This window comes from Myotis myotis, unplaced genomic scaffold, assembly GCF_014108235.1.
Source record: "Myotis myotis isolate mMyoMyo1 unplaced genomic scaffold, mMyoMyo1.p scaffold_m19_p_28, whole genome shotgun sequence".
NCBI lineage: Eukaryota > Metazoa > Chordata > Mammalia > Chiroptera > Vespertilionidae > Myotis > Myotis myotis.
Window position 1 is genome coordinate 2,491,198 of NW_023416333.1, and position 137,142 is coordinate 2,628,339.

Below are 137,142 nucleotides of genomic sequence, written 5' to 3' on the forward strand. Positions count from 1 at the left end.
CGAGCTCAAAAGGTTCACCATCATTGCCCTAGGGCCTGTAAAATGTAAAATATTTACTATCTGGCTTTTTACAGAACACATTTTGCTGACCTCTGGGTCGAATGACTACCAGTTGCAGAACTTTTCAAGGGCAGACCTGGGTGTCCAGCCCGGACAATCTGGCTTCCCATCTCAGGCTCCCTCATTTACTGCGACGTGACTATTCACATAGCTATATGAAACCTTGATTATAATTTAAAAAGCTAATTTATAAAGTAATTAAAGTAGATATCTTTATTTACAAAAGCAAAGCAAGTAAATTTAGTAAACTTATATGTCTGATTCACAGGGCACAAACGCTGCCCTACCTCCAGCCTACCCAAAATGCAGGCCGTTAGAGGCTTCTGCAATTAGAATTCCGTCTTAAAATTCTGCTGTTGGATTTTAAGAAATATTTCGTTACTTTATTTTGCCCTCCTTAGAGTCCAGAACCCTTATAACATTTAAAATATATGTATATAAGTAAAATATAGTTTTAATTTTTATTTAATTAAAGCTTTCCATGCAATTTCAAGTATATTAGATTGGCTACATTTAAAATATTTCCTTTCAGACGAGAGAACAAATTCCTTTTTGGATGACTCCAGGGCCCTTGAAGTTCTCCAAGAATCATCCCTCGGTTATAGCCTTGAAATTTAACCTGGGAATACCATCAAATATATATTTAAAGATTATATACTTTTTATAATTATTAAAAGATATTAATGACATTTAAACTGTTTTTTGTATTAAAAATTTAGTTGGGATTATAGAATTAATCCTCCTTTTTAATTAGACCAATGAGCAACATATTTTGAATTCCTAATTATTTCAGAGAAAACACAAAAATTATTTTCTCAAAATTTCTATACTTTAGGCATTTTGTTATTACAACTATTTAATTTCTCCCAATTTAATTTGAATTCTAAGAAGCTTCAAATTTCAGGTGGCAAGTTAAATACTCAGCATTTCTCAGATTAGTAATACATTTATATTTTAAGGATGTATTACCAATAAAATACAAGCCATATTCAATTAACAGATTAAATTCTATCCTCTAGATTTTTTATTTTTTTTACAGAGAGGAAGGGAGAGAGATAGAGAGTCAGAAACATCGATGAGAGAGAAACATTGATCAGCTGCCTCCTGCACATCTCCCACTGGGGATGTGCCCGCAACCCAGGTACATGCCCTTGACCTGGGACCTTTCAGTCCGCAGGCCGACGCTCTATCCACTGAGCCAAACCGGTTTCGGCTAGATTTTTTTTAAAAATGAGGTAAACTCAGGTTAATATTTCAGTATTTTTGTCATTTTAAAATATCCAGATATTTAATAATTTTTATTATTTAATTCAGCAATGTTCTAAAGTCTTAAGTTACCAAAGGCTTTGGAAAACTATGTTTCTGGTGAGAAGGCAGGGGCAGGGGATTTAAAAGCGCCACTTTTTTCTTTAGAGATAAGGTTTCTGTTGCCCTCACAGGCTTCTCTGGCTTCTCCGCTTCTGCAGGGAGAAGAGTGACTGGCCCTTTATCATCAACACGTTATCACTGAAAAGCTTTACCACAAAGTCTAATTTGCTTATAAGCTTCCTGCACATTAATTTAGCTGATTTCGCACATCATTATACTGACCCAGTCCTGCTAACATTTCATAAGATATTTGAGCATTCAGCCAGGTTTATCCTCAGTCTCTTTAAAAGTCTTTGGCAAATGAGATACCATGTTCCACAAGGAGAAACAGTTTGGTTGGAGGCAAGTTTTTCCCCTCCTGCTGAACTTTTTTCAAATTTTGACCCACTCTTTACCACCATTCAGGACCTAATATGTACCTTCTTCAGGAAACCAAGAGTTATGTTCTATAATAACATGCAAAAACTGTAAGAGATTACCTTCTGAAACTTTAATTCCTTAAGCATGCAAATCAAAAATGTACAATAAAGTTTCTTACTTTTTAAGCCAAATTCTGCCCCATTAGCCTGGCTAAGGAAACGTTCCCGCCCTACTTACAGATCGTGACTTCTGCAGCTGATCGTGGGCTTTTGTGTGCAGTGAAATATCTCCCCACCTGTACGGTGAATTCTTTCCCACCTCTTTCCTCCATTTATTTGTTTCTTTTTTTAAATGTCACTATGGATTCAAAAGTTATTTTATTCACTGCTTCATCATCTTTGCTGTCATTGTTTTGAGCTCATATTTCCTCATATTTGGCCAATGCAAGTCCTATCAACTTGGCTTCTGTGTATTTTTTTAATCCTTACCTGAAGATATTTTTCCATTGATTTTTAGAGTGGAAGGGAGAGGAGAGAGAAGAGAGAGACATCAGTCGGTTGCCTCCCGCACCTACCGGGATGCTCTGACCATTGAGAAACACTGGCCAGGACAACTTCTGTGTATTTTTGACATGTTCCAACCATTTTGTGAGTACTTTATTTTGGTCCAGGCGCCTTTATTTTCCTTGCCCCAGTGCTGGAATCAGTGATTTCTCCAAGGTGTCCTAGGTTTTTAAGATGCAGAATTGTATTTAGAAACAACGTTCAGGGTGCTAGCTATCCCCCTTGCTACTGAGGTCATTGCTTTTTAGGCTCAGTGGACAGAACTAGGAATCACACTCCTATATATCTCTGTGTATGTATATAACCATGAATTACACTGATAATTCTCATTTAAACCCAACACGTTGGACTCATCCTAGTCTTCCCCTTCTCCATGTTATTCCTCTATTCTCCAACAGTGTCAAGATCTTTCTCTCATTATTCTAAAAATATTTACTTATTTCCTCAGTCCCTAGAATACACAGAAAGGAATTTTAGAGTAGCTAATCCATACTTTGTGAAAAACTTACTCACTAGAGTTAATTTTCATTTATAGTTATTTTTTGTCCCAAGTGTTGGGTGCAGAGTTAAAATACAGTGTTGAAAAGTTACTTTGACATTTTCCAAAATCACTTTGGTGTGGTTATGAATAATACATAGTTAAATTAGTTATTTTCTTTGTATATTCTATTTTAGAAATTTTCTACCCATGCTTGTTTATATTTATTTTTTTTGTGTGCAAAACATTAGCATGGCTCCAGCTGTCAAGACTATGCTGAAAGTTTTGTGTGTTTTTTTTCTCTCAATTTGTTCATGTGATGTATCACGTTTATTGATTTGCGGATATTGTACCATCCTTGCATCCCTGGGAGAAATGCTACTTGGTCATGGTGTATGATCTTTCTGATGTACTGCTGGACCCGATTTGCTAAGATTTTGTTGAGGATTTTGGCATCTATGTTCATAAGGGATATTGGCCTGTAATTCTCTTTCATTGTGTTGTCTTTATCTGGTTTTGGTATGAGGATGATGCTGGCTTCAAAGAATGAGCTTGGAAGTGTTCCTTCCTCTTGAATTTTTTGGAATAGTCTGAGGAGGATAGGTTTTAGTTCTTCCTTGAATGTTTGGTAAAACTCCCCTGTGAAGCCGTCTGGCCCTGGGCTTTTGTTTGCTGGAAGCTTTTTGATGACTGCTTCAATTTCTTCCATAGTTATTGGCCTATTGAGATTTGTAGATTCTTCCTGATTGAGTTTTGGAAGGTTGTATTTTTCTAGGAATATGTCCATTTCCTCCAGGTTGTCTAGTTTGTTGGAGTAGAGTTGTTCATAGTATTTTTTAACAGTCATTTGTATGTCTGTGGGGTCTGTTGTTATGCTGAAACTTTTGTATAATTTTGTATACAAGTATTCAACAAAGAAATTCATGTGATTTTTTTTAGTTTATATACTTTCCACAAAAAATTTCATACTTTCTGATTGGTGTTTTGAGATTCTTAGGATATATACCAAGAAGTGGGATCACTAGGTCAAAAGGCAATTCCATTTTTAAATTTTTGAGGAAATTCCATACTGTTTTCCACATTGGCTGCACCAGTCTGCATTCCCACCAGCAGTGCACGAGGGTTCCCTTTTCTCCACATCCTCACCAGCACTTCTTGTTTGTTGATTTATTGATAGTAGCTATTCTGACAGGTGTGAGGTGATACCTCATTGTAGTTTTAATTTATATTTCTCGGATGATTAGTGATGTTGAGCATCCTAATATATATAAAGAGCTAGGTGCTGTCATGACCGAATGGGCGACCAGTCACCATGGACCAGTCACCATGAAGTGCTTGGAACATCTCTCGGTCCCCACCCCCGTCCCCCATCCCCCATCCCCGGAGCTGCTCACCATGAGAGAGGACTGGGGGCTGGGCGAGACTGGGGACTGTTGAGCAGTGGTGGCAGGCCTTGAGCTTAGCGGAGCAGTAACCTGGGCAGCAGTGAGTTTCGCGAAGCAAGCAGTTAGAGGATGCAGGTAGGCCCCTGGAGCAGAGCATCACGGAGCGTGCCTGGGTGGGTAGCTTCACATAGCGTCGCAGGGCGGCAGAGGCCATGCGACGGAGGCCAGGTTAGGCCTAGGGACGCTAACCAAGCACGATTTCGTGTGCACTGGGCCGCTAGTATTTTCATATGTCTATTGGCCATCAGTATGCCCTCTGAAGTGTCTATTTTTTAATTGGCTTCTTTGTATGTTTTTTACTCATTTTTTAATTGAATTGTGTGTTTTTTGGTGTTGAGTTTTATAAGTTCTGTTTTTGTTTTTTTTTTTTATAAAAATGCTTAATTAAATTTGAATACAGAGTGGAAAGGAACAAAAAAGAGGAAAAGAAAGAAAATAAATTTCGTTGTGTTTGGGAGAAGACGTGATGAGGAATAAGGTGGGATAATTTGTCCTGGTGAAGCCGGGGGACATTGTCCAATTGGACAGACAAGTAGGTAAGGTTTTCTGCTGGGGTCCAACCCCAGCAGGTCCAGGGGTCCCCAAAGGTGTGGATGGAGTCGGCAAAGAGGGAAAGACTCAGAGGCAGCGTTCAGTTGGTCAGCAGCCTAGCCAGGATCTCTAGCCAAGTTCTGGTTAGAATCTCCAGCCAAGTTCTGGCTAGGATCTCCAGCCAGGTTCTGTGTCCATGTTCTCTTGCTAGGTTCTCCAGCCAGGTTCTCCAGGTTCTCCAGCCAGGTTCTGTCCAGGTTCTCCAGCCAGGTTCAGTCACCAGGTTCTAGTCAGGTTCTCTTGCCATGTTCTATTCAGGTTCTGTAGCCAGGTTCTGTCTCTAGGTTCTTCAGCCAGGTTCTCTCGCTAGGTTCTGTCTATAAGTTCTGTATATATATTTTTAGAATATATTTTACTGATTTTTGACAGAGAGGAAGGGAGAGAGATTGAGAGTTAGAAACATCGATGAAAGAGAAACATCGATCAGCTGCCTCCTGCACATCTCCTACTGGGGATGTGCCTGCAACCCAGGTACATGCCCTTGACCGGAATCAAACCTGGACCTTTCAGTCCGCAGCCTGATGCTCTATCCACTGAGCCAAACCGGTTTCTGCAAGTTCTTTATAGGTTTTTTTTTGGATATTAACCCCTTATCAGATGTATCATTGGCGAACCTAACCCACATTTAAAAAATACTCCCCAAGCAATCCTGCTGGAGTATTAGTTGTAGATCAACATGTTGGAAAGAGGTACCTAGATTGTGTTTGGAGCTGGGTGAGGCCTGAGATGGGAATGTGAGGAAAAAATACCATTGGCCAATCCTCAGTGTCTCCAAATTAGGAAACATTTACACTTTACTTGGATTTTCTTTATCTAGTAGCAGTGGTAATTCTTAGGGTGGGATGAGATAACAGGAGAGATCTCCAGACTCTTCCTGTATGTTCTCAGCTGAAGGGGACTTCCTGGATTTAAAAAGTACAAAGCTTCTATTCCAGTGGTTCTCAACCTTCCTAATGCCGTGACCCTTTAATACAGTTCCTCATGTTGTTGTGGTGACCCCCAATTTCATTGTTACAAATTGAACATAATTAAAGCATAGTGATTAATCACAAACACAATATGTAATTATATATGTGTTTTCCGATGGTCTTAGGCAGCCCCTGTGAAAGGGTCGTTCGACTCCCAAAGGGGTCGCGACCCACAGGTTGAGAACCGCTGTTCAGAGGCACATAGAAATCACTCTAGGTGGCTCACAGGGAAATTAATGAAGCTTTCCTAGAGGTTCTCTCCCAGTGAGGTCATGAAGCTGAGGCTGAGGCAAGACTTCCATTTCCTTGCTTTGAGTTTTAGCCACAAGGGGGAGCCCGGTTTCTGGTAAGTTTGTTTTCATTAGCCCTGGACATATTGAAGCCAGTCAGCCAGGATTGTTTGCTAAGGCTGCCTTTGCCCGGTCTGCTCCCTGTCCTAGTAAGTGCAAATGTAGAGAATTGCAGTGTTGATATGAATGGGTTGCCTGCTTCAAGCAGCCTGAATCCAGAAGCTATGAAGCTCTCCTGCTATTAAGAAAAAAGGAGCTAAATTTGATGGAACTATTTTTTTTAAAGTGGACTAGAACAAACCCAAGGGGAAAAATGGATAAAAGATAAACATGAAGATCAATACATTTTTGAAAAAGAAACAATCATGTACCACCAGCAAGTCAAGACATCAGTACTCCACAAGCGATCAGCCACAACCTGCTTTTCCTAATCACTTTTCCTCCTTCCGTCCACTTGTAACCACGATCTTGACTATCATGGTGACCAATTCATCACTTTTCCTTTATAATTTTACTACATAGTGACATATCCCTAACCTGTATAGTGTAACTTTTAAAAAATATTACTGGCATTATGCTGTCTATACGCTGTTGTGTCTTATTTTCTCAAGATGATATCTAAGATTCATTTGTATAGATGTAGGGCTTTTTTAATTTAAAAAAAATACATTTTTATTGATTTCAGGGAGGAAGGGAGAGGGAGAGAGAAATAGAAACATCAGTGATGAGAGAATCATCAATTGGCTGCCACCTGCATGCCCCCTACTGGGAATCGAGCCCTCAACCTGAGCATGTGCCCTTGTGCCAGCAGTGGCAGCAGCAGAGATGTGATGGGGGCATTGCCTTCCCCTGATCACCAGGTTGCCTCCTCCTGCCCCTGAGGGCTCCTGGACTGTGAGAGGGGGCAGGCTGGGCTGAAGGACACACTCCCCCCCCCTCCCCCCAGTGCATGAATTTTATGCACGGGGCCTCTAGTATATATACACTTTTTTTTGCCAATAATTTAAGAAAATATTTTACACAATAAAGGGCAATTTGTGAGTGATTATTTGAAGAAAGCAAGAAAAGAGGCTGAGTACCATTATGGATTGATTTTATTTCAAAACACAGTCATCAGTCAACAGGCAGAGTACTTTACTTGAAATAGAAGGTCAAAATCTGAGGTGGTCATAAAAATTTAAACAGAATGAGGATTTGTAAAAATTGTGGGCATGGGGGTAAGAGTTCACTGGACATGGCCCAATTCATGACATGAGTGCAGAGATAATTTTAATTGGACATCAAAGGTTCTCACTTGACACCTGCATGATACTGTTTATTGTTTCATTAATTCAATAACTACGTATTAACTATCTATCACATATCAGACACTATTTTACACATTGGTTATCATGATTCATTAGAGAACAGTACAGACCAGATCCCTGTCCTCAGAGAGCTTATACTGTCATTATGTAAAGGAGGCCATACCATTGCTGTAAATAGTTATACTGTTTCATGCCAATACATTTGATAGTTTGTATGAAATGCTAAATTTTTTGAAAGTCACAGTTGATTAAAACTGACAGGAATAGAAAAATCTGGAGAATCTAACCACTACTCAAGTAATAGAGCCTGTTATTAAACCCTTCTCATAAAAAAAAACCCAAACCCAAATGGCTTCACTGGTAAATTTCTCTAAACATTTATAAAGATATAACACCAGAGAAAAGAATCAGGGAATCACTTCCCAGCTCTTTCCAGGAGGCCAGTATAAGTTGGTGTAAAACCTGACACAGGCATTAGAGGAAAGCAAAAGAACAGACCAATCTTCACATAAACATGAATGCAGAATTGCAAACCAGTCAAGTAAGATTTATTAGAAATATATAAAATACATCATGAGCAAGTCTGGCTTATTCTAGGAATACAAGGCTACTTTAACATTCAGAAATGAATATAATCGCTGAGCCAGTGTAGCTAGCTCAGTGGTTGAGCGTCAACCTATGAGCCAGGAGGTTATGGTTTGATTCCCAGTCAGACCACATGCCTGGGGTGCAGGCTCAATTCCCAGTCAATGATTCTCTCTCATCATTGATCTTTCTACCTCTCTCTCTCTCTCTTCCTCTCTGAAATCAATAAGAATATAATAAAGAATATAATTTATGATGTAAATGAAAGGAAAATATAATATGATCATCTTAACATATTCAGAAATGCATTTGATACAATGCAGTAGCGATTCATGATTTAAAAAGGAAGAAACTCTTACAAGCTGGGTATAGAAAAAGAATTCTGTAGTCTGATAAGAAATGCTTACAAAATAGCCATAGCAAACATCTTACTAGACGGTGAAGTTCCAAAGTTGTCCCTTTAATATACTCTCTCATCTAAGCTTTATAGATGCCCCATCACTCTTTCTCTTCTCTACCCTTGTACTCTTTACCACCTCCACTAACCCCAGGTTATATGCTGTGGTGCCAAAGCCATAAATGACAGAGATAATACCCGTGAGTCCATTTCTTCTGACCATTCTGAGGGCACCATAGTAGTTATAATGATGAGTGGCTCATTGTGACCCAAGGTAATATGAAACTGGAACCGGGATCAGGGTAGGAACAGGCAGAGTTTGCAAATGTCCTCCTGCCTCCTCACATTGCCTGTAACTCAGCCTCTGCAGGAAGTGAAGCAGATTTGGTTGTTGTATCACTGGCTGGGGCTGAGTCCTCGGTCATGGCCCTCTCCAGGCTGGCAGGCAGAGAGTGGATCAGTGTCTTTCGGAAGTCTTGGCCAATGAAGACATAGAGCATTGGGTTGAGGCAGCTGTTGAAGAAGGCCAGGGATCTCACTAGGTTAAACAGGATGGCAAGGACTTTGTACTTACTCCCGAGTGATATCTCTCTGAGCCAAACTGTCTGCAGAAGGGCAACCAGTTGAAAGGGGAACCAACAAACAAAGAAGGAAGCCACAATAGCAGTGAGAACCCGTAAGGAATGGCTGGAATTAAGCATGTCTTTTTTAGAGAGCTTGACAGCAATGAGCCCATAGCAGATAGCGACGATGGACATTGGCATAGTGAAGCCAATGACAAACCGGATGACCCTTCTAGCTATCAGCATGGTGATGATCACATTCAGTAACTTTTCAGGGGTGTCAGTCCACGGCGCAAAGTTGAAAGTACAGTACACATTCCCACTGATATTTATTGTAGTCTGGAAGATGAAAATTTGCAAGGTAGGAACTAGTGCAAGAATCCAGGGTACAGTGATCACTTTTTTAGCCAGAGTTACAGTGCGGTGGTTCTGGGCCCAGACTGGGTGCAGGACACAAATATAGCGATCCAGAGCAATGAAAGCAATGAGGAAGACACTTCCAAACAAGTTAATGTCCACTACAATGTAAATTAACTTGCATAGGAACCAGCCAAAAGGCCATTGTTCTTTCATGATACTTGACACCATGAGGAATGGTAGAGTGGCCAGGAAAGAGAAATCAGCTAAGGCCAAGTTCAGGTAACACAAGGTGGTGACTGTGCGTGCCATCCGGAATCCAGCCACCCAGATCACAAGCCCATTGCCCAGGATGCCGAGAACAAAGGCGATCCCTTGAATCACCAATGAGACAATCTGCACAACAGTGTAGCCAGTAGACTCATGGAGCATCTCATCAGATCTATTCAGAGAGATGGAGAAGTTGGCTTCCATCTTGCCCACACCTGAAACATTTCAACAATGGGGATTTATCAGCTGTGAAAATATCAGGCCAATATCAACTTTCACTATAGCTTCCTCTCCAAATAAGATACGCACTCTACTGAACCTTGTAGCTAGTCACTATAAATTTGACAGACTCTTGGCTGTTCCTTTGGGAAAGGATAGTTCTCCATATTCCCACAATTATTAACATACATTCCACCTATTAGGTTAATTACTTAATCAAGAGTGTTACAAGGCTTCTGTCCCTCAGCAGAATCCTGAGCTGAGGGTGTATAAACAACAGAAAATCAATGGGAGGCATCTTGGGCACAGTGAGGGAGCACTAGACTCAGCATGAGTGTGGTCACAACTCTTCCACCCATGACTCAATGCATAGATGCTGGCAGGCTCTGCAACCTCTTCCAGCCCCAGGTTCTCACAGACTCCCAGCTTCTATTCCTCTTCCTGTGAGAAACTTTGACCTACTATGGTGTTCGTCTCACCACAACTCCCCTCACATGGCTCTTGAGGATTGCATTGGTGAATATGTTGTTAGTTTTAGAGTGTGGTTTGAGTTTATAGTCGAAGAGGATGTTGGATAGTTACTGGTGATATGTAGTAATATGTTACATCCTGTGGCTTCTGTGCTAGAAGAGGTCAGAGAAGGGGGCCCTGCTCTACATTCAACCCTCTGTGTTGTTTTTATTTTTATATTTTATTGATTTTTCCACAGAGGGGGGGGGAGAGAGGGATAGAGAGTTAGAAACATCGATGAGAGAGAAACATCGATCAGCTGCCTCCTGCACGCCCCCTACTGGGGATGTGCCCGCAACCACTGAGCCAAACCAGTTATTGCTCAACCCTCTGTTTTTTATTGTTTGTTTGATATGCAGCTCTTCTCCATTTGGGATGCAAAGAATTTTCACCCACTGTATAGCTTCATTGTCTTGTGACATAAAGAATATGAGATTAATAGATTTAGTTAATATTTGTGGAGGTTTTATTAGAGACCAGGTATTATACTTAGTGGTGATCTAGTTACCTATGTAGGGATCTAGTTTGACCTTCATCAACTCTATAATGTCCATTGTTTCCAGTTTTCATAAGAACAAATTGGCCCTAACCGATTTGACTCAGTGGATAGAGCATCAGCCTGCAGACTCAAGGGTCCCAGGTTCGGTTCTGATCAAGGGCATATACCTTGGTTGCAGGCACATCACCAGTGGGGGGTGTGCAGGAGGCAGCTGATCGATATTTCTCTCTCATCGATGTTTCTAGTTCTCTATCCCTCTCCCTTCCTCTCTGTAAAAAATCAATAAAAAATATACATTAAAAAAAAGAATAAATTGATATTCTGAGCAATTAGAAGACGTGTAGAAGTCACTTAGCAGGTAAGGGGTAGAGGAAGGACTTGGAATCCAGCCTGATCTGTCTTCAAGTCCTTCCTTCGCTACACAGCTGTGACAGACATTGCTGGATTCTGTTCCAACATCTGTTCCCCCATTTTTCTTTGCTATCCAAACCCAATTTTGAAAACTTTCCAGGGAAGATGTCTCTCAATTTTGGGGGTGCCTATGTACATTTAATACTTGTAATAATATTGCACGACATCCATTTTGAGCCCTCTTCACCAAGGGGAAACTGTGGCCCAAGGGTTTCAGCAGTTTGTTCACCATCTTGAGCCCAGCCAGTCAGTATACAACAAGCTTTGAAAACCAGATTGAACCAATTCCAGAGCCACGGCCTTTTCCTCTGTAAATACTGCCTTTTAAGGATCTTCCCAAGATTACCTGAAGATGACCATAACCTAGCATGACAATTTGCCTCAATCCTCCGTGTTCATTCTTCTTTCCTTCTTTTGTCTTCACTCATCACTTTTACCGAATCTTCTGTGGGATATTGCTTAATGTAGTGCAGGGTTTCTCAACCTTGGCAACACTAACAATTGGGACCGGCTAATTCTTTGTTGTGGGGGACTGTCTTGTACATTGTAGGATGTTTAGCAGCATCCCTGGCCTCTAGATATTACTACATATTATCAAATAGATGCCATTAGCAGCATCCTTCTGTTGTGACAACCAAAAGTCTCTGCAGACACTGTGAAATGTCCCCTGAGGGAAAGTCACCCCAGTTGAGAGTCAGTGTTACAGTGTAGTGCTGGGCTCAGGACTTAAGTCAATCTGTATTCTAATCTCCTCTCTGACATCTTCTTTGAATGTCTGTTTCCTCCTTTACAGAATGATGTGATTTTGTGGTTAGTGTGGTTTGTAGGTGAAGATTAGATGAGAATAGACATGGAAATATTTTAGGCCGAACCGACTGCCTTCAACATACGGGAACTCTTGGTGCTCACCAGCCTCTGTCCTGTGTCCTGAGATTCAGTCTTGGCTTATACATTGTGGAAGCTCAAATTCAGGTCAAGACAATGCTCATAATAACCGTAATGACTACTTATGACATTTTCACGAGCCAAGAGCTCCTCTTCTAACTCTCACCACAACTCTCATGGCTTTTGAGGATTACATGCATGAATATGTTTAAAGCACTAAGAATATTTTGCGACTTTGTAAATATGGAATCATAGTGGCTATAATTAGTATAACCATTGTACAGATGAGGAAGTGAAGGCTTAAACTGGTCACATTAATTGTTTGAAACCTCCATTTAGAAAGAAGCAGAGCCCGAATTTGAGCTCAGGCACATGGCTTCCACCAGAAATGTGCTCTTAACTTTCTCCCACCTCATATTCCTTAAACAGGGTGAGTTTCTTTCTACCCACCCACTCAGCACCTCACAGTTCAGTCAGGAGCTAGAATGTGCTCAATAATGTCTAAAACATTGGTTTCAAATATGTTGATACAACAGAGAAGGATGATTGTGCAATGGCAGGTGGGGAAAAGTCAATGAGGTAAAGTTGTGAAATTATGAGCCCACTCAATAAGGGTGGAGGAGAGCCTGTGATCCACAGATGGTGCACGGATGGATTATGATGGCTGCTATTTGGTGACTCATAAAAGGTGTCCTTCACAGTACAGTTTATCAACTCCTGTGAAGCCATCCTTGCTTTTGATAAATATCATCCATCCATGGTCCTGGCAGAGGAAGTGACCTGCCCAGTGTCTAACTTATTAAGGGTAACTGGATTTATGACCACAGATTTCAGAAGTTTCCTATTAGTTTATCTGTTTCTTCATCATGTTCCCATTTTCATGCTTTGAAATAATTGTTTCAGTTCTGCTTCCTCCTAAAACTTCTTAACGTTTTCTCAATTCCCACTCTCACCTGATGCCCTTGCCTCATATGTTAATGAGACTATGCTAGTATTTATTTATGAACATTTTAGCCTTCTCTCAAGCAAACCCTGTAATCTACCCGCATCTGTTTTAGTGAATAGAGTTCTTATTCATTCCAGTTCATACAGTGAGTAAATCAAGAATTCTTGTTCATTCCCTCTTCAAGGTTGCTCTGGATCCCTCTCTCTGTCTCACCTTTCCAAGAATTACCCTCCAGCAGTATCACTATTCTTTTCTGCCAAAACATCCCCGAGATTTTCTTTCTACTAAATCATTCTATGCCACAAACATGATCATATATCCCCTTCCTTCACAAAGCACCCGCCCTTGGCCCATGTTCCTTCCGGCTTCAGCCCTGTGCTCTCAAGAAAATTCTTTCAGTGAATTTTGTCACCTCAGCTTTTCTCCTAAACTTCTGAAAACTGACTTAGGTCCTGAGCACTCCATAGACCAGTGATGGTGAACCTATGACATGTGTGTCAGAGGTGACACGCGAACTCATTTTTTTGGTTGATTTTTCTTTGGTAAATGGCATTTAAATATATAAACTAAATCTCAAAAATATAAGTCTTTGTTTTACTATGGTTGCAAATATCAAAAAATTTCTATATGTGACACGGCACCAGAGTTAACTTAGGGTTTTTCAAAATGCTGACACGCCGAGCTCAAAAGGTTCGCCATCACTGCCATAGACTGTGCTCCCTGTAAGAAGGCCTATGGCCTCCATGTCACTGCTCCAGTGGTCTCTTCTCAGTTCTTATCCTCTCTGTGATGTAGGATGCCATAAATCCTTTCCTCCTTCTTAAACCACATTTCCATATGCCTTTAGAATAACCAGTGGTTCTCAACCTTCCTAATGCTTTGACCCTTTAATACAATTCCTCATGTTGTGGTGACTCCCAACCATAAAATTATTTTCGTTGCTACTTCATAACTGTAATTTTGCTACTGTTATGAATCCTAATGTAAATATCTGATATGCAGGATGTATTTTCAGGGGTCGCGGCCCACAGATTGAGAACCACTGCTTTAGATGATAAAATGTACATACAACAAACTCTTGGTTGTCTTTATAGACCACCTCATCTCAGACCAATTTACTAGCTTTATTTTTTAACATTTTTTATTGATTTCAAAGAGGAAGGGAGAGGGGAGAGAAAAATAGAACCATCAATGATGAGAGAAAATCATTGATCGACTGCCTCCTGCACGCCCCCTAACGGGGATCGAGCCCACAACCCAGGCATGTGCTGTTGAATGGAATCGAACCTGGGACCCTTCAGACTGCAGGCTAATGCTCTATCCACTGAGCCAAACCTGGCAGGGCCAATTTATTAGCTTTTTCTCCTTCCAAACCTCACATTGCGTAGATCAAACTCTTAATTCTTCCATCCTCCCAAATCTGTCCCTCTCAATATTCTGTGTTTATTTGGAACTTAAGCACTCAGTTGTTAAATCTCTACCAGTAAATCTGACACATCCTTGAATCCCCTTTCCATGACCGTCCCATCCAAGTCAATCAATTCTGTCTACTAAGTAACTGGAACAGTTTTTATCACCATTAACTTTTGTCCATAGACCTTGTCTGGTGGCAGATTTGCACAAACCTTCCAAATACCTTGTTCTTGCTTCTGATGCTGCGCCCCCACACCCAATCCATTCTCTCTCTACATAAAAGCCAAATGATATTTTATAAACACAAATCATACCATGACATTATTCTGCTCAACACCCTCCAATGGCTTCCAAACTCCTAACTCACGCTTATCAAGTTCTCCTGGATCTGGGCTGTGTATTCCTCACATACCTACTATCCTCTCAGACAATGTTATGGATCCACACTGAATTCCTTTGATTTCGTGAACATGCCACACTTATTGCCATATCAGGACTTTTGCATCCTCTCTTCTTTCTTCCTACTTTGCCCTTCTATTCAAGCTTCTTGCATCTGGCTCTTTCTGAATATTGCTATCTCAGCTTAGATATTATATTCTCAGAGAGGTCCCGCCTGATGCGCAGTGCAAAGCAGCTATTCCAGGAACAGCCTATATCATCAGGACTGTCCTTGTTTATTTGTCCATTCATTTGTTTTTTATTCAAAATATCCTGTACATTAGTACATATGCTACAGAAGACTACATATTTCATTCAATGCTATATCCCTATATTTATGTTGTCCAATAGAACCAGAGTTGTGAGCCTCATCTGTGACTTTAAATTTTGTTAAGATAAACAAAATAAATTTTAATAATATATATTTTTAACTCAACACATAGAGACTATCATTTGAGCATAACCAATCTGAGAATTTTCAATGAGACATTTTCTCTTCCTTTTTTATATTAAGTCTTTGAATATATGAAATTCATTTTTTACTACAGCTCATCTCAGGTAAGACTAGCAAGAACTCAATAGTTATATGTGGCACGTGGATTCTTATTGGACAGTCCAGCTCTAGAGCTCAGGAGGTATCTGCCACATAATAGACGCTCTCATAACAATTTTTAAATTCTCAGGCTTGGAACTTACCACCAACTGAGATCTGTTCCTGTGGCCAGTTCCTGTCTTCCTGTGGAGTAACTCAGACAGGAGGGCTTCAGTAGATGTGTATTGAAGGACGAGGGGGAGGGACAATGGGGCTCAACCACTCAGGTGACAGGAGCTCAGAGCTTCTTGCAATTTCCATAAAACACTCTGGATATGTTGTCAGCTTATTCTTTTTAGAACCTCAGTGTCTGAATATTCCCCTCTCCTCCTACCTGCTGTGGGAGACAGGAGTTCAGTGCTCTAAATATCAAGTGTCAGGGATGTTTTGTGTAGGACCTTTCTCTTTCAGAGATTCAAGGAAATGAAAGAAATAATTGCTGATGTGAGAGGAATTGGAGGCAAGCAATAAAACACAGTTATTGGTTTAAAAAAAAACCTTATTTCTGCACTCAAACAACACTTCAGACACCATATGTGTGGGTTTGTTCCGTACTGAAACATTCTCCAATTCTCTGTGGACCTGACCTGGGTGTTCTACAATCTAATTCAGTCTGACACTGTCTGGAATTAGGGCCAGATCCTACAAGGTAAAGGGCTCAGTGCTATAAGGCTACCTCACTTCAGGTGCCACTTGGGAGTCCCAGGTTGCCAATTGTGCTTAAGACTGAGCAGCTGTAAATCAGGAGTCCCCACAGTCCCTTCCTCTGGTACAATTATTTGCTAGAATGGCTCACAGAACTCAGGAAGGAATTATGTTTAGCATAAATAAACATAGAACAAACAAAAATAATGAACACAACATTATGTTGTATTCATTATTAAGACTACAACTCCAGAACAGCCAAACCAAAGAGATGCATCGGGCAATGTATGAGGGATGTGTGTGCACAGAGTTTTCATGTTCTCTTGGGAGCATCACCCTCCCAATACCTTGATGTGTGCAGCAACCCAGAAGCTCATCAACTCTTATTGTACAAGAGTTTTATGGAGCTTAATATCCTGCGCCTTCCCAACTACTGTTTCCAGATGTCAGTGTGTTGATCTGAAATTTTAGAAGCTTTAATGGCTTGGTCCCACTGAGGCTACCTAGGGAGACCCTCACTGACCTCATTAACATAAATTTGGTGTGATCTAAAGGGACTCCTCATGATAAAAAGACACATGTCATTCAGGAAATTGCAAGTGTTTAGATGCCCGATGGCAAGGACCAGGGACAAAGACCAAATATTGTTTTGCATTTGAATCTGTATTTTGAGTTTATCTTTGGCCAACGCATCAGGATGTTCACTTACACATTAGATGACAACATGTGAGTGATTAGTTGCAGAAACCAAGAAAAAAGGCTGAGAACTACTGTACATTGATTTGTTTCAAAGCAAAGCCATCAGTCAACAGTTAGTCAGAGTACTTTATTAGAAACAGAAAATCAAAATCTGAGGTTTTCATAAAAAGATAAGGCACTTGAGGATTTGTACAAATTTTGGGAATGGCAGTGAGAGTTCAGTAAACAGTCCCCCATTCATGATGAATTCAGAATTCATTTTAATTAGACATTAAAGGTCTGCAGTTGATACCTGGATGATGCTATTATTCATTGAGTCATTAATTACATAACTCTTTGGGTGTCTATCACATGTCAGGCGCTATTTTACACATATGGTTTTGGGGTCCATTCATGAACAATAAAGGCCAAACCCTGCCCTCAGATAGATTACATTCTTATTATGTAAAGATAACCCTACCAAGTACTGTAACACAGTTTTCATACTGTTTCATACCAATAAATTTGGCTATTTGGAAAAAAATGACTAAATTCCTTGAATGTCATAGGTTATCAAAACAGACAGAAGAGGAAATAGAAAGTCTGAATAACCCTATAATTATTAAAGAAATTGAACCTGTTAGAAGTCTTCTTGTAAAGAAAACTCAATATGCACTTGGGTTCACTGGTGAATTTCTCTAAACATTTATAAAAGATATAACACCAGAGAACAGTATTGGATGAATCACTTCCAAGCTCTTTTTACATTTTGGGAAGTAAAACCTGACATGGGTATAAGTGGAAAATAAAAAAACATGTGCATCTTTACATATAAATATAAATGCAGAAATTCCAAACCAACCTAGAGTGGTTTGGAAATATATAAAGTATATAATGTATACATAAAGTATATATATAAAATATATATATACTATATATATAAATATAGTATATATATAAAGTGTGTGTGTGTGTGTGTATATATATGCGCACACACACATTATATATATATATAGTATATAATTACCAAGTGTGATTATTCTATGAATACAAAGGTAGTTTAACACTAAAAAATGAATATAGTTTATGATGGTGTAAGTAAAATGATAAAAATAATATGATCATCTTAATAGCTGCAGAACATGCATTTGATACAATCCAGTAGTAATTTATGATTAAGAAAAGAAGAAAACGGTTAGTAAATTAGGAATAGGAAACTTCTCTGGTCAGATAAAAAATAGATAAAAACAATCTACAGGAAACATCTTACTTCATGATGAAATACCAAAGTTTTCCCTTTAATATACTTTCTCATCTAAGCTTTACAGACTCCCCATCACTCTTCTTCTTCTCATCCCTGTACTCTTTCCCACCTCCACTGACCCTGGGTATAGGCTGAGGTGCCAAAATGAAAAATGAGAGCAATAATACCCGGATGTCCATTTCTTTTTTATTTATTTATTTATTTATTAAATATTTTTTTTATTGATTTTTTACAGAGAGGAAGGGAGAGGGATAGAGAGTTAGAAACATCGATGAGAGAGAAACATCGATCAGCTGCCTCCTGCACATCTCCTACTGGGGATGTGCCTACAACCCAGGTACATGCCCTTGACCGGAATCGAACCTGGGACCTTTCAGTCCACAGGCCGACGCTCTATCCACTGAGCCAAACCGGTTTCGGCCCGGATGTCCATTTCTTATCTCCAAATCAGGGGGCACCAAAGTATTTTCCATGATGAATGTTTCAGTGTGGAGAAGAGACTATTCATTGATGTCACCGCTGCCAGATTGTGTAGCTGCATTCAAGCCAGAACAGAAATTGCTTCCCAGAAATCCCCTCAGAGACAGTCCAACCCCTCCCAACACCCCCCGCATGCTGGTTCCTGGGACTGGCCCTGGGAGTGCCCTAGGCAAGTCTGTAAGGCAGTTTTTCCTTACCTGAGGTGGGTCATTCTCCAGTACCTCCATCCATCTTCCCTGTCCTATAAACTCCTTATCACCTGTCCTGTAGCACGGAGGACCTCCGTGTCATCTTGCTGCCTCCCAAGCTGAGCCTTGTATGTACGTTCCCTTAAGAAACTCTGAGTTTAATAATGGGGCTCTCAGTCTCTTTCTACAGTCTCCTGGCCAGGGAAATTTTACCTAACGCTCAGTATGACCTAAGGTAAGATGCAGCTGGAAGAGGGAGCAGGACAGGAGCAGGCAAAGCTCATAAATGATCACCATCACCTCACATCTCCTGTAATTGGGCCTGTGTAGGAGGTGAAGCAGATTTGGTTGTTGTGTCACTGGTTGGGGCTGAGTCCTCAGGGCCCTCTCCAGAATGGCAGGCAGGGAGTGGATCAGTCTCCTTCAGAAGTCTCTCCCCAGGAAGACGTAGAGCATTGGGTTGAGGCAGCTGTTGAAAAAGGCCAGGGTACTTGTTAAATATACCAGGAGATGAATGATGTCGTACTTTCCTTCATGTACTGCTCTGGCACAGAGTTTATTCAGAAGAAGACACAGTTGCAAGGGGAACCAGCAAATAAAAAAGGAAGCTCTGACAGCAGTGAGGACCCGTAAGGGATGGTGGGACTTCATCATGCCCTTGTTTCGGATTTTGGCTGCAATGAGCCCATAGCAGATGGCGATGATGGACATTGGTAGAGTGAAGCCAATGACAAACCGGATGATCCCTATGATTGCTAATGAGGCAAAGTACCTCTGCAACTTCTCTTCTTTACCGATGTCAGCCCAGAAGTCAATGTTGAAATCACAGTATATATCCCCATTCTCATCCGTTGCTGTAGTAAAGAAGATGAGAACTGGCAAGCTAAGGAGTAGAGCAAGAATCCAGGGTACAATGATCACTTTTTTAGCCAGACTTAGAGTGCAGTTGTTCTGGGCCCAGACTGGATGCAGGACACAAATACAGCGGTCCAGAGCAATGAAAGCAATGAGGAAGACACTTGCAAAAAGGTTTGTGTCACCCATAATGTTAAATAACTTGCATAGGAAACAGCCATAAGGCCATTGTCCTCTCATGGCATTTACAACCATGAAGAATGAGAATGGCGCTGGAGAAGAAGTTGGCTAAGGCCAGGTCCAGGTAGCACAAGGTGGTGACTGTGCGTGCCATCCGGAATCCAGCCACCCAGATCACAAGCGCATTGCCCATGATGCCGAGGACACAGGTGATCCCATATATCACCAATGTGAAGATCTCTGGAGCAGTGTAGCCAGTTTCTATCCTGCCCACACCTGAAACATCTCAACAATGGGAATTTGTCAGCTGTGCACCATCTTACAGCATTTCTGTTCAGGCCAACAACTTCCACTAGAGCTTCTTCTCCAAACCCACTCTCCTGAACCTTGTGGCTAGTCACTAAAATTGGACAGACTCTTGGCTGTTCCTTTGGGAAAGGACACTTCTTCATCCTATATAATAAAAGCTAATATGCAAATTGACTGAACGGCAGAACGACCGTTTGCTATGATGCACATTGACCACCAGGGGCCAGACGCTCAATGCAGGAGCTGCCCCCTGGTGGTCAGTGCACTCCTACAGGGGAGCACCGCTCAGCCAGAAGCTGGGTGCATGGCTGGCTAGCTCATCAGCGGTTGCAGGAGCCTCTCCTGCCTCTGCAGCAGCGCTAAAGATGTCTGACTGAAAGCTTAGACCCGCTCCCCATGGGGAATGGGCCTAAGCCATCAGTCGGACATCCCCCAAGGGCTCCTGGACAGCTAGAGGGCGCAGGTCAGGCTGAGGGACTCCCCTGAGTGTACGAATTTTGTGCACCAGGTCTCTAGTCTATGTATATAAAAGCCTAAGCGACCATCCAACCGTCCGACCAGTAGCTCTGATGTGCACTGACCACCAGGTGCAGACAGTCGATGCAGGAGCTGCTGAGCTGCAGTGACTTGGCAGCTGCGGTTCTTGGGTGATGGACCCGGAACCATAGAGGAGGGAGCCCGATTCTGGGGTCCATCATTTGAGAACTGCCCTCTCAAAATCCGGACCCCTCGCAGAATGTCAGAGAGCTGTTTTTGGCCTGATCACTGCAAGCCAGGCCGTGGGACCCCACTGGTGCACAAATCTGTGCACTGGGCCTCTAGTATTCCCATAATTATTAACATACATTCCACCTATTAGGCTAATTACTTAGTCAAGAGTGTTACAAGACTCTTGTCCCTCAGCAGAATCCTGAGCTGAGGGTGTATAAACAACAGAAAATCGATGGGAGGCATCTTGGTCACAGTGAGGGAGCACTAGACTCAGAGTGAGTATGGTCACAACTCTTCCACCCATGACTCAATGCATAGATGCTGGCAGGCTCTGCAACCTCTTCCAGCCCCAGGTTCTCACAGACTCCCAGCTCCTGTTCCTCCCCTGTGAGAATTCTTGACCTATTGATTGATTTGTCTTTAAAGTTTTAGACTGTGGTTTGAGTTTATAGCTAAAGAAGATCTTAAACAATTACTGGTAATATATTTTAACATGTTACATCCTGTGGAGTCTGTGGGTGTGGAGGTCAGTGAACAGGCCCTTCTTTACATTCAATCCTGTTTTCCATTGTCAGTTTGATATGGAGCTCTTCTCTGTTTGAGATACAAGGAATTTTTACTCATGGTATAGCTTTGGCATAGGGAATATGAGACTAATAGGTTCAGTTAATATTTGTGGGGTTCTTATTAGAAACCATGTATTATATTAAGTGGGGATCATGTATAATTGTTGATACAACAAGGAAGAATGATTGTGCAATGACAGGTGGGAAAAAGCCAATGAGGTAAAATTGTGTAGTTATGGGCGCACTGGCTCAATGCAGGGTGGGGGAGAACCTGTGTTCCAGATGGTACTCAGATGGATTATGATGGCTGCTATTCGGTGACTCCTAAAGGGTGCCATTTACAGTATAATATTTCAACTTCAATGACAACATCCTTGCTTTTGGGTTGGTATCATCATCCATAGTGCTGGTAGAGGTAGTGACCTGCCCAATGTCACATTGTTAAGGGGCACCACTGAATTGAGGAACACAGATTTCACATGGAAAATCAGCAGTCCCATGTTATTTTACTCTATCATGTTGAGAGGGGTAGATTTGGGAGAAATCAGGAATTTTGGTTTAACCGAGGCAACCTTGGGATTGGGAGGAGAAAAGGCTGGTAAAAAAGACTGAGGTGAATTGGCCTATTGAGCTACAAACACAACCAAGATTGTGTTGCGTGTACATTTTATCATTAACTGACATAAGAAGGAGGAAGTGGTTTATGGGTCCCATGTAACTGAGATATCCATGGTTTGCATTTCCATGGTTTCAGTACTTCTCTTTTCTCAAACTTATTTTTTTAAATATGTTTTTATTGATTTTAGAGAGAGGGTTTGGAAGAGGGATAGAGAGAAACATGAATGAGAGACAAACATCGACTGGCTGCTTCCCGCATGCCCTAAACTGGGGATCTAGCTAGAAATCCGGGCATGTGCCTGATGGGGAATGGAACCAATGACCTCTTGGTTCATGGGTCAATGCTCAACCACTGAACCACCCTGGCCTGGCTCTCTTTAAACTTCTTAAACTCCTCCCCATTCCTGCTCTAAGCAGATGTCCTTGTCTCATATTGTAATGAGTAAATGGTAATAGTTGTTTGTGAACTGTTTAGCCTTGTCTCAAGCAAACCGCCCTATCTGCACCTGTATAGTGAATAGAGTTCTTGTTCATTCCCCTTTCATGTTTGCTCTGGATCTCCCCATCTCTCTCACCTTCTCAACAATCCCCCTCCTGCAGTGTCACCTTTCTTTTCAGCCAAAACATCCCCAAGATTTTCTTTCTACTGTCTCATTCTATCACACGAACAGGATCATATCCCCTCCCTTCACAAAGCAACTGCCCTTGGCCCATGCTCCTTTTCAGCTCCAGCCCTGTGTTCTCTCAAGTAAATTCTCTCGGTGAAGCGTATTCACAGCCAAACACTAGAAGGCAGAGTGTCTCCCCTCCTCACCTCAGTGTTATTCCTAAACTCACTGCGAATTGACTTGGTCCTGAACACTCACAGACTGTGCTCCCCTTAGGGATGCCCATGGCCTCCATGTCACTCCTCCAGTGGTGCCTTCTCAGTTCCTATCTGATATCTCAGTTACATGGGACCCATAAACCTCCTTCCTCCTTCTTATGCCAGTTAATGATAAAATGTACACGCAACACAATCTTGGTTGTGTTTGTAGCTCAATAGGCCCCTTCACCTCAGTCTTTTTTACTAGCCTTTTCTCCTCCCAATCCCAAGGTTGCCTCGGATAAACCAAAATTCCTGATTCCTCCCAAATCTGCCCCTCTCAATATTCTGTGTCTGTTTGTAATTCAAGTACTCAATTGTTAAATCTCTCAATCTAACACACCCTTGCACCCCCTTTCCATGACCATCCCATCAAAGTCAATCAAGTCTCTCTACAAAATAACTGAGTCCACATGTGGAATGGTTTCTCTCACCATAACCCTTGTCTGTATCCTTTATCTGGCTGCAGATCTGCACTAACCTTCCAAATTGCTTCTTCTTGCTTCTGATGCTGTCCTCACCCAAATCCATTCTCTAGACATAAGCCAAATGATCTCTTAGAAACACAGATCATACCATGACATTATTCTGCTCAACACCCTCCAATGGCTTCCAAACTCCGAACTCAAGCTCACCAAGCACTCTCGCAACTGCACCATGTACCCTTCAGAACTCTTATATCCACTGTTACCTTACACCCTGTGATGAATCCACACAGAATTCATTTGATTTCTTGAATGTGCCAAGCTCATTGCCATCTCAGAGCTTTTTCAGCCTTTGTTCCTTTTGCCTACTATGCCCCTCCTTTTAAGCTTCCCACATCTGGCACTTTCTGAATATTGCTATATCAGCGTAGATATTATATTCACAGAGGTGTCCAGGCTGACTCACAGTGCAAAGCAGCTACCCCAAGAGCAGCCTGTATCACCAGGGACTGTCCTTGTTTATTTGTCCATTCATTTATTTTCTTTTTTTCTAAATTTGTACACATGCAACAGAAGACTGTGTAATTCATTCAATGCTATATCTCTATAGTCATACTGTGATCCTCATATGTAATATGATCTTTTAAAAGTAAATGAAATAAATTTTAATAATTTATTTTATTTAACTCAACACATAGAGACTACCATTTGAGCATAACCAATCAGAATTTTTAGTGAGACATTTTCTCTTCTTTTTTCATACTAAGTCTTTGAATATCAGAATTCATTTTTTACTGCAGCTCAACTCAGGTCAGATTAGCAAGAACTCAATAGTCATATGTGGCAAGTGGATTCTTTTTTTTTTTTTTTTTAAATATATTTTATTGATTTTTTACAGAGAGGAAGGGAGAGAGATAGAGAGTTAGAAACATCGATGAGAGAGAAACATCGATCAGCTGCCTCCTGCATATCCCCCACTGGGGATATGCCCGCAACCCAGGTACATGCCCCTGACCGGAATCGAACCTGGGACCCCTCAGTCCGCAGGCCGACGCTCTATCCACTGAGCCAAACCGGTTTTGGCGTGGCAAGTGGATTCTTATTGGACAGTTCAGCTCTAGAGCTCAGGAGGTATCTGTCACATAATAGATGCTCTCATAACAATTTTTAAATTCTCAGGCTTGGAACTTACCGCTAGTTGAGACATGTTCCTGTGGCCAGTTCCTGGCTTCCGGTGGAGTAATTCAGGCAGGAGGGCTTCAGCAGATGTTTATTGAAGAACAAGGGAGAGGGACAATTGGGCTCAACCAATCAGGTGACAGATACCCAGATAATCTTGCAGTTTCCATAAAACACTGTGGATATGTTGTCAGGGTACTTTATTTATTTATTTATTTAAAATATACACTGCCGTAACTGGTTTGGCTCAGTGGATAGAGCGTCGGCCTGCAGACTGAAAGGTCCCAGGTTCGATTCCGATCAAGGGCATGTACCTTGGTTGTGGGCACATCCCCAGTAGGAGGTGTGTAGGAGGAGGCTGGTCGATGTTTCTCTCTCATCGATGTTTCAGACTCTCTATCCCTCTCCCTTCCTCTCTGTAAAAAATCAATACAATATATTTAAATAAAATAAAATAAAATATACACTGAGTGGCCAGATTATTATGACCACCACATCAGTACAATGAAGTGAATTATTTATGCAAATAATAATAATAAAACCTTGACAGTATTTGCTTAGGAAGTTTTCAGTATTCGGTATTTTTGGAAGTGTCAATGAAGTACTGATTGGGTGGTCATAATAATCTGGCCGGTCATAATAATGTGGCCACTCAGTGTATGTTAATTTCAGAGAGGAAGGGAGATGGAGAGAGAGATAAAAACATCAATGATGTGATTCATTGATCAGCTGCCTCCTGCATGCCCCCTACTGGGGATTGAGCCCGCAACCCAGGCATGTGCCCTTGACTGGAATCAAACCTGGGACCCCTCAGTCTGCAGGCCGACGCTCTATTCACTGAGCCAAACCAGCTAGGGCAGGGTACTCTTTTTAGAACCTTCGTGTCTGAATATTCCCCTAAGCTCCCACCTGCTGTGGGCGACAGGAGTTGAGTGCTGTAAATATCAGGGGTCAAGGATGTTTTGTGTCCAGGCCCTTTCTCTTTCAGAAATTCAGGGAAATGAAAGAAACAATTACTGATGTGAGAGGATTTGGAGGCAAGCAACAAAAAGCACTTAATAGTTAAAAAAAACCTTGTTTCTGCACTCAAACAACACTTCCGACACCATAAGTGTGGGTTTGTTCTGTACTGAAACATTCTCCAATTCTCTGTGGACCTGACCTGGATGTTCTACAATCTAATTCAGTCTGACACTGTCTGGAATTAGGGTCAGATCCTACAAGGTAAAGGACTCAGTGCTACAAGGCTACCCCACTTCAGGTGCCACTTGGAAGTCCCAGGTTGCCAATTGTATTTAAGACTAACCAGCTGTAAATCAGGAGACCCCATAGTCCCCCTCCTCTGGTACAATGATTTGCTAGAATGACTCACAGAATTTAGTCAGGAATTTACTTGTACTTGTTTAGTAGGTCACTAGAGGCCCGGCGCACAAAATTTGTGCAAAGGGGTGTGTGTGTTTCCCTCAGCCCAGCCTGCACCCTCTCCAATCTTGGACCCCTTGAGGAATGTCTGAATGCCGGGAACCTATCAGGATCGGGCCTAACTTGGCAATCAGGCATCCCTCTCACAATCCAGGACTGCTGATTCCCAACTGCTTGCCTGCCTGCCTGCCTGATTGCCCCTAACCACTCTCCTGCCAGCCTGATCAATGCCTAACTGCTCCCCTGCTGGCCTGATTGCCCCTTACTACCCTCCCCTGCAGGCCTGTTCACCCGTAACTGCTCTCCCCTGCAGACCTGTTCCCCACAAATGCCCTCCCCTGCAGGGCTGGTGCCCCCAACTGCACTTCCCTGCTGACCTTGTCACCACTATCTGCTCTCCCTGCTGGCCAGGTCACCACCAACTGCCCTCCCCTGCTGGCCATCTTGTGGTGGCCATCTTGTGTTCATATGAGGATGGCCATCTTTGACCACAGGGGTGTGGCCATCTTGTGTTTTGGAGTGATGGTCAATTTGCATATTACTTCTTTATTAGATGGGATTATTAAGAATACAACTCAGAATAGCCAAATTGAAGAGATGCATTGGGCAAGGTATGGGGGATGTGTGTGCACATAGTTTTCAAGTTCTCTCTGGGGCATTACCCTTCCAATACCTTGATGTGTTCAACTACCTAGAAATTCATCAAGTCGTATTGTTCAAAAGTTTTTATGGAGCTTAATATCCTGCACCTTCCCAGCTATTGTTTCCAGAAGTCAGTGTGTTGAGCTGAAATGTAATCACTTGGTCCTACTGAGGCTACCTAGGCGTCCACCCTAACTTACCTCATTAGCATAAATTCTGGTGTGATCCAAAGGGACTCCTCATGATAAAAAGACAGTTCTAGCCCTAGATGGGTTGGATCAATGGATAGAGCATTGGCCCTCGGACTAAAGAGTCCCAGGTTCCCTTCTGGCGAAGGGCCTGTACCTCAGTTGTAGGCTCTATCCCTGGCCCTGGTTGGAGTGCGTGTAGGAGGGAACCAATCGCGGTCTCTCTCTCTCTCTCTCTCTCTCTCTCTCTCTCTCTCTCTCTCTTTCTCTCCTTCCTTCCCTCCCTTCCTCCCACTCTCTAAAAACCCTCAGGTGTGGATTAATGAAAATAAATAAATTAAATTAACAGAAGCGTGCAGGAAAGTTTTAAAAAATAAATACAAGACACTTCTGTCATTTAGGAAATTGCAAGTGTTTAGATGCTATTGTAAGAACCAGGGACTAAGACTAAATATTTTTTTGCATTTGAATATTTATTTATTTTTATTTTTTTATATTTTATTGATTTTTTACAGAGAGGAAGGGAGAGAGATAGAGAGTTAGAAACATCGATGAGAGAGAAACATCGATCAGCTGCCTCCTGCACACCTCCCACTGGGGATGTGCCTGCAACCCAGGTACATGCCCTTGACCGGAATCGAACCCGGGACCCTTGAGTTCGCAGGCTGACGCTCTATCCACTGAGCCAAACCGGTTTTGGCTGAATATTTATTTTGAGTTCGCCTTTGCCACTGCATAAGGATGTTATGTTACACATTAAATGACAACGTGTGAGTGATTATTTGCGGAAACCAAGAAAAAAGGCTGAGAACTACTGCAGATTGATTTATTTCAAAGCAAAGACATCAGTCAACAGTTAGCCAGAGTACTTTATTTGAAACAGAAAATAAAAATCTGAGGTGTTCTTAAAGAGATAAACCACTTGAGGGTTTTTAAAAATTTTGGGAATGGCAGCGAGAGTTCAGTAAACAGGCCCCCATTCATGATGAGTTCAGAGTTCATTTAATTAGACATTAAAGGTCGCAGTTGATACCTGGACGATGCTATTATTTTTGAGTCATTAATTATACAACTCCTTCTTGGGTGTCTATCACGTCAGGCGCTATTTTACACATATGGTTTTGGGGGTCCATTCATGAACAATAAAGGCCAAACCCTGCCCCCAGATAAATTACATTCTAATTATGTAAAGATACCCCTACCAAGTTCTGTAACACAGTTTTCCTACTGTTTCATACCAATAAATTTGACCATTTGGAAAATATGGCTAAATTCCTTGAATGTCACAGATTACCAAAACAGACAGAAGAGGAAATAGATGGTCTGAATATCTGATCGTTATTAAAGGAATTGAGTCTGTTAAGAAGTCTTCTCAAAAAGAAAGCCCAAGACTCAACTTGCTTCACTGGTGAATTTCTCTACACGTTAATAAAAAATATAACACCAGAGAATAGTATTGGAGGAATCACTTCCCAGCTCTTTTTCTTTTGATGTAAAACATGACATGGATATAAGAGGAAAGTAAAAGACCAGACTCATCTTTACATAATCATAAATGCAGAAATTCCAAACCCATCTAGTGAGATTAATTAGAAATATACAAAATGTATCATGACCTACTGTGGTTATTCTATGAATACAAAGGTAGTTTATTTTATTTTATTTTTTTAAAAATATATTTTATTGATTTTTCACAGCGCGGAGGGGAGAGGGATAGAGAGTTAGAAACATCAATGAGAGAGGAACACCAATCAGCTGCCTCCTGCACACCTCCTACTGGGGATGTGCCCGCAACCAAGGTACATGCCCTTGGCCGGAATCGAACCTGGGACCTTTCAGTCCGCAGGCCGACGCTCTACCCACCGAGCCAAACCGGTTAGGGCATACAAGGTAGTTTAACATTCAAAAAGAAATATACTTTATGATTTTGTAAGTAAAATGATAAAAATAATATGATCATCTTAATTACTGCTGAATATGCATTTGATATAGTCCAACACTTATTCTTTATTTAAAAAAGAAGCAAACCATTAGTAAAGCAGGATTAAGAAACTTGTTTTCAGATTAAAAAAACAGATAAAAACAAATCTACAGGAAACGTCTTTCTTCATGATGAAATGCTAAAGTTTTTCCCTTAATATACTCTCTCATCTAAACTTTACAGATTCCCCATCCATCTTCCTCTTCCTATTCCTGTATTCTTTCCCATGACCACCTACCCCCAGGGTATAACCAAAAATAAAAGCAATATACCCTGATGTCCATATCTTCCCCCCAGATCAGGGGTCACCAAAGTATTTTTCATGATGAGTGGTTCATTGTGGAGAAGACGCTATTCACTGATGTGATCGCTGCCAGACTGTCTGGCTAGATCCACTAGATTCAGGCCAGAGCAGAGATCGCTTTCCAGAAAGTCCCTCAAGACAGTCCACCCCCTCCCAAAAGTCCCTGGCATGCTTGTTCCTCGGCCGGCCCCTCACTGTGTTTTGTGTGAGTATATAGGCATTTTCTTCTTATCTGAAGTGGGTCATTCTCCAGTACCCCCATCCATCTTCCCTGTCCTATAAACTCCTTATCACCTGCCCTGTGGCTGGGAGGACCTCCGTGTCATCTTGCTGCCTCCCAAGCTGAGCCTTGTACGTCTGTTTCCTTAAGAAACTCTGAGTGTAATAATGGGGCCCTCAGTCTCTTTCTACAGTCTCTTGGCCAGAGTAATTTTACCTAACGCTCATTATGATCTAAGGCAGCGGTTCTCAACCTGTGAGTCGCGACCCCTTTGGCGGTTGAACGACCCTTTCACAGGGGTCGCCTAAGACAATCCTGCATTCAGATATTTACATTATGATTCATAACAGTAGCAACATTACAGTTATGAAGTAGCAAGAAAAATAATGTTATGGTTGGGTCACAACATGAGGAACTATATTTAACGGGCCAGAAGGTTGAGAACCACTGACCTAAGATAAGGTGAAGCTGGAAGAGGAGCAGGACAGGAGCAGGCTGATCCTTGTCACCTCACATCTCCTGTAATTGGGCCTCTGTAGGAGGTGAAGGAGATTTGATTGTTGTGTCACTGGTTGGGGCTGAGTCCTCAGTCAGGGCCCTCTCCAGACTGGCAGGCAGGGAGTGGATCAGTCTCTTTCGGAAGTCTCGACCCAGGAAGACGTAGAGCATTGGGTTGAGGCAGCTGTTGAAAAAGGCCAGGGAGATTGTTAGAGGTATCAGGAGAAGAATGATGTTATACTTTCCTTCAAATACTGCTCTGGCACAGAGTGTGCCCAGAAGAACACACAGTTGATAGGGGAACCAGCAAATGAAAAAGGAAGCTCCGACAGCAGTGAGGACCCGAAAGGGATGGCGGGACTTCATCATGCCCTTGTTTCGGATTTTGGCTGCAATGAGCCCATAGCAGATGGCGATGATGGACATCGGTAGAGTGAAGCCAATGACAAACCGGTTGATCCCTATGATTGCTAATGAGGTAACGGTCCTCTGCAACTTCTCTTCTTCAGTGATGTTACCCCAGAAGTTAGTGTTGAAACCACAGTATATATCCCCGTTATCATCTGTTACTGTAGTAACAAAGATGAGAACTGGCAAGTTAAGGAGTAGAGCAAGAATCCAGGGTACAGTGATCACTTTTTTAGCCAGACTTAGAGTGCGGTGGTTCTGGGCCCAGACCGGATGCAGGACACAGATACAGCGGTCCAGAGCAATGAAAGCAATGAGGAAGACACTTCCATACAGGTTTGTATCTGCCATAATGTTAAATAACTTGCATAGGAACCAGCCATAAGGCCATTGTCCTCTCATGGTATTTACAACCATGAAGAATGGCAGAGTGGCGCTGAAGAAGAAGTCAGCTAAGGCCAGGTTCAGGTAGCACAAGGTGGTGACTGTGAATGCCATCCGGAATCCAGCCACCCAGATCACAAGTGCATTGCCCACGATGCCGAGGACACAGGTGATCCCATTTGTCACCAGTAAGAAGATCTGCGGAGCAGTGTAGCCAGTTTCCATCCTGCCCACACCTGAAACATTTCAACAATGAGAATTTGTTAGCTGTGCACCATCTTACAGCATTTCTGTTCAGGCCAACAACTCCCACTAGACTGAGCTTCCTCTCCAAAATCGCTTTCCTGAACCTTGTGGCTAGTCACTGAAATTGGACAGACTCTTGGCTCTGCCTTTGGGAAAGGACACTTCTCTATATTCCCATAGTTATTAACATACATTCCACCTATCAGGCTGATTACTTAACCAAGAGTGTTACAAGGCTTCTGTCCATCAGCAGAATCCTGAGCTGAGGGTGTATAAACAACAGGAAATTGATGGGAGGCATCTTGGGCACAGTGAGGGAGCAGTAGACTCAGAGCGAGTATGGTCACAACTCTTCCACCCATGACTCAATGCATAGATGCTGGCAGGCTCTGCAACCTCTTCCAGCCCCAGGTTCTCACAGACTCGCAGCTCCTGTTCCTCCCCCATGAGAATCCTTGACCTATTGATTGATTTGTCTTTAAAGTTTTAGACTGTGGTTTAAGTTTATGGCTGAAGGCAACTTGAACAGTTACTGGTTATATATTGTAATATGACATTCTGAGGAGTCTTTGCTGGAAGAGGTTAGTGAATTGGGCCCTTTTGTTTTCCATGGAGCTCTTCTCTGTTTGAGATAACAAGGAATTTTCTCTCATGGTATAGCTTTAGTATATATGGCATAGATAATATGAGAGTAATAGGTTTAGTTAATATTTGTGGGGTTCTTTTAGAAACCATGCATTCTATTAAATGGCAATGATTGAGATTATATATATATATATCCAGTTGACTTACACACAACTCTATTATGGTCATATCTAGTTTTCATAGGAATAATTGATATTCAGAGCAATTATGAGACCTAGAAGGTCAGTTAGGTAGTAAGTGGTAGAGGTAGGACTTCAGTTCAGCTTGATCTGACTTCCAGTTCTTCCTCTACTACACCACTGTGACATTCATTGCTGGATTCCTACCCAATATCCATTTCTTAATTTTTTTCTTTAAAAAATTTTTTTAAATCCTCACCCAAGGATATATTTTTAAAATATGTTTTTATTGATTTGAGAGAGATGGGAAGGGTGAAGGAGAGAGAGAGAAACATTATCTATTGGTTGTCTCCTGCACGTCCCCTACACTGATTGAGCCTATAATCCAGGCATGTGCCCAGACTGGGAATCTCACCAGCAACCTCTTGGTGCATGGGACGATGCTCAACCAACTGAGCCACATGGTTGGGTTCCCCAATTCTTCCCTGCTGACCATACCTCAATTATATTTAGTTTCTCACTCTTCAGGGAAGATGTTCCTCTCCATCTTTGGAGGCAAACCCTGATAGTCTCACTGGTAGCTGGAATTTGCTTTACTTTGCAAAGGAGTATTTTAGCAGTGGAACATGACCAAATCCTGTACAATAACACTAGGGGAAGATATCTTGGGGAGCTTTTGGCATAAATTCGCTTGCTCTTAAGAATGGGAATCTGGATTTCTGAAGATGGCTGCGATATAGGCAGACGCGTTCCAGATCGTCTCCCGGAGCAAATGGAGTAAGCAGCTGAAACTAATAACACCCACCCCAAATTGGTGAAACTACTCAGCTGGTGAGACGGCTTGCAGCCAGGAAGGGCAGAGCTCCCCTGGAAAGTGCCTGGTACATGGTGCCTTGTTGGGTTGTATTTTGTGCCTTTAAATCAACGCAGCAGATCCAAGCAACTGCAGCCTCCTGAGCACCACACCCTCTGTCTGAGGAACAGGAGCTGTACGTGAAACCTCCCCCCAACAGCCAGAAGAGCCACCACAGCTGTGAACAGCACCCACCAGAGGAGCTGCTGCCAACTGAGGAGCAGCTGCTACTGCAACCGCCCGAAGAGCAACCACAGCCCAAGGAGTCACTGCCACCCAGGGAGCAGCCACTGAACAACTCGTCTAGATATGTCAGTGAGATCAAACATGGGTAGACAAAGAAACCCCCAAAGGAAAGAAAAAGAGGACTCGCCAGAAAAGCAGCTAAGTGATACAGAGGCATGCAACATGACAGAAAAAGAATTCAGAATAAGGGTCCTAGAGTGCATAAACCGGACAGAGGAAAAAATCAATAACATATGCAAGAAGCTAGAAGAAACAGATGAAAAAATCAACAACTTAAGTAAGACCCAAGAAGAAATGAAGAGCGATATAGCTGCAATAAAAAACACCATTGAAAGTATCAACAGTAGACTAGGAGAAGCAGAGGGCCGAATTAGTGAATTAGAAGACAAGGAAGCAAAACACACCCAAACTGTACTGCAATTGGAGAAAAAAAATTAAAAGACAGGAGGAGAGCCTAAGGGAGCTTTGGGACAACATGAAACGAAACAACATACGAATAATAGGGGTTCCAGAACAACAGAAAGAGGAACAAGGATTAGAAAACCTACTCGAAGAAATAATATCAGAAAACTTCCCTGAGGTGGGGAAGAAAAAAGTCACACAAGCCCAGAGAGTCCCAAACAGGTGAACCTGAAAAGACCCACACCAAGACACATCATAATTACCATGGCAAATGTTCAGGACAAAGGGAGAATCTTACAGGCTGCAAGAGAGAGACGGAAAGTTACATACAAGGGATCTCCCATTAGATTATCAAATGATTTCTCAACAGAAACACATCAGGCCAGAAAAGAATGGATGGAAATTTACAAAGTGATGCAACGCAAAGAACTGAATCCAAGAATACTCTATCCAGCAAGGCTATCATTCAAAATTGAAGGGGAAATAAGAAGCTTCACAGACAAAAAAAGGCTAAGGGAGTTTATCACCACCAAGCCAGCAATGCAAGAAATGCTAAAGGGACTGGTGTAAAAAGAAGAAATAGAAAGCTCAGAAAGAAAAAAGCCACACAAAAAAAGAAATGGCTACAAACAAGTACCTTTCAATAATAACTTTAAACGTAAACGGACTAAATGCTCCAACCAAAAGACATTGAGTGGCTGAATGGATAAAAAAACATGACCCATACATTTGCTGTCTACAAGAGACCCACCTCATTAGAGGGGACTCACACAGACTGAAAGTGAAGGGATGGAAAGATATCTTTCAGGCAAATGGAAAGGAAAAGAAAGCTGGGGTAGCAATACTTATATCGGACAAAATAGACCTCAAAGTGAAGGCCATAACAAGAGATAAGGAAGGCCACTTCATAATACTAAAGGGATCAATACAACAAGAAGATATAACTCTGGTAAACATATATGCACCCAATGCAGGAGCACCCAAATTCATAAAAAAAAACTCTTGGAAGATATCAAAGGAGAGATCAACAACAATACAATCATAGTAGGGGACTTCAATACACCACTGACATCACTGGATAAGTCCTATAGACAAACAATCAGCAAAGAAACAGCAATCCTAAATGACTCACTAGATCAGATGGACTTAATAGACATCTTCAGAACACTTCGCCCCAAAGCCATGGAATATACATTCCACTCTGATGCTCATGGGACATATTCAAAAATAGACCACATATTGGGTCACAAGCAAAGTCTCCCCAAATTCAAGAAGATTGAAATCATAAAAAGCATCTTCTCAGACCACGATGGCATAATATTAGAAATAAACTACAATAAAAACAACCCCAAATACTCAAACACTTGGAAGCTGAATAGCATGTTATTAAATATTGATTGGGTTAACAATGAGATCAAAGAAGAAATCAAAAACATCCTGGAAACTAATGACAATGAAAACACAACAATCCAAAACCTATGGGACACAATGAAAGCAGTCCTGAGAGAGAAGTTTATAGCTCTACAAGCCTATCTCAAAAAACAAGAAAAAATGGTAGTAAATCATCTAACTCTACATCTCAAGGAATTAGAAAGAGAGCAACAAGAAAACCCCAGAGTGAGCAGAAGGAAGGAGATAATAAAGATTAGAGCAGAAATAAATGACATAGAGACCAAAAAAACAATACAGGAAATCAGTGAAACCAAGAGCTGGTTCTTTGAAAGGATAAACAAGATTGACAAACCTCTAGCCAGGCTCATCAAGAAGCAAAGAGAGAGGACCCAAATAAACAAAATCAGAAACGATAGAGGCGAAATAACAACAGACCCCACAGAAATACAAATGATTGTTAAAAAATACTATGGACAGCTCTACTCCAACAAACTAGACAACCTAGAGGAAATGGACAAATTCCTAGAAAAATACAACATTCCAAAACTCAATCAGGAAGAATCTAAAAATCTCAATAGGCCAATAACTATGGAAGAAATTGAAGCAGTCATCAAAAAGCTTCCAGCAAACAAAAGCCCAGGACCAGACAGCTTCACAGGGGAGTTTTACCAAACATTCAAGGAAGAACTAAAGCCTATCTTCCTCAGACTACTACAAAAAAATCTAAGAGGAAGGAACACTTCCAAGCTCATTCTATGAAGCCAGCATCACCCTAATACCAAAACCAGGTAAAGACAACACAATGAAAGAGAATTACAGGCCAATATCCCTCATGAACATAGATGCCAAAATCCTCAACAAAATCTTAGCAAATCGGATCCAGCAGTACATCAGAAAGATCATACACCATGACCAAGTAGGATTTCTCTCAGGGATGCAAGGATGGTACAATATCCGCAAATCAATAAACGTGATACATCACATAAACAAATTGAAAGAAAAAAACCACATGGTCATATCAATTGATGCAGAAAAAGCATTTGACAAAATCCAACACCCATTTTTGATAAAAACTCTCAGCAAAGCAGGAGTAGAAGGATCATACCTCAACATAATAAAAGCCATATATGACAGGCCCACAGCCAACATCATACTCAATGGACAAAAACTAACACCATTTCCCCTAAGAACAGGAACAAGAGAGGGATTCCCACTCTCACCACTCCTGTTCAACATAGTACTGGAAGTATTAGCCATCGCAATTAGGCAAGAAGAAGAAATAAAAGGCATCCAAATTGGAAAAGAGGAAGTAAAACTGTCCTTATTTGCAGACGACATGATATTATACATACAAAACCCTAGAGACTCCATCAAAAAGCTACTAGACTTAATACATGAATTTGGCAATGTAGCAGGATACAAAATTAACCCCAAGAAATCTGAGGCATTTCTATACACCAATAGTGAACTTTCAGAAAGAGAGATTATAAAAACAATCCCATTCATCATCGCACCAAAAAAATTAAGCTACCTAGGAATAAACTTAACTAAAGAGGTAAAAGACCTCTACTCAGAAAACTACAGGACGTTGAAAAAAGAGATAGAGGAAGACGTAAACAGATGGAAGAACATACCGTGTTCATGGATTGGTAGAATCAACATCATTAAAATGTCCATACTACCCAAAGCAATCTATAAATTCAACGCACTTCCCATTAAAATACCAATGGCATACTTCACAGATCTAGAACGAACTCTCCAAAAATTCATCTGGAATAAAAAAAGACCCCGAATAGCTGCAGCAATCCTGAGAAAGAACAAAGTAGGTGGGATCTCAATACCAGATATCAAGCTGTATTACAAAGCCACTGTTCTCAAAACTGCCTGGTACTGGCACAAGAACAGGCATATAGATCAATGGAATAGAATAGAGAGCCCAGAAATCGGCCCGAACCAATATGCTCAATTAATATTTGACAAAGGAGGCAAGAACATACAATGGAGCCAAGATAGTCTCTTCAATAAATGGTGTTGGGAAAATTATACAGGTATATGCAAGAAAATGAAACTAGATCACCAACTTACACCATACACAAAAATAAACTCAAAATGGATAAAGGACTTAAATGTACGACAGGAAACCATAAAAATTCTAGAAGAATCCAAAGGCAACAAAATCTCAGACATATGCCGAAGCAATTTCTTCACTGATACAGCTCCTAGGGCACTTGAAACTAAAGAGAAAATGAACAAATGGGACTACATGAAAATAAAAAGCTTCTGCACAGCAAAAGAAACCATCAACAAAACAATGAGAAAACCCACTGTGTGGGAAAACATATTTGCCAATGTCATATCTGATAAGGGCCTAATCTCCAAAATTTATAGGGAACTCATACAACTTAACAAAAGGAAGATAAACAATCCAATCAAAAAATGGGCAAAGGACCTAAATAGACACCTTTCAAAAGAGGACATTCAGAAAGCCAACAGACATATGAAAACATGCTCAAAGTCACTAATCATCCGAGAGATGCAAATCAAAACAGCAATGAGGTACCATCTCACACCTGTCAGATTGGATATCATCAACAAATCAACAAACGACAAGTGCTGGAAAGGATGTGGAGAAAAAGGAACACTCGTGCACTGCTGGTGGGAATGCAGACTGGTGCTGCCACTATGGAAGACAGTATGGAGTTTCCTCAAAAAACTAAAAATGGAACTCCCATTTGACCCTGTGATCCCACTTCTAGGAATATATCCCAAGAAACCAGAAACACCAATCAGAAAGGATATATGCACCCCTATGTTCATAGCAGCACAATTCACCATAGCTAGGATCTGGAAACAGCCTAAGTGCCCATCAGTAGATGAATGGATTAGAAAACTGTGGTACATCTACACGATGGAATACTATGCTGCTGTAAAAAAGAAGGAACTCTTACCATTTGCAACGGCATGGATGGAACTGGAGAGCATTATGCTAAGTGAAATAAGCCAGTCAATGAAGGAAAAAATACCACATGTTCTCACTCATTCATGGATAATAGAGACCATTATAAACTTATGAACAATAATAGATACAGAGGCAGAGCAGCCTCAGACAGATTGTCAAACTGCAGTGGGAAGGCCGGGGAGGGTTGGGGGGCAGGAGGGAGGGGGGTAAGAGATCAACCAAAGGACTTGTATGCATGCATATAAGCATAACCAATGGACATAAGACACTGGGGGGTAGGGGAGGCCAGGAGATTGTCAAGGGCGGGGGGGGGGGGCGGGGGGAAGGGACACATATGTAATACCATTTGTAATACTGTAAGCAATAAAAAAATAAAATAAATAAAAAAAAAATAAAAAATAAAAATAAAAAAAAAGAATGGGAATCCACAAAAATATAGTAGTATTTGCCTCTGGACCAGGACACATCTGTAACTGTTGCCTCCACATTCAACCCAATATCTGTGTGACCCACTTGTCTATTCCACCTATCCAGGTTCCTCATTCTCTGGTCTGAGTTTTATCAGAAACATCCAGGGTGGCTGTAGAAATGCACATTCATGAACCCATCCTCTAATCTCATTGCATAACATCTAGAGCAGCGGTTCTCAACATTTAGGTTGCCAGCCCTTTGGGGGTCGAATGACCCTTTCACAGGGGTCGCCGAAGACTATCCTGCATATCAGATATTTACATTATGATTCATAACAGTAGCAACATTACAGTTATGAAGTAGCAACGAAAATAATTGAGTGGTTGAGAACCACTGATCTAGAGCAATTTTGTATGGCCTCAAAAATTGAGAATCATCTTAGCTTCGGCTAATTTGCCTCCTGCAGAGACATACCAATTTTTGAGCACTGATGTACATTTAGTATTTGTAATATGGCAAGCCCATCCAGCGTGGCTCACTACTGGTTGGGTGTCAACCTACAAAACAGGAGGTTGAAGTTTGATTCCCGGTCAGGGCACATGCCCGAGTAGTGGGCTCGATCCCCAGTGGGGGGCGTGCGCGAGCAGCTGATCAATGATTCTCTCTCTCTCTCTCTCTCTCTCTCTCTCTCTCTCCCCCTTCCTCTCTGAAATAAATGAAAAATATATAAAAATAATATTCAAGACATCCATTATGATCCCTTTTTCACCAGGGGGAAATCATGGTCCAAGGGTTTCAGCAGTTGTTCACCGTCATGAGCCCAGCTAGTCAGTGGAGACAGCAAGCTTTGAAAACCAGATTGAACTGATTCCAGAACCACTGCCTTTGCCACTGTAAATACTGTCTTTTATAGGTTCATCCCCCAATATTACCTGGAGATGACCATACCCTAGTATGACAGTTTGCTTCATTTTCTTTTCTTTTTTTTGTTCTTCTTTTGTTCCTGTCTTCACTTAACACTTCTACCCAGTTGTCTATGGGATATTGCTTCACGTAGGGCAGGGTTTCTCAATCTTGGCAACATTGATATTTGGGTGTATAATTCTTTGTTTTGGGGGACTGTCCTATACATTGTAGAATGTTTATCCACCTCTCTGGTCTTCTGCAAGAACCTAGTAGCAACCCCTTCTAGTTATAAGTGTCCAATGTCCCCAGGGGGTAAAATCACCTCTAGTTGAGAATCAGTATTATACTGTAGTGTTGGTCACTGGAGTTATGTCAATCTGTATTCTAATCTCCTCTCTGACACCTTGCCCAATATGAGTGTTTAGTTAGTGATATCTCATCGAACTACAGTTTGCTCCTCTACAGAATAGGGTGATTTTCTGGTTAAACCAATTTTTAGGTGAGGATTGGATGAGGATAGACATAGAAATCTTTTAGGGTGAACCAAATGTCTATAACACATGGGGACTCTTGGTGCTCACCAGCCTCTGTCCTGTGTCCTAGAACACAATCCGGGACCATACATTGTGAAAGCTCAAGTTCAGGTCAAGAACAAAGGTGATAATTATCGTATTAACTGCATTGAGCATCTTGTATGTGCCAAGAGCTCCTCTTTTAACCCTCAGTAAAAGTCTTCTTATATGGCTCTTGAGGATTGCATGTGTGAGTATGTGTAAAGCACGAGCATACTCTGTGACTTTCAAAATATGGAATCATGGTAGTTATAACTAGTATAACCATTGTACAGATCAGGAAGTGAAGACTAAAACTGGTTATATTAATTTTGTGAAAGCCCTCAGTTAGTAAGAGGTAGAGCCTGAATTTGAGCTCAGGATTCCACCAGAAATTTCCTCTTAACTTTCTCCCACCCCATACTTCCTCTACACGGTCAGTTCTCTCTACCCACCCAGTCGACACCCTACAAGGGCCTCAGAGGATATGGTGAGCTCAATAATTTCTTAAATTATTGGTTTAAAAATGTTGATACAACAAGGAAGGATGATTGGGCAATGATGGTTAGGGAAAGGTTAATGCAGCAAAGTTGTGAAATTATGGGCCCACTCTCATTGCAGGGTGGGGGAGAGCCTGTGATCCACGGATGGTGCTCAGATGGATTATGATGGCTGCTATTTGGTGACTCATAAAAGGTGTCATTCACAGTACAGTTTATCAACTCCAATGACAACATCCTTGCTTTTGGATTAGTGTCATCATACATTGGGCAGAGAAAGTGACCTGCCCAAGATCAGAATTGTTAAGAGGCACCACCGAATTTATGACCACAGATTTCACATGGAAACTCAGCAGTCCCTTGTTATGTTCCTCTCTTTCTTCATCATGTTTGCATTTTCATGCTTTGAACTTCTGATTTCTCCTCAGACTTCTTAACCTCCTCCCCATTCCTGCTCTCAGCAGATGCCCTTGACTAATATTTTAATGAGAAAAGGGTAATGTTTGTGAACTTTTTAGCCTTCTTGCAAGCAAACTCTCTAGTCTGTCTGTACCTCTTAGTGAGTGAATCAAGAGGTCTTGTTCATTCCCCCTTGATGTTTGCTCTGGATCCCTCTCTCTGTCCCAGCTTCCCAAGAATTTCCTATCTGCAGTATCACTTATAAGTATCACTTATCTGCCAAAACTTCTCCAAGATATTCTTTTTTAAAAAAAATATATTTTATTGATTTTTTACAGAGAGGAAGGGAGAGAGATAGAGAGTTAGAAACATCGATGAGAGAGAAACATCGATCAGCCGCCTCCTGCACATCTCCTACTGGGGATGTGCTCGCAACCCAGGTACATGCCCTTGACCGGAATCGAACCTGGGACCCTTCAGTCAGCAGGCCGACGCTCTATCCACTGGGCCAAACCGGTTTTGGCTCCAAGATATTCTTTCTACTAGACCAGTGGTCAGCAAACTCATTAGTCAAAGAGCCAAATATCAACAGTACTTCTTCAAAATAGACTCGCCCGGGCCGAAAGCCGACTTCTGTGCATGGGCCACGAAGTTTCAATCTCACTGTCTGCGCGCCCGCACGTGGTATTTTGTGGAAGAGCCACACTCAAGGGGCCAAAGAGCCGCATGTGGCTCGCGAGCCGCAGTTTGCTGACCACAGTACTAGACCATTCCATCAAACAAACATGATCATAACCCCTCCCTTCACAAAGAAACTGTCCTTGGCCTAAGTTCCTTTCCAGCTTCAGCCCTAGTCTCTCAAGAAAATTCTCACAGTGAAGAGTATTCACAGCCAAATGCTAAAAGGCAGTGTCTCCACTTGTCACCTAAGCCTTTCTCCTAAACTCACTGCAAATTGACTTAGGTCCTGAGCACACCACGGACTGTGCTCCCCTTAAGGAGGCCTATGGCCTCCATGTCACCACCCCAGTGTGCCTTCTCGGGTCTTATCCTGATATCTTAGTGACATGAGACCCATAAACCACTTCCTCCTTCTTAAAACACATTTTTTATGCCTTTAGATGGTAAGATGCACACACTTTGGTTGTCTTTATAGCTCCGTTGGTCACTTCAGCTCAGTATTATTTACTTTCTTTGTCTCCTCTAATTTTTAAAAACATTTACTATTGAAAGTATTACGGATGTTCCCCCTTTTCCTCTCCTTCTCCCCTCCCCCTGTTTCCCACCCCACCCCCAGGCCTTTACCACCCTATTGTCTGTGTCCATACATAGTGCATATAGGCATGTAAGTTCTTTGATTAATCTCTCCCAGGCCCCCCTCCTTTCTTCTCTCTGAGATTTGTCAATCTGTTCCATGTTTCCATGCCTCTGGTTCTAATTGTTCATTTTCTTTTATTCATTGGATTTCTTGTTCATTTATTTTGATTTTTAGATTCAATGGTTGAGATATGCAATTATTGACATTTTATTGTTCTTTTTTATATTTTTTTATTTCAGATAGAGGAAGGGGGGAGAGAGAGAGAGAGAGAAACATCCATGTGAGAGAGACACATGGATTAGTTGCCTCCCACACTCGCCCCTACCAGGGCTGGTGAACCTGCAACAGAGGTACCCTTGACTGGGAATCAAACCCATGACCCTTTGGTCCACAGGCCTATGCTCTAACCAGTGAGACAAACTGGCCAAGGATGAGTTGTAAATTTTGATGTGGCTGTGAGAGGAGGTGAGTACCACTTTCACCTATGCTGCCACCTTGACCTGAAGCCTCTTTCTCCTCTAAATTTAACTCTAAATGTTGTGGTGTTCCTGCCTTCTCTGTTCTCTACTTGTTCCATAGGCGATGTCATCCGGTCTCATAGCTTATAACATTATACTCATAACTTCTGATCTATGTAATCAGCCTTGGCTTCTCCGCAGAGTTCTCGCCTGATATGTAACTATCTGACACTTGACATCTCCCTATGGCAGCGGTTCTCAACCTGTGGGTCGCGACCCCTTTGGCGGTTGAACGACCCTTTCACAGGGGTCATCTAAGGCCATCCTGCATATCAGATATCTACATTACGATTCATAACAGTAGCAACATGACAGTTATGAAGTAGCAATGAAAATAATTTTATGGTTGGGTCACAACATGAGGAACTGTATTTAAAGGGCCAGAAGGTTGAGAACCACTGCCCTATGGAAATCCCATAAGCACCCCAAACATAACATTGCCTAAACCCAACTCTTAGTTCTTCCGTCCTCTCATATCTGTTACTCACCCAATATTCTGTGTGTATTTGGAAACAAAACATTCAGTAGTTGAATTTCCAAATGCAATACTTATCCTTGATTTCCTTTTCCCTGACCATCCCATCCAGGTCAATCAATTCTATTTACAAAGCAACTGAGTTGACACCTGGAATCATTTTTATTACCATTACCCTTGTCCCTGGTCCTTGTCTGACTGTTTATTCGCACTAGCTTTTTCTTACCACTGATGCTGCACCCCCACCCCCACCCCAACCCATTCTCCAGACACAAGCCAAATGATCTTTTATAAACACAAATCATACCATGACATTATTCTGCTCAACACCCTCCAAAGGCTTCCAAATTAACTCAAGCTCACCAAGCACTCATGGATCTGCTCTGGGTAACCCTCAGACCTCACATATCTGCGGTCCTCTCTCACCTGCTGTCCTCTCTCACACTGTGATGGATCCACACTGAATTCCTTTGATTTCTTGAACATGCCAACCTCATTGCCATCTCAGGGCTTTTGTACCCCTGTTTCTTCTGCCTACTATGCTCTTTCTTTCAAGTTTCCCACATGTGGCTCTTTCTGAATATTCTTAGCTTAGATAATATATTCTCAGAGAGGTCCTTGCTGACTCACAATGTAAAGCAGCTACCCCAGGTACAGTCTGTCTCACTAGGTACTGTTCTTGTTTATTTGTCCATTTATTTTTATGCTAAACACCCTCCACATTAGTACATATGTTGCAAAGATTACCAAGGTTTTTCAGTACTGTATTTCTACAGTCACTCTGTCCAATAAAAACATAAATGCAAGCCATAAATGCAAGCCACTTATGTGACTTGCATTTTTTTAGAAAGTAAAAGAAATCAATTTTAGTAATATATTAATTAATTTCATTTTTTTACCTTTAAATTGTTTTAATTGATTTTGAGAGGGAGAGAGAAAGTCATCGATCAGCTGCCTCCTGCGTGCTGCCCACCGAGGACCAAGCAGCAACTTGCGTATGTGCCCTGACCAGGAATCGAACCGGCAATCCCTCAGTGCATGGGACGACGCCCAGCCACCTGGGCCACACTGGCAGGGCTACATTAATTAATCTTAATAGTATTTTTATTTAACCCAACATTTCAAAAAATATGATTTGAACATGTAACTAATACAGGAATTACCACTAAGATATTTGATATCATTTTTGTACTAAGTCTAGAGTATACAAAATTCATTTTTGACTACAACACCTCTCAGGTCAGACTAGCAAGAACTCAATAATCATATGTGGCAAGTGTATTCTTATTGGACAGTCCAGCTCTAGAGCTCAGGAGGTATCTGCCACAGAGTAGATATTCAAATAATAATTTTTAAATTATCAGGCTTCCAACTTACCACCAGCTGAGACCCTGTTCCTGTGGCCAGTTCCTGTGTTCCTGTGGAGTCACTCAGGCAGGAGCTTCAGCACTTTATTGAAGGGCAAGGGGGAGGGACGATGGGGCTGGAATCAGTCAGGTGACAGAAACTCAGAGCTTTTTTCAGTTCCCATAAGTCACTCTCGATATAGCGTCAGCATGCTATCCTTAGAAACGTCATGTCTGAATGTTCCCTTCACCTGCCACCTTCTGTGGGAGACGGAGTTCGATCCTCTGAATATCAAAGGGCTGGGTGTCCTGGCCCTTTCTCTTCCAGAGATTCAGGGAAATGAAAGGAACAAGTACTGCGGTGAGAAGAACTTGAGGCAAACAACAACAACCAGAGATGATGGTTAAACAACAAATTGTTTCTCTACTCACATACCACTTCTGCCACCAAATGTGTGGGTTGGTTCTCCATCGAGAAATTCTCCAGTTCTCCGTGGACCTGACCTGCGTATCCTACAATTCAGGCCGACACTGTCTATCTGGAATTAGGGCCAGATCCCACAAGGTAATGGGCCCAATGCCAGAGGCTGCTCTCACTTGCGTTGACAATTGCAAATCCCAGGTTGCGAACTGTACTTCTAATTGAGCAGCTATAAGTCAGGTGTTGTCCTGACTTTGGTTTGATAATTTGCTAGAATGGCTCATAGAAATCAGGATGACAAATTACATGTCTGCCAGGTTATTATAAAGGGTACAACTCAAGAAGGATAAGTGGAAGAGATACACAGGGCAAGGTATAGGGGAGTGTTTACAGAGACCTTCCATGTTCTTTCTGGGAACACAGGGGTCGCCTAAGACCATTGGAAAACACATATATAATTACATATTGTTTTTGTGATTAATCACTATGCTTTAAGTATGTTCAATTTGTAACAATGAAGATATATCCTGCATATCAGATATGTACATTACAATTCATAACAGTAGCAAAATTACAGTTATGAAGTAGCAACGAAACTAATTTTATGGTTGGGGGTCACCACAACATGAGAAACTGTATTAAAGGGTCGCAGCATTAGGAAGGTTGAGAACCACTGCCCTAGGGCCTGTAAAATGTAATATTTACTATCTGGCTTTTTACAGAAAACATTTTGCTGATCTCTGGGTCAAATGACTCTACCAGTTGCAGAACTATTCAAAGGCAGATCTGGATGTCCAGTCCGGAAATCTGGCTTCCCATCTCAGGCACCCTCATTTACTGAGACAGAGGCCATTTCAGACATCAGCTACCAGAGTAGCGAGGGATTTTTGCAGCACAGGCAAGAATTTGCCCCAGGTTAACCCCAATGTCATTTCCCCTTTGGCCTTAACTAGGTTAGGTAGTGGGGCCACTCCAAAATGGGAGTCCATTTGAAACATTTCTCCTTTTTTTTTACCCTAGTCATGTTGCCTTTGTCCATTTTATCAAATTCTGGTTAATCAGGAGCTACTTGGTAGCAAGGAACAAAACAGAACCTTCTTATGTTTCAGTAAAAGGGCTTATGAGAAACATGCAGTTCCAGGAAGAACAGCCCGACTTTTGTTTCATTTTATTTTTTTACTTTTCAATTACATTTGACATTCAATATTATAGTACTTTCAGATGGGTAGCCCAGTGGTTAGACGTGTATATAACTTATGAAGTGATCCCCCTGATAAGTCTAATACCTACCTGGCACCATCCATAGTTATTACAATATTATTGACTGTATTCTCCATGCTGTACTTTACACTCCCATGACCATGTCGTAATTGCCAATTTGTACTTCTTACTCTCTTTACCTTTTTTACCCATACACCCAAACCGCCCCCGCCCCCCGCCCCGGCCCCTCTGAAGACCATCAGTTTGTTCTGTGTATCTATGAGTCTGTTTCTGTTTTGTTTGTTTACTTTGATTTTTTTAGATCCCACATATTAGTGAAATCATATGGTATTTGTCTTGGACTTATTTCACTTAGCATAATACCCTCTAGGCCAGTGAGGGCGAACCTTTTGAGCTCGGCGTGTCAGCATTTTGAAAAACCCTAACTTAACTCTGGAGCCGTATCACATATAGAAATTTTTTGATATTTGCAACCATAGTAAAACAAAGACTTATGTTGTTGATATTTATTTTATATATTTAAATGCCATTTAACAAAGAAAAATCAACCAAAAAAATGAGTTCACGCGTCACCTCTGATACGCATGTCATAGGTTCGCCATCACTGCTCTAGGTCAAGCATGTCAAACTTGCGACCCTCGGGCCGCATGAGACCCACAACAAATATTTTTTTTTAAATATATTTTATTGATTTTTTTACAGAGAGGAAGGGAGAGGGATAGAGACTTAGAAACATCGATGAGAGAGAAACATCGATCAGCTGCCTCCTGCACACCTCCCACTGGGGATGTGCCCGAAACCAAGGTACATGCCCTTGACCGGAATCGAACCTGGGACCCTCCAGTCCGCAGGCCGACGCTCTATCCACTGAGCCAAACCGGCCTCGGCTGTTTTGGATTTCTTAGGTAAATACCCAGAAGTGCAATAGCTGGGTCACGGGTACTTTTATTTTTCAAATTTTGAGGAACCTCCGTACTGTTTTTCATAGTGGCTGCACCAATTTGCATAGCCACTAACAGTGCATGAGGGTTCCCTTTTTTCCACATCCTCACCAATACTTGTTGTTTGTTGATTTATTGATGATAGTCATTCTGATAGGTGTGAGATGGAATCTCATTGTGGTTTTTATTGGCATTTCTCTGATGACCGGTGAAATTGAGCATCTTGTTATATGTCTGTTCAGCCAGACTTATATAGATCCCTGGGAATCTGTCAGTTACTCTCTGTGGAGTCCCATGCCTCTTGTTTTTTTCTCACTATCTAGTGCCCTCTGTCATACTTTCATTTTAATTTGGCTTCCTTTTGACTCTTGATCACATCCACTTTTTTTATCCTTCCTCCCTTGGCAGCCTTCTAAAATTTGTCTTTTATGTATGACCCCAAAGAAATTTGTGTAAAATGCAAATCTGAACATATCTCACTTCTGATTAAAAATCTTCAGTGATTCCCCATTTCATCTGCATATTTATGGCTGGGGATACTATTGTGTGAAATCAGGAGTTATGGCCGCTATCTTGCTGCCATGAGGTGGCAATCTCCAGGAAGAAATCTACCACATTGAGGTTAACTAAAATAAACATGGTTCTTGATGATATTATTCAGACAGAACCTAACCTAGCAACTACCCAGCTCCAAAATTCTTGTAAACTATGACTGTAGTCTTGGTTTAAGCCATTATTAGGTACTAGAGGCCCGAGGCACAAAATTTGTGCAAGAGTAGGCCTTCCTTCCCCTGACTGCTGTCACCAGCTTCCTTCTGGCACCTGGGACCCAGGCTTGCTTCCCTCCGGCCCGGCTTCATCCGGAATGATGTCCAGAAGGACATCCCGTCTAATTAGCATATTACCCTTTTATTATTATTGATAATTGTAAATTATAAATTAATTATAATTGAAAGCATCCTAATTGATACAAAGCCTTGGGAATAATGTTTTTAGGATGACTGCCCTTACCTCTGTCTCTGTCTTCCTGTAATTCCTTATATCACTCCTGATACCCTTGGATAATACTTGCAATTTTGGGATAACCTTCATCTCTTTGGGCTAGAAGCCTTCCAAGTGAATTTCGCAGGAACAGAGGATTATGGGACCAATCTTGGTTGTGGTCGATGGGTTGGGAGTGCTCCAAATGTCTTGTCCAACTGTCTCGTCCAACTGTCTCAGCTTCTCTGCCTTTCGTCGGGAGCTGTCTCTGTTTCCGGTTCCGGTCTCTCTCTTTGTCATCTCTGCCTTTCATTGCTTAGCTCTGATTCTTCTCACCTTAGTATTTGCTCCTTTATTTACGCTGATCCATTGAGAGAGAAAGTTCCTGGACGCCCTGATCTTGCTATTGAGAGGGTTGAACAACTGCATCCCACAGAAGATTGAGGTTGAGGAAAACAGTCAGGTACTTGAGTTTCTGAAAGGGCCCAGTCTACTGCCTAAATGTTGTTAAAACCAGTGCCATGTTGGTTTGTTCTTGGTGTCCTAGGCCACTGAGAAGCACAGGGAGCCCTGGTTTCCCCTTGCCCCTCCCGGGTCCCTCTTGTGTATCTTCTGCTGATAGAGCCAGAGCCATTCTCTTCAGGAAACCAGAACTTACAACTGTCCAGATCAAGGACCACAGTTTGAGGAGGGGCCGGGGAGCTCAACAAGCGCACACTCAGCAGAATAGCGGGGACACGGGACTCTTTGGAGGGAGTTCTAGAGAAATACAAGGTGAAGAAATGAATGCAACAAGCACACACAACTCTTTCAGGACGTGAGAGAGCCAAGGAATTGATTAGAAACTATGGGAGAATGTGGAGTTGAAGGATAAATTTTTTTAAAGATAAGAGGTCATATTGGGGTGCTGATGGGAAAGATAGAGTAGAACGAAATTTTTTTTAAAAAAATATTTTATTGATATTTTACAGAGAGGAAGGGAGAGGGATAGAGAGTTAGAAACATTGATGAGAGAGAAACATCGATCAGCTGCTTCCTGCACACTCCCTACTGGGGATGTGCCCGCAACCAAGGTACATGCCCTTGACCGGAATTGAACCTGGGACCTTTCAGTATGCAGGCTGATGCTCTATCCACTGACCCAAACTGGCTAGGGCTAGAACGAAAATTTTGATGCTGCAGGAGAGAGGGGATAAGTGAAGGAGGGAGGTTCTTGAGGAAATGAGGGAGTGGGATTCAGAGAACAAGCAGAGCATGGGCCTTGGGTGGGGATACTGGCTTTCTGGCCACGGTGGTGGAAGCAGAGAACAGCGGTGCAGGAGCAGACAGCGGCGTGGATTTGGTGGGGTATGAGGCAAGGACATCAGCTCTGAGCGGGATGACAGAGGAGGTTCAGAGCTTGAAGAAGAAAGCAGAAGGGCCAGAATAATCATTATTATGGGTCCTGGGGAGTGAATATAATAGGGAAGAGGTGGCCTCCCAGGGCAGGGTTGTGTCTGCACATGAAGAGACTGGCCCTGGGTGTTGTGTGGGGCCCATCATCAGGACCCAGCTCTGCTGTCAGAATTGCACCCTTAAACCGTAGGCCAGTCACTTCCGCTCTCAAAGCCCATGTTTCTTCTTCTATCATTCACTGGTGGTGATGTTTAGCCAATTCCCAGCTTGTTGAGCTCAGAGGCAAGAAAGGTGAGGATTCCACATAGTGAGTGCCCGCCCCCCCCCAATAAAAGGAGCTCAGCAACGGGCAACCAGCATGACTGGTTGGAGATCAGAGGTTTTCTCCCTCACCCTCCGGCGTTGGTGGAGTCCCAGTTGCACAGCTTTTCCTTTCCGGTGTGTCCCCTCCTACCATTGCAGAATCTTCCTTATTCATTGCGTCAACTGTTTCAAATGATTGCCTTAGAGATTTCTTGGTTTATAGTTGAAAAAAATCCTCACTCAAGGAAATGTGTGTTTTTTGTTTGTTTGTTTGTTTATATTTTTATTGATTTCAGAGAGGAAAGGGGGAGAGAGAGAGAGAGAGAGAGAGAGAGAGAGAGAGAGAGAGAGAGAGAGAGACATCAGTGATGAGAGAGAATCATTGATTGGCTGCCTCCTGCATGCCCCACACTGGGGATCAGGCACACAACCTGGGCATGTGTCCTGACCAGGATAGATCTGTGACCTCCTAGTTCACAGGTCAACACTCAACCACTGAACCACACCAGCTGGGAAAATGCGTGTGTGTTTTTAATTGATTTGAGAGAGAGCGAGAATGAGAGAGAGGGAGAGAGAGAGAGAGAGAGATCAGTTGCATCCTGTAAGCACTCTGACTTGGGATCGAACCCGAAACCTAGGTAGGTACCTGACCAGGAATCGAACTTGCACCTTTTTAGTATACAGGATGATGCTCCATCCAACTGAGCCACGAGCCAAGGCATCTTAGAGATTCTTGAGGACACCCTCCTCAGAGCATCTCTGTGGTTGGATGGGGGTGGAAAAACATCTACCAATTATTTGCCAGGCTGTAGAGCATCAAAGTTCAAAAGAAACGTGAGCCACGTGTGTAACTTTTAAAAAGGCACTTTGTAAACGTAAGAAGAAACAGATGAAGTTAATTTAAAAAAAATTTATTGATCTCAGAGAGGAAGGGAGAGGGAAAGAGAGCGATAGAAACATCAATGTGGCTGCCTCCTGCACGCCCCCTACTGGGGATCGAGCCCGAAACCCAGGCATGTGCCCTTGACCGGAATCAACCCCGGGACCTTTCAGTCTGCAGGCCAACGCTCTATCCACTGAGCCAAACCAGCTAAGGCCAGGTGAAGTTAATTTTTATAAAATATTTTACTTCACCGTATGTTGCCAGATTATCATCATTTCAACATATGGTCACTATAAAAATTATTAACAAGATACTTCCCATTATTTTTTTCATTCTAAGTCTTTGAAGTCTGTTGTTTTGTTCTTACAGCCCATCTCTCATAGGTCTGCCATATTTCAAGTGCTCACAATACGCAGTGTGAGTGCCTATTATGTTAGCTCAACTGCAGAGGCGGCAGGGCAGGGCAGGGCAGGGCAGGACGAGACCTTTGCTGGTATCCGACAGTCTGAGCTTTGGGGTGATTTTAAGCAATTAACGTAAGTGCTGTAAGTCTCAGTTGCCTCACCCGCAGAATAATTACAAAAACCTGACATGATTTCGTACCTACTGTGTGTTAATCACCAGCCCGTGATTTACGGTATCAGCCTATTTCATCCTCACAACAAACATTTGAGGACGCTGAGGCAAGGTTTGGAAGAGAAAATGAGCTTTTTAAAACCTGTTTTTACTGATATTAGAGAGAGAGGAGGGGAGAGAGAGAGAAACATGTATGTGAAAGAGAAACATCGATTGGTTGCCTCTCGGGGCCCGAACCCACAACCTGGGCATGTGCCCTGACCGGAAATCAAACCAGTAGCCTTTCAGTGCACAGGATGCTCAACCAACTGAGCCACACCGGCCAGGCCAGGGAGATGAGCTGTCGGCAGGAGCCTGGCGTGTATTGTGAGTACGCAGCGTAACTAGATCTTACACCCATATCGGACTGTTGATTACTATGATGCTCTTCATTAACCCCAGACGTCCTGAGCCCGCCCAATGGATGGACAAGTGCTTCCCATCTGTCTGCTGAAGAAAACCAGAGACAAGAGGGGAAAAGGGGCCTCCTGCTCTCACTTCCGCTGGCACAGGAATCCACAAGACATAATAATACTCTGTTCCGCACGTCTATTAGCACTCACTGATCCATTTTGCCCATCTTTGGAAACAAACCAAGTACAAAGCCTGGCCTCTCACTATGGCAGAGGAAAAGGGGTTTGCATGCCCCCGAGGAGAGAAGGGGGGCAGAATCTGGGATGGAGAAGTTGCATATCTTGTAGCCTTCAGGCAATGTTCTGATATCCATTCTCCTTCCTCTCCTCCTCCTCCTCCTCCTCTCCCTCCTCCTCCTCCTCCTCCTCCTCTCCCCCCTCCTGCCCCCCCCCCCCTCCTCCTCTCCCTCCTCCTCCTCTCCCTCCTCCTCCTCCTCCTCCTCCTCCTCTGCTGGATAAAAAGTGTGGTAAAATACACCACCTAGAATTTAGCATTTTAACCATGGTAAGTATATCACCCATGGCACTGAGTGCATTGAGGTTGCCGTGCAGTCCTGACGACCTCCTCCAGAACTCATCACCCCAAACAGAAACCCCACCCATCACGCAGGAACTCCCCAGGCCCCAGCCCTGGCAGCCACCCATCTGCTTTCTGTCTGAATTTGCCTCTGCTGGATATTTCATCTAAATGGAATCTACAGAGTGTGACCTTTTGTGTCTGGCTCCTTTCCCTTCGCAGGGTTCATCCGCGTCGTACCCGGTACCAGTCCTTCATTCCTTTTCCTGGCTGAAGAGCATCGCGTTGTACGGATAGACTGCATTTTGGTTCCCCGTTCACCCACTGGCGGGCATTGTAGTTGCTCACTTCCAGGCTGTTGTGGAGAACGCTGTTACGAACACCTCTCTGTGTGTAAGTTTTTGTTGGAGTGCCTGTTTGTTACACACCCTTTGCCCAATATTTTCTCTTAGAGGGCAGGAACCTTCTCTTCTTTAGCTCAGTATTGTGCCTGGCATGTGGCTTCCATGTTAGCAATTGTGGGGGCACCTGTGATAGTGTGATTTTTAAAAAATTCTTTTTTAAAAAAGTATGTTTTTATTGATTTCAGAGAGAGGAAGGGAGAGGGGGAGAGAGAGATAGAAACATCAGTGATGAGAATCATTGATTGGCTGCCTCCTGCATGCCCCCCACTGGGGATTGAGCCCAAAACCCCGGCATGTGCCTTGATTGGGAATCTAACCGTGACCCCATGGTTCGTGGGTCAAAGCTCAACCACTGAGCCGCACCAGCCGGGTTGATAGTGTGATTTATAGTAAGGAATATGTATTTGATCTTTATCCAGCTTCCTGGCACAGAGCTCCTCAGTCCCTTGGAGTTGCCTATATTGAGAGCAATAAAGGTGTCTTTTGTTATATCAATTAGGTGACTTTCCCTCCCTTTTACTTATTTATGTATTTATTTTTAGCTGAATTTGTTGGAGTGATATTGGTTAATAAAATCGTATAGGTTTCAGCTATACAATTCTACAGTACGTCATCTGTATATTGTGCTGTGTGCTCACCACTCCGAGTTGTGTCTCCTAATGAGGTGACTTTTGGGAAGCACCGAAGGGTGGGGACTGGTCACCAGAGGAGCCAGCCCTGTGATTAGAGGGTTGGAACCTTCAGCCCCGCGCCTGGATCTCCAGGGAGCAGTGAGGGGCTGGAGACTGAGTTCAGTCACCAATGATTTAAGCAATCATGGCTCTGTAATGACGCCTCCGTGAAAAGTAAATAAATAAATAAATAAATAAATAACAAGATGAGGTTCAGGGAGCTTCCAGGTCGGGGAACCAGAACGCTTCCATGTGCCACTATGTCAGGCCCCCAAATCCATGGGGACAGACGCTCCTGTGTTTGAGGCCTCGCTCTAGGTATCTCTTCATCTGGCTGGTGGTTTGTACCCTTTCATATATCCTTTGTAATAAATGGCGATCTAGTGAGTAAAGGGCTTTCCTGAGTTTTGTGAGCCTCTCTAGCAAATGAATGGACCCCAAGGAGGGAGCGCTGGGAACCTGCGACCTATAGCTGGTGGTCAGAGGCACAGGTGACAGCCTGGACTTACGATTGGCATCTGCCGTGGGACAGGGGGGAGGGGCAGGCTTGTAGGACTGAGCCCTCCTTCAAGGCTCTGATGCTATCCCTGGGTAGTCTGTGTCGGAATTGAGTTCAGTGGTGGCACACCCGGCTGGTACTGAGGAATCGCTTGGTGTGAGGGAAAAACCCAGACATGAACATCGGGGTCACAGTCGGGCCATGGCACCTCCCAACAGCCCCCCTCATTCACTGCTCCCTTTATCATGGCAGCCATGTATCCAGCGCAGAGTCCAAATCCCCCGTGGAGGAACTAGGTTATACATTTCCTTTCACTTGAACCCATTTAAATGTAAATAGCTGCATGTGGCTAGTGGCCAGGGGCTTGGCCAGGGTGGCTCTCGTGTGACCGAGGGCCTCCTCTCTCCTCCCCCCACTCCCTCCACCACGCCGAGCTGATTAAGGCTGTTCTTTATCCAGTTTGCTTCCGAGTTCTGGCCACAGAGCCTGGCACAGGCCCCAGGACATATGAAGAACGGAGAACGGAGAAGCCTCACGCTCTCGCGTTTGTTTTTGTCCCCGTGTTCGCTCTGCTTTTACCCGTGTGTTTGTGAGGCAGCCAGTGGCGTTTTCTGAAAACCTTTAAAACCTCAGAGAGACCTTTATGTCCTCTGCCCCAGAAGATCACAGATCAACTCCAGCATGGATGGTAGGAGCAAGGCAGTAAGAATCAGGGGGGACCCCAGGTCTACAGTCACCCCCCTTATTAGCAGGGGATACCTTCCAAGACCCCCAGTGGGTGCCTGAAACCGTGGATAGTCCTGAACCCCATATGTACTATGGTTTTTCCTGTGTATACAGCGTAGGATACAGGTTAATTTATAAATTAGGCACAGGGAGAGGTTAGCAAACTAATAACAAAGTGTAATTAAGTAAATAATTATAAATAATAATAATTAAGTAAAATAAGGGTTACCACTAAACACACGCGGTTGTGCATGTCGTGACTGCGAGGGCTATGAAGCGACTAGCAGGCAGGCGATGTGAACCGCAAGGGGTGCTGGCAGAGGGATGGTTCACGCGCTCGATGGGACGGTGTGGGATGGCGTGAGATGTCATCAGGCTACTCAGGGCTGCGTGGAGTTAAGAACTTACCACTTGTTCATTTCTGGAATGTTCCATTTCTTATTTTCAGACCCCAGGTGACCGTGGGTAACTGGAACCATCGAAAGGGAACCTGTGGATGCGGGTGGAGGGCAGGGTATTCTCCCTCCTCTCCCCCCAGCTCTGCTGCTTGCGAAACCACTGACGCCTGAGAAGCGTTGCCTGAGAAGTGTTGCTTGGTCAGGACTCGAGGACATGACCCGCGAGGGGGAGAGCCGGGCCTGCAGCCCTGAGCTGACTGAGCCTGGGACCCAGGCTCCTGGCACCGGGGCTTCCTCCCTGAAGCCTCTGTCTTCTCACTTGTAAACGAAACTATGAACACTCCCTCCTGCGGAGGAATTTCTGCTCAGTGACGAGAGACAGCGTAACAATCACACAGCCACATGCTGCTCTACAGGGAGGGCGCTGAGCCCATGATCAGAACCTGCTCGAATCTCATAGGCCCGATGTCCTGGGAAAGAAGCCGGCGCAATAGGGATGTACGGTGCATTTGTCTCCATGACGGGTGCAAACGGGTAACCTGTGCCGACGGGGTTAGAGCAGTGTCCATCGTGTGTGCCTATGTGTGTGTGCATGTGTGTGCATGTGTGTGGGGGGGAGGTGTAGGTGGCTGGAAGGAGGCAGCTGGGGATGCCTGCTTTTTTTGTAAATTAATTTTAAAGATATTTTTATTGATTTCAGACAGGGAGGGAGAGGGAGAGAGAGAGACAGAAACATCAATGATGAGAATCATTGATCAGCTGCCTCCTGCATGCCCCACACTAGGGATGGAGCCTGCATGTGGCCTTGATCGGAATCGAACCCGGGATCCTTCAGTCTGCAGACCAACGCTCTATCCACTGAGCCAAACCAACCAGGGCCCTGCTTCTTGATCTGGGTGCTGGTTACACAGGCGTGTTAACCTGATGAACATTAGCCAATGGGACATTTATATGAGCAGTGTTCTGTGTGTACAGTATATCAGGCTTCAGTAAACATTTTTTTAACATTTTGTATGCACAGCTAATACTTTACTAGGTGTGAATTTCAAGCTCTAAAGTTATTAAAAACAAATACTATCATCCAATAAAGTTAAATGGATTATAATACCGCTTCCATTTTTAGACTTCTTCTGTCCTGGTTTCTTCTTTGAGGCAGCTGGGGGGGGGGGGGGGGGGGGGAGTGGCGGTTAGTAACTGGGACAGGGTCTACCTTTTGGCTTGGAATCTTTATTTTTTTAAAAATATATTTTATTGCCGGAACCGGTTTGGCTCAGTCGATAGAGCGTCGGCCTGTGGACTGAAAGGTCCCAGGTTCGATTCCGGTCAAGGGCATGTACCTGGGTTGCGGGCACATCCCCAGTAGGAGATGTGCAGGAGGCAGCTGATCGATGTTTCTCTCTCATCGATGTTTCTAACTCTCTATCTCTCTCCCTTCCTCTCTGTAAAAAATCAATAAAATATATTTTAAAAAATATATATATATATATTTTATTGAGCCCTAACTGGTTTGGCTCAGTGGATAGAGCGTCGGCCTGCGGACTGAAAGGTCCCAGGGTTGATTCCGGTCAAGGGCACATGCCTGGGTTGTGGGCTCGATCCCCAGTAGGGGGCGTGCAGGAGGCAGCCATATTGATGTCTCTATCACTCTCTTTCCCTCCCCCTTCCTCTCTGAGATCAATAAAAAAAATTTTTTTTAAATTCATCTGTTTCTTTATACTTTTTCTTTTCTTTTTTTTAAAAAATATATTTTATTGATTTTTTACAGAGAGGAAGGGAGAGGGATAGAGAGTTAGAAACATCGATCAGCTGCCTCCTGCACACTCCCCACCGGGTATGTGCCCGCAACCAAGATTCTTGCCCTTGACCGGAATCGAACCTGGGACCCTTGAGACCACAGGCCGACGACGCTCTATCCACTGAGCCACACCGGTCAGGGCGGCTTGGAACCTTTGATGCATCACTTTCTTTGGGGACCTGCTCTTCTGGAACAGGCTGGTGTTTCTCTTCCTTCCTTTTTCTTTCTCTTACACAGCGGTTCTCAACCTCGGCTGCACATGAGAATCACCCGGGAATCCTTTTAAAATCCCGATTCCTGGGCCTCATCCTCCGGAAATTCTGTTTCTCTGTTACTCATGTTGTGGCCCCACCCCATCACAAAGAAGCAGAATTTCCGGAGGATGAGGCCCAGAAATCAGGATTTTAAAAAGATTCCCAGGTGACTCTAATGTGCAGCCAAAGTTGAGAACCGAAGCTCTAACACCACGAGAAGTTTCGCGCACGTTCAGCGGAACAGGTACAAGGTGCTCAGCTCCTACAGCCAAGGATCAGATAGTGTAAAGCCCCGGGGCACACCCTCAGCGTCGGACTCAGGAAGGCTCCCATTCTGGATTTCTTCCTTTTCATTCCTTCTCCTTTCTGCCGCCTTTGTATCTGTTTCGGTCGGAGTAAGCTTTTGTTCTCTCTTCTGTTTTGCAAGAACTTCATCTTATCATGTTCCTTTCGTGAAGAGCCAGAAGGAGAGGAAAATTACTGTAATAACGACGGGAGGAATAAGAACAATAAAATCTGTTGGCTCATGAAACCCCATCGTGCTTTTGTTAACGTGACCCGATGAAGGCCTGCGCCGCGGGGGAAGGAGCCGGGGAGGACGCCGCGGCGCCGCAGGACAGCCCACCGCCAGCTCCGAGGTCTCGGTAAACATTTTACCCCGAGAGGAAAAGGAGGAAGGGGGCCGGGGGGGAAGAGAGGTATTTGCTTGACACGTGGTCTGAATCTCTCTTTTTATGTGTTCCATTTAAGTTGAACCAAACGAAATCACAGGTATTTGGCCGCTGGTGACCTGAGAAAATGGCAATTTCATACGGTTCAAACTCTGGGGCTTTCGCGTAAGTCACTTCGGGGGCGCTGAGCTCACTGAGTCAGGATGTGGGAGTGGGGCTCCGTGATCTGCACTTTTAGCCAGTGCACCCGGGGCGGGGGAGGGGGGGGAGGGGGGCTGGGATGCTTCTGCGCCCGCAGACCTATTTGCAGGACTCGGGGATGATGCCTGGAGCAGAGGGTGGGGCCGGCTTCGGGTTGTGTGCTCCTGGGCCCCCTCTTCCCCTCCCTGAGCCCCAGTTTCCGCGTTTGGGAAATGGGTGTCGTCCCAGGGCTCAGGGAACCTCGGCCGGGATGGGGTCTGGGCTGAACCCCACAGCCTGATGCCGGCAACAGACACCGGCGGACAGCGCAGCGTGACGGCGTTCATTCCTCTTCTCTCCTCCTCCCGGCGGGACCCGGGACTGCGTGCCAGCCGCGCGGACCACAGGCCGGGCCTCCCCTTCTGTTTCTCTGGCCTCCTCTATGTGGAGGCGCCCCCTGATGGCACCCCTCTGTGCTGCGCTGTCTGTCCGCCCCCCAAACTTCTGAGCTTCCTGCTGTGCCAGGCTCTGAAATGGCCTGGGCTGGGAGGGTCTTCATGGCTCGAGGAAGCTGGGGCCCAGGGATCCCGAGGCTGGCCAGCAGGGTCTCAGCTACGCACACCCATGGGCTCCGCTGCCTGCAGGTGGAGGGGGAAGCTACCCCGGGGCCGGGAGGTTTCTGGCCCGAAGGCACCAGGCCTGGAAGCCAGGAGCGTGACTCCAGAGATCCGGCCCCTCCCAGCCCTAACCGGGCCGACTCCCCAACCGGGCGGACTCCCCAGACCAAAGCCGGGGCAGCCAGGGTCCCCCTCTTGCAGCCCGAGTCCGTCCCGGGGACCCTGAGTTGCTGCTGGTTGAGGAACAGCTAACGCTCACAAAATATTCCAGTGTGAGGGACCATTTGATGGTCCCATTTCACAGATGAAACGAGAGAGGCTCGGGGAATAAAACGGTGGCCAGCGCACGATGCAGCGTGCAGGTGCTGTTGTGGAGTTGTACGCTTGACACCTGGGTGGTTTTATTAGCCAGGGTCACCTCAGTAAATTCAGAGGAAAACAAGAAAACCCGCCCCGTGCCAAGATGACACAAGTAACCGGCTCCTCCCCGTCCCTCGGCACCCCATTCTCGCATCCGTCTTCTGACTCAGGCTGCTGTGTGCCTCCTAGGAAGGCTCTTCGGGGCCCGGTCTGTGGTGAAGGCCCACCCAGGACCCAAGGTGGATCACGGCCCTTCAGCAAGGGAGTTGGGGAGGCACCGAGCAAAGCATGTGAGCAACCGACCCTGGGTCTGTGAGGTTTCTCAGAGCTGAGGGATGGACTCCAGAGGCCAGATGAGGCCCCCTCTGCAGCAGCCAGGAGTGCAGATCGCAGCCCCTCCTCCCTCAGACCCAGGAGCCCAGGCCCCCAGCCCCTCCTCCCTCAGACCCAGGAGTCCAGGCCCCCAGCCCCTCCTCCCTCAGACCCAGGAGTCCAGGCCCCCAGCCCCTCCTCCCTCAGACCCAGGAGCCCAAGCCCTCAGCCCCTCCTCCCTCAGACCCAGGAGTCCAGGCCCCCAGCCCCTCCTCCCTCAGACCCAGGAGTCCAGGCCCCCAGCCCCTCCTCCCTCAGACCCAGGAGTCCAGGCCCCCCGCCCCTCCTCCCTCTTACCCAGGAGTCCAGACCCCCAGCCCCTCCTCCCTCAGACCCAGGAGTCCAGGCCCCCAGGCCTCCTCCCTCAGACCCAGGAGTCCAGGCCCCCAGCCCCTCCTCCCTCAGACCCAGGGGTCCAGGCCCCCAGGCCTCCTCCCTCAGACCCAGGAGTCCAGGCCCCCAGCCCCTCCTCCCTCAGACCCAGGAGTCCAGGGCCCCGGCCCCCCCTTCCTCAGACCCAGGAGTCCAGCCCCCCAGCCCCTCCTCCCTCAGACCCAGGAGTCCAGGCCCCCAGGCCTCCTCCCTCAGACCCAGGAGTCCAGGCCCCCAGCCCCTCCTCCCTCAGACCCAGGGGTCCAGGCCCCCAGCCCCTCCTCCCTCCGACCCAGGTTCGATTGCACACGTGCTTTGCTTGGTGCCTCCCTGACTCCCTTGCCGAAGGCCCGTGTCCACCTTGAGTCCTGGGTCGGCCTTCACCACAGACCGGGCCCTGAAGAGGCTCTCCTGGGAGGCACACAGAGAGGACAGAGCTGCGAACAAGGACGTCTTTCCCTCCGGGAACGGGCAGGAGCAGTGGAGGAAGCCGGTTTGAGATCTTCACTGGGAGGGACCGCGTTACGGCAGTCAGGGCCCCTCCTCCTGGCCCGGAGGTGCCACAGCTCTCTCCAGAGGCAGAAGGTGGATGTGCCATCATCGCCGCCGCCGTCCCTCCCAGCACTTCGCTGGAATCGTGGAGGCCTAGGTGTTTTCCAGAGCGTGGGTGTGAGGGGGGTGTAACTCCAGCTGGGCCAGAGCGCCACCGAGATCCAAGCCCTTGAGTTCTGGGAACTCCAGGGCGGTCGGCTTCCAGGTTTGGGATCTTGGCTGATCTGGATGCCTGGCCCAGGGTCCCACCTCCCTGGCAGCTCCTCCCACCGCCCCTCTCAGGCCTGGCCACTCTGAGGGGTGGACACGCGGATGCTGGGTGTGGTGGGGGGGCTCCCCGCTGCTGGGCTCTCTCCCTCCCACCCCTCTTCTTCCTCCCTGTCCCTCCGCCCTCTCCCCCATCCGCCCCTCTCTACCCTCCTCCCTCCTTTCTCTCCTCTCCTTTCTCTCCTCTTTCTCTTCCCACTCTCCGCCTACCATTCTGGCCGTCCTGACCTCACGCATTCATTCCACACGTACGCATTGAGCACCTACTGTGTACCGGACCCCGAGGAAACAGAGTCATGAACCAAACAAGTGGAGATGGCAGCCTGGGTAGGACTCACCAGGGAGACGCCCATTATGCAAAAAAGATGATAGATGGGCGAGTTATGCTAGTACTTTATGTGGGATAAATGCCCAGGAAAAGAGAGAAAGTGGAAGAAGGTAGAGGGGGTCAGGGGTGGGGCAGGGTTCATGTTAAACAGGGGAATCAGGTGAGCCTCCCCCCTCCCTTTCTCTCTCTCTCTGTTGCTCAGTATCTACCTGTCCCAAAGCACCCCCCCCCCCAAACCCACTCCCTCAGGGCGCCTTGCAGAAAAATCATTTGCCTGCACTCAAGTATTTAACAGAACACAGACATCCTCAGGTTACTTCCCTGGGCCCCTAATCTCTCTCATAATAAAATATTAACCCTTTGCGGTCGTTTGTCTACCCTCAGCCACCAAAGCTTTTTTACCGTTCCGGTCGTATGTCTGCTCTCAGCCACCACAGCAAGGAACCGTACGAATCTTAACTCTATTCATTCATGTGTCAGTTCATCATTTCTCTGAAAGCTCTTAAGTGTCTAAGCGACCTTGTCACGAACCAAAACACTGCCCCGGCAAATCGGAGATATCGGAACTCAATATAAACAAACACGGTCGTTCCACACTCGCCATGCAAAACACCGTGGCGAGTCAGTCGCCTTTTGAGAGTGAAGAAATTGACAAGCTTCGGAGATACTTTGCAGAATTTCAAATAAAGCTTTACAAATTACGTTTAACTGTAATTAGGCATTCTCGCTTGTTAAGATATTTCAAAATAATCCTCCAAAATGGCAAAAAGAAAGTTACCGAAAGAAGTGTACTGCGAATCTGAAAGTAACGATGAAGAGTTTTATTTTGGCACCTTGAATACTGACTCTGACGGAGAAAGTGATAACGTTTGTAGTGATTCTACGATTAGTGACGTAGTTCCAAAAAAGAATTAATAAATCTTGTTGATCCTTCATAATCTTGCATGGTATGTATCCCTGCTCTTTCAATGGAAATTAATTCCGACCAGTACGACACCCATGTCCAAATTTAATACGACCGCAAAGGGCTAAGGCAATAGAATAGGTCCCTGAAATGGTGCAGCTGTAATCAGAACAGCTCCAGTGAACGGGGAGCCCGCCCGCCACGCCTGCTGTCCGTCTCCCGTCTCCTTGCTCCTCAGGGTCAGCCAGGCTCTGTGCATCCCAGCCCGAGTCTCCTCCGGCCCACACCTTCCAGGCTCAGGCTCAGGCTCAGGCTCAGGCTCAGAGCTTGCTCTAGCCCGGGAGCACCCAGATGTGACCTGCCACCCAGACACCGTGGCCAGAAGTCCCCAGTCTGTGCGTTCAATGTGTCCCTCACAAGTGCCAGAGCTGCCCCTGCCCTGCCCCTCCCCTGCTCACAGCCCTCCCCTGGCTCCCCAGAGCCCCCAGGACAGAGTCCTAGCCTCTGAATCTGGCATTCAAAATCCTGCCGGGTGGACCTTGCTATGCACCCCACCCCCACACATCCCTCTGTCTCACCATTTATGCTCCCACCTATACTTTCCTGACTGGCCAGGACATGCCTTGATTGGATGCCCTCTCTGCACCCCTGCCCTTACTCTGGCTAACTCTTCCAGCACATCACCTCCTCCAGGAAGCCCTCCCTGACTCCCCAGCTGGGTTGGTGCATCCTCGAACTGGTCTGTGGCCCTCTGTTTACACAGCTGTCTCCTCCACCAGACTGGCATCCCCTCAAGGGCTGGGTCCCAGTCTGAGTCATCTCCATGCCTGGCATCGCCCAAATGGGGGCCTGGCCTGCCAGCAGTGCCAGAGATATCCCTACAGTGAACAAATGTGCTTCCCTCTGTCTCTAGCCCCCCCCCCCCCCCCACTCTGCTGTCCTGTGTCCTGGTCTGGAACCGCGCTCTGAGGTTCTCTGAGCACAGTGGAACTCTTGGGAGGGCCACGGTGGACCCAGGACAGGGACCGGGGATCAGCCCCATTGGAGTGTGGGTTTGGGGGAGAAATGGCTGTTTGTGAGGGGAGCAGAAGGTAGTCCCACCTCTACCAGTTCCTGCCTGCTGTGGGAGGGCCCCACTTCCTCTGTCCTTGGCTTTCAGCTCCGTCTTCTCTTCCAGCCTTGGTCATCTCCCTGCAAGGAATTCTGGGAGCCTGGGCTCCTGGGTCTGAGGGAGGAGGGAGTGGGGCCTGGACTCCTGGGTCTGAGAAAGGAGGGGCTGGGGGTCTGGACTCCTGGGTCTGAGGGAGGAGGGGGCTGGGGGTCTGGACTCCTGGGTCTAAGGGAGGAGGGGCCGGGGGCCTGGACTCCTGGGTCTGAGGGAGGAGGGGCCGGGGGTCTGGACTCCTGGGTCTAAGGGAGGAGGGGCTGGGGGCCTGGACTCCTGGGTCTGAGGGAGGAGGGGCTGGGGGTCTGGACTCCTGGGTCTAAGGGAGGAGGGGCTGGGGGCCTGGTTTCCTGGGTCTGAGGGAGGAGGGGGCTGGGGGCCTGGACTCCTGGGTCTAAGGGAGGAGGGGCTGGGGGCCTGGACTCCTGGGTCTGAGGAAGGAGGGGGCTGGGGGCCTGGACTCCTGGACCCTAAAGGAGGAAACCATTGGAGTTAAAGCCCTGGTCCCTCCTCCCGTATCCACACTCTGGTTTTAGAAGCATCTGGTTTTATACAGCGGCTCCACCCTGGCGGGGAGTGGGGGGGAGCGTAGGGTAGTCAAATACCCAGCTCCTGAGTGGAACCGGGACTGCCCCGAGCCCCACCCTGGGGTAGAGGAATCACCCTCCCCTCCTGCCCTGGCTCAGCTCCCACCGGGGACCCATCATCCTGACACAGGCAGACACCAGGCAGTGGCCGGCTCCTGGCAACCGCGTCAGCACAGGCCCGCTGTGCTCTGGGGGGAGGGCGGGGTTCCCCTTGCTGGGGCCCAGAACTGGCCTTCTTCCCCCAACAGTCAGGCGCAGGCCAAGGCCCAACCTGGAGCTGGCCCTGCACAGCCTGCCTCTCCCGGGAACCCGGGGAGTGAGGGCTTGGCACTTGCAGGGGAGAGCTCCCGGACAGGGGGGGACGAGATCCAGGGGCAGGGAGAAGGGGGGGACTTAGAGACAGGAAAACACAGAGAAACAGTGAATGAGAAGGAGAGAGAGAGAGAGAGAGAGAGAGAGAGAGAAAGAGAAAGAGAAAGAGGGAGAAACACAGAGATGGAGACTCAGAAAGAGACCCAGAGATGTAGAGAACCGAGGGAGGATGGAGACCCAGATAGATAGGCTGATGGATAGGTAGGTAGAGGCGGGAAAGGAGAAATGGGCAGCCACTAAGAGGAACAGAAAGAAACAAAAGCCGGAAAAAGAAAAAAGAAAAGAGGTAGGGATACAGACATTCAGAGAGAAGGAAAGAGAAATATATACAGAGAGACAAAGGAGAGAAACTCAAGGGGGGGGGGGGAGAGAGAGAGAGGATGGATGAGAAAGAGAGGCATTCAAAAAGAGAGAGAGGCACAGAATAAACAGAGTAAGAACATCAGGGGGACAGAGCCAGAAATTTAGAAACACACACAAACCCAGAGTAAGCAGGAAGAGAGAGAGAGAGAGATGGAGAAAATCAGACAGGAACGCACAGAGAAAGCGAACCAGACAGGCAGATGGACAGAGAAACAGAGCCAGGAAGACAGAGACAAAATGATCGTCTCAGAGAAAGACAGGGGCAAAGCGAGAGAGAAAGATGGGGAGACACAGGGATAAGGAATCAGGGTCGCAGCCCTGGCCCGTGTGGCTGGGTTGGTTGGAGCAGGAAGGTTGGAGGTTCGATTCCCTGTCAGGGCACATACCCAGGTTGCAGGTTTGATCCCTGGTGAGCGTCCATGCTGGAGGCAACCCATCCCTGTTTCTCCCTCCCCCCTCTCCCTTTCTCTTTCTAAAGCCAATAAAATAAAGTTATATTTAAAAAAGAATCAGGGTCACAGACACAGGAAGACAGCTATGGAAGGAGAGAAACATTATCAGTTCATAAGAAAAGACAGAAAGGATTAGATGCAGGGCCCTGACCGATTTGGCTCAGTGGATAGGGCGCCAGCCTGCGGACTAAAGGATCCCAGGTTCGATTCCGGTCAAGGGCATGTACCTTGGTTGCCGGCACATCCCCAGGAGGGCAGGGGGGGTGCAGGAGGCAGCTGATTGATGTTTCTCTCTCATCCGTGTTTCTAACTCTCTATCCCTCTTCCTTCCTCTCTGTAAAAAATCAATAAAATATACATATTTTTAAAAAGAATTAGATGCAGATATGTTTTGTTTTGTTGTTTCTAATCCTGGAAAGAAGGGCATGGAAGCAATGACCTTTATCTTCTGGTCCTGAGGGGCTGGGGCTCAGATGCCCCAGGGCCCCCCCCCCCCCCACACACACACACCTTTAGACTGACTCAGTTTCCCAGGCAGCTCTTTGGGGCAGCTGGTCAACAACTCTGAGATGACCCCCAAACCCCTGGGAGACAAACCCCAGTGCCCCAGCCTCCTCCTCAGCCCCCCGCACACGCACACATGCACACACGCACATGCACACATGTGGGCCTGTCAATTGGGCGCTGAAGGGACAGACATGCACTCACAGCTCCCCTTCCAGACAGCGTGCCTCACAGGCCGGCTCACACACGGTCACACCCACAATCACGCACGTGTGTCCTTTCATTCCTCCTGCCAGTTCCCCAGACAAGTCCCTGGGGGACCCAACCCAGGACGGAGTCTGGGGCTAGAAGGGGAGGGGCCCTGTGCAGGGCGGGGGGGGGGGGGGGGGGGGAGGAATGTCTGGGTGAGAAGGGGGAGGGGAGGAGAGCTGAGGTTGTGGGGAGGAGAGAGAAATGGGGGAGGAGGAAATGGTGGGGAGGGACGAAGAGAAATACAGAAAGGGGGGCAAGAGAGAGAAATGGAGACTGAGAGAGAGATGGGGAGAAATACAGGGATTGGAGAGGAGAGAGATGAGAAAAACGGGGAGGGGGAGGGGCGTGATGGGGGAGACCCAGGAGGGAAGGGGAGGGCGGTGGTGATGGGGGACCTGGAGGGCAGGCCTGTCTGGGCGCCGGGGGTGGGGGTAGTGGCGGGAAGCGGGTGGAGCTGCCCGGCGGCGGCCGTGACCTCAGAGCCCCTGGACCAGCTCAGCTCTGACGTCAGCCCCTCCTCCCGCCCCCGCCGCCGCTGGTCTACAAAGGACCCCCCAGCCCTCGGGCCGCAGAGAAACGCTGAGAGCAGCCGGAGAGGAGAGAGCCCAGCCGGACCCGCATCAATGAGACAGGTGTGTGTATGTGTGTGGGGGGTGCGGGTGGGGGGGACACTGCCAGGCGTGTGACCACGTGTGCGGGGGGACCGCGGGTGCGGAGATTTCAGGTGTGAGCCCAGGTGTGTGACAGCGACCACGTGAGGCTGAGTGTGCGGGTCCAGGCTATGCCGGTGGCCGTCCCACCTGTATGTAGTGTGTGGCATGTCCGTGTTCGTGTGGCTGTAAGTCCGTGCATGTCTGTGTGCTGGACGGGGATGGGGGGGGGGGAGGTGTTTGCTTCACAGGTGGATGTGAATTTCCCTTTTGACGTGTTCAGTTTAAGTTGAACCAGATGAAATCGCTGACATGTAGTCTCTCTTGACCTGTAAAAATGGCAATTTCATATGGTTCGAACCCCTCTGTGACTATTGCTGTTTTGTTGTCCAGACCCTGGGGTGGGGGTGGGGGGTGTGCCTGGGTCTGTTGTGGGGTGAGCATCTCCTCCCGGTGTTGCTCCTTTTTGCCAAAAGGCGGATGTCCCGTTCACCTGTCAGTGGGGTCTCAGGATCACCAAGTTCTGCCTTAGAACACGTGTCTGGGCATCTTCTAGGACAGCGGTTCTCAACCTGTGGGTCGCGACCCCTTTGGCGGTCGAACGACCCTTTCCCAGGGGTCGCCTAAGACCATCCTGCATATCAGATATTTCCATGACGATTCATAACAGTAGCAACATTGCAGTTATGAAGTAGCAATGAAAATAATGTTATGGTTGGGTCACAACATGAGGAACTGTATTTAAAGGGCCAGAAGGTTGAGAACCACTGTTCTAGGACATGAGTGTCTGTGTGTCACTCGTCATGTGTATGTACGCGTGGGTGGGTGCCCACGGCCGATACATGCGTGTTCATGCCTGTGGTCGGGATTGAAACCCACCCAACTGGGTTATTCCCAGCAGGAAGTGGGCTACTCCCCCAGAAACCCAGACAGGGCTCCGCCTGGGGGAGAGGGACAGAGCAGGAGGACTGCAGGAGAAATAATAATAATTGTCAGTGTAGAGTGATGACTTGCGCCAGGCTGAGCGCTCCACCTGAGACCTGTCCTATAGGAACAGAAAGTGAGCTACGGCCCTAACCGGCTTGGCTCAGTGGATAGAGCGTCAGCCTGCGGACTCAAGGGTCCCAGGTTTGATTCTGGTCAAGGTCATGTACCTTGGTTGTGGGCACATCCCCAGTAGGGAGTGTGCAGGAGGCGGCTGATCGATGTTTCTAACTCTCTATCCCTCTCCCTTCCTCTCTGTAAAAAAAAAATCAGTAAAATATATTATAAAAAAAAGAAAGCTACGTACGTGGTTGAAAATTTCCTTGTAGCTACACTAAAACCATGTAAAATGAAACAGGTGAAATTAATGTTAGTAATATATTTTATTTAGCCCAATTGAACCGAGATCCAGCAAGCTGCCTGTACAAGGCCAGGTAGTCAATAGTGGAGGCTTTGCCGGCCATACGGTCTCCTTTGCAGCCAAACTTTGGCCTGGTGTGAACTCAGCCAGACACCATATGTGACGATGGGCGTGCTTGTGTGCCGACAAAACCTGACATGTGAACATCATGTAATTTTCATGTGCCACAAAATATGGTTCCTCTTTTGACTTTGTCCAGCCACTTAAAAACGTGAACGCCCGTGTCAGCTTGCGGGCCGTAGTGAAAAAGGCAGCGGGCACTGGGCCACAGATATACAGATGCCTTCTATCAAAATATTCTCATTTTAGTAGGTCATCCATACAAAAATATGAATGAGACATTTTACTTTCTGTCTTGCACACTCAGGCTTCAAAAGCCAGATGGGTAGCCCATCTGATACAGATGCTACATTTTCCATGGAAATACTTGGATTTCGTAAGGTTTACAGTTGAAAAAGACCCTATTTGTTCCAACCCCCCCCTCCCCCTTAGCACTTTTCAATAACTGAACCAAGAATCACCGTTTATATTTAAATTAGTTTAAATTAAATAAAATGAAAAATTCAGCTCCTCAGGCATCCTGGCTGCATGTCAAGGGCTCAGTAGCCACATATGGTCAGTGATTCCTGTACTGTATACTTTAACAAAAATTTTTATTGATTGACTGATTTTTAGAGAGAGAGGAAGGGAGAGAAAGACACACACAGAGACATTGATTTGTGGTTCCACTTATTTTTAAAAAATATATATTTTATTGATTTTTTACAGAGAGGAAGGGAGAGGGATAGAAAGTTGGAAACATCGATCAGCTGCCTCCTGCACACCCCCCACTGGGGATGTGCCCGCAACCAAGGCACATGCCCTTGACTGGAATCGAACCTGGGACTCCTCAGTCCACAGGCTGATGCTCTATCCACCGAGCCAAACCAGTCATAGCAATGTGGTTCCACTTATTTATGCATCCATTGGTTGATTCTTGTATGTGCCCTGACCTGGGATCGAACCCACAACCTTGGCAGATCAGGATGTTGCCCCTAACCAACTGACCTACCTGGCCAGGGCACAGCTCTCTGTCTTAATGACTAACTCAATTCATAATAAACCCCAAGGTGGGGACTGGTGCCACAGGGGGCAGTTTAGCAGAGAGGAGGATATAGAGCCAGGCTGCTGAGGGACCTTGGGCAAGAGAAGACACATGTGTGCCTCAGTTTCCTTATCTGTAACGGGAGAGAGTAACAGTACCCACCTCACTAGAGCAGTGCTTAGCATGTGGCACGAGCTAAATCCCCATTTTTCAGCCCATAAAACAGGAGGCACCCCTCCCCTCTGATTCTGGACTCTTCCAGCCCACAGACTGGCACCGGTCCTGGCAGGGAGAGAGGAGAGGAGAAGGTGAACCATGCCATGCCTGGGGGAATCGGAGAAACCTACTCCCTGGCCTTGGGCAATGCACGCCTGGCTCATCGGGCCTCGGTTTTGCCATCTCTATGGTGGCAGTAAACATTACCTTGTCCATGGGGCTCTCCAGAGGCGGAAACTCAGTATATAAGGTTGTGGTTTAGTGATTGGATCCTTAGGGTTCCAATCCTGGCTCCTCGGCTTTCCAGGTGTAAGCTTGGGCAGGCGGCTGCACCTGTGAACTCATCTGTAAAAAAATGAGGATGCTAATGACTGCCCCTGGTACATACCATATTGTATTGTTCTTTTATTTTTATTTTTTAAAAATATATTTCTTTATTGATTTCAGAGAGGAAGGGAGAAAGAGAGATAGAAACATCAATGATGAGAGAGGATCATTGATTGGCTGCCTCCTGCACGCCCCCTACTGGGGATCGAGCCTGCAACCCAGGCATGTGCCCTTGACCAGAATCAAACCTGGGACCCTTCAGTCCGCAGACTAATGCTCTATCCACTGAGCCAAGCCGGCTAGGGCTGTATTGTTCTTTTATTTGTACAGTATATTATTATTCCTATTATCGTCTCCACAGTAAGGAACCTTTGATCGTGAGATGAATCATTATTTTTTGAAATATATTTTTATTGATTTCAGAGAGGAAGGAGAGGGAGAGAAAGATAGAAACATCAATTATCATTGATCAGCTGCCTCCTGCACGCCTCCCACTGGGGATGGAGTCTGCAACCCGGACAGAATGTGCCCTTGACCAGAATCGAACCTGGGACCCTTCAGTCGACAGGCCGACGCTCTATCCACTGAGCTAAACCGGCGAGGGCCGAATCATTATTTTATGTGCCATCAAGAAGGGGCGGGGGGGGGGGGGATTCCTGTTAATTAAATGTGACAATTCACTGAATGTAACCCTCATGGATTTAAGAGCTGTCAAAAACGTGGGGAAATGCATTTGAATCAATGCAACCGGGAATGCCTTGATAGCTGTTTGCCACAATTATTTTAACTAATGACAATAACACTGGATACTCAGGGTTTTGATTTTTAGTTTTACTTTTTTACAAGAAAAGGGATGCTATCCTTGGCTTGGGAAAAACCCAGGCGTCTCCCTTCCAGAATCCACCCATTCACCTTGCCATCCCCTCTCTGTCTCCTGCAGGACGTGCCCAAACCCAGCCGGGCAGCCCGCCAGTGCTCCGGCCCGGCCCGGCGGGTGCTGACCCTCGCCTTCGCGCTGCTCATCCTGGTGCTCATCACCTGGGCCTACGCGGCCGGCGTGCCGCTCGCCTCCGATCGCCACGGCCTCCTCGCCTTCGGCCTCTACGGCGCCTTCCTCTCGGCGCACCTGGTGGCGCAGAGCCTGTTCGCGTACCTGGAGCACCGGCGGGTGGCGGCGGCGGCGCGGCGGGCGGCGGCGCGGGGGCCCCCGGACGCGGCCCGGGCGCGCAGCGTGGCGCTCACCATCTCCGCGTACCAGGAGGACCCCGCGTACCTGCGCCAGTGCCTGGCGTCCGCCCGCGCCCTGGTGTACCCGCGCGCGCGGCTGCGCGTGCTCATGGTGGTGGACGGCAACCGCGCCGAGGACCTCTACATGGTCGACATGTTCCGCGAGGTCTTCGCCGACGAGGACCCCGCCACCTACGTGTGGGACGGCAACTACCACCAGCCCTGGGAACCCGCGGCGGCGGGCGCGGCGGGGGCGGGCGCGGGCGCCTACCGCGAGGTGGAGTCCGAGGACCCGGGGCGGCTGGCGGTGGAGGCGCTGGTGAGGACGCGCCGGTGCGTGTGCGTGGCGCAGCGCTGGGGCGGCAAGCGCGAGGTCATGTACACCGCCTTCAAGGCGCTGGGCGACTCCGTGGACTACGTGCAGGTGAGTGGGAGGCGCCCCCCCTCACCCCACCGTGGCCCTGACACCCGAATCCCACTTCCCCGAGGCCTTCGTTCAGGGCCGATTGCAATTAATCGCTTCCTTCCTTTTCTTTATTCATTCATCCATTCGGTATGGAAATTCTTTCCTTGACTTATTCATCCATCCGTCCGTCCGTCCGTCCATCCATCCATCCATCCATCCATCCAATAAGAGATCACTCATTCCTTTGTTTAGTCATCCATCCAATGTAGAGATTCATTCCTTTCTTCATCCAATATAGAAATTATTTTCTTCACGCGTTCATTTAAGCATCCATCTATCCAACTTATTTGTTTGTTTCATTTTGTTTTTATTGATTTTAGAGAGAAAGGAAGGGAGAGAGAGAGAGAGAAACATGGGGGAGAGAGAGAGACATCTGATTGGCTGACTCCTGCACGCCCCCTACTGGGGGTGACCTGAAACCAGGGTATGTGCCATGACTGGAAATTTGGTTCCATGGGTTGACACTTAGCCACTGAGCCACACCGGCCAGAGAATTATTTATTAAATTTATTATTTATTTTTTAAAATATATTTTATTGATTTTTTACAGAGAGGAAGGGAGATAGAGAGTTAGAAACATTGGTCAGTTGCCTCCTGCACAACCCCCACTGGGGATGTGCCCACAACCAAGTACATGCCCTTGACCGGAATTGAACCTGGGACCCTTCAGTCCGCAGGCTGACGCTCTATCCACTGAACCAAACTGGTTAGGGCTATTTATTAAATTTAGAGATCCCTCCATTCTCTTCCTTCAGTGTTGAGATTCTCTTGTTCATTTTTTCCATCCATTTACCTATCTATTCCATCTAGAGAGTCATTTGTTCACTTAGTCATTCACTCATTCGTTCAATGTAGCGATTCATTCACCAATGCATGGCATTCGCTCTCTGTTACTGCATAACGAATGACAATACCTTGTTCAGCTTGAAACAAAACACATTTATTATCTCCTAGTTTCCATGGCTCAGGAGTCTGGGCAAAGCTCAGCTGGGTCCTCTGTTCAGGGTACCATCAGGCTGCAAGCCTGGGTCTTATCTGAGGCTCAGCGGCCTCTTCAAAGCTCATGTGTATTTGTTGGCAGATTTTTTTTTTTTCACCGTCATAAAACTCATGGTAGCCTGCCTCTCCCAGACTAGCAACAGAAAGTCTTGAACTGCTCGCCCCTCTTGTATGGGGCTCACCTGACTAGGTCAGGCCCACCCTGGATAATTTACCTTTGATTAATTAACAGTTAAGAGATTAGGAACCTTACTTACATTGCAAAACCCCTTCACTGTTTCCATAAAAGGTTATATAATCATGGGAGTTACATCCCATCACTTTTGTCATAGTCTGTCAGTCAAAAGAAAGTTATACAGGTCTGGCCCTATCACCAGAGAGGGTATTTATTATACAACAGCGTGGGTTTTGGGAGGATACTGGTCATCTTAAAATGTGATTAGACATTGAAAATTACTAAGAATTCAAGGTTATGTTCAAACTAGAGGCCTGGTGCACAAATTCATGCACGGGTGGGGTCTGGCTGGCCTGTCCCAATCGGGGCCCATCAGCTCGGGCTGACCAGAGGGAGGGGCCATGGGTAGTTGGCCCACTGGCCCTGCCCCCTGGTCAAATGCCCTGTCGAACTCCTGGTCGAGGGGACAATTTGCATATTAGCCTTTTATTATGTAGGATTGGCTGCAGAGTGTCCCAGTGGCTCCCCACCCCTAGGTGCCCTCTCCTCAAGCACCAGCTCCAGTCAGGGATCTAGCCTGATCTTGGCTCCTTCTACCCCACAGGTCTGCGACTCAGACACGAGGCTGGACCCTATGGCCTTGCTGGAGTTGGTGCGGGTGCTGGACGATGACCCCCGGGTGGGGGCTGTTGGGGGGGACGTGCGGATCCTCAACCCTCTGGACTCCTGGGTCAGCTTCTTAAGCAGCCTGCGGTACTGGGTGGCCTTCAACGTGGAGCGGGCCTGTCAGAGCTACTTCCACTGTGTGTCCTGCATCAGTGGTCCCCTAGGTGAGCAGGGGCTGGGCTTGGGAGGGCTCTGAATGGGGTGAGAGGGAGAAGGGGTACCAGGAAGGGTTGAGGGTGTAATTAAGATTGTGGACAAAGATGGGGCTTGGACAGAAATTGGGGAGAGGGATAAGATAGGGAGTTGGAGGTGGGGATGGTGTTTGGTGTTGGGAATGGGTTGAAGAAAGGGTGTGGATGAGCACTGGGCTAGGGGAAGGTTTTGGGGAAGGGGATGAAATGGGTTTGGAGTCAAGGTCAGGGTTGGGCCAGGTGGGGGTTGGAGAAGGGTTGGATGAGGATGAGTAGGGGAGGGGTGGGAATAGATTTGGGATTGAGGAAGGGTCTGGGTGCTGTCAGAGTGGGTATGGGTCAGGGGCAGGGTTGGGGCCAGTTTGGGATGGGTGTGGGGTCGAGGAAGGATTTGGGGTTGAGAATAGGATTGGGGCTGGAGTTGTGGTTGGTGATAGAGCTGAGAATGGGATTGAAGTGGTTAAGGATGGGGTTGGAATTGGAGACGAGCTGGGGTTCGAGCTAAGAGTGGGGATGGTGATGGCGACAGCAGAGGCTGACGCTCTGTAACCCCCGCCCCCGCCCCTCCTCCCACCCGCCTAGGCCTGTACAGGAACCACCTCCTGCAGCAGTTTCTTGAGGCCTGGTACAACCAGAAGTTCCTGGGCACCCACTGCACTTTTGGGGATGACCGGCACCTCACCAACCGTATGCTCAGCATGGGCTACGCCACCAAGTAAGCCAGGGCACCAGGTGGTTGAGTGGGCGTGGAGGCCAAAGAGTATCCCGTGTGTGTGTGTGTGTGTGTGTGTGTGTGTGTGTGTGCGCGCGCGCGCGCGCCTGCCTGTGCGTGTGTGTGTGTAATTCCCCAAACCCAGAGTCACTTGCAGGACAACAGGCTCTTCCAAGTGAGACATTAGGGGAGAGAGGAAGAGCCCATCAGGGGCAGAGGTAGCATTTGCACTGAGCCATGAGACGCTATGGACTCTCCCAAGTGAGGCCAGGTGGGGTGGGGCGTCCTGCCTTCAGGATACAATACGGGATGGGTGAGATGGCGCTGTCCCGGAGAGCACAGGTTACCACGGCAGCGCAGTTACTCAGGGGGAGTTAGGAAGGGAAAGAGATGAATAGATAGAGAGCAAGCGGGCAGAACTGAGTAACAGAGCTGGAGAGCGCCTACGCTAGCACGCGCTTCAGGAAGAAGAGATGTAACTCCATGAGACTCGGGGGAGTGTGGGCTCGAGCAGGTGCAGTTCAGGGGAAAGTGATTTCTACAAAGCTAGACCCAGGGGAAGGGCCAGAAAGAACTCGGGGTAAAACCAAGCCCAGGCATTCACCCGCCCAACAGACGTTAAGTGCCCGCAGTGCTTTGAGTCTGGGGATGTAACAGTTAATGAAAGAGACACCATGCATGCTTACGCTGACGGGGCAGGCAGACAGATAACAGTGAGAAAAGTCTAGAACATATAGTATGGCAGATAATGATACAGGCTATGGCCAGGAAGAGGGAGAGGAAGGTGAAGGGGAGGGAATGAAATGCTAAATATGGTGCCAGAGGTGAGAGAGGGATGGAGGCTGAAAATGGTGCAAGGGAGAGTGCAGGAGAGGACAGAGTGCGCAGGGAGTCCACTCATGAAAGGCTGTGGGCAGGGTAAGAGCGTCGGTCTAAAATGAGGGAGGGTGTTCAGCAGATGGGCGACATGTTGCAACAGCATCGCTCTGGCCGCTGTTTTGAATACAGACTGCAAGGGGCAAGGGGGTCAGCAGGGAGGCCGCTGAGGATGCCAAGTGACACAGGGGAAGGAGACGGGACACTGTTAGGTAATGCCGTGGGAACAGAATAGCCGGACCCCTCCTAACTGACTGCTGGCGGCCACCTGATGACATGCCATGCGAGGGACTCCAGCCTTGTGTGGGTGTGGCTGGAAGCCGCAGGGATTGATTAGTGATGTCTGCCTCGGCCACAGGAAGGGAGGTTGATGGTTCCCTGGAGAGGCCCTAACACGTGGCCTGTTCTGGGGAGGAACCATGCCTGGCTTGTTCCTCACCATGGGGCCCGCCAATAACAGTCAGCGCCAGAGTATTCGTAATAGATTAGCGACAGTATTAGTAATAGTGTTAGTAACCGTAATGATATTAGTAATGGCAATAATACTATTAGTCATTGTAAAAACAGTAGTACTGAGTAGATAACATGTATTGAGCAAGTGCTCTATATACTGGTCCTAAGCACTTGGCATTGAAGCCTCACAATTAGTTTGGAACTATTATTATTATTATTATTATTATTATTGATTTCAGAGAGGAAGGGCGAGGGGAGAGAGAGATAGAGACATCAATGATGAAAAAAAAAAAAAGAAATATCAACGAGAGAATCATTGATCAGCTGCCTCCTGCACGCCCCCTACTGGGGATCTACCTGCAACCCTGACATGTGCCCTTGATGGAATCCAACCGGGACCCTTCAGTCCGCAGGCTGATGCTCTATCCACTGAGCCAAACCTGCTAGGGCATTATTATTATTTTTTTAAAAACCAGCCTTAAAAAATATTTTCATTGATTTCAGAGAGGAAGGGAGAGGGAGATAGAAACGTCCCCGATGCGAGAGAATCCCTGTTGGGCTGCCTCCTGCACGCCCCCTACTGGGGGCCTAGCCCTCCACCTGGGCATGCGCCCTTGATCGGGGTCAATCCAGGACCCTTCAGTCCGCAGGCCAAATGGGGCTAGGGCTAGGTAGGAACCATATGAACCCCTTTTTAAACATGGGAACACGGAGGCTCAGAGAGGTTGAGAAAACTTGCCCAGGGGGTCACGGCTCGTGGCCATTTCTGGCTGGGGATGCCTGCCGCCAAGGAGAGCCGCGCTGACGCCCACTTCCCTCCCCGCGCAGGTACACCTCCCGCTCCCGCTGCTACTCGGAGACGCCGGCGTCCTTCCTGCGCTGGCTCAGCCAGCAGACGCGCTGGTCCAAGTCCTACTTCCGCGAGTGGCTGTACAACGCGCTGTGGTGGCACCGGCACCACGCGTGGATGACCTACGAGGCGGTGGTCTCGGGCCTCTTCCCCTTCTTCGTGGCGGCCACGGTGCTGCGGCTCTTCTACGCGGGCCGCCCGTGGGCGCTGCTGTGGGTGCTGCTGTGCGTGCAGGGCGTGGCGCTGGCCAAGGCGGCCTTCGCGGCCTGGCTGCGGGGCTGCGCCCGCATGCTGCTGCTCTCGCTCTACGCGCCGCTCTACATGGGCGGCCTGCTGCCCGCCAAGTTCCTGGCGCTGGCCACCATGAACCAGAGCGGCTGGGGCACCTCGGGCCGCCGGAAGCTGGCCGCCAACTACGTGCCGGTGCTGCCGCTGGCCCTGTGGGCGCTGCTGCTGCTGGGCGGCCTGGTGCGCAGCGTGGCGCAGGAGGCCCGGGCCGACTGGAGCGGCCCCGCGCGGGCCGCCGAGGCGCGCCACCTGGCGGCCGGGGCCGGCGCCTACCTGGGCTACTGGGCGCTCATGCTCACGCTCTACTGGGTGGGCGTGCGAAGGATCTGCCGGCGCAGGGCGGGGGGCTACCGCGTGCAGGTGTGAGTCCGGGTGCGCGGGTGCCGGCCCAGGGGGGAGGGGGATGCACGCGAGATGAGACACCTACCGCGCCCCAGGAGCCACGAACTTGCTGGGGGGAGTTCTCTGGGCCTCAGTTTCCCTCTTCTATGAAGTGAGGGGAGGGGGTGGTAAACTCAAGATTCTTCAGCCTGGACTGTTCTGGGGCTGGGACTTCTGGGTCTCTGGGGGAGGGGGGGTATTTATTGATCAGGGTGTGATTTTTAGGGGCATGGGGGGAAGGGGCCCCCACCTTCTCCCTGCTCTTATTTAATCTCCATTTGTACTGTGTGATTAGGTTGTAATAAAAGTTTTTATTTATTTTCTTCCGAACCTCTCCCATTTTGTTGTCAATGAAGGGGGCTGGGTGGTTGAGAATTGGGGACTTGTGGCTCAGCCTTGAAGGGAGAGGGAGAGAGAGAGAGAAACGTCAATGATGAGAGAGAAATCATTGATGAGCTGCCTCCTGCATGCCCCACACTGGGGATCGAGCCCGCAACCCAGGCATGTGCCCTTGGCCGGAATCGAACCAGGGACCCTTCAGTCCAAAGGCCAACGCTTTATCCACCGAGCCAAACCAGCTAGGACTCCAACTTTTTAAAAAAATACATTTTTTATTGATTTCAGAGAAGAAGGGAGGAGAGAGACACATAAACATCAACGGTGAGAGAGGAGCATTGATCAGTTGCCTCCTGCACTCCCCACACTGGGGAGTGAGCCTGCAACCAGTTGAACCGTGACCTCCTGGTTCATAGGTCCACGCTCAACTACTGAGCCACGCTGGCCAGGCCCAGCTGTTTGAAACCAGACAGGATAACCTCCTTTCTCGGAGCCTCAGTTCCCTGGAGAGAAACAGGGCTATTCACCGCACAGGTCAGGGTTGTGAGCGTGGGATCTCTCAACTCCTCATTCAGATACTTAATGAGCACCCACTGCACGTGGACACTGTTAGGCTCTGTGTGTGGGTTTTCCTGGTCCACTCAGTCTACTCTCTAAGAAGGGCAACTCAGCCCTAGCTGGTTTGGCTCAGTGGGTAGAGCGTCGGCCTGCGGACTGAAGGGTCCCAAGTTCGATTCCGGCCAAGGGCACATGCCCAGGTTGCGGGCTCAATCCCCAGTGTGGGATGTGCAGGAGGCAGCTGATCAATGATTCTCTCTCAGCCTTGATGTTTCTATCTCTCTCTCCCTCTCCCTTCCCCTCTGCAATCAATAAAAAAAATATTTAAAAAAAGGGCAACTCACACCTTCTCTCCTCAGAACTCCCGCTCCTCCTCCCCCAGCCTCACCTTCTCACTGCGAAAACGGACAGAAAGTGACGAGAAAGCCCTTCAAGTCCTCACCTCCATGACCCTCACTCATCTGCATCTGTGCCCGCACAGGCCACCCTCGCCCTTGTTACCAAGGGTGACCTATCTGTGCTCAGTGCCAACCCCTTCCAGTTGACATGCTTTCTTTTTTAAAAAATATGCCTTTGCCCTAACCAGTTTGGCTCAGTGGATAGACCACTGGCCTGCAGACTGAAGGGTCCCAGGTTCGATTCCGGCCAAGGGCATGTACCTGGGTTGCAGGCACATCCCCAGTAGGAGATGTGCAGTAGGCAGCTGATCGACATTTCTCTCCCATCGATGTTTCTAACTCTCTATCCCTCTCCCTTCCTCTCTGTAAAAAAATCAATAAAATATATTTTTTAAAATACAATAAAAAATGTCTTTGATTTTAGAGAGAAGGGAGAAACATCAATGGGCTGCCTCATGCACGCCCCCTACTGGGGATTAAGCCCGCAAGCCGGGCATGTGCCCGGACCGGGTATCGAACCAGCAACCTTTTGGTGCACAGGACGCCCCACCAACAGAGCCACACCGGCCAGGGCCTGACAAGCTTTCTTCACTCAGCTTTCAGAATGCCAGCTGCCTCGCTTTCCACTTCCCTTCTGGATTCCTCTTAATGTTGCCGCCTGCGTAACAGAGAAACTTATCATCTTCTTGTCCAGCGACACTCATTTCCTCTGTGCACCCGGTCCTGTGGCGCTGAAGGCCTCCTGCACGCTCCATGCCTGGAAAAGGGACTCTGGAATTTTTATCTTCAGATCAGCCCTCGCCCCCTGAATTCCAGACTCGCCCTCAGATTCTGTTATCCATACAGTGAACACCAAATAAAATCATCACCTTCCTTGACTCAAAAAGGACCCATGAGCTCACACAGAGGAAAATCCAGACCTTACAGTGGCCCAAGTCCTGCGTGACCTGGTCCTGGTGCTACCCATGACCTCACCACATACTCATTTCCTACAGCCTTGGGCCAGCTGCACTGGCCTCCTTGCCAACCCCCTTCCCGCTGCTCCCGCCCCCCCCCCCCCCGCCCCGCCCCACCTCCTCCCCACCACACACTAACCAGGCACACTCCTGCCTCAGGGCTTTTGCTTCTGCTGTTTCTTTTGCTAGAATACCTTTATTTTTTTATTTAAAAATATTCTTATTGATTTCAGAGAGGAAGAGAGAGGGAGAGAGATAGAAACATCAATGATGAGAGAGAAACATTGATTGGCTGCTTCCTGCACATCCCACATTGGGGATCAAGCCTGCAACCCAGGCATGTGGCCTGACTGGAAATCGAATCATGACTTCCTGGTTCATAGGTCGATGCTCAGCCACTGAGCCACACCAGCTGGGCTGCTAGAACACCTTTAACAAAAATACTCACATAGCTCACACTTCATCCCCTTATGGATGATTTATATTATTTTAGAGAAAGGAGAGGGAGAGAGAGAAACATGGATGTGAGAGAAAAACATGATCACCTGCCTCCTGCACACCCCATACATGTGCACAGACTGGAATTGAACCAGCAACCCTTGGGTGTATGGGACAATGCCTAACCGACTGAGCCACACAGGCCAGGGCCTCTTATTTATTTAAATGTGGGGCCTATGCCCAGCAAGTGTGGATCAGTGGTTGAGGGTCAACTCATGAACCAGGAGGTCATGGTGCGATTCCTGGTCAGGGCACAGGCCTGGGTTGTGGGCTCAATCCCTGGTAGGGGGCTTGCAGGAGGCGGCCAATTGATGAGTCTCTCTCATCACTGATACTTCTAACTCTCTCTCCTTCTCCTTTCCTCTCTCTGAAATCAATAAAAGCATATTTTAAAAAACATAAATAGTCCTAGATGGTTTAGCTCAGTGGATAGAGTGTTGGCCTGCAGACTGAAGGGTCCTGGGTTCGATTCAGGTCAAGGGCACATGCCCAGGTTGTGGACTCAATCTCCGGTAGGGGGTGTGCAGGAGGCATCCAATCAATGATTCTCTCTCATCATTGATGTTTCTTTTTTTTTTTTTTAAATATGTATTTTATTGAGTTTTTACAGAGAGGAAGGGAGAGAGATAGAGAGTTAGAAACATCGATGAGAGAGAAACATCGATCAGCTGCCTCCTGCACATCTCCTACTGGGGATGTGCCCGCAACCCAGGTACATGCCCTTGACCGGAATCGAACCTGGGACCCTTCAGTCCGCAGGCCGACGCTCTATCCACTGAGCCAAACCGGTTTCGGCATCTCATCATTGATGTTTCTATCTCCCTCTCCCTTCCTCTCTGAAATCAATAAAAATATATTTAAAAATACAAATAAATAAGTAAATAAATAAATATAAAGCTTTCTCCAAAGCTCCTCTTGCTCCCTCCCTCCTCCCAACCTTCCCTATCTCAGTTTCCCTGCTGTGTTTTCTCCATCCCACATATTATTATACTAGAGGTCCGGCGTATGAAATTCGTGCATGGTACGGTCCCTGGGCCTGGCCCGTGATCAGGGCTATCTTCCCTGGTGGCCTGCAGCTGGCTCTGCCCCCCCACCGCCACCCACCCCAGATTTCCTGTTCCCATCCAGCAATCGGAGCCTGTGGAGGGTGGGGGAGGACCCAGAGGTTGGCCAGCAGGGCCTGTGGGCAGCTCCTATGTTGAGCGTCTGCCCCCTGGTGGTCAGTGTGCGTCCTAGCGACCGGTTGTTCCGACACCTGGTCGATTTGCATATTATGCTTTTATTTATATAGATGACTAAAGGCAAATGTTATTTTGCTTATTTTTCTTGTCCACTGTCTGTCCTCTAGTATCTAAACTCCACGAGGGTGCAGATCTTCTTCTGTTCTGATCTCTTCACTGCTATCTCGACAATACCTTCAAAATGCCTGGCACATACTAAGCACTTAGTAAAGACTCACTGAGTGAATGAACACGCCAGTGAATGAGAATGAGCACACGCCCAGAGGGAGCTTATGTTTTAGGTGGGGAAAAAACAAAACCAGATTAAAAAAAAAAAGTTTACGTTAGCTCCAAGCAAGTGCTACGCATGTGCTAAACTAGGGGGATGAGCAAGGCCAAGCATGGCTCAGTGGTTGAGCTTTGACCCAGGAACTGGAGATCACTGGTTCGAGTCCCCGTCAGGGCACATGCCCGGGTTGTGGGCTTGGTCCCAACTAGGGGGTGTACAGGCGGCAGCTGATCAGTGATGTGTCTCTGTCATCAATGTTTCTCTCTCTCTCTCCCTCTCCCTTCCTTTCTCTTTAAAAATCAATAAAAACATTAAAAAGTAAAATAAAATAGGAGGATGAGCTGGGACCTGTGCAGCGAGGTAGTCATTTTATGTACAAAGAACAGCACGTGTAAAGGCCTGCCCCTGGGACTGAGCTTTTCATGTTCAAGGAACAAAAAGAGAGTTGTCATGGGAATTAAATGAGTTAATACAGTAAACCCTCGACTTTGCGGACCTCGATTTAACAAACTTCGGATTCAACGGACAAAATTTCCAGTCCATGTGTCATATGTGAAAAGTAACACCCTATTCATTTTAAAATGCTTTTAACCAAGATTTGCTTATAATGAAATCAACAGGTTATTTTTTGTTGTTGTTGTTGTTATTCACTGTTATTTTGAATTGGCCATATGTTGGAAAACACACTGCAGTAATTTTGCCGACATAAATAAATATTACATATCTATGACGATAGTCTACATATTTAAATCCTGCTCGATGTTTGGGGAATGCTTAGTATGTGATCACATAGCATCCCGTGGGTTAACTGGTTCTGTTGTCCAGTAGCCTGACTTTCTGCAGCAGTTTTTAACTCTGTGAGGGGGATGTTCCCATGTGCCCTAAGCCACACCCCAGCCGGTGCATTTGTTTATTCTGTAACTGGAGAAGGCACGCATTTGCTACACCTATTCAGTACAAACTTGAAATGACAGTGATACATATAGAAAGCTATTCTGTGAAATTAAACTTTTAAAAAAATATATATTTTTTATTGATCTTTAACAGAGAGGAAAGGAAAGGGATAGAGAGTCAGAAACATCGATGAGAGCCCTGGCTGGTTTGGCTCAGTGGATAGAGCGTTGGGCTGGGAACTGGAGGGTCCCAGGTTCGATTCCGGTCAAGGGCACATGCCCAGGTTGTGGGCTCGATCCCCAGTGGGGACTTGCAGGAGGCAGCCAATCCATGATTCTCTCTCATCATGGATGTTTCTATCTCTCTCTCCCTCTTCCTTCCTCTCTGAAAGCAATAAAAATGTATTTTTTTTTTTTATTGCTTAAAGTATTACAATAAAAATGTATTAAGAAAAAAAGAAACATCAATGAGAGAGAAACATCGATGAGCTGCCTCCTGCACACCCCCTACAGGGGATGTGCCCGCAACCAAGGTACATGCCCTTGATCGGAATCGAACCTGGGACCTTTCAGTCCTCAGGCCGACGCTCTATCCACTGAACCAAACTGGTTAGGGCTGAAATGAAACTTTTCATACATACTTAATTTTAATTACAAAAATGTGTCTACATAAGTAAAAACAGGTAAACTAATCTGTCAATTCTTTAACATACGCATTCAGAAAAACCTATTTTACTATATAATGGACTTTCGGCTTTAACAGACACTCCCTGGCCCGAATTACTCTGTAATTTCGAGGTTTTACTGTACATGCAAAGGCTGTATGTGGGAATCAGAACCGAGCTAATCGGACAAAAAAGGGAGAAAACATCATTTTAGGCAGGAAGCAGCATGCACCCCGGTCCTGCAGGGGTGAGAAAAGTCTTGCTGAGGGTGTCTTCTGCCCCCGGAAATGGCAAGGAGGCTGCCAGAAATCTGGGGTTGGTCGGGCTTACGCCTAAATCCCTGAACACAGGGCCTGCATGGTGACAGGCGATAATATGACAGTCATTCTGGAGGCACAGTCCCTGGGGCATATTTGGGGCATCTGCCCCTCCTCCTACCTAAATGGGCAGTAGCCACCTTCAAAGATGAAAGCATTGGTAGCGTTCAAATATATTCTTTATTTAAGGGATGGAAACAGGATAGGGAACAGAAAGATACCTTTGTTAGTTGCCACTGAAGTACCATCGAAAGAACATCCTGGGGAATAGAGAGGTGGTTGTGTGTGGAGAAGTTGGGGAGCAGATGTCTGAGTCCTGGAAGTCTGAGTCCCAAAGGTGGAGAGGGCGTGGAGTCCTGGGTCTGAGGGAAGAGGGGCTGGGGGCCTGGGGGCCTGGGTCTGAGGGAGGAGGGGCTGGGGGCCTGGACCCCTGGGTCTGAGGGAGGAGGGGCTGGGGGCCTGGACCCCTGGGTCTGAAAAACGAGGGAACTGGACACTCGGTGGAAGGAAGGAGAGCCCGGTGCTGCGATCCGGGACCTGGGTACTCACCACGCCAGCAGGGTCACACCGGCTGAGGCTAAGGCTGCGGCGGCCGCGAGCAGGCCCAGGTTGCTGAGCGTCAGAGCCTCCGGCTTGGCCAGCAGCTCGCCCAGGCTGGGCCTCCAGGGCTCGACCCCCTCCGCCTCTCGCGGCGCCCAGCGAAGCACTTCCCGAAAGGCGACCTGGAGCTCGGTCTCCCCGCGCGGGGGAGGGCCCGTCACTGCCGGGACGCGCACGTCAGCGGGGCGCGGGCATCGCCGCTTGCAGCCCCGCCCCGCCCCGCCCCTCCCCGCTTGCAGCCCCGCCCCGCCCCGCCCCGCCCTGCTTGCAGCCCCGCCCCGCCCCGCCCCGCCCCTCCCCGCGCCGCTTGCAGCCCCTCCCCGCCCCGCCCCTCCCCGCGCCGCTTGCAGCCCCGCCCGGCCCGGCCTCTCCCCGCGCCGCTTGCAGCCCCGCCCCGCCCCGCCCCTCCCCGCGCCGCTTGCAGCCCCGCCCGCACCGCCCCTCCCCGCTTGCAGCCCCGCCCGCACCGTTCAGAAAGAAGTAGAGTCGCGCCAGGGGGAGCTGGTCGTGCGTGATCACGCAGGAGAAGGTCCCGCGGTGCGTGGGCTGCACTGGCCGGATCCGCGCCAGGTACCCGTGCGCCCGCGGCATATCTCGGAAGTAGGACGTGTCCTGAGTCCGCACCTGCAGGGACGCACGGGCTCGAACCGCGGGGCCGCCCCGGGTCGGCCTCCGCCGGACTCGCTACCCGGCACCCCGCGCTAGACCACGCCCCCTGGGGCCCCACCCTCCGCCCTTACTCGCCGACCATTCACGCATCCCCCCGCCTCCTAAATCTTAAACTCCGCCCCTGGGGTCTGCAACTTGCGCACCCGCCCAGAACAATTACGCAAAGTCAGTTCCCCCAGCCCGGGTCCAGCAGCGTGAGCCTCGACTCCTCCCCTAAATGCCAGGACCCTCCCTTTGCACGAAGCCTGAATCTAGGCCGAGATCCTCCCCACCACCCCCCCGAACCCCACCCCTGCGTCCTGCCTCCTCATCTTCAATGAAGCCCAACTCGCCTCCAAAACACCTTCGCGCGGGCCCCGCCCCTACTCACACCCCCTTCTGCGAACTTCCAGGAATAGGTGATCTCCTCCTTGGGCAGCTGGAAGTTCACGGTGCAGGAGAACATGGCCTGATCGCCCCGTCTCACCGTCACGTCCTGAACTGCAGACGGGCCGCGTCACCACCTCGGCCCCGCCCTCGAACCGACCGCGCCCCGCCTCCAGCTCAGCCCTTTCCCGGGTTCCTCCGGTTCCCGCCTCCCGGGCCGCGCCCCTCACCTGGGCAGTCCAGCGGCAGGTCGCAGACCTTGGAGTAGCACCCGCGGCAGCGGAAACGCCGGGACAGCTCCTGCACCCCTGCGGGCGGGAGCGCTGGGTCTGGCTGGGCGCCACTAGCCTTTCCCAGCTCGCGTCCCTAAGCCTCCCCGGGTTCCATCGGCCGGAGCCCGGGCCCCGCCTTCTCCGCGCTCATTGGCTGCTTCTCACCATTCTCCGGCCTCTGGGTTTTTTTAATTGGTTTGCTTTGGCTCTCGGACCCGCCTTTCATGAGCTCGGTGTGCAATGCCTGCTTTTCTCCAGGCCTCTTCTTGGCTTCCCGATCGGATCGGAGGCCCACCCCTGCGCTCCCACTAGAACCTCCCCGCCCCCCGTTTCGGCCCGGACCGCGTCCCTTACCCCCGCGATCCTGAGCGTGGAGGGAAGTGCTTACCGCAGGGAGGGATGCAGGCCTGAACTGCGGAGAGAGAGGAAGCGTTACCGCCCTGGGAGTGTAGGGGGGTGCCCACCTGGGGCTCCCCTAGGGGATGTTACTGCGCTTGGGTGCATTCCTCGGAGGAGACGGGGCCAGGCCTGCTGTATGCCACTGGGGGACCCGGCCGGGCCTGCAGAATTGCACTGGAGGTCAGGCCCGGTGGCTTCTGGCCATCTAAGGGCGGCAGGCCTGCTGTGTGCGCGGAGGAGGCGGGGCGAGCCCCGGTGCATTCCACCGAGGGGGCGGGGCCGGACCCCTGGCGCTTCTCAGGGGCCCGGTTAGAGGTGTGGCCAGGCCTGAAGCCAGTAGCCCACTCTCACAGCGCGCGGGTCCAGGTCCGAGCCAGAGGCTGGGGCTAATCTGGGACAGGACCGTCCCACCAAGGGATCCTTGCTGGGGAGGGAGCCTTAGATCGCAGGGGCGGGGCCAGATCCCCAGTGGTTCGTTCCTGCAGGAGTAGAACCTGTGTCCCACCCAGGGCAAGCGGTTCAGAGCTCCATCAAGCGAATGGCCGCTTTAAGGCTGAGTTTTTAAAAAAAATTGTGTGTGTACCTGGGGGAAGGAGTTGGAGTCCATTTTACCTTCTTTAAGCTGCGCAATGGCCTCCCGCATTTTCTCTGCAGCGTAAGGGAAGGCAACCTCATAGGACCCTGGAGGATGGAGGGGGAAGCCTTGTGGTCCAGACTCTCCCCTCCTCCACCAACCCGTCCCCCCACGGTTGGGCGAGCTCGGCTGGACTCACCGTAATGGTGTCTGTGCCTCTTTCCCAGCCCCTCTCTACCCGTTTTGGGTATACACACCATTTCCTCCTCCCACCTAGTCTATTCCCAATCGCTTTCCTTCTTTCTCCTGCCCATCTCTCTGGCGGAAGCCCTTCTTGTATCATCTGTGCTTATCTTGTTGAGGGGTAGAGGGAGGTTAAAGATCAGATTCCTCACCAAGGCTTCCTAGGTCCGGCCTAGTTTCCTTTCACTCTCCATTCCATCCCTATTGTGCACCTTTCATTTCTCCTAAATGGGAAGGAATATTTTCTAGCACCCCAGGACCTTTGCACATGCCGGCTTGTTTCTAGTTCATCTTCCCCTACCCCTCTTCATCCTTCATGCCATGCCTTACCTAGACAGTGCATGCATACATAGGCATGAGTTACAAAGGCGTTTGAGAGTTCCTAAGAGTTTACATCAGCCCTAGCTGGTTTGGCTCACTGGATAGAGTCCGACCTGCAGACTGAAAGGTCCCAGGTTCAAGTCCAAGTCAGGGCACATGCTGGGGTTTCGGGCTCGATCCCCAGTACGGGGCGTGCAGGAGGCAGCCAATCAATGATTCTCATCGTTGATGTTTCTCTCTCTCCCCCTCTCCTTTCATCTCTGAAATCAATAACAAAATATTTTTTTTAAAAAAGAGTTCATGTCATACCTTGTGTCATTTACTTAGGTTTTCCCTGACTACAAACCCAATTTATTTGAGTTCCCTATTTTTCTCTTAGTCCCCCCTTCATGGAATTCATAGCTCTCGTCAGGTTGTAATTACTTATTTTATATATATGGTGATCATTTAAAGCCTATCTCCTTTAGTGCTGTGCTCCTAGAACCCAGGAGCTGGCTCTGAGTCTTAGAAAGTGTGGCTCAGTGGTTAAGCATCAACCCGTGAACCAAGAGGTTGCTGGTTCGATTCCTTGTGAGGGCACATGCCTGGATTGCAGTCTCAATCTCCAGTAGGGGGTTTTTAGGGAGCAGTTGATCAAAGATGTTCTTCTCTCTTTTATGTTTCTCTATCCCTCTCCCTTCCTCTCTCTAAAAGTCAGTAAAACATAACTTTTTTTTTTAAAGTGTTCCGTAATCATGTGTAGAAGTCCAGTATTCAACTGGGGTGGAGACCACAACGGAGGGTGGCCTGTGGCCCAATTCCACTCCCTGGATGTTATATTTAACCTGGAAAGTGTTGAAATAATGAACCAGTTGCCGTTGTAAGATTTGGGAAAGTCACATAAAATGTCTGCATATGTTTTAAAACATTTGAAAGAGCTGTATTTCCACGAGGCTGCAACTAGCTGGGAGCTTAGCAGCAACCACCCCCTTAGCCATGGCATGTACCTGACACCTCTCCATAATCCCCACCTGGATTCATTTCCACTCCTCATTCATTCCTTCACGTTCTCTGTCCTTATGGGTCTTTTGAGTTCTGACCATCGTCTTCCAAACTGCAAGGTTCTGTCACTTTTTCCACAGTGGACGGCTGGATTGTTTTGGTGGTGGAAGTTGGTTTTGGAAGTCAGAAAAGCAGAGGGTGTTTTAGGCCAAACGGTGCTTCTCCCAAATCCATATGTTGACGTCCTAACCCCTGGTAGTTCAGAATGTGACTGTACTTGGAGACAAAGTCTTAAAGAGCTAATGGAGTTAAAATGAGGCCATTAGGATGAGCCTTAATGCAATGTGACTGACTTCTTGTAAGGAGGAAATTTGGACTCACAAACACAGAGGGAAGGCCATGTGAAGACACAGGGAGAGAGAGCAACTACATCAAGGAAAGAGGCCTCAGAAGAAACTAACCCTGCTGACACTGACAACCTTGATTTTGGACTTCCAGCCTCCAGAATAGTGAAAAAAATAAATCCCTGTTGTTTAAGCCGCCCAGTTTGCGGTAGGTACAGCAGCGTCAGCAAACTAATACATAGAAATTGCCAGTTTCCTCCAAACATCTATTACTCTTTAGTTAACAGAATGCTTTCAGCCAGAAAAGCACCCCCAGCCAAAAGACTACATTTCCCAGCCTCCCTTGCAGCTAGCTGTGATCATATGACCTAGTGATGGTCATATGACTAAGTCCTGGCTCTTGAGATGCAAGTGGAAGTGTCCCTGTGGGAGTCTCAGGAAGTAGCCTTCTTATTGAGTAACATGTGCCATCTTCTCTCCTGCTGCTTGAAACTTGGATTGGATGGCTGGAGCTCTACCAGTCACAGAGGACCGTGAGGACAAAGGGTACACCCTAGGATGACAAAGCAGAAAGCTGGGAGGACCTTAGCTTCCCAAGAAAATGGAGCTGTTATACTAGCCTTAAGTGCCTATCTCAAGCCTCGTTTGGTATGGGAGAAATAAACTTCCCGCTGGCTTCAGCCATTTCGGGTTCCTCTGTGACTTAAAACCATATAGAAAGGCAGTGAAATGAGGATATTGGCAAGGGTGGCTGAAGTGATGATCACTGGGTATAAGCTGGAGAGAGGGGTACCGGAACCAGGAAGTGGGTTCAAGATGAAGAGTCAAGGACTTAGAGGTCTCATCTAAGCCACAGAGCAGGCAAGTGGCCTGGGGAGATGGCAGGGTGATTAGGAGGATGTGGTCAGTGTGGGATGCTCGAATGAAAGGCCAGGATGCTGGAGGAGTCATTCAAGAAATATCTATGGGCCAAACCAAGTGATGCCTGGTGAGGGTGAACGAGGGATTTACCAAGGAAGCCATGGGGGCGGGGTGTTTTATATCTATTAAACCCTGGGAGATAGAGTTGAAATGTCCAGAGGCCGAGAGGCAGGGGTCATATCACATGAACCACAAGGTGGTACTGATCGGTGCTGTGAAATCTCTCCAAAAGAGGTGTCTATGGTGAGGAGCTTCCAGTGTCTCGAAGGTCTGGATCAGAGTCCTGGCTCTTCCGCTTATGGGCACACCCAACCCACAACTGAGATATCCATCATCAGACCCACCTCCGTATGTGACTTTGGCCAAGTGACTTAACCTTCCTCACTTTCCTCGTTCATGAAATTGGGACCATATCGGTGTCTACCTCGCTGGGTTCGGGGAACGTTTAATGCCGTACAACACAAAAGCATTCCCACCTCCTCACCCCAAATTATGTGCCAGGTACCATTTAGTGACTGCATGAGATACTGTCTGTAACCACTTAGAACAGTGCCTGGCACACAGTGAGTGGTACAGAAGGGTCAACCACTTACCATCCCCAAGTTTGAGATGGGGAAAAGGAAGCATGGAGAGATTAGGAGAGTGGCCCAACATCAGATAGCTAGATCTGAAAACTCTGGTCCAGCTATCTCCTGGACCTGTTCTCCTTGTCTAGCTGAGCCCCAACGTCTTCATCTAGAAATAGGGGTTTATAAAACCCCATCTCACCAGACTGGTATGAGGCTATCCTTGAGGATAAATAACATAAATACATTTGTCTGGCAGACACAGCCTGCCCCATATATGGGGCAGGTTTAAGCATTCGGTCAAATCCTTGACCTTCCTTCTCTCCATCTTCATGTTCCACCTCCCTCAGCTCAGACTCATCTTGACCCACCTGGACCACTGCCATTGGTCTGAGCCACCACCAGTCACCCTTGCTTCTGTCCTTGTCCCACACGGCCCCAGTCATATCCTGTCTCCTTCTTAAGGCCCAAGTTGGTACAAGTAGCAGTTCTCAAAGGGAACTTGTTAGAACTGTCCATTTCTGGGCCATACCTCAGACCTACTGGTCAGAAGCAGAGGGTTGGGCCCAGGACCCTGCCTTTTTACACGCCCCCAAAAGCTTCTGAGAATTCGTACACTGGGGCTTGAGAATCTTACTGACCTACAAGGTCCTACAGGATGCGGCCCTTGGCTGCCTCACTAATTTCTTTTCATTTCGATTTCTCCCTCAATGATACCACGCCAACCACACTGACCCCAGGGCCTTTGCACTGGCTCTCCCCTCCACCTGGAATGTTTCCCCCCCAGGTTTTCTGTGTGGCTCTTACTGACAAAGGTCTTTGTTCAATTGTACCTTCTCATGTGCACCTGTCCTGACCAACCTGTTTAAAATGATCAACCCACGGGCCCAATCCTGTTCCCTTGTTTTCCTCCATAGCATGGTTCACCAGTTGACACACTATAGTAGTTCACTGATTACGTTTCCCGTCTGCCCCACCCTCACCCCCTACAATAGAAGCAACCTGAGGGCAGGTGACTTTCAGTTTTGTTCCCGGCACATTAAATATATCCCTGCAGAACGTATTGCACCAGCTTCTCCCGGCCTCCAGTAGGTCCTCCGCACAGCCCCAGAGGGTCTTTCTATACCCAGAGCTGACCCTGTCCTTCCCCGGCTCACAAGACAGACTCTCAAGTCTCCCTCACCTTTCAGCTACACCCTGGACCCATTTACCTAGATGTCCCCTGGGTCCCTCGCAGTCCCTATGTCCTAGTCCAGCTCACCATCTACCCCACTGCTTCTCGTCCTAGGCCCCCCACCTGAGGGATGACCCACCACCCACCACCCACCCATAGAGCCAACCCCAGGCACTGCCCTTTAAGCTTCCTCTTCCCCTCCCTGGGGAGGGAACAGCCCACCAGACCCAAGCCTCACCCATCCTGCCCTCGACGCCCTCAGCCCTGTCCCCTCATCTCCATCTTCACAGCCCCCACCCCAGCTCAAGCCTTCTTCACCCCAGCCTCCACCCAGTCCTCCCAGCCTCCACTCTGGACTGTCCCCTCTTTTCAACATCTTCTGGGACAACATGGCCCACATGGGGAGAAAGGGCGTTTCCTGGGGTCCTGCCCTGCCCCCCTGGCCCCTTTCTCTGCCAGCTCTGATTCTCCAGGTCTTCCTGGGGGTGGGAGGATCGCAGCTGAAGTCTCCTCCATCCTGGACCCCCAGACACCCACTGGATAGGTGGGCCCCTTCCCACCTTTGGGGATCTTTGTCAAAATGCTTGGTGGGCAAGAGCAGGAAGCAAGAAGTAATGGCAGCTGTAGGAATAAGCCCTGAGCCGCCAGACCTCTGAGGAGGCCAGTTTATGTTTCACAACAGGGCTCGGGCCTCCCTTCTTCCCCCAACAGTTCCAAGTCTCTGGCATAAGGACCATATGTTCTATCCCAGAGGAAGAGCTCCTGTTTGAGCTCTTCTCCTTAGGGGCCCCCTTCTTCTCTCTCTCTGAGCTCTGAAGCCGTCCTGCAAGGCAGGGAAGGTGTCCCACCTTACAGGTAGGTAAGTGGAGGCACAGGAGGAGGAATAACACATCCTGAACTTCATACCCAAGAAGAGCCACACAGTCCGGTCAGAACTCACATCTACCTGATCCGACCTGGGCTTCAGGCTCCCGGGCTATGGGGACTGTCCCTTTACCTCCTGCCATCATGCCCCTGTGGCTACCCAGTGCCATCTGCTCCTAAACCACTGCCACCTCCCAGGGGCACCCTCTTCCCCCCTGTACACGCCCCCATCTCCTGGGGGCTCCACGCCCACATCTCCCACTGCTGCCACCCCCACCCCACTCACCCTGAGCGGTGGCTATCTCTTGGAGGGAGAGAGTCATCTGGGTGAAGGAGTCATGCAGGTGGCTTCTCTCATCGTAATCTGGGGGTGGGGTGGGGGTGGGGCAGAGGCTGAGGGAAGTAGCTCCCCTAACATATCACCTGTGTGAACATTTTCTAAGACTTTGTCCTATAGCTACGAGTCTCTGTCCTCCCATCCAAATCCGCTTCCCTCTGCCCTGGCCCGTTTGGCTCAGTGGATAGAGTGTTGGCCTGAGGACTGAAGGTCCGGAGTTCAATTCGATTCCGGTCAAGGGCACGTACCATGATTGCAGGCTCCTCCCTGGCCTGGGCCCTGATGGGTGTGTGTGTGTGTGTGTGTGTGTGTATGTTGGGGGGGGGGGGGGTTTGATTGCAGAAGGCAACCAATTGATGTGTTTCTCTCACATCGATGTTTCTCTCTCTCTTTCCCTCTCTAAAAATCAGTGGAAAAATATCCTGGGTTGAGGATTACAAAAATAATAATAAAAAAAAAAAATCTTCCTCCCCTCTGAGTCTGTCCCCTGAGCCTCTATCTTCCCCTCTCTGAGTCTCTATGTCCAGTCTCTACCTTTCCCTCTCTAAGTCTCTGCCCCCCCCCCCATCTCTAGTCTCCTGTGCCTCTGAGTGTCCCCCAGTCTCTAGCCTCCTGTCCGCCTGAGTCTTTTTTTTTTTTTTTTTTATAAATTTTATTGATTTTTCACAGAGAGGAAGGGAGAGAGTTAGAAAGTTAGAAACATCGATGAGAGAGAAACATCGATCAGCTGCCTCCTGCACATCTCCCACTGGGGATGTGCCCGCAACCCAGGTACATGCCCTTGACCGGAATCGAACCTGGGACCTTTCAGTCCGCAGGCTGACGCTCTATCCACTGAGCCAAACCGGTTTCGGCCCGCCTGAGTCTTTGTCCCTAGTTTCTGTCCGGCCTCTATCCTTCCATCTGAGTCTCTGTCCCCCATTCCTATCTACCAGCCTGTTGTCTCTCTCTTCCTGAGTCTCTCCAGGCCTCTCCAGTCCCTCCCTCCGACACCCCCCAGGGCCCTGGAGGATGGTGGCGGGGTCTCCTCACTGATTTCAGTGTCCAGAAGGCCCTCAAAGGCAGCCTCCAGCGCCTTCTCACACTTCTCCACTTTCGGGCCCGCCACCCCCACGAAGGTCTGGCAGATGCGGATGCGCTCGCTGTAGGATGTGAAGCACAGGAGACAGGCCCAGGCGGGGGCCCCGAAGACCGTGAGGGCCACCAGGGCGCAGGGCACAGCGCTGCCTGCAGCCAGCTGGGCCATCGCAGAGGGGGCCCGGCCTGGGAAGAAGCCGGTGACCTTTGTGAGGTCACTGTGGGACAGGGGAGGGGCCTGTGGTCTGAGGTCAGAGGCCCGATTTCTTTTGCGGGTCAAATGTCAGGCTTGGGGTTGCAGGGAGGAAGGAGAGAGGGGTCAGGGGTCAGGTGTCGGGCCTGCAACCTTCAGACTGTGGTTGGGCCGGATGCCAGGCTCCCAAGAACCTCACCTGTGATCCTGGACGTCCTCACAGGTTAAAGGGTCTCAGGGACCCAGAGACCGGCAGTATGGTGTGCGGTGGCCCGACAGGCCCCGGGGGTTGGGGGGCGCGGTGTGTGCGGGTGAATCAGAGAGAGATGTGAGCGCCCCAGATGGAAACTCAGACACGGGGAGACACCAGGACGCACAATGAGAGAGAGATGGAGAGGCCGAGGCCACTGTGCAGACACAAGGGAAGCGCAGGACACAGCCGCGATGGGAGACAGAGAAAGCAGACGGGGCGGGTTCTGGAGGGGAAAGTCTTAGCGGGAAGGGGAGGAGGAAACGAAGGAACAAGGACAGGAGAGGCAGCCCTGATCGCTGCTGCTCCCCCTCCTCCCAGGGTCCCTGCGGCAGGCAGGCAGCCCCCCAGGAGCCCAGCGGGGTGGGGCAGGGGCTGGGGGGGTGGGGTGGGGTGGTCCCCGCCGGGTGGGCGTCCCGTGCAGGGCGCAGCCTGGGGAAAGCTAGGAGGCCGTATAGTGATCTCCGTGGGTGTCCTCCTCAACTATACAACCTCCTACCTCCGCCCGGGGGGCGCGGCAGGTGGACAGACAGACGGATGGACGGACAGACGCGGGAGGGGGGGACCCCCCCCAGGGCCAGGGAGGGTGGGGAGGGCCGGGGAGGCCCCCGCTGCGATGGTGAGCCCCCGACACGGACCCACAGACACGAGCTTGTGTGCGGCGAAGGCCCCGCAAGGTCGGTTCTACGGGTGGGTGCCAGGACCCAGGAATGCGGGCCCCCGGCCCCCTCCTCCCCAAGGACCCCGGGAATCAGTCCCTTTGGCCCATCCTCACCAGGGACCCAGGAGTTCAGTGCCTCCCCTCGCCCCCCCACTCCCTCCCTCCCCAAGGTCGCTGGAGTCCAGACCCCAGGCCTCCCCCACCCCCAGGCCTCCCCCACCTCCCCACCCCCTCCAGCCCCCAGTCCAGCCAGGCCTGTCTCCCTGGGGAAGGCGCAGGCAGCCCGGCTTCCCGGGTCAGAGGAAGCCTCACCTGTTGGGGAGTTTGGCCCCTGGGACCAGGGGGCTCCCTACCCACCTGTCAGGCGCAGGAATCCGGCATCTGGCCGAGGCGGCCCAGGGGACACAAAAGCTTCAAAGTGTCTCTGCGCCTCTTCTCCCCTCTCTCCTCCCTTCACAAGGAGGCAGCTCTGATCCCTGAGCTCCAACCCTGCCCCAGGCCTCAGCCATCTCGGTCCCGGGGCCCAGGGACCTTCAGCACTCCCCCTCCCACCCCCCCACAGCCCCCCCATTTTGCAGGTGAGCCTCAGGGAGTTTCAGGGACTTGGCCCCTGGAAGTGGGGGAGGGGGCGGCTTCCCAGGTGGGCGGCACCCAGCACCCACCCTCCCAACCCTCTGGGCTTAGAGTCGGGGCCCCTGGGGGGCTCTCCCTCCGGCCAGCCCTAGGTCTCAGCTCACTGCGTCCCCCCCCCCCGCCGCCCCCCAAAATCCAGCTCCAAGCTCCACCGTTGGCGCTCGCGGCCGGCGGGGCGCCGCGGGGCTGTCGCGGCCTCGGCCTCACCTGGATCCCATCTCCTCCGGCATCTGTGCATTCCTCCCTCCCTCCCTCCCTCCCTCCCTCCTCCCGGCTCACAGGTCCTTTCTCAGACTCCCGCTTTCTTCCCCGTCGCCCCCTTCTCACTCCTTCCCTTCACCTTCTGTCTGTCTTCCTCCCTTTCTCCTCCCCCCTCCCTCCGTCTTTGTCCCTCTCATTCTCTCCCTCAATTTCCCAGTCTCACTCCCTCCTCTCCCTCCCCCTCCCCCTTCTCTCCATCTCTCATCTCCGGCGCTCCCTCCGTCTCTCTCCTTCCCTCGCCTCCTTTCTCCTTCCCTCCCTCTTAGGTCTTTCTCCTCCCTCCCCCCCCACCCCCCCCCCCCCTTCTCTCTGGCTGTCTCCCCCCCTTCTCCTTCTCTCTCTCTGTCTTTCTCCTTCCTTCTCTCCCTCCCCCTCGCCGCTCCGAGCCAGGTCTGGAGCTGGGGGTGGGGTGGGGGTGGTTGGAGAAGGGGCCCAGGGCTGGGGTAGCGACCTGCTGAGGAGGGGGAGGAGAGGCGGGAAGGGGGCGGAGGAGGAAAGGGGGAGGCGGGGGGCCAGGGACGGGTCCACGGTCCCAGCTCTCATCCCCCTTCCCTCCTTCCCAACCTCCCAGACCCTCAGGCGGGGGCGAGAGTCAGGCCAAGGTGGGGAGGAAGGGGAAGGGAGGAGGCTGCCCCCGCCCCCCCCCCCAACAACCTGGCCCAGAGCCCAGGCCTGGGTTCCCAGCATGCCCCGGGGCTGCCTGGGGCCTGAGGAGGGGGATGAGAGAGGAAGCTGAGAATCTTAAAGATTTCTAGGACCTGATCACCCCCCCCCCCCACCCCGACAGATGTCTCCTCGGGGAAACTGAGGCCCAGAGAGAGAGGAGGGTCGGGCTTGTTCAAGGTCACCGGGCCGGGCGTCGGTGGGGACTCGAACTCCCTGGGCCCATAGGCGCGATTTGGGGAAGGGGCTGGCACTTCCCCCAGGTCTCCGTCCCCCTCCCCCTCCCTGCAGACCCTGGGGAGCCCCCAAGGGTCAGAGAGCAGACCCAAACAGTCTGGCACCATGGCAACCAGATGGCCCCGCCCCCTTCGCCCCCGCAGGGATGGAGTCCAGCTGGGGCTACAGAGGAGGTGGGGGACTCCTGGGTTCTGGGGAGGAAGGGGCTCGTGGGGGGGGGACCCTAGCTCTGGGGGTTCGGTTCGTGGAAGGCTGGGGCTGGCGTGTGCGCCCCCTCCCAAGTCTGAGAGGAGAGGCTGGGAAGCCAGACTTCTGGGTCCCGGGCTGAAGGGGGCTGGGGGGGGAGGGGGAGGGGTGCGGATTCTGGAATTCGGAGGGAAGGGCTGGGTGGCGGACCCCCAGGTTTAAGGGAAGAGGGGGGGGCTGGGCCTGGAATCCCAGGTCCCCCAGGGAGCCCGGGTGCAGGGCCTCTCGTCCGCCAGACATCCCCTGCCCCCGCCGCTGACCCTGGCCTGTCTGGCAGCCCAGACAACCTCCCCCTCCCCCGCGGCCCCCTCCCCCCGGCACGGCTCACCCTTGACCCCTCCGAGCCCCGCAGCCTCCTCCCTGCCCCTCCCCCGCCCTCCAGACAGACGTTAACCCTTCCGCCGCCGGAGGCACCGCCGAAGCCAGACGCTCGCCCGGCACCTACCCCGAGGGCGCGGGCGGGCATCTTGCGGCCCCCCCGCCCCCACAACACCACCTCCAGCCCCGTCTCCTTCGGCTCGGAACCCGGTACCCCAGCCCATCCCTCCCCCAAGAGGGACCCAGGGGTGTCCTCCGCCCTCTCCTCCTCCGGATCCCGAATCCAGGCCCCCAGCCGCCGCCTCCCAAGAATTCCGGAGCTTGGGTTCCCCACCTACCCCGCCCCCCCTCCCAGATCCCAGCCGCCGGGGCTCCCGGTGCCGCCTCCCTCGGGGACCCCGGGGTCCCGGGCCCCCTCCCCTCCCCTCCCCTCCCCTCCCGCAGACTCACGGCTCCGCGGCTCCCGCGTCGGAGGGCACGGTCTCCCGGGCCGGCCCCGGCCCCGCGGCCGCTGGCTGCTCTCCATCCTCCGCCCGCCTCCGCGCCCGACGGCCGCTCCCCGGCCTCCGCGTCCCCGCCAGCCTCCTCCCGACTCCCCCGGGCGCCGCGGCCCGGCTCCCCGCTCCGGACCCCGCGGCCCAGCCCCGCCCCGGGGGGCCCCCGCCCCGGCCCCTCCCGCCGCCGGCCGGCCCTGCGCGCCTGGCTTCCCCCTGCCCCGCAGCTGGCCCGGGTCCAGGGGAAAAAATTCCATCCAGCCGGAGGAGGCGCGGGCGGGGGAGCGGGCGGGAGGCCGGCCGGGGAGCGTGACGCAGGGAGGAGGGAAGGGACAAAAGGGGCCGGAGGCGGCGGGCCCGGCGCTCCCACCGCTCCCGCCCTCCGCCCCCCGCGGCCCGGCCGGTCTCTCGCGTCCCGGCTTCTCGCCCCTCCACCTCTCCTCCCTTCCTGCTCTCTGCCGGCCTCCATGCCCGGTGCATCCTCTCTCTCTCTCTCTCTCTCTCTCTCTCTCTCTCTCTCTCTCTCTCTCTCTCCCTCCCTCCCTCCCCCATCTCCCCATCAGGGTCTGCTCTCTCCTCTTTCCCTGCCTCCTTCCCTCCCTCCCCCTCCGCTGCGGTCCCCCCCCCCCACCCATCCACCCCCCCACCCACCCCCAGGGACTCTAAGGTGAATCAGACCCGCAGCTGCCCTTGCAGACGAGCTCACCGTCTGATGGAGGAGGCAGGCCCAGGCGCAGGCAGCTGCAATCCCGGGGCGATGGGGGGCCGGTGGGCGCCCGGGGCGGGAGGGAGGACTCCCGGCCGCTGGAGACGAGCCCCAAGGACCCGCGGCGGCGGCGGCGGCGGAGGAGGAGGAGGCAGCGCTGGTGGCATGACCTCCAGGAACCGGGCGCAGCTCGGTCTGAATGGCTGAGGGCGAGGGCGTGCCAGGCCGAGGGCACAGCTTGGGCAGCGGCGCCGAGGCAGGAAGGCAGGGGCGAGCCTGGGAGGGCAGCGCCGCGGTCCAGGCTGCGAGGACTGGAGCCGGGCGGCGGAGAAGACGGGGCCGCGGGTGGGCGGGGCCGGCGGGGCAGCGCCCGGGAGGCCGGGCTGGGGACTTTTTCTTGAGATTGAACGCGAGCCCTGGAGGGTGAGGAGCAAAGGGGAGGGGCAGAGCCGGGTGTCCGCGAGGCCCCGCTGGGCCCGGTGCGGGTGGGGGTGGGGGATGCGTGGAGGGGGAGAGGCTGGGGAGGAGGGTGCCGGGGCCGGGGCTGGGACCCTGGGGACGGAGAGCAGGGGCGGGGCAGCGAGTGTGTGGCGGCTGGAGGGACGGAGCACGGACAGACTCTGGGGAGGTGACCGGGAGGGAAGGCGTGGGGATGGACAACCGGGAGTCCGGCCCAGGACCTGCGGGGACTAGCGCTGTGTCCAGGGGGGAACCAGGAGGAAGAAGAGGGTACAGGAGAGGGAAGATGCTGGGCACAGCTTGGAACCCAGTGGCCATTAGGGGCCTGGGGGGCGGGGGGGGGGGACAGGGGGACATTTAGGGAAGACATTCAGGCAGTGGTAGGTGTACAGTTCTGGGGCTCAACAGTGAAAAATGCATTTCCCTCCCACCCTGTAGGCTGGCCACCCAGATCTCTCTGGGGGCAGCTTAACACTTACCGATTTCTTGTGAATCTTTCCAGAGCACTTGTATGCACATATATTACACCACCCTCTTCCTTTTTATGCCCAGATGGGCTCACATTATTCTACACTTTTATTTATGATTATTTTGTATTGATTTCAGAGAGGCAGGGAGAGATAGAAACATCAATGATGAGAGAGAATCGCTGATTGGCTGCCTCCTGCACACCCCACACTGGGGATCCAGCCTGCAGGCATGTGCCCTTGGCCGGAGTCGAACCCCGGAACCCTTCAATCTGTAGGCCGATGCTCTATCCACTGAGCCACTTTCCGGCAGTCTCCTATATCCATGTTAGCAGTTGTTCATTTTATTTTATTTACTTACTTTAATATTTTTATTGATTTCAGAGAGGAAGGGAGAGAGAGAAACATCAATGATGAGAGAGAATCATGGATAGGCTGCCTCCGGGGAGGACCATGCCTGCAACCCCGGCATGTGCCCTGACCCGGAACCAAACCGTGACCTCCTGGTTCCTAGGTCGACGCTCAACCACTGAGCCACGCCAACCGGGCTACCTTGTTCATTTTAGTGAACAATGTATACAATGTATAAATGTGTTTATACTTATTCAATTGGGAGATCATTTTTTACATAAAGAAACATGCTTATGCATATGCAAGTCACTGGGGTTTATTTGTTTTTTTACTGATTCCTTCTGATGCTCTTAAGCCTCTGAACCTAGATCGTTGATAAATACTAATAGCTCTTTTAAAATTGATTATTACTGCCCTAACCGGTTTGGCTCAGTGGATAGAACATCGGCCTGCGGACTGAAGGGTCCCAGGTTCGATTCCGGTCAAGGGCATGTACCTTGGTTGTGGGCACATCCCCAGTAGGTGGTGTGCAGGAGGCAGCTGATCGATGTTTCTGTCTCATCGATGTTTCTAACTCTCTGTCCCTCTCCCTTCTCTGTAAAAAATCAATAAAATATATTTTTAAAAAATCGATTATTACTTACTAATGATAGGGATAATGACAAACATACCCTTTATTGACCACATACTTAGAGACAGGCCCTGGATTGGGTATTTCTATACATGGTATCCCTCAATCATCGCAGCAATCTCATTTACCAGGAACTATTTTATCTCCATGTAGGGAACTGAGGTTCTGAATATGAGTTCCCCAAGCGCACACTGTGAATGGCAGAGTAGGATTCGAACCCAGGCCTCCCTGGCCCCAAGTCCCATGTTCTGTCTTTGGAAGTGGGCCGCCTCTGCAAACACATGCAGCCGACTTGGGATTGACATTGGCCACATAATGGACTGGCCACACACACCAATTCCCATACGTTGAGAAGGACCTGCGTCACATCCGGCACCTTGACCTGGCGTCCAGAATTACCGTCATTGCCGTCATTCTGCCTCACCCCGCAGGCCCCGAGGTCCGGCCGGGTGGTCACCACGCCACCCTGCGTGTCTCCCGGGCCTGGCTCTGAGCCCCTGGTGCTGTGACTCTCCGTCTCTGGGAATCCGCTGAGGGCAGGATCCAGGTCTGAGTCATCTCTGTCCTCAGTATCACCCAGGAGGGTGTGGCTCGGAAGCCGGGGCTCAGGAACAGGGAGAGATGGATGAATAACATGGTTTATGGGTTAGGCTAGGGCTTGCAGAAGCCTCTGGAATAAGGAAACAGAATTCCTCTCAGTTCCTGAAACATGGTTTCCATTCCCATTAGTTCGTGAACCACTGTTGCCATCCTTCTCTGATACGCAGGGTTCACAGGGCCCTGGGCACCTAAGACTCAGCTACGGCAATTCCCATAAATTCCCAAGACTGGGGAGCCACCATCCATTCCCATCAGCCTTTGAGACTTGGGGTCCACCATCCAGGCAGCCTCTGTGACAGAATAGCCCATCAGCCCTTGAAATTCAGGATCCATCATTCTTTTTTTAAAAAATATATATATTTTATTGATTTTTTTTACAGAGAGGAAGGGAGAGGGATAGAGAGTTAGAAACATCGATGAGACAGAAACACCGATCAGCTGCCTCCTGCACACCTCCTACTGGGGATGTGCCTGCAACCAAGGTACATGCCCTTGACTGGAATCAAACCTGGGACCCTTCAGTCCGCAGGCCGATGCTCTATCCACTGAGCCAAACCGGTTAGGGCAGGATCCATCATTCTTATCCGCCCTTGCAACTCAACATCCACTTTCCCAGCCTGGCGGGGGTGGCTCAGTGATTGAACGTCAACCGGTGAACCAGGAGGTCATGATTCGATTCCTGATCAGGGCACATGCTCGGGCTGTGAGCTTGATCCCCAGTAGGGGATGTGCAGGAGACAGCTAATCAATGATTCTTTCTCATCATTGATGTTTCCATCTCTATCTCCCTCTCTGAAATCAATAACATATATATATATATATATATATATATATATATATATATATATATATATGATCCATATCCACTTTCCCATCAGCCCCTGTGAATAGGATCCATCATTCTCATCAGCTCCCGACAGCTAGGACCTACCATCCCCCTCAACCCTGGAGACACTGGGACCACCTTTCTCACCAGACATTGGCACACAAGGACCACCGTTCTTGCCAGTCCTGATACCCAACACCCATAATTCCTATACCCCTAAGATACAGGAACCACCATCCCCATCATGCCCTGACACGCAAGTTCCACCATTGTTTTTCCCCTCCAAACAGCGGGCCCATGTGAAGGTAGAAGCAGCCATCCCCCGCCCCCCCCCCCCCCCCCAAGTGCCTGGAACAGGACCTGGTAGCCAGGAACACACTTCAACCCGCCCTGAGGTGGGTCTGAGTCAAGAACTCACTCATACTCCAGAGAAAGAGGCCCCGGGGCACGAGGAATATCAAAGCATCGGAGAATTCTTCCTTGTGAGGGATCAACCCCAACCCGAACTAATCCTACAGCACCGCAGAGAATCCTTCCCGGTGGGGGTTACACCCCAAATCTGAGATAATCCCACAGCACTAGTTAATCTCCACAGGCTCCATAATCCTCAGATTAGCAGAGCGTCCGCAATACCGATGATTCAAATGCAATGGAGGCTCCTAGCTGGTTTGCTCAGTGGTTAGAGCATCGGCCTGCGGACTGAAGGGTCCTGAGTTCGATTCCAGTCAAGGGCACGTACCTGGGTTGCAGACTCCATCCCCAGCAGGGGGCAGGCAATCAATGAATCTCATTATTGATGTTTCTATCTCTCTCTCCTTCTCCCTTCCTCTCTGAAATATATATTTAAAAAAATAATAATTCTGAGTGATGACTCTCACTGGTGGATGTGGGAATTGGGGACAGGGCTCTCTCTCTCTCTCTCTCTCTCTCTCTCTCTCTCTCTCTCTCTTTTGGTGGGTGGGTGGGGAGAAGACCAATCTCATTCTCACTATTAACCCTTTCTCTGGTCAGGCTGGTTGGAAGCATAGGTGTGATTTTGGGGAAGGGTTCGTCTGCAGCCGGCCTCTCGGCCCCTTCCCCTGTGGGCCACCCCTTCTGTTTATCAGCACAGCTCGGCCCTTCAGCTGCTATGCTGTTCACATCCAAGATTTAAAGACAAACAAACGCCTTGACCCTTTATTTCATGTCTTCTCAAATATGTGAGCATTTGTCCTGACAGACTGTGCAGTGTTTTTCAAGAACAGAATTCTGTTGTATTATAGCAAGGTGATCGAGAACACAGACTCTGAAGCCAGGCTGCCTCTGTTTGACTCCCGGCTCAACTATTTTACTAACTATGTCTTTTAAAAAAAACTTATTGATTGATTTATTTTATTATTATTTTAAAAACATATGTTTTTATTGATTTCAGAGAGGAGGGGAGAGGGAGAGAGAGAGAAAGAAATATTGATTTCTTGTTCCACTTATTTATGGATTCATTGGCTGGTTCTTTTATAGGCCCTGGCCTGGGATCAAACTTGCAACCTTGGCGCATTGCTGAGCTACCAGGCCAGGGCCTAACTACATCTTTTTATGCCTCAGTTGTTGTTGTGGTGGTTTTTTTTGAACTTTTTGAAAAATATATATTTTATTGATTTTTTACAGAGAGCAAGGGAGAGGGATAGAGAGTTAGAAACATCGATGAGAGAGAAACATCCATTGGCCGCCTCCTGCACACCCCCCACCGGGGATGTGCCCGCAACCAAGGTACATGCCCTTGACCAGAACTGAACCTGGGACCCTTCAGTCCGCAGGCTGACGCTCTATCCACTGAGCCAAACCGGCCACGGCAACAGTTGTTGTTTTTTTAAAAAAATATTTTTATTGATTTCAGAGAGGAAGGGAGAGGGGGAGAGAGAGATAGAAACGTCAATGATGAGAGAGAATCATTGATTGGCTGCCTCCTGCACGCCCCCCAACCTGGGACCGACCCCACAATCTGGGCATGTGCCCTGACCAGGAATGGAACCATGACCTCCTGGTTCATAGGTCAACCCTCAACCGCTGAGCCACATCAGCCTGGCTATGCCTCAGTTCTGTGATGGGAATGATAGTAACTACCAACACTGCAGGGTTGATATATGAGAATTCAAGGAGTTAATAAATGTCAAGTGCTTAAAACAGTGAGTGGCACATGGTAAACCACATAAAAAATTATTTGTTGTTATTATTCCTACAGAATAATAGAGAGCTAGCTCTATCCTGATTTCTTTATGCGCATGCACATCATTTTATTATTTTTTTAAATGTATTTTTGTTTTTATTGATTTCAGAGAGGAAGGGAGAGGGAGAGAGACAGAAACATCAATGATGAGAGTCATTGATTGGCTGTCTCCTGCACACCCCCTCCTGGGGACCAAGCCCACAACCTAGGCATGTGCTCTTGACCGGAATCGAACCTGGGACCCCTCAGTCCGCAGGCCGTCGCTCTATCCACTGAGCCACGCAGGTTAGCGCCGGAGATATTTTTAACACTATTTTTAATAGTGTAAAGGGTTCCTTGGACCAAAATGTTTGAGAACTGCTGCCTCCGAGATGCTTGTGCACAGCTACCCCAGATGCATGCGCAAGAATGTTCACAGCAGCATCGTATGTCATGGCCCCGATCTGGAAGCAACCCAGATGTCCACTTAGCATCAGATGGATAAAGTGCGATACATCCACACAGTGGAATACTATAGAGCAATGAAAAATGGACTTACAGCTACACGATGACACGGACAACGCTTCCAAACATAATGGAGAAAATAAGAAGACACAGAAGAATGCATAGCCAGGCCGGCGTGGCTCCGTGGTTGAGCATCGACCTATGAACCAGGAGGTCATGGTTTGATTCCCGGTCAGGGCACATGCCTGGGTTCTGGGCTCGATCCCCAGTGCGGGGTGTACAGAAGGCAGCCGATCGCCGATGTTTCTATCTCTCTCCCTCTCTCTTCCTCTCTGAAGTCAATAAAAAAAAGTTTTTTTTTTTTTTTAAAAAAAGAATGCATAAAGTCTTGTTCCAAAAATATTTAATATTAGTATCAGTCAAAAGAAAACGACAAAAGAAGAGTGAGGGCAAGATTATAAAAATGTTAGGATGTTGCTTACTCACTTCTGGAGGGATGGAGGAGTTACTCTGAGGACGCCACTGGAGGAGATTCTGAAATGTGGTGTATATTTCATTCCTTGACCTCTATGACAAGAGTGTTCGCCTTACATTTATAATATGTGTGTGATGACATTTGTTTCAGGAATCTCTCTCTCTGTATGTTACACTTCACAGAAGCTATAGCAATCTTACGTCTACTTCTGAAATTATTGAGGAAGCAGCAAAGATCCAGTCTGTGGTGCAGCCTGAATGAAATTACATAATCACTTTCGACCAAAGTTTCCCAAAGAGGAAGTAATCCATTCCCTTAGTTAGTTTCTATTAGTGAGGAAGGAAAGCTTAATAACTTGGCAGCAGTATCACTCTCACTAGGATTTTTTTTTTTTTTTTTTTTGCTAATCCTCACCAGAGGATATTTTTTTCATTGATTATTAGAGAGAGTAGAAGGGAGGGGAAGAGACAGAGAGAGAGAGAGAGAGAAACATCGATGTAAGAGAGACACATTGATTGGTTGCCTTCTGCATGCACCCCAACCAGGGCCGGGGATCGAGCCTGCAACGGAGGTACGTGCCCTTGACCAGAATTGAACCTGGGACCCTTCAGTCCGAGGGGTGGTGCGCTAGCCACTGAGCAAAACCGTCTAGGGCTCACTAGGATCTTTTAACGGCCAAGTGAGCATCTATTTAGCATCAGAACTGAGGAAAGAATGACAGCTAAAAACGTTGAGAAATAATAGTTTCCGCATTCTAATGTTAGAATGTTAAAATGAGACAACTATACAGCTTTGACTCTTTTTTTTTTTTAAATATATTTTATTGATTTTTTTACAGAGAGGAAGGGAGATAGAGAGTTAGAAACATCGATGAGAGAGAAACATCGATCAGCTGCCTCCTGCACATCTCCTACTGGGGATGTGCCCGCAACCCAGGTACATGCCCTTGACCGGAATCGAACCTGGGACCCTTCAGTCCGCAGGCCGACGCTCTATCCACTGAGCCAAACCGGTTTCGGCTTTGACTCTTTATGTTGAAGTAATTTTAGTGTTCTGAAAAGTTGCAAAAATAGTACCCAGAATTCCCAGGTACAATTCTCGAAAACTCCCCTAATGTTAGCGTCTTATATTACTGGCGCCAAAAATACACAATGGGGGAGTGGACAGCCTCTTACAACAAATGTTGCTGCGAAAACTGGATATTCACATATAAAGAATGACATTGGACCCCCCTTTTTTTGTTTACACACACACACACACACACACACACACACGCACACGCACACGCACACATCAACTCAAAATTGATTAAAGACTCAAACATAAGACCTGAAGCTATAAAACTCCTAGAAGAAAACACCAGGAAAGAGCTTCATGACATTGTTCTTGGTAATAATTTTATGGCTATGACCAAAGCCCAGCGAACAAAAACAACAAAACCAAACCAAAAACAAGTGAGACTGCATCACACTAAAAAGCTTCTGTTCAGCCTGGCTGGCGTGGCTCAGTGGTTGAGCGTCGACCTATGAACCAGGAAGATCGTGGTTCGATTCCCGGTCAGGGCACATGCCTGCGTTTCGGGCTCAATCCCCAGTGTGGGGTTAGCAGGAGGCAGTCCATCAGTGATTCTCTCTCATCACTGATGTTTCTATCTCCCCTTTCCTCTCTGAAATCAATAAAAAACATATATTTGTAAAAGCTTCTGCACAGCAATGGGAGCAATCAACAGAGTGAAAAAGGATACAGCCTGTAGAATGGGAGAAAATATTTCAAACCATATATCTGATAAGGAGTTGACCTCCAAAAATGTATTAGGAACCTACAATTCCAGAGTTAAAAAAAAAAAAAAAATCCTAGTAACCCCGTTTAAAAATGGAGTAAGGACTTGAATAGACCTTTCTCCAAAGAAGACAGAAATATTAAGAGTAAATGTTTTTTTATTTGGAACAAGACTTTACATACTTTTGTGGGTCTTTTTATTTCCTCCAACACCGTGTTTTGGAGAGTGGTCCATGTGGCCGGGTAGCTTTATGAAAGAATGCTCAACATAACTAAGGATCAGGGAAATGCAAATCAAAACCACAGTGGGCTATCACCTCACACCTGCCGGGATGGCTAATATAAAAAACACAAAAGGCCTGGCTGGTGTGGCTCTGTTGATTGGGCATCTTTCCATGCACCAAGAGATTATTAGTTTGATTCCTGGTCAGGGCACATGCTCAGGTTGTCAGCTCCAACCTCAGTAGGGGGCATGCAGGAGGCAGCCAATCAATGCTCTCCCCCTCTCATCCATGTGTCTCTCTCTCCCTCTTCCTTCCTCTCTCTCTCTACAAACAATAAAAAGATATTTAAAATAAGTAAACAAACAAACACAAAAGATGATCTCTCTACAATCAATAAAAACATCCTATATAATAACAGGCTAATACGTAAATCAACTGAATGGCGGAATGACCGGTTGCTATGACACGCACTGATCACCAAGGGGCAGATGCTCAACGCAGGAGCTGCCCCTGATGGTCAGTGCACTCCTACAGAGGGGGTGCTGTTCAGCCAGAGGCCGGGCTCATGGCTGGTGAGCGCAGTGGCAGTGGTGGGAGAGGCTCCATGGCAGTGCTAAGGATGTCCGACTAATGGGGGAGCGGGCCGAAGCCATCAATCGGACATCCCCCAAGGACTCCCGGACTGCGAGAGGGCTCAGGCTGGGCTGAAGGACCCCCTGCTGAGTGCACAAATTTCGTGCACTGGGCCTCTAGTATTTAAAATAAGTAAATAAACAAACAAACACAAAAGATGACAAGTGCTGGTATGTATGCAGATAAATTAGAACCCTGTACACTGTTGGTGGGAATGCCAAATGGTGCCGTAGCTCTGGAAGTAGCATGGAGGTTCTTCAAAAAATTAAAAATATGATCTAGCAATCCCACTTTTAGATATTTATCCAAAAGAGTTGACACCAGAATCTCAAGAACATATCAGTACTCATTGTAGCACTATTAACAACAGCTAAAAAAAGTGTTCATTGACAGGTGAATGAATAAATGAAATATGGTGCATACATACAGTGGCACATTATTCAGCAATAAGAAGGGGGGAAACCCTGCAGGGTGCAATCATAGGATGAAACTTGATCATGTGAACTGAAATAGGTCAGTCACAGAATGACAAATATGGAACGATTCCACTTCTGTGAGATATCTAGAAGAGTCAAATTCATAGAACCGCCCTAGCTGGTTAGGCTCAGTGGATAGAGCGTTGGCCTGCGGACTGAAGGGCCCCAGGTTCAATTCCGGTCAAGGGCACATGACCGGGTTGCAGGCTCCATCCCTAATGTGGGGCGGGCAGGAGGCAGCCGATCAATGATTCTCTCTCATCATTGATGTTTCTATTTTTCTCTGCCTCACCCTTCCTCTCTGAAATCAATTAAAAAATATTAAAAATAAATTCATAGCCCTAACCGGTTTGGCTCAGTGGATAGAGTGTCGGCCTGTGGACTGAGGGGTCCCAGGTTTGATTCCGGTCGGGGACATGTGCCTTGGTTGTGGGCACGTCCCCAGTGGGGGGTGTGCAGGAGGCAGTTGATCGATGTGTCTCTCTCATCGATGTTTCTAACTCTCTATCCCTCTCCCTTCCTCTCTGTAAAAAATCAATAAAATATATTTAAAAAAATTCATAGAACCAAAGAGTGGGACCGTAGTCGCCAGGGCTGGAGGGAGAGGGAATTAGTGAGTTACTAGTAATCTGACATAAAGTTTAGTTGAACAAGATGAACAAGTTCTGGAGATCTGCTATATAACTCTGTTGACCTACAGTCAACAACACCTCATTGTGCTCCTAAAAATTTGTTAAGAAGGTCAATCTCATGTTATGTGTTATCATAATAAAAAAATTATAAGCTCAGGAAATTAACATGGGTGCAAAACTATTAACATTATATATTTTAAAATAAGCTATTGAGAACCTTGTCATCTAATTAGTCTTTGGACTTGTTTTTTTGCAAAGTCTGCTCAGGTCATTAGCCAATTTTTCTATTGGGTTTTTGCACCTTTTTCCAATTAAATTTGTGGGTTCTTTATCATCCCCACCCAGTGAAAACTGTTGTGAAAATATTTGTGTATTAAGTCATTCAACGTAAAATGGTTAATCTATATAACAATATATACCTGCATTTTCAAAACCAAAAATCAATGTACAGAATGACATCGTTTTACATGTTGGCATGTTTTTAAAACATCTGGCTTAATGGAAGGCAATTGAAATGACATATCTGCTTCTTCTTCGGTCAGTTTTTTTTGGTGATATTCACAGGGTGATATTCACACTTTAACAGCAGGTAGTTGTTTACATTTTGAAAATGAAATGTATTTTAATAAACACTGTCTTTATACTTATTCAAAGTGTGTACACATTTTTTGGGACACCTGAATATTCATCCTCACTGTAGGACATGCTTATTAATTTTAAAGAGAGGGGGAAAAAGGGAGAGAGAGAGAGAGAGAGAGAGAGAGAGAGAGAGAGAGAGAAACATCGGTGTGAGAAACATCAATCAGTTGTCTTTCTGTTCACACCTCGACTGAGGATTGAACCCGAAACCTAAGTATGTCCCTTCCGGGAATCGAACCTGCAACCTTTTGGTGTAGGGGATGACACTCCAACTAACCGAGCCACACGGGCCAGGGATATTGTGATATTTTTAAAAATTTGCGTTGTATCTCCCAGTCAGGTGAGTCAGTTGATTGGAACGTCGTCCCGTACACCGAAAGGTTTGGGTTCGATTCCCTGTCAGGGCATATGCGGGAAGGCAACGGATGGATGTTTCTTGCTCACCTGGATGATTCTCTCTCTGTCTCTCTCTCTCCTTTCCCCTCTCTCTAAAATCAAGAAAAAAAAACACAACCACACACACACACACATATCTTTGGGCGAGGATAAAAAAAATCGCCTTGTGTTCAGTGGTGTCGATGTGCCAAAGCCATTACCCGATTAATGGGCACTTGTTTTGTTTCCAGTTTTGTGGTTTTTGTTTATGGGTGCCATAAACTTCCTTGTACGTCTATCCTCACACGCTGATGGCTTGGTTTTAATGGGATGGGTTCCCAGGAGTGGGATTGCGGAGATTAAGTGAGTGTGCAGGTGCAGTGCTCATGAATGATGCCAAATTGCTCCCCCCGCCCCAACCTAAGGGGATCTTTTCCTTCACATCCATGCAGGCTAAGCATGTCCTTATACTGTTGTCGGTTTCCAACTCTGAAGAGTCCCCGAAATGGAAAAAGTGTGGTGTAACCTGACGCCTTAATGAGTTATGGGGCTGCTTCTAATAGTTTTTCCAGCGAACTGTGGATTTCCCGGGCATACAATTATACGACTTGCAAATAACGAGGGTAGGTCCTTCCCAGTACGTATACTTCTTCTTTGGCTCTCTTTTTGATTGCCCGTGGCTCACTCTCTCAGAACGATGTTTGCACTCAGCAGCTGGACTCTTATTTCTCTGCCTGGGAACCCCATCGTCGTGTGTGGCCCCACTTCCCGACACGAAGGAAGCTGGTGTTGGACGTTTCTTGCTCACATTGATGATTCTCTCTCCCCCCTCCCCCTCCCTCTGAAATCCATTGAAAGCATAGCTTGCTTTCCCTGGAACCCGGAGGCTGGCGTGCAGGCGTCTGAGTAAGCGGACACTGCGACTTTATAAAGAGGTAAGGATTGCCCAGGGCTCCCTTTGACGGCTCTGGCCTCGAACCAGGCAGTCCCCAGGCAAACTTGGCGAGGAGTCTCCTTTCATTGTTTCCCTGGGTTCTGACCCATTTTCTAAACTTGGTACTTTGGCTTTCTCGTCCAATCTGAAAGCTGCCCAATGTCCTACAAAAAAAACCCACCACTTTTTTTTTTTTTGCTTAAGTGAACCCAAATTGGTTCTCTTCGCAACCGAGGGCTGTGCTGGTAGAATGTTAAGTAAGAACTGAGATAGCAGGTGCCATTGTCTCGTTCTTGACTTTGTTCCAAGCAACCTCTCATCTGCACCCACTTATTAATTAATTCACAAAACGAATGTTGAAATCCGCGAGTTCACTCCTTCTGCCTCCAGTTCTAAGCCAGTACCAAAGGGGTCACTCTAGTTTTCTGCCTTTTCCTGTGAGTACCTCTTTTCTCCGAGAAGGAGACACCTATTTCCTGTCATCCCTAGCCTATTTATTTGGGCAGTCGCCCTGAGTGGAACCAATCCCCATCTCGGCCCCCGGGCCTCCCCAGCGTGGTTTCCTCCTCGTCCTGCGTGACCGTGGCCGTGTTTCACCTGCTGAGATGCCCCCCGCCCCCCACACACACACCTGTTCAAGGACTCCCTCATCACGATGCTGGGTATTGGGTCATTCCTGAGTGGAAGCAGCACAACATTCTCACCTTGCTTGGGTTCTGACGTTCCCTGCTGACACTTTGGGTAGACATCCTCCTCTCTCTCTCTCTCTCCACCTCATTCTAGGTCACTGCTTTGCACAGACATCCGCCTTGCTCTGCCATCCTGATGACTTCGGAGCTCTACTTTTATTTATATACTAGAGGCCCAGTGCACGGCATTCGTGCACTGGGGCGGGGGGGGGGGTGTCCCTCAGCTCGGCCTGGGCCCTCTCACAGTCTGAGACCCCTTGGGGGATGTCCGCCTGCCGGCTTAGGCCCGCTCCCCACAGGCAGACATCCCCTGCAGGGGTCCTTAGCTCTGCCATGGAGGCGGGAGAGGCTCCTGCCACTGCCACTGCCGCTGTGCTCACCAACTGTGAGCCAGGCTTCTGGCTGAACAGTGCTCCCCCTGTGGGAGCACACTGACCACCAGAGGGCAGCTCCTGCATTGAGCGTCTGACCCCTGGTGGTCAGTGTGTGTCAGAGCGACCATTCGTTCCACCATTTGGTTAATTTGCATATTAGCCTTTTATTATATAGGATTATATAGGATTAAAGAGCTTTGTTTATAGTTTTCCCTTTTTGTGTCACCATGTTAGGTTTTTAAAATGCATATATTTTTATTGATTTCAGAGAGGAAGGGAGAGGGAGAGAGAGATAGAAACATCAATGATGAGAGGGAATCATCGACTGCCTCCTACATGCCCCACACTGGGGATCCAGCCCACAACCCCCACCACGTGCCCTGGCCGGGAATTGAACTGTGACCTCCTGGTTCATAGGTTGACACTCAACCACTGAGTCACACTGGCTGGGCACCATGTTAGGCTTTTTAAAAAACTTAAAAAAAATTTGTAATCCTAACCCAAGGGAATGTTTTTATTAACTTGAGAGAGAGAGGAAGGAAGAGAGAGGGGAAGAGAGAGAAACATGGGTGTGAGAGAGAAACAGCTATTGGCTGTCTCCAGTATATGCCCTGACCGGAGATTGAACCTAAAGCGTAGGCATGTGCCCTGACAGGGAATCGAACCGGCGACCTTGTGGTGTTTGGAGGATGCTCCCGCCGACTGAACCACCAGGCCAGGGCACCATATTAGGTTTTTATATGAAGCGATGCTGACTCTATACAGATAATTGGGAAGCATTTTGTTTATATCATTAGTGTACATTGAATCAGAATTATCTGTTTATTGATAGTTTGAAATAATTTCATGTAATTCTGCCAGCTTATTTTATAGTTACCCATGTAGTTAACATAGTCATCTCTTCATGAGATTGCTTTGTAATTTACATGTCCCCCAAAAGTCATCCATTCACCCCAAGTTTTCCAGTTATTAACAAGGAACTTCATGAATAATTTGGTTTCTTCGGAGTTGTCCCCTCCCCTCATCACTGTTACCCTTTCATTCTTTCCTCTGCATCCCAGGTGATTCTTCCCACCGTGGACTCTTTTATTCTCTGTGTGCCAAGTACTGTATTTTATGCTTCTAAGTGCATTTCATTTTATTTTTAAAAGTATTTTTTTTAATATATTTTATTGCTTTTTTACAGAGAGGAAGGGAGAGAGACAGAGAGTCAGAAACATCGATGAGAGAGAAACATCGGTCAGCTGCCTCCTGCACATCTCCCACCGGGGATGTGCCCGCAACCCAGGTACATGCCCTTGACCGGAATCGAACCTGGGACCCTTCAGTCCGCAGGCCGACGCTCTATCCACCGAGCCAAACCGGTTTCGGCTAAAAGTATTTTTATTGACTTTTAGAAAGAGAGAGAGAGGAAGGGGGAAGGAGAGAGAGAGAGAACCATCAATGGGAGAGTGAAACATCGATCAGCTGCCTCCTGCATGTGCCCCACCGTGGATGGAGCCTGCAACCGGGGCATGTGCCCTGATCAGGAATCAAACCGGCAACCTCTGGGTGCACTGGCCCACGCCCAACCAACTCAGCCACACCAGCCAGGGCAGTACATTTTAGGTTTAATTGTCATTATTTCTTCTCTAATTATTTCCCCTCGCTCTTCCAGTTCAGTTCTTATTCTGTTGTCTTTATTGCTTATATCTAAAATGAAAGTTTTCTCTCATTTCCTTAGCTGTTACAGCCGACCAGTCTTTTTGTTTCATAAGATCAATCAATTAAAATACTTTTTATAATTTTTTCCCATGCTATATTCTTTTTCTACTTTATTGTTTGTCAAAATTGTGTTGGAAGAGAGCTGGAGCCTTCGGCGTCTTCTCTCTCTCTCTCTCTCTCTCTCTCCCCCCCCCCCCCCAACCCCCCATGGGCGTCTGAATTGTGGATCCTGGTCTCTCTGTGATTTACCTGTCGAGCGTGCTGAGCACACTTTGTCCAGCAGGTGGCGGACTCGGGCTGTGATTTTTCTCCCTGACTCAGGCTGACAAAGACCCACTGTTGAGAAAAGAAGTGAGAGAGCCAAAGGCCGGCTAAAGGAATGTTTGTTTGGTTTCAGCGCAGGGGACACCGCAGCACTTGGTGAGAGAATGCAGCAAATAAGCCGGCAGCTCCGGCTCGGCCCAGCTGATTTCTGTCCCACGGAAATGCCAGATACTGACATTCTTCAAAAGCCAGGCATTCAGATTACTGAGAGAGATCTCCAAATGTGAAGCTGTGACCAAGACATTAAAAATGCTTGAAAAACCTGTGTGTAAACGAAATACAAACTAGGATTTAGATTTATTTTTATTTTTATTTTTTTGCGAGAGGCACCGGATTCTCCGTACCTTTGTCGCCTGGGATTCCAGTTACACTGAGAAGTGAAATTTGGAATGAACACTTCTCCCCTAAGGTCGAGAGAAAGACAAGGCTGTCTACTCTCACCACTTCTTCTCAACATTTTAAGGAAATTTCTAGAAGGAACAATGAGGCACGAAAAGGAATAAAAGGCACCGGGATTGGGAAAAGGGAAATAAAACATTATTGTTTCCAATGACAGGACAACACATCTCAAAGGCAACCTCCTGGAATCGGTCCGTGAATTTAGCAGAGCGGCTGCTTCCAAAACTAGTGCGCAGAGACAACGTCTACATCTACATTAGCAACATCAGAAGATTAAACTAAATTATCATGTACTATTACTATTATTGTTATTTTTAATCCTCACCCGAGGATATTTTTCCATTGATTTTTAGAGAGAATGAAAGAGAGAGGGGTCCTAGCTGGTTTGGCTCAGTGGATAGAGCATCAGTCAGCCTGCGGACTGAAGGGTCCTGGGTTCGAGTCCGGTCAAGGGCATATGCCTGGGTTGTGTAGGGGGCATGCGGGAGGCAGCCGTTCAATGATTCTCTCTCATCATTGATGTTTCTATCTCTCTCTCCCTCTCCCTTCCTCTCTGACATCAATAAAAATATATTAAAAAAAAAAGAAAAGAAAGAGAGAGGGAGGGAAAGACAGAGAGAAACACCGATGTGAGAGAAAGACATTGATTGGTTGCCTCCTGCACCAGCCCCGACCAGGGCCCAGGCCGGGGAGGAGCCTGAAACGGAGGTATGTGCCCTTGACCGGAATCAAACCCAGGACCCTTTGGTCAGACGCTCTATCTATCCACTGAGCCAAACCGGCAAGGGCTAAAAATATCATGTTTTAAAGTACCCCAAATCACAACACTCCTAAAAGTGAAACCAATAAAACTGTTTCAAGACTTCTACAGTGGAAACTGGAAACTGTTGCTGAATCACATCTGCAAAATCTCATTGGCCACATAAGGTCACATTCACAGGCTCCGGACATGAGGACCTGGGGGTCATTCTCAGCCCATGACATTTTCTGATTAAACCCAGGTGGTAATAGACTTATGGGAGAGGGTCACTTTGTAAATTATATAAATGCCTAACTCTTATGCTGTGCACCTGAAATGAATATAACATTAAATGTCAGCTGTAATTGAGGCAAAAGAAAAACTTGAAAAAAATGTCATGGGTGTAGTGTGAGTGCCTGACTCTGAGCTTTGGGTTGCCAAAACGTCCATTTCAACACGCATCCACCTTGAATAAACATTGCTGGTTGTTGTTTTTTTTTTTAAATATGGAAGGAAGTTGCCTCCTTAGGTCTTTTTTTAAACTATATTTTATTGATTTTTTTTTACAGAGAGAAAGGGAGAGGGATAGAGAGTTAGAAACATCAATCAGCTGCCTCCTGCACACCCCCTACTGGGGATGTGCCCGCAACCAAGGTACATGCCGTTGACCGGAATCAAACCTGGGACCCTTCAATCCCCCGGCTGATGCTCTAGTGGGCCAAACCGGCAGTGGTTCTCTACCTTCTGGCCCAGGAGTGGGCAAACTTTTTGACTCGAGGGCCACAATGGGTTCTTAAACTGGACCGGAGGGCCGGAACAAAAGCATGGATGGAGTGTTTGTGTGAACTAATATAAATTCAAAGTAAACATCATTTCATAAAAGGGTACGGTCTTTTTTTTTTTTTTTTTTTTTAGTTTTATTCATTTCAAATGGGCTGGATCCGGCCTGCGGGCCGTAGTTTGCCCACGGCTGATGTAGAGGCTAATTTTAGTTCAAGGTGTTGTTACAATACAAGCCTAAGGAGGCAGGCGAACAGGGCTACTTGGTGGCTATAGCCAAGTAGTCCCTTAGCCTCTCTTTCACAGAAACATGTGTCAGAGCAATCATTCATCCGCCACTCAGGGTCTGCTGGTCAGCCCTGGCAATCACTGAGGCTGGGACCCACACAACAGTGGGGCCGTGTCTCTGGGCTGTGGCTTTCCTCCAGCCCTCTCAGGGGAGACAGGAAAGCTCAGCTGTGCTGGATTTAGAGAAATGCCTCTCTCCAGGTGGGAAGAGGCTCTGGTATAGTCTTCCCCATGGAAAAGGTGCAGGGTTTATTTCACAATGATTATTCTTCACGCTCTTTACCAGGACCACAGGAGGCCCTTTGCTGTGCAAACCTGGTGGGGCTCCTGGAGGTAAAACCCAGGAAGGTGTGGGACCTGGAAGACCGAGCCCCACAGGAATTCCTCACTCTCATTTAAAAAAAAATATATTTTTATTGATTTTTTACAGAGAGGAAGGGAGAGGGATAGAGAGTTAGAAACATGGATGAGAGAGAAAGACCGATCAGCTGCCTCCTGCACACTCCCCACTGGGGATGTGCCCGCAACCCAGGTACATGCCCTCGACCGGAATCGAACCTGGGACCCTTGAGTCCGCAGGCCGACGCTCTATCCACGGAGCCAAACCGGTCAGGGCTCTCACTCTCATTTTTGCCCTTTTTCTTTCTTTTGCACATGTTTGTTGCAGGCTGGGCCTTGCACAGGTATACCAGTACTTCGGGATCTTGCGTAGTTAACGTCGGAAATATGTTCAAAATGCTAAGTTTAACGTGTCCAGCAGGGGGTGCTGTTGCTCACTGATTTCTTGCCTTTGGTGTGTTTGGCCTCGAAGACCAGTTATGAGAGGGACACTCTCAGCTTGTAGGATTTTTGTTTAGTCTCATCAGAGTCCCCCCTGTCAAAATCCCTCTATGGACAAGGCAGTTAACGGTCCATGGGTGAAGACGAGGAGTGTGAGGAGAACAATTGGGCAGGGGTTCTGACTGACGGCGAGGGATCCTGCGGCTGGAGGGAGAGGATAGTGCGTGGTAGGAACCTGCATGAACACACAGCCAATAGGAGTGCAAGGAGGAGTTGTGAACCTGAAGTCAAGGTACCAGAGGAGGGTTTTGGCAGGGTCAGGGTTGAGGCAGAGGGGGTCACGGGGTGTGGGCACGGTGGGTAGGGGAGAGGCTGCATAAAACCAATTCGAGTCCTTACCGTGAATGTTCACCTATGCCACCGTTTTTCTCCCTGCATTTGTATCCAAAAGAGCAAGAATTTTCAAGGCATCTCAGAGCTATGGGATTTTATGAAAATAACACTCTAACTGCACCGGACAGAACCGGAACCTTTGATTTTCCTAATTTCCAACACACTCAATGAAAAAATATTCCTTTGGAGCAACCAATGAACTTGTATGTATGTATGCATAACACGTGGACAAAGAACATGGGGTGCTGAGGGCCTGTGTGTGTGTGGGGGAATGGCGGCTGGAAGAGGTTAATGGGGGAAAAAGGAGGACCTATGTAATACTTTCAACAATAAAGATTAAAAAAGAAAAAGAAACTATATTCCTTTGTATATCTAACAGAAAATATACTCCGAAAAAAAAAAAAAAGAGTTTTAGGCTAGAATACCTAATTGGGACTATGGAAAAATTTGCACTTAAAAAATATATCTTTGCCCTAACCGCTTTGGCTCAGTGGATAGAGCGTCAGCCTGTGGACTCAAGGGTCCCAGGTTCGATTCCGGTCAAGGGCATGTACCTTGGTTTTGGGCACATCCCCGGGGGTGGGTGGGGGGGGGTTGTAGGAGGCAGTTGATCAATGTTTCTCTCTCATCGATGTTTCTAACTATCCCTCTCTGTAAAAAATCAATAAAATATATATATATATATATAAATATATATATATCTTTAAGAAATAAAGCACCCTAGCCGGTTTGGCTCAGTGGATAGAGCATCAGCCGGTGAACTGAAGGGTCCCAGGTTCGATCCAGTCAAGGGCATATGTCTGGGTTGCGGGCTCAATCCCCAGCAGGGGGCGTGCAGGAGGCAGCCGATCAATGATTCTCTCTCATCATTGATGTTTCTAGCTCTCTCTCCCTTCCTCTCTGAAATCAATGAAATATATTAAAAAAAGAAATAAAGCAATTCAACTGATTAAAACAAAACAAAACAAAAAAAACCCAAAGCCCAGTGCCAGCTTGAAAGGTTCTGAACTGCACTGGCTCGGGGCACAGAGCTACTTCAATGTCCCCCAAATCAGCGGTTCTCAACCTTCCTAATGCCGCGGACCTTTAATCCAGCTCCTCATGTTGTGGTGACCCCCAATTTCATTGTTACAAATTGAACATAATTACAGCCTAGTGATTCATCACAAAAACAATATGTAATTATATATGTGTTTTCCGATGGTCTTAGGCGACCCCTGTGAAAGGGTGGTTCGACCCCCAAAGGGGTCGCGACCCACAGGTTGAGAACCGCTGCCCCAAATCCTTTGGCTGCGGCTGTTGAGCCTGTAGCTCTGCTGCCCCCTGCTGGCTCTGTTCTCAGGTTCAGTCTCACCGCTTACTGGGCTCTGAGGTTGTCAGATCTGGGCCCCTCCTTCCTGAGAGACGTGATGGGGAAACTTCCTTCCCTGTCAATCAGGGTCCTTATGTCCACACGTTGCGGCTTCCGGAGGCAACTTCCTTCCCGCTCACTGATGTCACCTGCTCCATCTCCTCACAGATGAATCAGAGCTCGCGGTGAGAGAATGCAGCAATCCCCCGGCAGGGTCTTGACCCAGCTGCCTAGAGATGCTTCTACCCTCGGTGCTAGGGACCAGGCAAGATCCTGCAGGAAGATGCATGCGACCGCAAGCCCCGAGCCTTCCCCTACGCTGACATCTAGTCTGACTTCGATCCTCAGGCCAGTGAGGCCCCCAACTCCAGTTTCCCACTCTCGGAATTGCCCGGGGCATGTGTGTGACCTTGGTTCTTGCCCTGCCTTTTCTGGGTTCCCACCCACTCCTAGATTTTGGACTGAAAATTCTTCTCTCTCATTAGCCCTCCCATGGTTTTAAGATTTACAATAATTTTTCCTCCTTGCATTTTTCAGTGGAGTGACATGTTTGATGCCCTGGACATGGTCCTCATCTCTTTCTTATTTATGTATGTATGTATTTATTTATTTATTTATCAGCTATTTATTTAAATGTTCTATTTCATTCTTTTTAAAAAATATTTTATTGATTTTTTACAGGGAGGAAGGGAGAGGGATAGAGAGTTAGAAACATCGATGAGAGAGAAACATCGATCAGCTGCCTCCTGCACATCTCCCACTGGGGATATGCCCGCAACCCAGGTACATGCCCCTGACTGGAATCGAACCTGGGACCTTTCAGTCCGCAGGCCGACGCTCTATCCACTGAGCCAAACCGGTTTCGGCGGGCGAGTTGTTTTTTTAAAAAATATTTTTATTTATTTTAGAGAGGAAGGGAGAGGGAGAGAGATAGAAACATCAATGATGAGAATCACTGACTGGCTGCCTCCTGCATGCCTCCCATTGGGGATGGAGCCAGCAACTGGACCATGTGCCCTGACCAGGAATCGAACCATGATCTCCTGGGTCATAGGTGGGTGCTTAACCCCTGAGCCACACCTGTCAGGCAAGGATGAGTTTCTGACTCATCTTTTCCATCCTGAGAACTTACCCTTTGCAGTATCTACAGCCACTAAAGCAGGGCGGGGCACACAGCTGATGTCCATGAAACATCGGTTGAATGAACCAATACTCCGTTCCAGGCACTGCCCCCTGTGCTTCTGACCCGTACGAACTCCTCTAATCCTCATGCAACAATTCCAGTTTACAGACCAGCAAACGGAGGCCCAGAGAGGCCAAGGAACATTGGTAAAACGGAACAGGTGATGGGTAAGGTGGTGAGAATGCCGAAGGCCCAGGGTCACTGGTGGGGCCCACAGTTCTTGTCCACCTGAGGTGTTTGCCCTGAGAATGAACCTTCCTTAGAAGAGGAGACCTTGGCCACCTGGACCCTCAGCCTGGGTGCCCCAGGCTGCTCCCATGTTGTGAAAAAGATTTGGTCTTTGGACGACGGCCCGAGGCCCCAGAGGCTCTGGGCCCCAGGGAGCTGGTGGCCGGGCAGCAGTCTCTTTCCTGTGTAGACATGGCGCCAGAGGCAAGCGCTGCCACCACCAGGACCTTAAGATCCTGCACAAGCTTGTCCCCAGCTCCCTAGCTCAGAGTTCTCATGTGGAACTGTGGGGGAGGGGACACAGTACATTTCATCCCTCCTGGCATCCCCCTCACCACTGCCCCCCACCCCCACCCCCCATTCCCCCAGCCTGTGGAGGCCAAGTTCCCCTTCCAGCCTGGCCACAGTCTCTCCCCCAGGGCTTCCTATTGGGGCATCCTAGGCCCCACCTCAGAGCTGGGCACTTCCTTCCCTGACACAGGGACCTGGACCCACTTTGCCCTGCCAGAGGCAGACATGGTGCCCCTGCTGCTGCTGCCCCTGCTGTGGGGGGGTGAGTGGCTGAGGGAGGGGGGCAGGGCAGGTGGGGGAGGGGCTAAGGCTACATCTCAGCTTCTGTGTCCCCCTCCCCCAGGGTCCCTGCAGCAGCCACTAGGCTATGAGCTCCGAGTGCAGGAATCGGTGACGGTGCAGGAGGGTCTGTGTGTCCATGTGTCCTGCTCCTTCTACCCGTGGAGTTCGTGGTATTCCTCTACCACAGTCTATACCTACTGGTACCGAGAGAGGGACAACATAAACCGTGATGCTCCCATGGCCTCGAGCAACCGAGATAAACCAGTGAAGACAGAGACCAAAGGCCGCTTCCTCCTCGCGGACCCCACGACCAGCAACTGTTCCCTGCAAATCAGAGACGCCAGGAGGAGTGACTCAGGACGCTACTTCTTCCGAGTGGAGACAGAACATTCTAGATTTCATCCCCAAGGTTATACTTACCGATATAAGATGCTGGATTTGCAGGTGACAGGTAAGGCAGGGGCCCAGGAGAGGATCAGGGACATGGGGCCCCGTTTTAGAGCAGGAACAAGACACTGGACACACCCTGTCCAGGCCGTGGGCCCTGGGTGGTGGGAAGAGACACAGGGCCTGGGTGAGCTCAGCCCGAGGCAGGGCCTCTCTCAGGGTCCCAATCTGAGTCCCCACCCCTGGAGCCCAGGCACCTGCCTTTCTCCCCTGCAGCCCTGACAGAGAGACCCCACATCCGTGTACGGGAGCTTCTGGAGTCCGGCCGCCCCACACAGCTGGCCTGCAGCCTGCCAGGGGCCTGCGAAGGGGGACGACCTCTCACCTTCTCCTGGGCGGGAGCCGCTGTGGACTCACTGAACCCCCAGACACTCCGCTCCTCGGTGCTCACCTTCACCCTGAGGCCCCGGGACCATGGCACCAGCCTCACCTGTCAGGCCCAAGTCCAAGGATCTTTGGTGGCCACACAGACAACCATCCAGCTCAATGTCTCCTGTGAGTGTTGGAGGGGGGGCTGGGTCCATGGGGGCAGTGGAGTGGCCTGTGTGTGTGTGTGTGTGACTGTGTGAGTGTGTGTGTGTATGTGTGTGTGTGTGTGTGTGTGTGTGTGTGAGTGTGTGTGTGCGTGTGTGTGTGTGAGTGTGTGTGTGAGTGTGTGTGTGAGTGTGTGTGTGTGTGTGTGTGTGCGTGTGCAGGAGGCTGAGCTAACCTGAGAACACCAGGGCATGGATCTGCGTGTAGGTGGGGAGGGGCCAGAAAGAGAGAACCCCTCCCTCCTGGTTCCCACCGCCCCTCCTTGGGATTGGGGTGACTTCCATCTGAAGTGGGGCCCTATCTTTCTATCCCAGATGCCCCAGGGAACCTCATCATAGGCATCTCCTTCAGAAACGACACAGGTAGGAAAGAACCCCTCCTCTCTGGGCTGGGACCTGCCCCTGGGCGCTGGTGGGGCAGAGGGGGGAGCAGGAGTTTGAATGGGAAGAGACATGGGAAGGGCAAGGATGAAAGTCATCACCCCAGTCCCTCATCTCTGGAGGGTGGGTCCCTGCCCGCGTCCCCAGGCAGCCTGCGCACACACACATCTCCCTCTCTCTCTCTCTCTCTCTCTCTCTGTCTCTCTCTCATCACCCATTCTCCCCAAAGCCTTTAAGAATCTGCAAACCACATCCCTAACCATCCTGGAGGGAGAGGCCCTGAGGCTGCGCTGTGTGGCTGACAGCAACCCCCCTGCGGAGCTGAGCTGGTTCCGGGGGTCCCCAGGCCTGAACGCCACCCCCCTCTCCAGCATCGCGATCCTGGAGCTGCCTCGCGTGGGGCCTGCACAGGAAGGAGAGTTCACCTGCCAAGCTCGGCACCCGCTGGGCTCCCACAGGTTCTCTCTCAGCCTCTCCGTGGTCTGTGAGTGGGGAGACCCCGGGGGGCAGGACAGCGGGGTTCTGGGGAGATTAGAGGCACCGCTGACCCTTCCCCTCGCTCCTCACTGACCCCCGCAGCTGCTGGGACCCTCCTGCTCCTGGGAGGACCAGGGTCTGCACTGCAGCTGCTCCTCCAGGGCCCAGCCGGCCCCCTCCCTGCGCTGGCGGCTGGGGGCGGGGCTGCTGGAGGGGAACCATGGCAACGCGTCCCACGTGGTCAGCTCCCCCTCAGCGGGGCCCTGGACCAACAGCTCCCTGAGCCTCAGACTCAGCTGCGAGGCCGGGAATGTGCAGGGGGGGGGGGGGGGGGGGCAGAGCGCCTCTGTCCTGCTGCTGCCAGGTCAGGGCCTGCTGGGCGCAGAAGCCACGGAGAAAGGAGTGGGTCAAAGAGAAGGTGGGGCTGGGGTGGGGGCTGCGTGGGGACAGGGGGGATTGCTAGGACAGGGCCTGCATCTCCTGCCAGATCAGAACCGAGAGCGGGTTCTAGGAGGAGGTGGGAAGAGGGGAGACTGAGTCCTGGGAGTGGGTGGTGTCACCTGAGCTGGTGCTGGAGGAACTGGCCCTGAGCCCCTCCAGCCCTCAGCACCAGGGCTCCTGGAGCTGCCCCAGGTGGGGCTGGAGGCGGAGGGGAATTCACCTGCCGGGCTCAGCACCCGCTGGGCTCCCAGGACGTCTCCTTAAGCCTCTCTGTGCAGAGTGCGGTGCAGGACAGGTGTGGGGCGTGGCCGCCTGGTCAGGTGTTGGGCTGTGGGTGGACTGGCACCTGGACAACACGTCACCCGTCTCCCGCATCCCCAGGCAGCCCGCACTCCAGCAGATGTGTGACCGAGGAGCAGCAGGGCTCCTGGCCCCTGGTCCTCACCCTGATCAGAGGGGCCCTCATGGGGGCTGGCTTCCTCCTCACCTACATCCTCACCTGGCTCTACTACACCAGGTGAGCAGGCCTGTCTCTCCCGGGGAAGGTCAGGGACTGGCCCTGAGGTGCAGGTGGGGCCGAGCTGTCCGGCTCTGCCTGGAGATAGAGCCAAAGCGGCCGAGTCTCTGAGCTGACACCTGTGTGGGCCCCGCAGGTGTGGAGGCCCCCGGAGCAGGAGGCAGAGCTCCTGATGGATCCTCCCTTCCTCTCAGGATGGGACTGAGGTGCAGACACCAGGCTACAGGGACCGTCCTGGGACGTCAACGTCACCTTCTCCCTGGAAGCTCTTGACTCACCTGCCTCCAATGTGCCCCTGGGGTCTCAGGGTGTGAACATGACTGAGTGACGCCAAGGGGAGTCAGTGCCATGGAGAGAAGACTTTTCCTCCTCTCACCTCCGGAGAGGAGGGGCCGCTGTGCCCGGGAAGCCCGGATTTCCTCAGGAAGCAGATGCAGGTGCAGGGCCGCCTAGCGAAGGCCTTGATTGGGTTCCATGGGAAACGCAGGCAGGGCAGGGTGAGCCGTTCAGGACCAGCTGGTGTGTGTCAGTCTGGGGGATGGGCCTGTGGCGTGGTCTCTGTGTGTCTGGTCCCAGGTCCTGGGTGATTTGGGGCAGGTGGGGAGGCTGGGAATATGGGCTCAGGATGGGTCGGTTGCATCTGAAATTCTTTGCTGTCTCTGTGAATGGGCCGCCCTGGGAGGCCCTTTGTCTCCTTGGCTTCCCATCTGCTTAATGGCTCAAAACATCATAAGATACAGAAATAAACAATAATACACACCCACTGACGGCCCCTTGTTTCTGCCTCGGCTTCTCCCATTTGACTTGTTTCCCTCTTCCCCCCTCTTTCTTTCTCTCTGTTGGTTCTGCCCAGCCATCCCCCCCACCCCCTGCTCCCCTCTCTCCATTCTCAGGCCCAGAGAGGGACTGAAGTTGGCACCTTATCCTCCCCTTGCCCAGGAGTTACCTGGTCACCACCTGAGCTTCTGCTCTCCCATCTGTAGGTGCTGATACGCAGTAGAGTTAGGAGCCGCTCTCCTCTCCCTGTGCATAGACGCCAACCTCAGAATTATTGTCATAACACATCCCAGCATTTAATCATAAATGAAAACATTTCTGTGATATCACATGACCACTGATTTTACTCGTTAGTGTCTGTGGGAGTTTCTTGAGTCGAATTACACCTGGATCTCCTCTTGTTGTTGTTGCTGTTGTTGAACCTTTGGAAGCACGGGATTTTGTTTATTCCTTGTAATTATTCTTAATTGGTATTTATATCTCTTCTTATTTTTTGAAATATTTTTATTGATTTTTGAGAGGAAAGGAGAGGGAGGGAGAGAGAGAGAGAGAGAGAGAGAGAGAGAGAGAGAGAGAGAGAAATCAATGATGAGAGAGAATCATTGACAGGATGCCTCCTCCACGTCCCCTACTGAGGTTGAAGCCCATAACCCAGGCAGGTAGCCTGACTGTGAATCGAACTGTGAACTCCTGGTTCATAGGTCGACACTCAACTTCTGAGCCACATGGGCCAGGCTATATCTATTCATGAATAATAAAAAATGCAATATTTAAGACACTTCCTCTAACCATTTTGTATTATTATGTTCAATTATCTTACATCTATCATTTTGATAAACTTTATAGAACATTCATAATTACTTGGATGTAAACAATTATTTTTTTCCAGATTTATTGAGGTATTTAAAAAATATATATTTTATTGATTTTTTTACAGAGAGGAAGGGAGGGGGATAGTTAGAAACATTGATGGGAGAGAAACATTGATCAGCTGCCTCCTGCACACCCCCCACTGAGGATGTGCCCGCAACCAAAGTACATGCCTTTGACCGGAATCGAACCTGGGACTCTTCAGTCCACAGGCCAACGCTCTAGCCACTGAGGCAAACTGATCAGGGCGATAATTTTTTAAACAGAATGCATGCAAGAGTAACACTTCCATACTCTCATAATTATCCTTGTTATGATTATAATACAAATGATGTATAACCATAACAACTTTCAGGGATAGAATACAATCCTGTTAATTATAGTCATCATGCTGTCCAGTACATCCCCAGGAATTGTTCATCTTGTAGCTGAAAGTTACCCTTGACCAACATCTCCCCATTTCCCCACCCCCAGCCCCTGCATCACTGTTCTCCTCTCTTTCTGTGAATTCAGCGTCTTTAGGCCCCACTGTGAGAACACACTGCAGGAAAACAATGACTATTTTGAAAAATACCCCTCACAGTTTTGTTTCTTCCATGCAGTTCTAGGTTTCCATCAGAGAATCACTTTCCTCTATACAGAAATTAACTCAAAATATATTAAAGACCTAAATTTAATACAGACAACTATAAAACTCTTATAGGGAAACATAGGGGGAAAGCCCGTGATGTTGGATACTGCAACGCATTCCTGCGTATTTCCATCAAAGTCACAGATAAGGAAAGCAAACGTAGACAGGTGGGATGTACCAACTTCAAAACCTGAGCACAAAAGGACACTCTCACCAGACTCCAGAGGCCTCCTACAGGATGGGGGAGAAACTGTATGTGTGCAGGAGTTAATATCCAAAATATATTACACACTCACACACGACAACATAAGAAAGTCAAATAACACAATTGAAGAAATGGCTAAAACCTTGAATAGATATTTCTCCAAAGATGATGTACAAATGGCCAACTACGTCATAAAGAGAGATGCAACATCAGTAAAATGACAGAACTACAAATGAAAGCCCTGGCTGGGTAGCTCAGTTGGTGGGTGACTTCCTGATACAACCAGTTTGCCGGTTCCATCCTGGTTGGGGCACATACAACAATCAACCAAGGAATGCATAAGTCAAAACTATAATGAGAGATCACCTCACACCCTTTAGGATGGCCACTGTGAATTGAAACCACAGAAAATAATAAGCACTGGTGAGCATGTTCCAAAATGGAAACCGTTAGGCACATTTGGTGGGATTGTAAGAGGGTGTATTGGCTGTGGAAACAGTATGGCAGTTCCCCCAAAAATTAAAAATAGAACTACCATGACATGTAACATCCCCTCTTGAGGTTATACACTGAGTGGCCAGATTATTATGACCGGCCAGATTATTATGACCACCCTATCAGTACTTCATTGAGACTTCCAAAAATACTGAATATTGAAAACTTCCTAAGCAAATACTCTCAAGGTTTTATTATTATTATTATTTGCATAACTAATTCACTTCATTGTACTGATGGAGTGGTCATAATAATCTGGGTACTCAGTGTATATCCAAAAGAACTGAAAGCAGGACCTCAAAAAGATACCTGCACTCCCATATCTATAGCAGCATTATTCACATTAGTCAAAAGGTGTCAGACAGCAATCTAAATATCCACTGATGGATAATAGCATTAAAAAAGGTCATGGCCAGCTGGCCTGGCTCAGTGGTTGAGTGTCAACCTATGAACCATGAGATCACCGTTCCATTCGTGGTTGCAGGATCCATCCTGAGTGTGGGGCCCGCAGGAGGAGGCAGATCAGTGATTCTCTCTCGTCCTCCCTTCCTCTCTGAAATCAATAACAATATATTTGAAAAAAAAGGTCAAATGTCTTAGATTTTTCCAGATATTTTATCAGAAGATTATAGGCTGAAAGTTTATAAATAGCAGGAATTTATTGCTCCAACACCTGGAGGCTGGAAGTCTCTCTCTCCCTCTCTCTCTTCCATTCTCTCTAAATACAATGAAAAATATATCTTTGGGTACAGATTAATGAAACAAACAAACAAACAAAGAATAAAGAAAAGAGAAGAGAGAGACATTACAAACTCATACAAGACAACATAAGAAATCAAAATAACACAATAAGAGAATGGCCTAAACCTTGACTAGACAGTTCTCCAAAGATGATGTACAAATGGCCAACAAAGTCATTAAAAGAGACTCGACATCAGTAATCCTAAAGAACCATAAAAAAACTCCCTAGCTCAGTAGGAGTTTTGCTCGGTGCATCAGGGCATTAATATTCAAAACCCCAAATCTGATTCCTACACGGACAAGGAAGGTATAGGGAAGGCGCATAGTAGGCCTGCAGTACAGAAAGTGATGGGGGAAGTGTAGTGATAAGCAGCTCCGAAGGTCACACACCCAAAACTAGCATTAGAAATTTTATGTCATGTGTCTCCCTTCCACAAAAGTTTCGTCATTAGTTTATTTGTAAATCTCTCTCTCTCTCTCTCTCTCTCTCTCTCTCTCTCTCTCTCTCTCTCTCTCTCTCACACACACACACACACACACACACACAGAGTTGTCTCTCTGGGATGAATTCTGTGGCCCTTCTTGAATGTGAAAATGGTTGCTTCCTTCCCCCAGTTCTTTCGTGTGGGTTGCTTTAGGATGGGCCTTGTGCTCTGAGGTGAGACAGCCTGGCCCCTTCTCTGTCTCTGAGGCCCATCTTGCCTGGCACAGGATATGGGGAAATTTCCTCTTCTGCATTTCTGTGTATACCTTGTGGCTTAGAGAGAGAGAGAGAGAGAGAGAGAGAGAGAGAGAGAGAGAGAGAGAGAAAGGGAGAGAGAAACCTAAATAGGTTGCCTACCATACTTGCCCTGAGCTGGTATGGAAACCTAGGGATGTGTCCTGACCTGGAATTGAACTTGCCACCAATTTGCTGTAGGGACGATGCTTCCACCAACTGAGCCATCCGGCCAGGGCTATCTATTTACACCTGTAATGTCCTCCCAAAAAGGTGTATCATTTCCTCCCCTGAGGAAGTGCATAGTATATATTTGTGATGTGCATCTCTGAATATTCCAGGAACATCGTCAGTTTTGATGTGTCCATGACATCTTTTATACCATCCTGTGTTTCGTTGGTCACTGTGCTATACGGATGCATTTGAGTTCTGCAATTTGATTTTGTCTCTAGAAACCTTGCTGACTCTCTTCTCAAGCCCCTACATGTGCATCTGTATGTATGTGTGGATTTTCCTATGAAGACACAATTCTTGATGGAGAAAGTCAGCTTCATTTTCTTTTGAATTTCCATAGCTTTTACTTATTGTTCGTGGCTTGCTAGACTCCAACCTGGTGCTGCTGCGTTAGGTGTGGTGCTTGCTGAGCTAACCCCCTATCCCGCCAGGGAGCCTCCTGCATCCCTGCTGACTGTGATGTTATCCTGAAGGCCTTTGACATCCCCCCGCGCTCACTGGTGCCTCTCTTGAGATTCCATCAGTCAAGGGCCAGCGAGGCACACAGAAGCCTCACTATGTGCTCCAGCAGCGGGAATGTACTGTCAGGGTTTGTGATGCCCGGGTTGGGACACAGATGGAGCAGAAAGGGAACACTTCCCCTCAGCCTGGGTGGGGCTCTGAAAAGGGACCCATCAGTAAAGGGCCAGGAAGGTGGATTTTCATGAGCTTTCAGGCGGCAGCGTTGCTGGTGTGCTGGGGCCTCGCCAAATGGGGCATCCGTTTCTGATTGGCCCTGTGCACCCTCCTTGTTCCTTAGACACTCAGACCCTTGAGCCAGCACAGGGGCGTCCCACGTCCCCAAGAAGCCCTCAGAGCAAAGGCCTTTACCACTCAGCATTGCCCCTGGGTTCCACCCTCCATTGGACTTGGGTCTAAATTCCTCTCTCTTTTGCTCTCACTTGGTCTAAAAAAATATTAAAATTTTCCTTTTCCAGAATGTTCAACAGTTCCAGCTGGAGGGCGGGTCCCCCCCCCGCCCCGAGTCCCCAGGACCAGCTCTGAGTGTGCTGGCCCCTGGGTGTCCTCCCTCTCCACTTACACATCCTCTGCAAGCTGGTTACTTTCAGATTCACATCTGGTCAAGCCACTCAACCTCCCAGTGCCTCAGTACATTTACTTGCAGGGCTGGGGGGTATAAAGGGGTGTAGGGGTTGGGGGAGGGGAGACAGAAAGATTTCTCAGCCACCACACCCCCCTAACTCCAGTGGAGGCCAAGTTCCGCTTCCAGCTTGGCCACAGTCTCACCCCTTAGGGCTTCCTGGTGGGGTGTCTTAGGCCCCACCCCAGAGCTGGGCACTTCCCTCCCTGACACAGGGACCTGGAATCGCTCTGCTCTGGGCTGCCAGAGGGAGACATGGTGCTCCTGTTGCTGCTGCCCCTGCTGTGGGGGGGTGAGTGGCTGAGGGAGGGGGGCAGGGCAGGTGGGGGAGGGGTGGGAGTTGCATCTGAGCTTCTGTGTCCCCCTCCCCCAGGGTCCCTGCAGCAGCATCCAGGCTATGTGCTCCGAGTGCAGGAATCGGTGATGGTGCAGGAGGGTCTGTGTATCCACGTGCCCTGCTTCTTCTCCTACCCGTGGAATTCGTGGTATTCCTCTAGTGAACTCTACACCTATTGGTACCGGTACGGGGACAAAACAAACCGTGATGATCCTGTGGCCTCGAGCAACCCAGATAAAGAAGTGAAGACAGAGACCCAAGGCCGCTTCCTCCTCGCAGACCCCACGACCAACAACTGTTCCCTGGACATCAGAGACGCCAAGAGGAGTGACTCAGGACGTTACTTCTTCCGAGTGGAGAGAGGAAATTCTGTGAGATTTAATTACCAAAAGAAGATGCTGGATTTGCACGTGACAGGTACGGCGGGGGCCCCGGAGAGGATCAGGGACATGAGACCCTGTCTTAGAGCAGGAACAGGACACTGGACACTTCCTGTCCAGGCCGTGGGCCCTGGGTGGTGAGAAGAGACACAGGGCCCAGGTGAGCTCGGGCCTCAAGGCAGGGCCTCTCTCAGGGTCCCACTCTGAGTCCCCATCCCTGGAGCCCAGGCACCTGCCTTTCTCCCCTGCAGCCCTGACAGAGAGACCCCACATCCGGATAAGGGAGCCTCTGGAGTCCGGCCGCCCCACACAGCTGGCCTGCAGCCTGCCAGGGGCCTGCGAAGGGGGACGACCTCTCACTTTCTTCTGGGAGGGAGCCGCTGTGGACTTGCTGAACCCCCAGAACCTCAGCTCCTCGGTGCTCACCTTTACCCCGAGTCCCCAGGTCCATGATACCAACCTCACCTGTCATGTGAAACGGGAATGGCCTCAGTTGACCACACAGAGAACCATCCAGCTCAGTGTTTCCTGTGAGTGTTGGAGGGGTTGCTGGGTCCATGGGGGCAGGGGAGTGGCGTGCGTGTGTGTGTGTGTGTGTGTGTGTGTGTGTGTTTGTAGGAGGCTGAGCTAACCTGAGAACACTCAGGCATGGATCTGCGTGTAGGTGGGGAGGGGGCCAGAAGAACAGATCTCCCACCTTCCTGCTTCCCACCTCCCTTCCTTGGGATTGGGGTGACTTCCATCTGAAGTGGGACCCTATTTTTCTATCCCAGATGCCCCATGTGGGGGCGGAGCTGGAGGGGAGTTCATCTGCTGGGCTCCCAGCCCGTCTCTTTCAGCCTCTCTGTGCAGAGTGAGGTGCAGGACAGGTGTGGGGCGGCCGCCTGGTCAGGTGTTGGGATGTGGGTGGACTGAGTCCTGGACAACATGTCACCCGTCTCCTGTCATCCTCAGGCAGCCCGCACTCCAGCAGATGTGTGACCGAGGAGCAGCAGGGCTCCTGGCCCCTGGTCTTCACCCTGATCAGAGGGGCCCTCATGGGGGCTGGCTTCCTCCTCACCTACATCCTCACCTGGCTCTACTACACCAGGTGAGCAGGCCTTTCTCTCCCGGGGAAGGTCAGGGATTGGCCCTGAGGTCCAGGTGGGGCCGAGCTGTCCGGCTCTGCCTGGAGTTAGAGCCAAAGTGGCCGAGTCTCTGAGCTGACACCTGTGTGGGCCCCGCAGGTGTGGAGGTCCCTGGAGCAGGAGGCAGAGCTCCTGATGGACCCTCCTTCCTCTCAGGATGGGACTGAGGTGCAGACACCAGGCTACAGGGACCGTCCTGGGACGTCAACGTCACCTTCTCCCTGGAAGCTCTTGACTCACCTGCCTCCAATGTGCCCCTGGGGTCTCAGTGTGTGGAAGTGACTGAGTGACGCCAAGGGGAGTCAGTGCCATGGAGAGAAGACTTTCCCTCCTGTCACCTCCGGAGAGGAGGGGCCGCTGTGCCCGGGAAGCCCGGATTTCCTCAGGAAGCAGATGCAGGTGCAGGGCTGCCTTGCGAGGGCCTTGATTGGGTTCCCATGGGAAACGCAGGCAGGGCAGGGTGAGCCGTTCAGGACCAGCTGGTGTGTGTCAGTCGGGGGATGGGCCTGTGGGCGTGGTCTCTGTGTGTCTGGTCCCAGGTCCTGGGTGATTCGGGGCAGGTGGTGAGGCTTGGAATATGGGCTCAGGTTGAGTTGGTTTGCATCTGAAATTCTTGCTGTTTCTGAGAATGGGCCGCCCTGGGAGGCCCCTTGTCTCCTTAGCTTCCAATCTGTTTAATGGCTCAAAACATCCTAAGATACAGAAATAAACAATAATACACACCCACTGACGGCCCCTTGTTTCTGCCTGTGCTTCTCCCATTTGACTTGTTCCCTTTCCCCGCCTCTTTCTTTCTCTCTATCGGTTCTGCCCACTCATCCCCCCACCCCCTGCTCCCCTCTCTCCATTCTCAGGCCCAGAGAGGGACTGAAGTTGGCACCTTATCCTCCCCTTGTCCAGGAGTTACCTGGTCACCACCTGAGCTTCTGCTCTCCCATCTGTAGGTGCTGATATGCAGTAGAGTTAGGAGCCGGTCTCTTCTCCCTGTGCATAGACGCCAACCTCAGAATTACTGTCATAACACATCCCAGCATCTACACTAATAAAAGAGAAACATGGTAATTGGCGTACGACTGCTACCCTTTTCATTGGCTAATCAGCGAGATATGCAAATTAACTGTCAGCCAAGATGGCGGCCGGCAGCCAGGCAGCTTGAAACTAACATGAGGCTTGCTTGCCTCAGTGACGGAGGATCGTTGGAGGAAACCAACGTTCCCCACCTGTGGCTGCAGGCCTCTGAGCAGGCAGTTTAAGAAACATTGTAACAAATACCGCCGGACTTCAACCAGCAGATTTGCAACATTGTAAGCAAAGGCCAGAAACCTACTTTCAGCCACGGAGGCCTAAGAGCTGGAGCCAAGCCTCAAGATAAAGCTGGCCCAGAATAAAAAAAAGAAAAAGAAAAAAAGGAGCGGTTGGGAACTTCAGTCACTCCCAGCCTGAAAACAGCCCTCAGCCCCTCACCCAGACTGGCCAGGCACCCCAGTGGGGACACCCACCCTGATCCAGGACACCCTTCAGGGCAAACCAGCCGGCCCCATCCATGCTCCAGGCCTCTACCCTATTTAGTAAAAGGGTAATATGCCTCCTGGCACCGGGATCAGCGTGACAGGGGGCAGCGCCCAAACCCCCTGATCGCCCTGCGGCTCTGTGTGTGACAGGGGGCAGGGCCCCAACCCCCTGAGCAGCCCTGCTCTGTGCCTGATAGGGGGGAGCTCCCCAACCCCCCCCCCCCGCCACGGGCCCTGCTCTGTGTGTGATGGGGTAGAGCCATAACCTCCCCATCGGCCCTGCCCTGAGTTTGAGAGTGGTGGCACCCCAACCCCCTGATCGGCCCTGCTCTGTGGGTGATAGAGGGTGGTGCCCCAACCCCCTGATGGGCCCTGCTCTGTGTGTGACGGGGGCAGCACCCCAACCCCCTGATTGGCCCTGCTCTGTGCGTGACAGGGGGTGGTGCCGCAACCTCCCCATCGAACCTGCCTTGAGTGTGACAGGGGGCGGTGCCCCAACCCCCCATTTGGCCCTACCCTGAGTGTGACTGAGGGTGGCATCACAACCTCCCAATCTGCCCTGCTCTGTGCATGACGGGGCGGTGCCCCAACTCCCCAATCGGCCCTACTCTGAGCCCGAGCAGGGGCTGCACCTACGGATTGGGCCTGCCCTCTGCCACCCGGGAGCAGGCCTAAGCCAGCAGGTCGTTATCTCTCGAGGGGTCCCAGATTGCGAGAGGGCACAGGCTGGGCTGAGGGAGCCCCCTCCCCCCCCGAGTGCACAAATTTTTGTGCACCGGGCCTCTAGTTTAATCATAAATGAGAACGTTTCTGTGATATCACATGACCATTGATTTTACTCTGTAGTGTCTGTGGGAGTTTCTTGAGTCGAAGAACATCTGGATCTCCTCTTTGTTGTTGCTGTTGTTGAACCTGTTTCATGTAAGGGATTTTGTTTATACCTTTTAATTATTCTTCAGTTTGGTATTTATATCTTCTATTTTTTCCAAATATTTTTATTGATTTCTTAGAGGAAAGGAGAGAGAAAGAGAGACACAGATAAATGTCAATGATGGGAGAGAATCATTGATTGGCTGCCTCCTGCACGTCCCCTCCTGGGGATGAAGCCTGACCTGGAATTGTACTGTGACCTCTTGGTTCATAGGTCAATGCTCTACTCCTGAGCCACACTGGCCAGGCTAAATCTATTCATGAATAATAAAAAATTCAACATTTAAGACACATCCACACTCACCATTTTATATTATTATGCTCATATATCATATATCTATCAATTTGATAAACTTTAGAGAACATCAATAATTACTTGGATGTAAACAATTGTTTTCCCTCCAGATTTACTGAGATGTTTTGACATAGAATGCATGCAAGTTTACGGTATGCATTGTGCATATTTGATGCACCTATATAGTGAAGTGATTACCACAATAAGGTTCATCAACACTTCCATTCTCTCATATATTTATAATTGTTATGTTTATAACACTAATGATGTATAACCATAACAAACTTTCAGGTATTTAATACAATCCTGTTAATTGTAATCATCATGCTGTCCAGTACATCCCCAGGAATTATTCATCTTGTAGCTGAAAGTTACCCTTGACCAACATCTCCCCATTTCCACACCCCCAGCCCCTGCATCACCGTTCTACTCTATTTCTGTGAGTTCAGCATCTTTAGAACCCACTGTGAGAACACACTGCAGGAAAACAATGACTATTTTGAAAAATGCCCTCACATTTGTTTCTCCCATGCAGTTCTAGCTTTCCATCACAGAATCACTTTCCTCTATGCAAAAATGAACTAAAAATGTATTAAAGTCCTAAATATAATACCCACAACTCTAGAACTCTTAGAGAAAAACATAGGGGGAAATGCCAGGACATTGGATTTTGCAATGATTCCCTGGATATTTACATCAAAAGCACAGACAAGGGAAGCAAACATAGACAAGTGGGACTGTACCAACTTCAAAACCTGAGCACAAAAGGACACTCTCACCAGACTCCAGAGGCCACCTACAGGATGGGAGAGAAGCTGTATCTGTTAAGGAGGTAATATCCAGCATGTATTACAAACTCACACAAGACAACATAAGAAACCGAAATAACACAATTGAAGAAATGGCTAAAACCTTGACTAGACATTTCTCCAAAGAAGATGTACAAATGGCCAAGAAAGTCATTAAAAGAGATGCAACATCAGTAAAATGAAAGAACTACAAATGAAAGCCCTGGCTGGGTGGGTCAGTTGGTTAGTAGTGTCTTCCTGATATACCCCATTTGCCGGTTCCATCCTTGTCAGAGCACATACAACAATCAACTTGGGAATCCATAAATCAAAACCTGTAATGAGAGATCACCTCACACCCTGTAGGATGGCCACTAAGAAATGAAACCACAGAAAATAACAAGTGCTGGTGAGCATGTCCCAAAATGAGAACCATTCTACACATTTGGTGGGATTGTAAGAGGGTGCGCCGGCTGTGGAAAACAATATGGCAGTTTTCTCCAAAAATTAAAAATAGAATTACCATATCATGTACCATCCCCTCTTGAGGTTATATGTCCAAAAGAACTGAAAGCAGGACCTCAAAAAGATATCTCCACTTCCATATTTATAGTAGCATTATTCACATTAGTCAAAAGGTGTCACCCAGCAACCCAAATGTCCATTGATGGATAAATGCATTAAAAAAGGTCATGGGCCAGCTGGCCTGGCTCAGTGGTTGAGTGTTGATCTATGAGCCATGAAATCATGGTTCCTTTCCTGGTTGCAGGATCCATCCTGAGTAGGGGCCCGCAGGAGGAGGCCGATCAGTGATTCTCTCTCATCATTGATGTTTCCATTTCCCTCTCCAACTCCCTTCCTCTCTGAAATCAATAAAAATACATTTGAAATAGAAGGTCAAATGTCTTAGACTTTTCCAGATATTTTATCAAAAGGTTATAGACTGAAGGTTTATAAATAGCAAGAATTTATTGCTCCTAAGACCTGGAGGCTGGAAGTCTCTCTATCCCTCCATCTCCCTCCCTCTCTTCCATTCTCTCTAAATTCAATGAAAAAAATATCTTTGGGTGAGGATTAATGAAACAAACAAACACACAAACAAAGAGTAAAGAAAAGAGAAGAGCCCGTGGCAAGCTGACATAAAATAAACCATCACAGGAATAGAAATGGCATGCTTGCTCTTTGACAATGGACTTGTGGGGTGGTTTTGCTTCTGGGAGTTTCTAACTGCAAAAATGACCTCTGAAGCATAGGACATTTCCTTGGGAATTAATTGCTGTACTAGGGTTAATGGCCCACAGCAATGAACTTTCTGAGACAGCCATTAATCTGCCTTGATTATTATTGCTTAATTACTAAGTAAAGTCTCCTCCTTGGTATAGAAGTTGAATATCTCAGTTCAACCTCTTCCAGTTTAAAATGTTCATTCTTTATTCTTCTGGGCATATAAGAAATTACTTCTGGGTATATAAGCCAAATTAAGATAATCATAAATATGGAAACTAATTTAATTTTTTAAATCAATATTTATTATTCATTTTTCTTTTCTTTTCTTTTTTTTTTCCCCTCCCTGATCGTGCACCAGTGGGGTCCCTCTGCCTGGCCTGCACCCTCTTGCAACCCGGGACCCCTCGGGGGATGTCGGAGAGCCAGTTTCGGCCCAATCCTGCAGGCCAGGCCAGGCCGAAGGTCCTCACTGGTGCACAAATTCATGCACTGGGCCTCTAGTTACTATATAATACTTAAAATATTGACTTGATTATGGAGAGGAAGATGTTAAATGAACACTAGTTCTAGAAAGTAGGTGATGCCTCCTTAATACTGCCTGCTACTTGCTTTTATTTAAAGAAGGGTGCACAGGTCCAAGTAAGCAATTCTGTAAGGGAGAAAACTTATTTGTACTATTCACCAATTAATTCTAAACTCCTAATCTTGGCCGAACAAATTACCTGTTTTTTAAGCACAATTTAACTCTATTTCTTCAAGTGTCATCTCTGCTGGTTTGTTCTTCAAATTATTTAAGTTCACCCCTCCAACTGATACAAAGAACTGGTTTCTACTCTTAATAATGTTGTTTCTTAAGATTCCCTGAATTTGGAGTGATAAAGGAAGTACTTTAGGATCCAGACCACAACTTATAAGTAATGTTACAAATAATTTGGTCATTTCTTCTGCTTAAGTATTTTAAAAAGAGAGATTTTCCAACAATTCAGGGTAAACTCAACAATATTTCACTTTATGACACGATGATCCACTCTGCTATATTCCAGTTCAAATTTCATTTCTAAATCTTTTAGACATTTCCCTTAATTTATCAAAAATCCTTCCTCTGGGATCAAATCTTTTCAATACAAATATTACTCATCAAATGACAATGTCACATCACTTGACTTCTACTGTGGACTCATATAGATGACTTAGGCCATTTGAGTTCTCAGCCACAATGGTCAATTATAGATATATATTTTTTTAATATTTTATTGATTTTTTACAGAGAGGAAGGGAGAGGAACAGAGAGTCAGAAACATCGATGAGAGAGAAACATTGACCAGCCGCCTCCTGCACATCCCCCACCGGGGATGTGCCCGCAACCCAGGTACATGCCCTTGACCGGAATCGAACCTGGGACCCTTCAGTCCACAGGCTGGCGCTCTATCCACTGAGCCAAACCGGTTTTGGCAATTTTTTTTTTTTTTAAAGCTATTAACATTAATCTTTGCTTACAAATTACAGAACTTCATCTTGATATATGATTTCATAAGACACTGGAATCTTGTGTAACTATTTCAAAAGTCCACAATCAAGTTCTCTGAACCTCATAATCAAGAACTTGGGCAAGCTAATTGTGAAATTATAATCTTGATTATAAACAAGTTGAGCACTTCACTTGTACTTTCAATGATTATTTTTTTTAAAGTGATTTTTAAGAATTAGTCCTATGTTAATAGCTACTTCACATAGTGGACAGCGCTCTCACATATACATTCCTATTTGAGATGTTTTCTTTATGTTGCCACCCCAAAAGGTTATTTAAATGTATTTGAATGAGAGACTATGGAGTAACATTATTTGTGTACCTTACTTGAACCTAGTCTGATAGCAACTTCTAAACACTCCAGAATTCAATAAAATTCTTGGTGAAGTGAACATTCAATTATAAAACAGCAGAATAATCACATCAGAGAACGACTACAACATATCACTTGGTTTAAAAAAAAACACGCTAAAAGAAACGAAAAGGTAAGAAACAAAAAAAGTAGAATAAGAAAAAAAAAGCTAGCACAAGCCTTTCCTGCAGGCAATATTCTCAGCTTCTCCAATCTGACTTTCCTCTTCCATTTTTCAAAATCCTCCGACTGGATGGACCAAGGTCCATTGGTTTAGCTCACTCTTTGTGAGAATACCTTTTTCTGCACAACATCTTTCTGATTTCTACATGAAGAGTCACCGTTTTTGCAGAAGCAATCGTTCTTACTACTTTTTAGATTCCACAACAGTTTAGCGAGGATTTTTTTTTGGTAAATTACATGAAATTGGCCGAATCCAAGTGATTCCAAGGAGCAGAAAGACTTTGTAAATTCTATGTCCTCTTCCTCCAGCCCTCATCAACCCTACCCCTCCGCCCCACTCCTACCACCCCGCCCCCCCCAAGTCAACAGAATGCTTTTGCATCCTTAGCAGAGGGCCAGCGTTCAAATCAAACGAAAAACTTTTATCTTTAAAACACGACTAAGAGGCGAACCAAGGTGGGCAGAGTGTAACTGAAAAGGCTGCAAGGAGTCTGACTGACCACGTGCCCTGAACCCGGAACGGCTTAAAGGACACGAGCCCCTGAGAGTTCGGTCCAGATTTCTTCCGCACCTACCAAGTGGCACTGTGGAGTCGCTGAGTTACGCCACGAGTGTGTTTAGCTAGCACTTAGAAACTCTGCGAGTCTAGGCGAGCCGGACATGGCTAAGGCGGCGGCCCGGGACGCAGGAGTTTCGGGAAGGAGGAGAGGAGAGTTGGAGAAGGGAGGCCACGCGCTGGGCCCCGGAACTGGTCGGCGCCAGCCAGGCCGGGCCCCGGTGGCGCTGCAAGAGCGAGGAAGCGGGCGGCGCTGGATCCGACTCACCTGCCCATTCACCGAGCTCTGGTCCAACCCCAGGCCCGTGACCCAACCCCCAGACTCGAAAGGCCGTGAAGAGCGAGTACGAGATGCGCGCGCAGGACCAGGGAGGCCACGGTGCCCGCGCCCACCCAGTACAGGAAGCCGGCCGCAGGGAGAGCGCTCCCCATGGCTGTCAACCAGGCCTTACTACCCTCGAGAATGAAAAAAACCAAAAAAAACTAATGAATGAATCCTGGAAGTGGCCTATTCATTTTTTAATATTTATTATTAAATGAATATTTACTTAATGGTATCAGCCCCTTCCCCTGGCCATCACTACACTGTTGTCTGTGTCCATGGGTGATGCATATATGCTGCATGGCTAATCTCTTCTAGGAGGTCAATTACTGCTCTTCACAGGACCAGTATAATTTCCATGCGGTTTTGGTTATAGGTTTGTGCTTTTTAAATTATATTTAAAAAATTTATTCATATGGACAACTTTAGGTATTCTCTTTATTTCTTTTGTTCTAAACTTTCACTATGGTGTGCCATCCCGTGGTTCTTTTTTCTGTTTTTTTTTTTTTTTTTTTTTTTTTTTTTTTTTTTTTGGGTGAGGTCTTTCAATATAAAAACTCAGGTCCTTCAATTCTGCAATATGCTTTTATTTTGTTTCTTAAGTTGCTCCTTTTTGTTTAACCCACATTATCTTTCTGAAGTTTATTTTTAGTGAATTTTGAGGCTCATTAATTTTCTCTCCCATGCCCCAGCACATCAATTTATGTTAACTTTTTATTTTTTTTATTTTTATGTTAAATCTTTATTAAACTTTTTATTGTCCATTTCTAACTTCATTAGTTAAACTCGAATTCATTGAGTTATAAATTAAATTCATAGAAATTTACACTTTTTGATGTTCCACTACTGGGTAGGGAATTACAATCATTGCAAAAAGTTTCCTTGAGCCCTTTTTTGTCATCTCTATTCTCCCACACTGATCTGATTTTGCTTTTTGTATTTTTACCTTTTCTAGAATGCTATATAAATGGGGGTCAATTTCTAGGCAATCTTTTGTATATTGCGTTGTTCAA

At 48.3% G+C, this 137,142-nt stretch overlaps 6 protein-coding genes and 1 pseudogene across 7 annotated transcripts; 3 read left to right on the forward strand and 4 right to left on the reverse strand.

The window, feature by feature from the left end:
- Positions 1-8,226: 8,226 nt before the first annotated feature.
- LOC118649255 (N-formyl peptide receptor 2-like) lies at positions 8,227-9,806 on the reverse strand. Its single transcript, XM_036296147.1, has one exon. It carries the CDS (start codon positions 9,804-9,806, stop codon positions 8,754-8,756), a length of 1,053 nt encoding a protein of 350 aa, XP_036152040.1. The 3' UTR covers positions 8,227-8,753.
- An 8,722-nt stretch (positions 9,807-18,528) lies between these two features.
- On the reverse strand, positions 18,529-24,648 carry LOC118649147 (annotated as a pseudogene).
- A 4,947-nt stretch (positions 24,649-29,595) lies between these two features.
- On the reverse strand, positions 29,596-43,878 carry LOC118649303 (N-formyl peptide receptor 2-like). Its single transcript, XM_036296219.1, has 2 exons — positions 43,843-43,878; positions 29,596-30,761 (listed from the first exon to the last, which is right to left on the reverse strand). Exon 2 carries the CDS (start codon positions 30,748-30,750, stop codon positions 29,746-29,748), a length of 1,005 nt encoding a protein of 334 aa, XP_036152112.1. The 5' UTR covers positions 30,751-30,761; positions 43,843-43,878; the 3' UTR covers positions 29,596-29,745.
- Positions 43,879-65,109: 21,231 nt separating this feature from the next.
- Positions 65,110-75,918, forward strand: HAS1 (hyaluronan synthase 1). Its single transcript, XM_036296216.1, has 5 exons — positions 65,110-65,198; positions 69,189-69,899; positions 71,720-71,945; positions 72,555-72,687; positions 74,842-75,918. Exons 1-5 carry the CDS (start codon positions 65,190-65,192, stop codon positions 75,515-75,517), a joined length of 1,755 nt encoding a protein of 584 aa, XP_036152109.1. The 5' UTR covers positions 65,110-65,189; the 3' UTR covers positions 75,518-75,918.
- A 5,905-nt stretch (positions 75,919-81,823) lies between these two features.
- On the reverse strand, positions 81,824-92,103 carry SPACA6 (sperm acrosome associated 6). The gene is made up of 9 exons (XM_036296168.1): positions 91,326-92,103; positions 90,243-90,320; positions 84,581-84,649; positions 83,958-83,981; positions 83,528-83,605; positions 83,302-83,411; positions 82,730-82,886; positions 82,212-82,422; positions 81,824-81,922 (listed from the first exon to the last, which is right to left on the reverse strand). The coding sequence occupies exons 1-9, from the start codon at positions 91,537-91,539 to the stop codon at positions 81,889-81,891; spliced, it is 975 nt and encodes a 324-aa protein (XP_036152061.1). The 5' UTR covers positions 91,540-92,103; the 3' UTR covers positions 81,824-81,888.
- A 25,778-nt stretch (positions 92,104-117,881) lies between these two features.
- On the forward strand, positions 117,882-121,545 carry LOC118649277 (sialic acid-binding Ig-like lectin 14). Of its 2 annotated transcripts, none has more exons than XM_036296179.1 (7): positions 117,882-117,965; positions 118,047-118,436; positions 118,649-118,927; positions 119,281-119,328; positions 119,576-119,830; positions 120,646-120,781; positions 120,918-121,545. In XM_036296179.1, exons 1-7 carry the CDS (start codon positions 117,929-117,931, stop codon positions 120,952-120,954), a joined length of 1,182 nt encoding a protein of 393 aa, XP_036152072.1. In that variant the 5' UTR covers positions 117,882-117,928; the 3' UTR covers positions 120,955-121,545. The 2 variants fall into 2 exon arrangements, with proteins under 2 accessions (XP_036152072.1, XP_036152071.1); XM_036296178.1 differs by having other exon boundaries at positions 120,976-121,545.
- A 5,179-nt stretch (positions 121,546-126,724) lies between these two features.
- LOC118649283 (sialic acid-binding Ig-like lectin 14) lies at positions 126,725-129,163 on the forward strand. The gene is made up of 5 exons (XM_036296184.1): positions 126,725-126,885; positions 126,967-127,347; positions 127,562-127,840; positions 128,265-128,400; positions 128,594-129,163. The coding sequence occupies exons 1-5, from the start codon at positions 126,849-126,851 to the stop codon at positions 128,670-128,672; spliced, it is 912 nt and encodes a 303-aa protein (XP_036152077.1). The 5' UTR covers positions 126,725-126,848; the 3' UTR covers positions 128,673-129,163.
- The last annotated feature ends 7,979 nt before the right edge of the window (positions 129,164-137,142 follow it).

Excerpts from the sequence above, each read along its gene's own strand:
- LOC118649303 (XM_036296219.1), bottom strand. The coding sequence starts at position 30,750 with ATGGAAACTGGCTACACTGCTCCGCAGATCTTCTTACTGGTGACAAAT.
- LOC118649283 (XM_036296184.1), top strand. The coding sequence starts at position 126,849 with ATGGTGCTCCTGTTGCTGCTGCCCCTGCTGTGGGGGG. Across the intron at positions 127,348-127,561 it reads GCTGGATTTGCACGTGACAG|CCCTGACAGAGAGACCCCAC; the intron begins GTACGGCGGGGG and ends TCTCCCCTGCAG. Across the intron at positions 127,841-128,264 it reads CATCCAGCTCAGTGTTTCCT|GCAGCCCGCACTCCAGCAGA; the intron begins GTGAGTGTTGGA and ends TGTCATCCTCAG.
- HAS1 (XM_036296216.1), top strand. Across the intron at positions 69,900-71,719 it reads ACTCCGTGGACTACGTGCAG|GTCTGCGACTCAGACACGAG; the intron begins GTGAGTGGGAGG and ends TCTACCCCACAG. Across the intron at positions 71,946-72,554 it reads CTGCATCAGTGGTCCCCTAG|GCCTGTACAGGAACCACCTC; the intron begins GTGAGCAGGGGC and ends CCACCCGCCTAG.
- SPACA6 (XM_036296168.1), bottom strand. The coding sequence starts at position 91,539 with ATGGCCCAGCTGGCTGCAGGCAGCGCTGTGCCCTGCGCCCTGGTGGCC. Across the intron at positions 83,982-84,580 it reads CATTGCGCAGCTTAAAGAAG|TTCAGGCCTGCATCCCTCCC; the intron begins GTAAAATGGACT and ends CTCTCTCCGCAG. Across the intron at positions 82,887-83,301 it reads GGAAGTTCGCAGAAGGGGGT|GTGCGGACTCAGGACACGTC; the intron begins GTGAGTAGGGGC and ends GCGTCCCTGCAG.
- LOC118649277 (XM_036296178.1), top strand. The coding sequence starts at position 117,929 with ATGGTGCCCCTGCTGCTGCTGCCCCTGCTGTGGGGGG. Across the intron at positions 118,437-118,648 it reads GCTGGATTTGCAGGTGACAG|CCCTGACAGAGAGACCCCAC; the intron begins GTAAGGCAGGGG and ends TCTCCCCTGCAG. Across the intron at positions 119,329-119,575 it reads CTCCTTCAGAAACGACACAG|CCTTTAAGAATCTGCAAACC; the intron begins GTAGGAAAGAAC and ends TTCTCCCCAAAG.
- LOC118649255 (XM_036296147.1), bottom strand. The coding sequence starts at position 9,806 with ATGGAAGCCAACTTCTCCATCTCTCTGAATAGATCTGATGAGATGCTC.